The 144,179-nt window shown below is 39.6% G+C and overlaps 2 protein-coding genes across 11 annotated transcripts; one reads left to right on the plus strand and one right to left on the minus strand.

Annotated features, from left to right (window-relative positions):
* The first annotated feature begins 9,568 nt into the window (after positions 1-9,568).
* Positions 9,569-34,473, plus strand: ERGIC2 (ERGIC and golgi 2). Of its 6 annotated transcripts, XM_075024869.1 has the most exons (16): positions 9,569-9,769; positions 11,115-11,217; positions 11,726-11,844; positions 12,180-12,325; positions 15,187-15,295; positions 17,304-17,350; positions 18,549-18,619; positions 20,152-20,192; positions 20,917-21,018; positions 22,540-22,635; positions 24,359-24,414; positions 25,396-25,494; positions 26,702-26,799; positions 30,442-30,604; positions 31,531-31,610; positions 32,387-34,473. In XM_075024869.1, exons 4-16 carry the CDS (start codon positions 12,220-12,222, stop codon positions 32,450-32,452), a joined length of 1,134 nt encoding a protein of 377 aa, XP_074880970.1. In that variant the 5' UTR covers positions 9,569-9,769; positions 11,115-11,217; positions 11,726-11,844; positions 12,180-12,219; the 3' UTR covers positions 32,453-34,473. The 6 variants fall into 6 exon arrangements, with proteins under 6 accessions (XP_074880970.1, XP_074880972.1, XP_074880968.1 ...); XM_075024871.1 differs by lacking the exon at positions 11,726-11,844; XM_075024867.1 differs by lacking the exon at positions 11,115-11,217.
* Positions 34,474-42,061: 7,588 nt separating this feature from the next.
* LRRK2 (leucine rich repeat kinase 2) lies at positions 42,062-113,382 on the minus strand. 5 transcript variants are annotated; one of them, XM_075024875.1, is made up of 51 exons: positions 113,058-113,382; positions 112,874-112,959; positions 108,393-108,499; positions 103,823-103,911; positions 101,770-101,904; positions 99,967-100,101; positions 97,259-97,390; positions 94,265-94,384; positions 92,978-93,102; positions 92,343-92,422; positions 91,680-91,786; positions 89,907-90,036; positions 88,629-88,753; positions 86,833-86,966; positions 85,030-85,174; positions 84,589-84,728; positions 83,097-83,225; positions 82,841-83,011; positions 80,856-81,111; positions 80,429-80,617; positions 78,848-78,969; positions 77,986-78,055; positions 77,304-77,437; positions 76,546-76,796; positions 75,106-75,254; positions 73,173-73,266; positions 71,292-71,478; positions 70,721-70,902; positions 70,033-70,262; positions 68,885-69,012; positions 67,388-67,606; positions 64,999-65,200; positions 64,289-64,377; positions 63,238-63,425; positions 62,150-62,304; positions 60,988-61,134; positions 60,643-60,834; positions 59,688-59,834; positions 59,258-59,358; positions 58,894-59,084; positions 58,065-58,225; positions 57,078-57,248; positions 55,078-55,178; positions 54,235-54,429; positions 53,022-53,215; positions 52,650-52,722; positions 51,636-51,820; positions 50,066-50,218; positions 49,109-49,317; positions 45,777-45,851; positions 42,062-43,880 (listed from the first exon to the last, which is right to left on the minus strand). In XM_075024875.1, the coding sequence occupies exons 1-51, from the start codon at positions 113,218-113,220 to the stop codon at positions 43,759-43,761; spliced, it is 7,515 nt and encodes a 2,504-aa protein (XP_074880976.1). In that variant the 5' UTR covers positions 113,221-113,382; the 3' UTR covers positions 42,062-43,758. The 5 variants fall into 5 exon arrangements, with proteins under 5 accessions (XP_074880976.1, XP_074880974.1, XP_074880975.1 ...); XM_075024873.1 differs by having other exon boundaries at positions 77,304-77,524; XM_075024874.1 differs by lacking the exon at positions 45,777-45,851 and having other exon boundaries at positions 77,304-77,524.
* Positions 113,383-144,179: the final 30,797 nt, after the last annotated feature.

Consider the following 144,179-nt stretch of genomic DNA (forward strand, 5'->3'; position numbering starts at 1 on the left):
TGAGGAACCGACCCCAACCCACACTCCCTGTCCCCCTGCACTGCTCAGGGGGAGAAGGGAGAGAATTTGGGAGTGAAGTTGTGCCTGGGAAAAAGGGAGGGGTGGGGGGAAGGTGTTTTTTTAAGATTTGGGTTTACTTCTTATTATCCTGTTTTGATTTGATTGGTAACAAATTAAATCAATTTTGGTTTTTTTCCCCAAGTTGAGTCTGTTTTTTGCCCGTGACCATAACTGGTGAGTGATCCCTCCCTGTCCTTGTTGTCAACCGATGAGCTTTTTGTTATATTTTCTCCTCCCCGTTGCACTGGGCCCCAGGGGGTAGGAGTGAGCGAGCTGCCACGTGGTGCTTTGTTACTGGCTGAGCTTAAACCATGACAAGTTTCCTCCATGATTATAAGGAGAAAACTGCACTTTGAGGCTTTAACAGAAGTGCTGTAGGGTATATACATATAAACCCCACAACTGTAGGAATTAACTATGCATGTTCTCTCTCCTAAAACAGGGTCTCCACTAAAAAGTGAGAGTTGTATTGGACTTGCAGGAGTTAAGAGAAGCTGTATTTATATTGATGACTTTATTGGGGATAATCTAAAGTCTCTGCAAATAAGACAACTGGAAAAGATTTTTAAAAGCCAATATTTGCTTTGCACATCTTGCTATTTTAGCTACATGGAAAGGTTTGCTTCTTAGAGAACTGATCCTCGTTTCAAGCCATTCAAGGCAAGGTGCTTCACATTAGTCACAAAAAATGGCTATTTTTATAGATAATTTGACCAAAGAAGTTTTTGGAAAGACATTTGTTCAATTACTTTCTTCAAGAAAACAAAAACTGCAAAGTACACACAACATGGGCCAGAGGGTATGGTCCTTCCAACTCTGTCAACAAATTGACTCAAGCAGCATGAAGAGCAGTTGTTGAACTAGATTTACCTATATGCTTTTAAAGAGTAAATCATACTTTGTTTTAAAATATCAAACTATATTTTGGCAAAGAATTAAAAGACCAAAGAAACCTCTTAGTAAACCAGGGATTAAAATTCTTTTATAGATTTAAAGTACAATTTGTACGAGGACAATATACAGAGCTAGGATGATGGCAACAGTTTTTCACATGACAGCCACTACCCTGCAACATAAAATAATGAAGCTTCTCAGTGGAAAGCTTTTTCCACCACAGTATCTGTTAATAGGCAATAACAGTGCTCTTGTTCTGCTAGTGGTATCTGTACTGTTGAAAGTGCTAAGAAAAGATTGTCCTATTTTTATTCACCCAAATTTGTTGCAGTGTTCTGTTTTAAATCCCTATTATTAGATTTTCCATACCTGTCAGCCTAAATTATCCTAAGTATTTTTCTCTAGGTTAAAGTAAATTCTTCTGCAAAGGTTAAATTGATGTTGTTCAGAAATTATCCTGAGCTCAGAAAATGTCTCTGGCCCCTGAGGAACCTTTGTGGCCTACTGGCTTAGAAATGTTTTGTTACCAATGCAGAAACCTTCCATACTGTACTCTGTTTGGGAACTAAGGTGTATGTTTGGGGGTTTTTTGGCCAGAGGAATAAATAAAAATCAGAACCCAGGAGACCACAATTTAAAGAACAATCTAAGGGAAAACAGTCAATTCCACAAGCTCCCAAAAAATCCTAGGAAATTGAGATCATCAGGAGGACAACCTGACAGACAGAAAGATGACAGCTTCAGTCTGAGGAGAGAAAACAGTGGAGACAAAAATGTGTCCGCTGGAGGACAGTGGCAGTAGCAGCAGCAGCAAGAGCATCCATTGCAAAGCCACCAAAGCCCAGTGGTTAGAGAGCTCCCATGGGAGCCACTGGCTCTGGTCCTCCAGTTGGAAGTACAAAGTGAAACGAGCTCTTGACCGTCCTGGGGAGCGTCCAAACTACTGGTCTCTGGAATGAAAGAAGTCTGCCTGCATAGTTTCTCCTTATTTTTCACAAGAACTGCAAATTTAAATATTATGTTTTAGATTGACCTGGAATTAAATAATTTTGTTTCAGTTTGGTTAGTAAAAGCAGGATGGACTGAAAAACACTTTCTTTCTCATTAGTTCGTTGGCTGGAAGAATTGGTTTCTTTCTCATATAACTGGAAAACAAAACTAGCATGAAATCACTAGAAATCTGAAAAAGTATGTTTAGACTGAAATTAATAGAGCTTCAGGAAGCTGCAGAAATAGAAAGGTCTGCATGGTGAAATAACTGGGAAATCTGACATTTCCCATCGGTAGCGACCAATACCTGTGATACGCATGGTGTCTGGCTGTGCACCACAATAGCACTCTTACACGGTCCCTCCCTCTCCTGTGGTCACCCACAAGGTCCCTGGTTGCCAAAGAGAGCACGCGCAGAGCAGACAGACGTTAGACAAACCAGAGCTCAGTCAAAAACCTCAGCAGCTACACATACCTTCTTTTGCCTAACTTGGCAATATAAACAGCTAAACTGACATTTTGGAGATTCTCCATTTTCAGTCCCAAATGAAATTTAACACAAAGGCTTTTGGGGAGTATTTAAATCTATCAACGTATACATCTTAATTACCTAAAAGTATGACAGAATGATGGCTGGCTGACTATCAGCTGTTTAATTTTATCTGTGTCTCTCTAACATCTGGAATCTGTACAAACACAGGAAGCATCACACATAAGTCACGCATAAAATAGGTGAGTGGAATGATTAGATTTCATCATGGACCCTAATGATATAACCAACGTAACAGTAGCACAGCAATAACACTGCATGCTAGCAAGTTGGGAACTGGTGCACGGATTTATATAATTTGCCCAGGATTAAGAATATATAACCTCTGCTTTATCTTTCTCTCAAGTACTTAGTTATACCAGATGGGAGAAAGCAGAAAAATTCATGTGTCCCTTCACTCTCCTGATCTCCCCTTGTCACATGGAAGGGAAGTGTTGTCACTACCAGGCAGGAGCAGGTGGGTAGGATGCAAACCCTGCCAAGCACAGAAAATGCCAGCAGCAAACCTGGGGAAGGAAATACCTCTTGCTTTCAAACACTATTATTGAGGCAGTTCCTTTTCAGCAGAAGAAGGCGGGAAGCAATCTTTCCCTTGCTGACCATCTGTGCGGAGCACATTTCAACAGCAGTTGATTTGCTCACATGTTGTCCATCCTTTCTCACCCAAAAGTTTGTGTCCATTACCCCAAGCTTCTGGCAGTGGAGTCAAGGGAGTAGGTGTCTGTGAACACCGAGCCAGATGGCACTTCAGAGTCTCTGCTCTATCTTGAAGGGTAAGCAGCCTGTGGGGAAGCCAGGGCCAATTTGAAGTTGGGACTGAGAGGGTGAGAGAAGGAAGAGAAGCTGCTGATTCAGGTACCCTGGCAGGGAAAAGATTTAATGTTTTTAGAAGGCCCAAAGGTACTCACAGGGACATAGACTGGGCAAAGAAGATGTGGAGAGAGCTGGGCAGGGGATTACAGAGAACATGTTGGAAGTTGTAGCTGGAAGTTGTGGCTTAGATGGACATGAAAGAACTGTTGTGTGCTAGGAGTTCGGAAAAAAAGTATTGTCATGCAGGAACAGAGGCTGAAAAAACCCAGGGCTATCTACTGGGTCTCTGTTCACTGCGTGGGCATGTCTATGCAGAAATGCAATGTCTGTTTAAAGAGTTGGGATGAATTGGACCTACTGGGCACATTGAGGTGCTCACATAAGACTATTCCCACCCCTTCAGATTGCCTTGCACAAGTGTCCTGAAAATGAATTGAAATCCTGGTAATTGTCACATTACACTTAGACTAGATAAAGCTTAATTAACAGTTGTTATTTTTGCTAGGTTCATCTCTCACCAATCATATTCAAATTGTTACAGAAAGCAACAGGCATGGTAAAAAAAACCAAAACAAACCCAAACCACAACACCAAAACATGGAGTTAATGTTCTTTTATTAAAATCAAAACAATATTCTTATAAAGCAAAACCTTTCTAGCAATTTTCCAAGATTTTCTTACAACCTGTTTGGCCTGGCAGAACATCAAGGGAATAATTTTCAAGAAAACTCTAAAGATTTATTTCTTGTAGAGCCCAAACAATCAAATGTGCATACTTACCTACATGGATTTCACAATAAGTTTGGGGAACCTTGTTCTACTGATTAAGCATCAACTTAACATGCATGCTACTAGTATGTTTGTAACACCACAAGGGTCACAACACCTTGAAAATTTTTTATAAAATATTATAAAGACTATGTCAAACTTGTTATTATTTATTAATGTCCTAGTATCAACATCAGCTCACATATGGCTTATCCAGACCTCTCCCGAACCCTCAGATAGACTTTAGCATCTTTTATGCAATTAACAAATAGCAATGCCTTTTCCTCTGTCAAAGGCAAATCATTCATATCCCTCCACTATGCCAGCTAACACCGTTCTCAATCAGGTAGCCCTGCAGAAGCCCAAATCCTTCCTACCATCCAGGTTTTTAAGACTAGTGATACTTTTCAAGACTAAGCTTTATGCCGGGACACGGCAAACTTGTAGCAAAGGAGTAAAAACTGATTTTTTGTGAATACAACTTCAAAGAAACTTTGAGAAACCGATTTATTACTGGCCATGTGTTTTCTCAGGAAAACTGTGTTCCAAAGAATGGAAAACAGGACATTAAAATAAAAGAAATACTGAAGGTCACAATGTACAGTAGGGTAAGTGGCAAAGTGACTTTGTCTCCTGATAGTTGCTCGCTTTGTCCTGAGCGTTTAGACAATTCAAGAAGCCATTATGCGAAAGGATTATTGGTTTTATGTAACTTGATCAATTATCAAAATATTTCTGTTTTGTAATCATGATCTAATTACTAAAAATAGCCAAGTGGTGATAGATCAGGATTTATTACTAACCTGACATTTGTAATCTAGACAGGAATTCAGCTCGGTGACTGATGTTCCCTTCCCACGCACCCCATACAATCTATCAACAACATGTAGCAAAACTCCGCTGAATAAAAGGCACAACTTCGAATCAGTTATCTGTCTACACCAAACAATTTAAATTCTTGGGAAAAGGAAAAAAACCAACAAGATTACACCGTAGCATTTTTAACCACAGCTTTCACAGTACTTCACTCAAGTACAGTAGTTATCTCAGCTCCCCTGTGAGTGAAGTATGAGCCTCATGGAGCAGCTGTATAAATTGAATTTTAAATGTTAGCTAAGTCACAGAAGTATTCAAAAGAAGAACTAGGATTAATTTCTCTAAAGATTTGTAGTGGTAAATAATTTGGGATTACATTTTAAAACAGTGGTGATTCCATAGAATAGAGTTGTCCTATTTACACCGTGAATTAACGGTAAATAGGGTTGTTTCAGATAGCCTAAGTAGCTTTAACATATTCTTCATTTCAGTGAACCGGACTGGTTTTTGAGACCCTATGAAAAGAAATTTTCCTGAAGATCATTTACGAAAGGATCTCTCAAAAGACCAGAAGCGGGACTGAGTTGAAAAACGATGTGGAAGGGTAGAGACGAAGGCCTCCTTTCATTGCCGTCTTGTTTTTACTTAAACCGGCTACAGGTGCTCCAAGAAAACGGGAGACACTAAATAAATGTCACCACAGTAACGATAACCACTTGCATTGCAAGCAACCGCCACTCCTACTCAAGGAGGGTCGGCGACTCCGTCCAGGTTCTGGGCAAGGAAACGGCGCCGTCGCAGGAGCGGCGGGACTGCGGGTTCCCGCTCCCCGGCTGGCGCCCGCCTCCACGCAGACCGCGGGACCGGCCAGCCCCGCCAGCCCTGCACCTCCCCCCGGCGGACCGGCGCGGGGTTCCTTCACCGGCAGAGGGCACAGGCGGGTGGCAACCTGTGACTATATAAACGGGGTTTAAGCATTAGCTCAAGTCAGGGACGCGTGGACGCCGAAATCCTCCAGTGATCCAACAGCCTCACCGCCCGAGGGGCAGGCGTCGGGCACGGCCGCCCCTGAGGTAAAACGGCGGGAGCGCCGGCGGCGCACAGGGCCCCGCTCTGAGAGGGCCCCCGGTTCACCCAGCACCTCCCTGAGCGGGACCGCGGCACAGGACGGACGCTGGCAACCGACTGCGCCGCTCCAGGGCAGGGAACGACAGCGTCCAGCGCCCCCCAGCGCCCGGCGAGGGCTAGGCAGGCACGGCGGCGGCCCCTTCCAGCTGCCTCATCTCTCTGTTCCTGCGAGCGTGGTTCCTTCCGATTGGCCGAGGGGATCTCCTGCCTTCATCGCCGCTCTGCGCCGCCCGGCGGCTGCTCCGGGGCCCGCTCGCCCTCACGGACCCCTCACGGACCCCTCACGGACCCCTCTCACCGCCCCTCGCTGCCCCGTCCGCGCCCATCTACCCCCTCCCAGTCCCTCCAGACCTCACCACTCGGCCCCGGGCACTGATTTTCGTCCCCTCCACCCCCTTTCCAGCCACTCCCGCCTTCTTATCTCCATATTTGCTCTCCTGCACCTGTATTTCCTCCTCGTTCTCCTTCCTAAATGCCACCTCGATGCCTCCACGTTCCGGTAAAGCGCCTGCTTTTTCCCCCCAACCCCTGCCTCGCCTCTCACCCCTCCGCGCTGCTCCTCTCCTCTTCCCTCCATCCCTTCCCCTCCGCCTCCGGGCTCTCCCAGGCGAGCGGCAGCCGATCCCCACTCGCTCCTGCTAGCCAGCCTGTTTCTCTCGCCCTTTCTCGCTAACCGTTTCAAAGCGCCTTTTCAGCCGTCCTGAACCACCTGTGCAGGCGACTGTAGCAGCAGCAAACGATGGGGGCTTGGGTTTAGTCTCGAAATGCTTTAATCAGGTTTTTAATTTTGTGCATCTTGCATACGGCTTCCAGCATGTTAACACTGAAGTGTGCTGATCGCAGGTGGGGAATCGGTGCATGTTTATGTTTGCTCCTCTTGTTTCGTCTACCATCTTCTCTGTTACTGTCTTTGATATCAAGGTGCTTCATAGCCTAATATTCCTGGGATTTTTTTTTTTCCCGTCCCACTTCATTTGTGGTTTGCTAACTGTACAGATATGAGACACCTTATGTGGTTTCCCCTCTTTGCACACATCAAAGCACTTAATAAATCTCCAGTGTTAAGATGTGGTAGTTGTATTTTTACATAGATGACTGCACTCAAGTCTCAGGGTGCCTTGGGATCTTGTTAAATGCTGTAGTGAAACAAATGTGTGCAAAGAAGCAGCTGAGGGGCAGCCCCTTGGCTCGCCTGTGTGGCTTGCAGCTGACAGCTGCATTTCTTCCTCCTTCCCTGCTCCCATCAGGCTCCTGAAGGTAATTTGGCAGGTGCTCATAGGCTGTCACCACTGAGGTGTCATCAGGAGAGCAGAAAACAAGCACGCAGGTGCATAAGGAAAGGAGCACTGTTTGAATTGGAATAGTCTGGTATTTGGTGGATGCAGTAGGATCACTGTTAATCGCTTTAGCACAGTACAGTTGAATATGTAGTGCTGGTATGATGCAAAGTGTTATCACTAATTTTCTCCATTTTTCTTAAGTTCTGAAAAACGTCTACTGTGTTTTCCCTCACAAAATCCTGTGGAGACATCTGTAGTTAAGAATATGACTATAATGGTGCAAAGCTGCAAGCAGTTTTGTCCCTATGCCACTTCTCCTCTGTAAGAGGCATCTCAATGCGGCATTGAGCACTAACGCCAAAACCGTTTTTGTCTGTGAGCAGATTGGATTGCTTTAGTTCATAGCCTGTAAGAACATCTGTTGAGCATCTCTGATGCACAGCTAATAACCACATCTATCTGTTGCTCTTTCCAGGCCTCAGCGCTGAGAGCATTTCAAGGGAAAATAGGGCTTAGCCAGCAAAATCCCTGACTGCTGAATTATACCCTACAACCATCGGCATGTCAATACAAGAGCCTTAAGTGCTGTAGCTAAAGCCGTCTGCTGTTTCTGAGATGAGGGGACAGATGAATGTATTTTGGGCCTGGTTATTTATCTCTTGTAGTATCGTCCTCCCACCCCCTTTTTCTTTCTGCCTCTCTGATCCAGTTGCCAAAATGATCAAAACAGACTGATCGGAATTCTGTGAGAACATTGGCGTGTTACTGTATCTTTCCTTCCTTGAAACCCACTGTCTGCCTAGCCCTAAAAAGCAAAAAATACTCTTTGAATTTGTTCATAGTACTTCCTCATTTTCAGGTTCCTTTAGTTCTCAAATGCTGTAGACACCCAGACAAACAGTTGTTTTATTCAAATTGTATGTACTTTGGTGTGCTACTTGAAACTCTTCTGTCATGGATCTACTTTTCCCTCTAAACCATTAAAAAGAGCAAATCTGTATTAATGCTGCGAAAATAATCACTTCCTGTGTTTCTGGGGTGTGGGTTTTGCTTGCCTCATTATCAAAAAATACAGGAGTCTTCAGTCTCTTTTCTGATCTAGGAATATAAATGCTTGATATAATTTTTTAAGAAGGTCGTACATGCAGCACTTTTCCTTGAATAATGTTGATGTCACCTAAGATGTCAGTACTTCCCAAAAGATATTGGAGAGCTCCCCTTTTGGCTGTAGGAAGATGCCTAGGTTGGCTCAGCTACTCATGAAGTTGTGGGCACGGTGGCAGTAGCATAATGTCACCGCATGATAATTGACTTTGTAAGTCTGTTTTTGGTAGCGGCACAGCCGTAAAGACTACAGGGGGCACTGGCATAGAGGAGAATGAATTGCTGCAATTGTAAGGAAAGAATCTGGCGATAAACTAACACTGCTGTTACTAAGGGGTGAGGTTTGTGGTGAGAGGCAGTGCCTTTTTATGAGCTCCACCAACACAGGGAAAAGAACAGAGATTTGGGGCATAAATGAGCCCTCTTTTTTCACTTCAGGTCTCAAGACTGGCTTGAGAGCTTAAAATCTGTTCTGTTCTTCCCCAAATCTATCTATCTAGCTAAAAATAGCCCACTGCCTTAAAGCCTTTCCCCTCATCGTTAACCAAAGAGGTGATACTGCCTCTTTTCAAACGTTGCCTGCTTTTATTATATCCATGGTGTCCAATATCCATGGTTTTACCACTGCCAGCCAGGTTACAGTGCTCTTCCAGTTTGCTTTTGAAGGTACCTGATACACATCGCTTTAAACGATCGCTCAGTAACTCGCAGCTTCACAAATTCTTGTTGACACTTCTTTCCCCTTCCTCGGAGCAGTTCGTTCCTTCCGTTTGGCTATTCCCGCGCGGGTGGCTTTGGAGCCCAGCGCTGCCGGCAGCTGCGGTTCCCGAGAGCCCAAGGCAGCCGCAGCGGACGAAGCTCCGCGGAGCTGCCGCCCGTATTTCACCCGGGCTACCTAACTTACCCCGGTTCGGAGGGCTCGGCCCCGCGGCTGCTCCCGGCTCTGCTCCGCTCTCCAGCCGGGGCTGGCAGCGAGGGCGCGTCACGGCAGCCGCCGCTCCCTCCGAGCCCTACGGGCGGGGCACGACTTCCATGGTTTCCAGATCTACGTATTCTCGCTCCCGGCTCGCCAGGTCGCTGACCCGATCCTCCCCGAGGCCGCTGCCGCTGCGCCGCTGCCCGTGGCCGCGGCGGCGGGCGGCGCATGCCCGTGGGGCGGCGAGCATGCGCGCAGGCGGGGCGCCGCCGCCGCCGCTCCCGTCGGCCTGTGCCTCCCGCCGCCGCCGGGCGTCGGTGGCGGAGCGAGCCCGCCCCGGGCCACGCGCGCTGCCATGGTCAGCGAGGCGGGTGCGGAGCAGGGCGTCGCGGCTCCCCTCCCTTCTCCGGCCTCGCCCGCGGCGCTGGGTAACGGCGAGAGAAGCAAGAGGTAGGGGAGGGCGGGGGCGAGGGCGAGGCGGCCGGCGCGGCCTGGCCCGTCCCGTCCCGTCCCGTCCCGTCCCGTCCCGCGGCTGCCCGGTGCCTGGCTGCGGGCCTGCGCCCGCCTCGGGGCGGCGGCGGCGGCGCCCGGGAGCGCCCGCGGCCCGCACGGGCGTGTGGGCTCCGAGCTGACGGCCGCCTCTCGGGGCCTCCCTCGGCGTGGGCAGCCGGGCGGGGGTCGGCCGGCGCCGGGTGCGAGGCCCTCGGGAGGGGATTCAGGCGTGGGGCCGCTCCGCGGTGTGGGAGAGGAGGTTCAGACGCGCACCGGCGCCGGTAACGGCTTGGCTTCCACCTTGTCCGAGTAAGCGAAAACTGCCCGAGCCCCTCAGGTGGGCCTGGGTTGTGGTCGCTCCGAGCGGGTGCTATGGTCTCGAGTGGCGTTTGTGCTGTGCTTTTTCGTTTTTTTAGCTTGTAATAATATTTTTTTTTAACGTAATTGGCTCTTGGGTTTATGATATGTTACTCTAATAGCAATGGATTCCAAATTTTATGCTCTGTGTTTCCCTGGTAGGTGTGTCGAGATGGGCAGGGGGGAAGGTCTGTCTCAGTTCGTAACAGAAAGTGAGTCTGTATATGTGGGATTAAGGAAACGAATGAACGAATTGGATCATTCTAGCTAGATTACAAAAATCTGCATGCTCACTGATGCAGGATGATTCAGAAAGTTTCTTAGTAAAGCCCTCTCAAATTATCTAGGTTTATCTTGTACCTCTTACGGTGTGCTCCTACACATGTGGTAATAGAGAAGACATGGGGAAAATGAAACAGCGCTAAGTTGACTTCGGTGCTGTCTGTGTAGGATATCAGGCAACCCTCTCTGGTGTTTCCTCTGAGCTAACAAATGTTATGGCTCCAGTCATTGTGTCCAAGCAGCTGTTTTGCCATATCTGTGCTCTGAAGTTTTCCAATGTTTCCTTAAGCTACTCTGAGTGGAGAAGATAATTCTTTAAAACATAATTATATAGTGTAGTAAGGACAGGACCTTGCTTCCCTGATTCTTTTTTTTTTTTTTTTTTTTTTTTTTTGATGCCGTATAACCAAAATTCTCTTCCAGCACCCATCCTCTCTGTCCGCTTTAACTGTGGTTTCTCTGAATTGTCTGCAAGGCACACAAGTATCATTTTGTTGGTCTCTGCAGGCTGACTTGACTGATGCTCCCGCCAAGTGCAGAGTCTGTATCTTCCCCCTAAGGTCTGAAGCGCATTTGTGTAGTGAGGAAATTGCAGGCATAGATCGTGATTCTGCACATGTGAACTTCCATTTCTAGTAAAGCCTATTGCTTTGTTATTGCACAGTGTGAAGGCTGCTCAGCACCAGGGAAGGGCAGGGCAGGGAATAGCTCTTCAGTAACTTCACTAGGACACGCTGGAGGCTTGATGTGCTCTTGAAACAGGGGAGGTGAGTTAACGGATTTTTCTACAAGATGATGATGAGGACCGTCTCGCATGTTGGCAGTGTAGTCAGCCTTGTTGTCTTTAAATAGGGGATGATAATATGATGTATTCTCAGAATACAGTAAATGCATGATGTTTTTCATAGCTTCAGAAATTCTGGGCAAAATACAGCGTTTCCTCAGAAGGAAAACAGCAGTGCCAACTTGTTAAAACATGCAGCGTATTGGCAGGACTGGGTTGTGAGTGTATTTGCATGATTTCAAAACAGTTTAAGACAGTATTTCCTAGGCAGGCTGCTTCTCTCAGCATCCTGCTGCATAGTGTATTAAACGACTCCAAGCAGAGCAGAGATCATGTCATGGACAAAAAGGATTCTGAAGGATGGAACTAGGATTTGATGCTTAATTTGCTTTGGGGGGCATTTTTATAGAGGAAAAAAATGCTAATTTTATTATGACCATAAAATTCTACAGCTGTAAAAATGTGAAATGCACTTTTTTTTTTTCCTTTAGCCTGTAGTATGTGTCCACATTGGCTGAATATAGGAGCCCAGAGCAGTTTGACATCCTCCTGATTTTATGCAGCCTATTAGATATTCCCTGCTAAGTCAGTGACTTCCATGCATTGTCAGGTCTGTTTAGCAAGCTTACTTCAGGACTGCATTTGTTTTTTTTTAATTTAAATTTCAATATATCCAATACCAATAAGAATTTAATAGAGAAAGAAATTAATCATAGTAATTAAATGGTGAATGTGCTGGATGTGGCTGGAATGTAACCAGTGGTGTCCAGACCAGTTTTAACACTTTTCTTGAAGCAAGGCTGAACATCCAGTTGCCTAGCATGTGGCTCTTGGAAACATATTTCTTAGATTTTAATTGCCTTGTTATTGCTTTATAATTATAGCCAGTTGATTTAAGCAATATTGCTTGTGTATTTTAATCACAACAATTTATTCTCAAATCAGAGGGAATATATGAACGAGGAGGTGGAGGAGTGTGCTGAAGATGAGGCGACTGAATCGGAAGAAGACCTTGAATTTGATGAAAGAATTGGATGCCTTTCCAAAGGTTCCTGAAAGCTATGTGGAGACTTCAGCAAGCGGAGGCACAGGTAGGCCTTACTGAGATGCTGACGTGATTCATGTTGACCATTGGCTCAGTCTAGCATGCTCTGGGAATAGAACCTGCAACAGGAGGAAGACAGGCATCTGTGTTCATTTGAAAGTAGCCAAAATTGGTTTTGTGACTTCTTTTGTGGACTGACGGAGCTCATCTCCTTCAAGTAAAGACATAGTATCTTATCCAAATAGATGCATTCATCTCTCATCTCAAGGGATATTTTTGTGTAAAGCTGGTGAGACTCAAACCAATGTAAAGGTTCACTGTGAAAGCTTCTAACCAATTACGACTGGAAGTGCACTGTGCCAAGGCTGTAGTAAAACTTTCATTTGTTGTCTCACTAAGCTGTTTTCTCTGTGTCAGGTTTCTGGGCAAGACAGTGTCAGCGTGAGCTGAAATGCAGGTTGGATTCAGCTCTATGCTTTCATAAAAGTGGAAAATCATTCTCCAGAGGTGTCTAAGAGCTGGCTAAGTTAAGCATCAGGATGAAGAGCAGCTTTCTAAAGCTTTTTGTCTTGAAGCTGTATTTGATTTTAAGAGTAAGGAAAGCCCTTTGAAGAACTAAACACTTTACTCCAGGGCATATGTACTTGTAGTGTTCTTGAGCTCCTTGAGCTTCTCTCAAAAAGCTGTAGCTGTAAGAAGTACCTTTTGTATAGTTATCTGAACAGAAAATTGTGCCTGTAAGTTGCGTTGGGTTCGAGTTAGCCTGATCTGGAAATAGTGACTTAATCTACTGGACTATGGGAATTGTTTTCAGATAAATAGGAAACTGCTAGCAGTTAGTTTGAAATGGAGGACAAAAATCTCTCTCATGTGTGATTATGTCTGGAACTCAGTTGAATAAAAAGTACAAGAAGCAATTGCAATCTACAGATAAGCCTTTGAAGTCATTACGCCACTTGTGTGGAAGTAAATATCACAAGGATCTGTATTACTTTGCTATGTTTCCTGAATTGCAATGTTAATAATTAAAGGATTATTGTATATAAAATAATCTGTAAGAGGTGATTAAATAACTCTTTGTTAATGTTAGTCCCAGTTCCTGAGAAAGCGAGTTGTTTTTATGTTGTAATTCTTAGAAAAAACAATAAATGCTTAAAAATTCCTTTTTTGTAATATAACACCATGCTTCGTGAGAACTTTGCTTTGGGGAAGGGTGCCTTAAGGTTTCTCAACACCAGAAGTTACTTTAGCATTCTTTGGTTTATCCCAGTAACCTCATAAATGACAATATAGGATTGTCTTACTCTATGCCATTATAAAATTTTAATGTAGTATTCCCGTTTCATTCAGGATTCCAGTGCCAGGCTTACTTTCTGGCGTGAAAGACTCTATTCTCAGACTTTCAGTGCCTGAAAACCCATTGCAAAAGAAGTACCGGTCTCTCAAACAGGCTGAGACTCTAGCTCTGGGGCTGGGAGAACCTTCGTAAAAGACGATCTACAAGACTTTATTTTCCTGTTAAGATCCACAAATACCTTTGCTCAGAAATACCCAGAAAGCAGCTATGGCTCTAATTGTTTCCCTGTGGTTGGATAGACAGTATGGTTCCAGCTTTCCTATTGCATAGCTGGGGTGAGTCTAGCCTGCTGAGCTCTAAAAGGAAATTGATAGCCAGAATAATTAACTGACTGGTGCATCTGCTTTCACAGTATGCATTGACATGAAGGTTTTCATATATATATGATCCTTACATAGCTTCAGCTGAAAGCTAGAACTTGAAATGTCACTGATCAGTGCAGCAGTCAGTGGTTTCTTTTCTGATCCTGTAGGACAGTGCCACCTCTGGGCTCTAGACCACTGTGTAGTGAGTTGAAGCCTATCAACAACAGGCTTGTTTTTTCTCAAGTTGCCCTTCACAGACTCCATAGAAATACTCCCCAGAATGCAGATGGAAAACATACACTGTCAATAAGCTGTACAAATCACTACTGTGCTCCATAACTGAAGTTTTTTCCACTTGACAAAAGTCCTGATTTAATAAAAGGGGCATAGCAGGTACTTTTCTGCATGTTTCTGACTATGTGCAGCAGGATAATCTTCCCTTTGCATTGTACAACTTTGCAGGTGTGATGAATAGGGTTCTTTGGAGATAAGTGAGGCACATATACCCTTAAAATATGCCAACTAGTTTTCTTCCTAAAAATAATTTCAGATCAGTTCTTCACTTATTTAGCTGTTGGTAGAATGGATAGCTAGGTACATCTTGGTTATCACCAGAGGGAGAAGTGTTTGAAATATTGGGGTGGGTGTCCTGACTGTGCAGCTATACACAAGTAATATAATCAGGGCACCTTTTTCTAACTGGACAGTGCATATAATGCATATTATTTCTCTTGTCTGCTAGCTTCTTGGCTCTAAAACTAGATATAAAAAACTTTGTTACATAACTTAGGTTGTAGACAAGTGGAGACTTGATGGGACTTCAAGGTGCACATTCTCCTTCTTTCATGCTTGAGTTTAGGATTGAGTTTGCCTAGACCATCCCTGACAGTGATTTGTGGGCATTTTGTTTTATATGCAGAGCTGGATCTAGCCTGTTCTTAAATCTTCCATGTAAGGATTTCAGAATCTCCTCATCTTTCTAGTATTTGACTGTACTTAAATGTAAAAAGTTCTTTCTTGATGCAAAGGTAGGACTTGTTCTTTCCCCTTCCTATGTAAAAGCAAATATTGTAGAAATGAAAACATTTTTCTAAGAGCAGGTTATGGATTTATAAATCAAAGATACTAGTGTTGTACTGGTAATGCTGAGATTCCGGAATGTTAGAATTTTGTTCTGCTTATGTATCTGAATAATATGTCTCACAATCTAAACTACTTTTTTTTTCTTTTCTTTTGACCACTCAGTTTCTCTGATAGCATTTACAACGATAGCTTTCCTGACTGTAATGGAGTTCATGGTGTATCGGGACACATGGATGAAATATGAATATGAAGTAGACAAGGATTTTACTAGGTAATATTTATTGTAATTCCTTTTAAAATTTAAGTTTTCTGCATTTCAGGACAGAATAAACTTAAAACGTTCATGTGACTTGCGAGCAATTTATGATTGAAATTAAAAATTAAATACTAAAGGGACTTGATTTTTCTTCTGTTGATTCATTTGTTAGGTTTTTTTTTTCCTGGAATCTATGAAGAAGAGAAATTGAGATTTCTGCAGCTAAGAAGTCAATATAGTGTAGGTTTGTTGGCGGAGTACCCTGAGGAATTATTTGCTAACAGTTCAGAGGACATTGTGATATGTAACTCCATATTGGCTATGTAAACCCACCACATTTGCATGATGCATACTTCTAGTTTATACAGTAGTATATTGCCATTATACTTTGTGCTGCTGGAGGTGAACCTTTAAGCACTCATAACTTTGACTACATTATCTAGAGATTGCTACTGATCTTGTCTCCAGTTACGGCCTCCAAGATTGGCTGAAGATACATTGGCTGTTAGTTTCGTGTGCTTGTCTGGAGACTGCATTTGCCTTTCTTCCTGACGTGGTCGGGCTCCCATGAGTCCATGCGAAGTTAATGGAGACTTTGTGCACTGAACACCTTTAAATATCATGCGTCTGGAACTGAAATAACTTTAAAAGCTGTTTGACTAGTTGCTGTGGTAACAAGCTAAAGCTATGTATATTAATTGGGTGTCTTGTGTGTCAGAAATACCAACGGTTTCTGTAATGAAAAAAAAAAGAGAAATTTAATGGAGATGCATCAAAAACTCAAGTTAGAGTAAATCCATTCAGACAGATGGGAGTTTCACATTTAGGTCTTTGCTAAAGTAGGCTATTTCCCTAGCGAAGCTATCACATGGGAAGGATAGTCTAGTGGTTAAGAGACTATTATGCGACTTGGGAGAAGTCCTGCTGCAGATTTTCCAGTTTGATTGTGGGTTAATAACTCAGCTTGCAGTTCTGTGACAATTGAAACCAATGGAGATTGGTATCACTTTAACTGTTTTTCTCCTGTCTACTGATCATGTCTGATCCCAGGTTGAGCCAATGTTGAATCCCTTGCTTACATGATTTGTTTATGTCGTCATCTAAGTTCCCAGAAGCAGCTCCCTGGAAGTGATAGGACTGTATGACTATAGTGAAGGGAATTATTCATCATAGTTTAACTAACACTAACCAGTAGGAAATACCCAGAATATTGGGGAATGCCACACAGTCAGACTTCTAGTGTGATGGAGTTTTTTGGGGTGTTGTTTTTTGGGGGTTTGTTTGTTTGTTTTTTCTCCTGATGAGAGGAACTATGTTTTACCTCCCCTACATTATAGAAACATTCAGGATAAAGATCTTGACATACAAGGCATTTTGCTATTGTGGTATGGGAGCATTTTTGAGAAAAGAGCTTTTTCCAGAAGCATTGTTAGCAAAACCAGCAATCCTTATGGCATGGCAGCATTTTCTGGGAACTGGTTTTAGCAACTTCTCAGCCTGATCCTGAATGTTACTGTCCTGAGGAATTCTGATTAGGATTGGAAATACAATTGGAAATACAAGAGAAAACAGGAGGAAGGTGCTCAAATATTTACTCAGTTTTAGATTTTGTAACTCCCACATTGTCCTGATCCACTGCATTCTGTGAAATTTATTGCACTGTTGCAGTTGTGTGGCAAAAAAAATATGTGTAAAATATTGAAAACTGTATATTCTTAATAAGAGTCTGACAAACTCTTGGGCCAGTAATACTTCCAAAAAATCCATTAGGATTTTCATCGTAAAATTCAACAAGGAAATCTGATGCTTTTATCTCTTAAGTTATGAGTGGTCATCAGTACTTTAGTAACTAGAAGTCCGTCTTGGTTCACCCAAATTATAAACAGCTTAAGTTTATATTTACTGGTGTAAATTTTGTTATTTGACTGTGTTTCTGCAAGTAATCTGAGAATTTTAGTAATATATCTCTTGATACTTGTACACAATGTTACTTACTAGCTTTTTGCCTTTTTTTTCTTTCCAGTAAATTAAGAATCAATATTGATATTACAGTTGCCATGAGGTGTCAATGTAAGTATTCCATCAGTGAATGTTTTAAAACACTTTTAAAGGCTCTTCAGAGTATGCATTTGCTTGCAATATAGTTGGATATTGTTCAAAATATTCAAGGAGTGAGATTTCTTCTGATCTTGATGGTAGGTAGTGATCTTGATGGCATATAACTCACTGAAAGTAATGGTAGGAGATGTGAAGAAAAGTATTTATGCCACCTCATTTGCGTCTTGCAGAACTTTGCTTTGTCTGTTGGCAAAAAAAGGATCAGTTGTTCCAGTCTCTCTCTAGCTGGAATAATCTAAAAGCTCATCGAGAGACACAACTCAGCAGCAGGAATTTATCACAACTTTTATTTATTTATGAACTTGGCCAATATTAACACGGTCTATTGTTTAACAATACTGGAACCATCAGGTAATTTCATCCTCCTGATGAACATATGAACATATGGACGCCTGCCCATTTAAAGGCAATGCTTACTATTGTTTTGATGTCATTTAAGTAATGAACCATTATTTGTATGGACTAGTTTTGGTTGTCCTGGACTGAGAAAGAGGGAGAATACTACTACTACTACCAGGAATACAAGTAAATCTTCAAGACTCACTTTTTTGGCTAGGCTAAACCTTGAATTAATTGTATGGTACATCAGTACCAAACAATTTGTGTTTGTCTCACAAGTATTGATTTAAAAGTTCTCCCATCTTACTCTTAAAATTTATTTTAATCTTTTACAATTATTTTCCAGTTAGCATAAAAAATTTGAAAATTCTGATTTTAATTTTTTTTATTTGAGAAAAACCCCAAACTTTATCCTCTGTTTTGACTAGTTTTGGTTTGGATTCAGTGCTTATGAAACAGGAAAGAATATTTATGCATAGCAGATCCTGTGGTTCATACAACATCTCTGAAGGTGTTATGTCAGTGAGAAAATACTGCAAATCTGAAAAGTTTGTTTCTGGTCACTGTGCATTGGTTGATGATACTCTGATATAATAGGTTGAAAAGTAGGATTCTGTGGTTTCCCCCTACCTCCCAAAAATCTGCTTCTTGCCAGATTTGTTTATCTTTTGTTTTGGACTTTGTTAGCAAGGAACAGTAACTTACACTCAAAGTTTACCGCTGTACTGTGAAACTTCATTTCAACTTGAACTTTTTTTGTTTGTTTATGATCATCTATATGACTTAATATTTTTCTCCCTGTTTAAAATAGATGTGGGGGCTGATGTTCTGGATTTAGCAGAAACAATGGTTGCTTCTGCAGATGGGCTAATCTATGAACCAGTAAGTTGATTCTTACCTTTTTATTTGAAAAGGAAATTGCTCTTTACTTGGTGTGGAGCACAGCTGGGCTGGCTTGCTTGCTTGTATGGTTTTTTTCCCCACAACTGGGCTGCATAGAACCTCCCCAAGTATTGTCTGATCCTTGAGTGACGTCTTCAGCTCTTACTCCAGGAATCTGCTAGGGAAAAAGGCTAGCATTGGGACTTCTGCATGTTCACTCTCTGCAAATACAGCAGATTTGAGTACAGCAGATTCCCAGATCAGTGCTTCTTAACAAGCTAGTGATTTCTACAGCTAGTTATTTTTACATGTGCAAATTCTAGGGATAAATGCTAACAGTATTTGATATGGAAGGAAAACTATCGGAACTCTCATAAAAATAGAATTGATGTAACTGCTTTTTAACTAGAAGAATACTATGATTCTAAAAAGGGGTAGAAAGTCACCATGATATCCTTATAATATGGAATGGCATTAAAGATCATAAATTGGGTTAGTATCCTTTTAATTTCTGTATTGTGAACTGAAGGCTCTTTTGCTTGCATAATACAATAAGCTTTGAAGTGATTATGCTGTGCGAAAGTAATTTATCATTTACAGAAAACCTATTAGAGAATGTAACTTCCTGCTGTAATTATCGCATTCTCTAATAACTGCACCATATTCCAAATTATAAGAGTTCTGTCCAAATTCCTACTCGTGTGTGTGAGCGGGAGGAGATGGCTGAATGGAGGGACGTGCTTGGGAAGCGGAAGGAGCTTGTTTTTGTTTGTTCTCCTTGGAACGTTTCCTCTTTTTGTCTGGACAGTCATCTCTGCGCTGCTGTAGCTGCTGCATGCTAGCAGTTGCCCCAGTGATTATAATCTTAGAAAGAGGAAACTTCCTGTACTTAACTCTTTTGGCCATAGCTCTGGGTAGGTTTAAGCATTAATTGCAATTGAATTTACGGTCTGGACTACATCAGTGTTAACACTACATAGATTTGAATTTGGTGCGCAGATGTTAGTGGTGATATTCTTGTGCGGATTGTAGTACAGCAGGTCTAGTAGCTTGTCTTAAAGAAGCACTTAATGTGTGATGACCCTAGAAATAAACAATCTGCACCTGGACCCTTGTCTTTCAAAGATTGCTCTTCTGCTTGTTTCATTGCTGTTTGCATCAAAACCATGCATGTCAGTTATATCACTTAGAATTAAATTGCCACTCACTGCTGCTTCTTGCCCATATTAGTCAAAGGCTAGAAGGGCAGAGACTGCTGACTCGAGTTATGAGAGCTTTCGGAAAAGATGCTGAAGTTATGAACGCAAACAAGAGAATAATTCTTGGGGGGAAGGGACAGAAATTTCCATACTTGAACACTAAGTGTATTATTTAAAGTGCAAAGTCCTTTCATAAACTCCAGTATGTGGTACCAAGTGTGAAGTTGATTATAACTCCCCACCCCTTCGGACACCTCAGTTCTTTTCAGGGTTTCATGAATGGGACTTCAGTGCTTCCTGCATGTTTTATTAGTTGTGTTATTTTTGTTTCAGGTAGTATTTGATCTCAGCCCACAACAGAAAGAATGGCAAAGGTAAAGCACTGAGATGCATGCCTATGGTTTGTATTATTTGTACTGGAAGTGACTTTGAGGTACACCAGAGTCACATGACAGAACTACATCTTGGGTCTAACAGCTCCTGCTTTTAAGAGTGCAAACCTGTAAAAAGATACTAATTTATTTTGCTTTTCTCATGATTTGAGATCTCTGTTATGGAAAAGAAATTGGCTTTGGACTTACTTGTGGAATTGGGTCCTGCAGTTGCAAGCAGAGATGTATGGCCTCACCCAAATATGTTTCCAAAAAAATGCTTGGTAGCACAAGTTTTAATTATGGGTTCAGATGCATAACACAGATAGCTTCCTATCTAAATGTCAAACCTGAACCATAGTAACAAAGTGGCATGTTCTTGCAAAGCCAAAGGAGTTTGAGTCTTTTGTATAACCACACGCTGTTATCATTTAAACTTGAATAGCTTGGTTACATGTGGTTGCTATACTGATAGTCTCATAATAGAATCTGAAGCTTATTTGGGATTCTGGCTGGTTTCAGTATTTTGGTTATACACTGCTGTGAATGCCAAAGCTTTAAGCTCTGTATAAAATATCATTCTCAAAGTTTAATGTAACACTTTAATACTGACATGAACCTTTCTAACTTCTCAATGTATAATCTGGAACTGAAGATGATAATTAGTTGTGAAGTTACTTTTTGTTTTACTGTTGCATGCTTTCACACTTGTCTGTGTAATCTTTAGGATGCTGCAGCTAATTCAGAGTAGGCTACAGGAAGAACACTCTCTTCAAGATGTGATATTCAAAAGTGCTTTTAAAAGTGCTTCTACAGCACTGCCACCTCGGTAAGAAAAATTGGGATGTTGTGTCATCATTCCCCCCACCCTATTTAATCAGACTTCACGTTTTAGTGTGATTGTGATTTTTTTTTTTTTTTCCTCCAGAAGATAAGGTTGTAAGAAAAGAAGACCTTACTGCTTTTTATTGCATTTTAAAATAGAATGCTTTCATGCTTGCTTTGGAGAGCTGTTATTTTATGAAAACCTCTGGGGTTTCCAAACTGGAGCAGGTTTCCAGGTTTTATGTGTGTATTTATACGTATGTATGTGTACGTAATACAGACACACACATAAATATACACACATACCTTTTTAGTCCATTTTATCTGATGCTTCCTTCTTAATGTGAATTAATAATGCCAAAGCAATACTAAACAAGAAGTCTTTTTTTAAATGAAAGAATATTTTTCTGTCCAGCAACTTTTTTTAAAAGTCCTGCTATTAACTGTGACTTAATACTTTATGATTTTTAAAGAATCAACCTTTGAATAAAAATGTGTTTTGTTAGTAAATGCCTTGGTCGAAGATAGCACTGTTAAAATTGTGTGGAGAAAACTTGCTGTTTATGCTTTATTCCAACTACCCACAAAATGCTGGGAGACTAATGCATAAAAGGCTTGGTCTGCCTGAATCTAGATGCTATGTGATATTTTCCCCCCCACTGTCCCCCCCCCAGGGGAAAACACTTTCTACATAAAAGCTGAAATTCCTTTCTCTTTAAGAACAAACAAACAAACAAAAATACCCCACACAAGCCATAAACAAAACAAATGCCAAACCTGCTGTATGCACTTTCCATGTTGTAATCTCCTTGTTTGAGGAATAAATGCATCTTTTTTTCCTAAGGCAAGGCTGAAGAGGGCTCAGAAAAATCTTTTTTCTCATTTAGTCGATGTCTTCAAATTCCTGGAGTCCTTCTGTGCCTCTGTGATACTTGTTAGTGCAGTATTTGAGATGGTAGTTATGCTTGAGATGTGTTTAAAAAATTGTATTTTTTTTTTTTATTTCTCTCTAAGGAGCAGTTTTGGAAATATGTTCCAAGTTGTGGACATTCCAACAGGTGTGGGAAGAGGAAGGTTTCATAAAAAATAAATGTTGAAAGCTGTTCTTGCTACATTGTTGTTACTGTGACTAATATATTTTGTTCTGTTCATTGTAGCATTAAAAATTTTCCAACAAACCACTTTTGGTAGAAGTAATTGAAAAAAAAAAAAATGCCCAGGGCAGCAAGATATACTTACAGTCTTATGTTTTCTGTTCACGTGTTCAGGTATCGTAAGTTAGTTTTGTAGGCCAGATCTCTGAATACAAGTATGAACGAAAGCTTATTGGTTTTATCAGACTGACCTTTATTAGTTTCTTTTCCTTCCACGATCCCTGCTATAATTCCAGAAGGATACAATAAGGAGAGGTAGATGATAATGCTGTATCTTTATGCTAGGAAAAAGAAACCTAACTGTACTGCTGTTATTTCTGTTAGACAGTGAATCTTCTAAAGTACTCTTTATGTTGTTTTTGTTTAAACAGGGAAGATAATTCATTACAGTCTCCAGATGCATGCAGAATTCATGGTCATCTCTATGTCAATAAAGTGGCAGGGAATTTTCACATAACTGTGGGCAAGTATGTTCTGTCAATTCCTGAAAATAAAAAAAAATTAATTGATTTCTGCATTATGTACAGTGCATGCATGTATACGTGTGTGTATGCTTTTACACTTTTGAGTTAATGACTTTTATTAACCTTCCCCTATACATGCTTGGTATTATGTTCCATGTGGTATCTTTTCTTGCACAGTTAAAAACAAATTTCTTCATAAGTTACTAAAACAATGCAGTGCAGTGCATTGTTGTATGCAGTGTAGTGGTTATGAATTCCAGTGTCTTACAGGATGAAAATTCTTGAAAATAAGTCCTCTGTAAGTGCATGATGTGGAGTGGACTGCTTGTACTCGCCTCCATTCTTTGGGCGTGTCCAAACTTCTCCTTTGTATTAGTACAGTTCACTAACATGGATGAGGTGTAGATATGTGCCATTTCCATGCTGAGATAATGTCGTTATAGAACCATAGTTAGGGAGCTAAATGCCAGTTCATCTTGATTTGCAGAGAGACTTTCTGACGCGCTTTGGCAATGGTATTAGCTTATATACACTGCATACAAACTTGTGTTAACTTCTCTCTGTGCTCTCCAGCTCTGCTGTCCTCACTTATCTTCCTGCCACCTTTGTCACCAGAGATCTTGGCATGCAATCTGTACTCTCTAATTTATCCATATGTAATTCCAGCTGCTGTCTTTGTGTGGGTATTTCTCCAAATGCCACATCTGTCTGGTCTTGTACCACCTCTCTGATTTGCCCCTAGATATCCAACTTCCTAAGCCCTTTTCAGAGCTGATCATTTCAGCCTTTCATCTGTACTGCTATCGTTTCTCTCTTCCTGTCTCTAGTTTTGCAGCCCTGAATAATTTTGCTTTCCTTTGCTTCCTTTAGCTCATCATTACGTTTGTAATTCTGTGAAGTTGTGCTTTCTCTGCTTGTAGGTGTTTTTTTAAGGGCTTTTTTTACTGGCTGCCTTTGTACCTTATTGCCGGGTTATTTATTGTAGTCCTATCTTGACTGATCTCATTGCCTTTCTCCACCTTCTATTTGTCCAAAACTTACATGCATTTGGTAATGATTTAACTTAAGCAAAGTAGGGAAAGTTTCCTGCATTATTGGCTGGACTGGTAGGGATGAAGTGTGGCTGAAAGACTGTTTTGCTTTCCAGATAGAGTTGCACTTTTTTCTCCCTCTTCATACTGCTACCAGCCTCTGCTTTGTATTTTCTTTGCAGGTCTACAAACAAATGTCCAGACCTGAAGTTGCTTAGTCAGGGAGTAAATACAGAGCATAGTTAACTTGCTCGGTCATAGAACAAGTACAGTAAAGTTTTCGTTAGTCACTTGAGCAGTCCTGCAGCTTTTCCTGTGGTAGGCCTTGGTGGCTCTTCTAGTAGCCTAGTGACTTGATGTGTTTTTGACATTTCTAAAAATGCAAGAGTAAGAGGGTTTTCATGAGTCTTATGTTGCTGTACCTTGTAATTCAGGCTGTCTGTACTCAGCAGTAATAAAAAGGTATTTATTTATTTTAATATACACATGACTTTTATATATATATAAAAAGTTTGTAAAACATATATTTAAACATATATATTTTATATATATGCACATTTTTTAATATATGTAAAGTATTTATTGCAATAGAGGAGGAGAGGTAATTTTTCTACATAGTTCTGCTTAGGAAAACTGTGTCTTTTGTGTGGATTCATTAAACAAGTTTTTCATGAAACATATCTTGCTTTCTTTAGGGCAATTCCACACCCTCGAGGCCATGCACACTTGGCAGCCCTTGTAAGCCACGAGTGTAAGTTCTTTATATCATCTCCGTGCGAATGAACATCATTTTGTTCAGTCTCCTAATTCATATGTTAACATAGGTTGCTGTTGTGAAGACGTTCTAGCTGGGCAATTGCATTGTAGAAGAAAGTGAAGAATATTCTTTGCAGTGTTATGACTCAGTAGTGACTTACTTTCATACATTTAACACTATTACTATTATCTTTAGGTGGCTTCTACAGTAATGATAACACAGGAATCTAGGATGTATTTTGGTGTAACACAAGATACCATACAAAATTACTGTATTTCAGTCCAAACTACATATTTCCTGCAAAATCTGTTTTTATGAGGTTAAAAATTTCTGACCTTTGTCCTTAGAAACTTCATTTTTAGGTTATGAGTCTAGATACTGAATGTGTGTTGCTACTGTACTTAATGAGAGGCAAGGGTAGACTTACTGTGAAAAATGAACTTGGTATTGGTTAAACCTCCAAATGTCTGCCCATGAATTTATGTCAGCACAAGTGTATAATATTATAGAGCTCAAATACCTTTGCAAAACTAGGCAGTGTAGTAACTTGTAGTTGCCTTATGCTTTCTCTGTACACTTAATTTATGAAATTTTAGTCTTTTTAATACCATTACATACAGAACCTGAACTGTAGGATAACTTCAGTATTTGGCCAGCTAGAAATTTCCTGTCATGAAATTTTAACTCTTCAGCTCCAGGGTTGATTCAGATAGAGTTATAATTTGGTTTAGAAGTTCTTTTCTAGAGAAATTGAATTTCTTTGTTAAATATTTTGGATTTGAGTTTTGTTTGAAACATGTACGTAGATGTATTGATATGTCACAGGCACAAAGCCAATAAAATGCACATCAGAGTTTGAAATATTCTAACTAATGCATTTTCCAGTGTGAGAAATGGGTGCATCTTTTTCTCTGAGAAGAGTACAGAATCTCATAGTGTAAAAATGTTGTTTCATTCCTTTGTATTGTCTTTCAGCCTATAACTTCTCTCACAGAATAGATCATTTGTCATTTGGAGAGCTTATTCCAGGAATTATTAACCCTTTGGATGGAACAGAAAAAATAGCATCAGATCGTAAGTGTTGTGTGTTTAAAAAGCATCTTGTTTTCTATATTTTTCCAATAATTACATTTAAAATATTATCATGTTTCATGAACGTTGTGATTTACAAACAGCATGTCCCACTAAATGTGGTAGCAAGCAATGCACTGTTCAGGTACCTACATGGCATCTTAAATGGATGATTTCTTTTTAATATTGGTTATCACTGTACTTTGCTGTTTTGCTGAAGTTGATTTGCAGTTTCTTCCAGATTTGTGTTATGTTGAAGTTACAGTGTGTCTGAACATATGGCAAAGAATTTTGCAGCAGTATGCTACAGTGGAGATTCATAGATCTGTTTGTTGTTGTAACTGGGAAAAATAAGTCTGATTTGGTTTAAAAAAAAAAAAAATAGCATCTGGAGTCTTGGATTCTATTCCTGTATTTGGTTTGTCACTTCCGCAATGTATTTTGTAAGGCTACTACAGGAAAGGTTTGTGTATCGCTTTGTTTCCTCGTGTATAAGTAAAGGAGTATAGTAACCTACTTTACAGAACTGCCTGTGCCTCATCCTCTGGCTTGCATTCCCCATGGGAGCGATCCCCAGAACCTTCTAAAGCTGCTGTTGTGTCAAAGTCAGTCAGTCTGTTAGCTGTTCCAGCCAGAATAGTTTTGTGTAGTTGAAACAAATTGCTTCAGTCTATCTGTGTTTGTTCTCTTAGGGAATTGCACGAAGACAGAGCAATCATAAATGCATAAGCACGCTGATTGCTTTAGAAGAATTCTCTAGAAGTCTGTCTGATCAAGAGAAAAACTGTAACCAATTTAGAGGGCTTCCAGCATTGTATAGACAATTCAGTGGCTAAAATCTATTCAAACCACTGTCGAGATGTATATATCATGCAAAATGTGACTGACTTCTAGTGTCATGGAAAACACTATCTATGCATTTCATTTGAAGCTTTGAGTGGCATGACCTTAATGAATCTTTTCGTTACATGGGTAAAATGTAAATTTCTCTGAGTACAAATGTGGTATAGGCCCTGCCCATGGAAACTAACTTTGTTCATGCAGATGGTGCTGAAGTAGTCTTGGCAGTGCTGGGACTCCATGAAGAATGTCTCTAGTGTAAATGGCTTAGCTGATTAACTATTTTAAATATTATTTGATTTATTTGTGAATGTCTTAAATGGTCTTTGACTGTGTACTTAGTTCAACAGTGAGATTTATTTTCTTCTAGACAACCAGATGTTCCAGTATTTTATCACAGTTGTGCCAACCAAACTCCATACGCATAAAATTTCAGCAGAAACTCATCAATTTTCAGTGACAGAAAGGGTAAGTAGAAGTAAGAGAATAACATGCAGGGAAAAATCTAACACTGATTGTTGTTAACAAAAGCTCAAATGTGGAAACGAAGACTTAGTCGTACTGTGGTTTTGAAAACTCCTCTAGCGTGAAGAGACTCTTTGTAGAATGTTCCAGTGCACTAGATTTATCTGTGAATAATGTAATAGTGATGGTAAAATATATATGCTTGGTGATACATGCTAACATCTTGCATTAGTGTTTTGCGTCCGTAGATCTGGAGTCTGATATTAGAATTAATGATAGATACCCAGTCATTTCCACTTCACTGGATGCTAATAGTGGTGGTGGTGGAGAAATCCTGTAAGTTTTTGGTGTGTAATCTTGTGTGTAGCTTTACAAATATTTAATCCACTGTTAGCTTTTTATCCATCTGGGAAGCAAACCAAAAAACGCAGCTCACTTGAATGTCATTAACTTGGTTGTGGAGTGTAAGAAATGGAAGCAATGGAAGTTTGTATGAAAAACTGATCACACAGAAAGCGTCTCTGTCTTTCAGCTGTCTTGTTTAACCTTTGTTGAACCACCAGCTTTGATTACTTTCCAGACTAGAGAGCTTCCACTTCTGGGCTTGGAGAGGCTTATAATTCTGAATCCATAAAGAAAGTAGTTATTGCAGCATAGTACATGGGGAAATCATAAGGTATTAATTTTAAAGACTGTTGTAAATAAGAAAAAGGCCTTATGTGTACCAGTTACATGTCTCATTTCCAGATACTGAACTCTGTTTTGGTCTTTTATTCAAAAGCCAAAGAAAAAAAAAATCTTTGTGAAAAGTTTAATTTAAAAATGACAGGTAAAGTGAGAGGTAAGAAGGAAGCCTTGGGTTGAAAGGAGATTCAGAGATTAGAATTGCAGTTCACTGTAATACAGTTTGTGGTGTTCTCCAAGGGAGAAAAATATTTATTTTCTCACAATTCCATGCTGCTTCTGAAAAATACGTAGCATGGGGAAGTAGGATAGAGGTGATGTCTTGGGGTTCAACTTGGGACATGCAGACCACTGAAGGGAAAGGTTCGCTCTAAAACTCATGGAAGTTGGAGTAAAGAGAGGAATGAAGAGGAATTTCATAATGCAATGTACTCCCATCTCCTGCTGGTGTAGCAATCTGCTTCATGTTTTCTCTGCACAATCTCTGCAACAACTAAGGCACTCCTTAAACTTCTGGACATCAGTTGACTGCTTATATTACTCCTTATTGCTTTTTTTTCATCTTGTTTTAAATTTTTCTCTCCTGCTATAAAGATAGTTTCTGTCAGTTAACTGTGCAGTCTTAGTTAGCTCTTTGATTTTTTTACTTTTTTTTTTTTTTTGTGGGGATGTATTTTTCATGAAAGTTGCAACATGGTCACAGGTTGCGTAGGAGAAAAGCTTGTGAATAATAGAGGCTTGCTCTCACTGTCTCAGTAGGTAGCCCTGTTGCCTGTAAAGCTTGTTCGTGTTTATATTTGGAAACCAAATACCCCAGCAGATGAGCTGGGAAAGGCTATTAAGAACAGTTAATGTTGAACAACTTAGTGCATTTATTTTATAAGAGTAGGCACGTATGCAGACCTGGAAAAAGGTGGTCAGCTAGCCATGGCTAAAACTTGAATACAGTGAGATTTAATTGACAGTGGTGAACAGACTGGGAAGGAGAGTTTGAAAGGTGTGGGCAGAATCATCTCCGCTATTGTTGATGTTTGAGGTATTGTGTTTATCTATATTAAAAAGATTTAATTCTAGCAAGGCTTTGCTGATCTGAGATATCTGATGCAGGGTTAGTTATTTGCAGCAGGTTTTAGCAACCAAGAGTTAAATCTTCTGCAGCAGTAGAAGCTAGAAGCAGACCAAAATGGTTTGCGGAAAAAGAATTATGTATATTTTGAGGGTGGAGTTTTGGGTGTTCCGTTTAACTTCATATTCTTTTCTCACCATTTGACCTCAATAGACCAATAAGGCTTAGGGAAACAATAGAGGAAAAACAAACAAACAAAAAAAAGTTTTGTCCCTTGCCAATGGCAAGGTTCTGTTTAAATACCTTCAGTCTTCTGTTCTTTCTTAGTATGCCTGATCATCCATCCTCTAGCGCGGAATGTTGTCATGCTCTTGAAATATAGAAAGCATTCTGTACTGCGTTGGGGAGTTTGTTTATTTTTTTTAACCATTGCAAAGTTTCCATAACTTGGTATCATAACTGATACATTATTTTGGCATCCTTTTTAGTTCAGTTTGGTAGCAAAGGAAGCAATATGGTTTATGTCAACGTTAGCTGATTGGAGAAGTTGCCTAGTCTGTATTTTCCAAAGTGGTATTCAGCTTTTTATTTCGTACTGTATTCTGCATATTTTTTGAGCACAGACTGTTAAATCTACAGGTGAAATGGAACTGTGATATATTACTTTTCTGTTCAGTCTTACTTGTCTGTCTTCTGTACTCTTATTAGCCTAGATAGACTGAGTTTGTCTTCAGTCAGTTATGTTCTTTTCTGCTGCCCTTGTGTATTTTCAGCCAGACTTACCTGGCAGTGCATTTATCAACACCTTTCACTAACAACAAAATGATAGCAAACTTTTGAAAGAAACTTAAGACTGTGGTGAGGCTTTTTCTCCTGAAACCTGTTTTAAAAAGTAGAGATTTATAGCAGCCTCACTCTTGTCTTTGGGGTCTTTTGATTTAAGAATTTGGTCAAATGAGAAGAAACTGTAGAAGTTCTTGGATTAGGACTAAGGCATCTGATCTGTTTAGAGTAGTCATGGCGACTTAGTTATTATTTTTATTGAGGTATATTTCTTGTCATGTGATTGTTATCTGAAATGACCTGACTGACAAAAATTTTGAAAAGAGGCTTGATACTGGTATTCAGTTTCCAGACCCCAGAAATTTTGATCTTTTTCCTTTTTATTTTTTTTCCCATCAAAGTAATGGATTATGGCATATGTGCAAGTATGCACTGAGGCAAAAAAAATGGCATTGATCTAATTTAATTTAAGCTTCTGAATTTCCATTATGGTATACTCTAGTTTAGGGTCTTCCCTGATACTTTTAAGAACCAGGAATTAAATCCTCTGTGGCATGTGAATCTAGAGATATGCTCCAAGGAAGAAGGAGGATGCAGCTTAATGAGTCTTAGATGCAGATGCAGTATGGGAAAACTGCCATAGCTAAGGCTGTTCAACAACTTAAATGTCTCCTGAAGGTCTCATCCCGATTTAAGTAATTAGTAGTAACGCATAAAGCAGGAAGAGTTTGGGCACTGTATTATACCAGTGCACTCACTTGAGTTCACGGGCTAGACCAAGATGGTGGCACTTATCCTTATAGGTACCAAAAGCAACCTAGTTATAAACACCCTTGTTTAAAGGACCATGTAAGCAAATCTTGAGAGTATAGTGCCAGAGCCTGATAGTGCACATTGATATGCAGTACAGAAGACCAGTGACCAGGAAAGTAAATTGTTATTTAATGGTGTTTGACTTTTAGAAGGTACTGGCCAAAGTTATCTTGATGTTCCCTGGTCTTCTGTTGATTGCTAAATCTGACCAAGTAGCTCTTTGTCATCACATCTATTAAGATTGTTTTCCCTGTGACTAACCAGAAGTGACTAACTTGTGTTTCCCTCTCTTCTTTCAGGAAAGAATAATTAACCATGCAGCTGGCAGCCATGGAGTGTCAGGAATATTCATGAAATATGATATCAGTTCACTTATGGTGACAGTGACAGAAGAACACATGCCTTTTTGGCAGTTCTTAGTGAGGCTTTGTGGCATTATTGGGGGAATTTTTTCAACTACAGGTAACTATCAGTGCTTTCCCTCTTAAGTTCTACCAGAAATTTTTTTTGGTTGTGGTGATTATATTATGGTTAAGTTACAGGGGAGTCCTGAACCTCTAGCAGGTTTTAAGACGAAGTGCCCGTTTGTGTGCACTGAAATGTGCAATGGAAGCTACACATTTTTGGTGTCCCAGTATGCCATTTCTGCTGTTCTGACGGCCTGTTGTTTCCTTTTTGGTAACTGCAGCATAGTTTATATACTTCTGGAAGAGCAAAGAGATATATATATATATATATATAGATATAGAGAGAGATATATATACACAGACACATACATACACATACACATGCTGACTTCTGATATACTGTGTATTTCCTATAGTTGGGATCCAGTGCTAAATCAGTGCCAAAAGTTGAGAAAAATTACCATCTGAAGTAATTGGGAAGATTTTCCTTGTGTAGCTTGTTAATGTACTGCAAGATTTGCTCCCTCAAAGAAAATAAACTAAGTTGAAAAGACTCAATCCACTTATTAGTGAAGACATAATAGAGTATCTTGATGTTGTGGTTTAACCCGACTTGATTACAAGTTATATCTTTTCTTGGCTTTCACTTGAAGAGAGTATAGTAAAGAGACTTCGAACTAAGAGCTCTCTTTCAAAGTAGATATTTCTGTCCCACAGAATGTATTTTCACCCATGAAAGTCAGGCAGAGGGAATTACATTTGCTTGGATAGCTTTGGTTTTGCTTTTATTGAGGCATTTCAGAATGTTAGAATTCCCCCCGCCCTTGGTGTTTCCTTTTTTATGTTAATTTCTCAGTGTTTTACATACTGGTTTACTGCACTGTATCCTGTTTAAGTATCATGTACAGTTTTGTTGTAATACTTCTGTAAATACTACAGTTTTACTACTTGTGACAATTTAAATCTTGTTTGATATTGCAGGAATTTTACATGGCTTTGGAAGATTTGTAGCAGAAGTTATTTTTTGCCGTTTCAGACTGGGCTCTTATAGGTCCACATCGGTAAGAAAAACTTTCTCTGAGTATTAAATAAGTGGAACAGCTGTCTGGGGAAGGATGATAAGGACAACTTTGGGACTTGGTCCCAGCAGAATTTAAGACACTTGCAATAAACCCTCCCTTTGACATGCATATGAGCAAAGATTCAATAGATTTTAAAAAATAGTTGGAAAACCTAACATGTAAGGAAGCAAGGTATTTTATAAGAAACTGAATTAATGAAACCGAGTCTTAGAGATTTCTTTGCTACATTCCCTCCATTGTCCTTACTGTATTCTTTTTATTTTTGTATTGCTACAAGAATTACTTGTTTTCTCAGGCCTCGTCTGTCTCCTTCACATATTCTTTTACTTGGCCTGCTGACCAAAGAAGAGACACTGCATGCTACAGGCGTTCAGTGTTGCTACTGACTAGCCTGCAGGCTGCTCCCAAGCAGTGTGAAAGAGCTGAGCAGTCTACCTTTCCTTTCAGCTGGGCTTCAGTAGGATTGCTCCTCTAGCAACTACTTGATTTTGTTTTGTTTTTCTCATTTAAGCCTGTAGGTAGCCTTTAAGACTTCTGCCTTTCCCTCAAATTTGGTTGAAGTTTGCCAGCTGGCAAGGTTACCTGAGGGGTGGGGAGAGGAGGGAAGACGGGCAGGTTTGTATAATTTTTGTTTGGGAGACCAGGCAAAAGGCATATAAGAAATGCCCAAGAATAAAGAAGTGTGTGTTTTGGGGGAGCGTGGGGAGATTCTGTTTCTGGGCAAGCCATTAATAACACTGTTTTTGTTTGACTAGGTCCCACTTCCTGATGGCCACACAAGCAACCACTTACCTCTAATTACAGACAATAGTACACATTAGCCTCCTGAGAAAACTTTCTTCCTGCCTGATACAGAAGACATTTTTTTATAATAAAGAAAACATTGTGCAATATGCTGAGACAGTGCTGAAGGGCAGCAAAAAATGAAGCCTTTACAAAAAAAAACCCCAACAAAACAATTTGTGTAAATTTTTTGTCTAAATGCACATGGAGTCATAGAAGGTTGTGAGACCAGTGAGGTGGACCATCTTCTGGAGATTAGAGGAGCGTTGCTGCCAATACAGTATTCATGGTCGAGCTGAGCATCTTTGTGATGGCTGCCATTGACCGCTGAAGCATCTTCGTGATCTTGGTTCTGTGCCTGGGAAGGCTAGCAGACTCCAAGGAGAAAAGAGTACAAGTGGGATGTGTGGAAGGGCCGGGCAGCAGGCAAAGAGGGACGGTAATAGAGCTGGGGTTTCTCTTAGGTGTACGAACTGGGGTTTGGGTTTTCTTGTTCTTTTGTAGTGGTGGGGCCGGGGCCTAAGATGCTATTAGAGGTGGGGAGCAATCCTAGAAAATCCTGAAGAAGAGGGAGAGGAGAGAGAACTCAGGGAGTAAGGTGGAGCCCAAGCCATAATGTTGGTCATAGCTGCTGCCTTTCTGTAGTCCCACCATTCCTTAGTGGAAGAAACATAATGCAGAGCAGAGGAGTTCCCCTGTTTTCACACAGCTGCTGTATCAACAGTGAGAATATTGCTTCTGGTGTTGATGTGGAAGTGCCCAAGGACTCTGAGAATGGGCTCCAGTGTGCACAGTTTTTTGACTTTGAATAAAAAGCCTTTTAAATAAGGCGTTTGACTGTAGTTTTGATAAAAGGCAAGAGTCCCTAGTGAAAGATCAGGAGATCTTTGTACGCCTCTTTCTTGGCAAAGAAATTACTTTGATGGAACCTTCATTGTACCCCTGCTGCTAGTATGTAAGCCATGGTGTGTAAATCCTGGAGATGGGGAGGAAAAAGAGCAGGAAGCTGCCTTGCTTTGGTTCAGCTAAAATACTGCAGAAATGTGGAATTCAGGGCAGTGGAGGTCTTGCTAGCCCAGGCAGGGAGTGGTGTAGTTGGTAGTAGGTGACTTCAGGGAATCTGAATCATTTTGTTGCAGACAGATGATGAGGAGGGATCTGCAGAATTAATCCTTATTGTTCATGAAGGTTTTGTAAAATAAATGAAGAGAGCAATATCAGTTTTATATTGTAAATATGCTACTGAGAATGAATGTTACTAATGCAGAAGGTGCTTGGAGAAACTAAATATCCTCTTACTGCTGAACTACTGGCATAGACCTGTGGTTAAACAGTTACTCCACCAGGGTAAAAAAATCAATAATATGATTCCTTCTCAGCAAAACTGATTTGATAATATATTAGGAGATGATGCTGACCCTGGCCTTACTCACCATGGAATGAATATTTTAATTGAGAGGACTAATTATGGAAAATAAAAATCTTTGTGATGTTGTCAGATTTTGCTGACTTCTGTTAATGTACTTTACAGGACACTTGGATCTTGGTGATGAGCACAGTGTAAATAATGTAGCTGATTTGCTATGCAAAGCAAAGGGCTTTCTAAACTGAGAAATTATATGAAATAGTAAATAAAATGTGGGAAATGAGGAAAGACCCTTGTTCAGTTTGACTGTTGAGAAAGAAGTTGAAGGAAGGTGGGTCCTTGGGGTTGGCAGCCAGGTTTGGGGTTTTCTCTTTTGTTGTTTTTTTAAACACTGATTAAAAATCCAGCAACTTGAGAAGCTCTTGTCCTTGGTGAGCAAGAAAATCAAAAGCTGTAAAGTTTTGGTTCCCACTTCTCTTTGGCATTTGCCTCTGAGGTTTCTTCCCTACTTCTGCTTGGACTGGTTCTGCTTTGGGCTTTATCGTAACACTTGTTTCTTACCTACCTGGAACAGACTGTAGTGGTGGGAGGTAATGATCTCAGTTGACTTTCTGTACCAGAACTTAAATGATATTTTCTATTCTCACATAAAAGAGCCAAGTGGCTTGGTGTGTCTTAAATCCGTGTGTGGTGTCTTCATGTTGTTCTGTGTGGAACAAAGCTTGTGTGACATCTGGTTGCTAATGGAAGAAAAGGTGGGATAGACTTCCAGATGTGAGATGCTGCATTGTGGAGTGAGTACAGGATCAGCTGAACCTGCTGTTGGCTTTCTCTCCACAGAGGGTTTGGTTGTTGCAGCTAGTACCACTTACCCATGTACCACACGTCATTAGCTTAACCAGCACATGCAAGGATGTTCCAGAGAAAAGAGTAGTTTATTGCAGTGACTTTTTTTGGTCACGTTTATTTATGTTGTGTAAAAGTGAGCATAGTATGGAAAAATGAAAGGAATAGGTGTCCCAAGGGAAACAGAAACCCTGATGTTGACGTGATATGTATTTTCTGAAAGTGGGGATAGTAGATGAAAAATACCATTTTCTGGGTCAGGAAAGATGGTCAAAACTATGTATTTTTATCTTTGGCTCTTACACAATGTTGAAGAGAGAGAACACAGGGGAAGAAATTTTTAACTTTCATAAGGTGCGTTCATAGCACGCCCTTTGCAGACTCCTCTGGCTCCCCTGTCCCCCTCAGCTGTCTTTATGGGCAGAAAGTCTTCCATGCTTCCAGCTGGCATGGTTTGGGTTTTGCTTCGCTGCTGCCATGGTCTCGGGGAGTGTAGGTTGTGTTAGCAGGAACACGATCGCCTTGATTGTCTCCAAAACTTAGAGTGCTGTGCCTGGATGTGGGTGTCCCCCGGATCCCTCGAGCTGTACCCCAGTGTCACGGGAAGCCGGTGCCAGCCGTAAGAGGTGCGGAGGGGATGGGAGCAGATATGTCTCAAGTAACTCTTGGTTTTAGGGCTCGAGAGGAAACACTGAGCTGAGTTTTTAACAGGACAGAGCACCTCCAGCCCTGTCACCTGCAAGCCAGGATCACACAGCGTTGACAAGAAGTCGCTGTAAAATCTCTGAGTTAAGATGACACACTGCACTGCTGTTTTTCTGGATGTATTTTGCAAAATATTTCTAATTAGGGAAAGAAAAAGGTGAGGATGTAGCCAGCCCTGGCACCTGCAGGAGTTCAGTAAGGGTGCTTGCTTGCTTTATGGTACAGCAGAAGACCGGACGAGATGTTTCAGTGGGCAGGGGCAGGTGCCTGTTCTGTGGAGGAGGCAGCAAAAGCAAGCTAGCAGTGTAAAAAATGAAGATGTGGTCAAAACCCATAGCTGTGAGAGAATTCTTTGGGGGGGGGGGGGCGGGGAACTGATCGTGAGCTGATGTAAAGAGTAAATTCATGTAATTTATAATAATGCTGTCTTCCAGCTGAGTGATGTGCTGTTGCGGTGTAGCTGAACAGTGTGATGGGGGAGGCTGTGGAAGTCAGGCTGTGACAGATCCTGCTGTACGCTGTGGTTACTGTCTTCGTGCTGCCTGTTGCTCCGTCTTCCTTAACCGCCACCTCTGGTGTGTATATTGGTGCCTGTTGCAGGACAGACCATGAGAAGAATGTGAAGTGGGTGTATGAATGGAAATTGCCCTACTTCAGGCTCTTTTCATTCTTTCCCCCTGACTTTTCTAGTAGGTGTTTCGGGGCTCTTGCTGGCAGGGAGGTGAGGAAGAAATGCATGTGTCTGTAGCAGCAGAGGGGTTGGGTTAACCGACGTAGCAGACTTTCTTTAAAAAAGCAAACTCAAGCTGCTCTTCACTCCCCTGAAATTCTCATCCTAGAAATAGGTGAGTAATTTGAAAGAAAATTCAGCTCTTTCCATCTCGGAAGCTCCCTGGTGGGGACCTGCGCCATGGGTGCAGTGCCTGGCCTTTCCCTGCAGCTGCCGGCTCTGCCCTGGGTGCCTGTTTGTGGCTGTGGGGTGGTCCACGGCGGGACGGGGAGATGTGCTGGTGGAGTCGGTCCTGCCTGGAGCTGGGCAAGGACTCTCCCTCCTCTGCCTTGCCCTGCCCGAAATCCTCTTAAGCTTTTCAGGGACTGATTTGACAAACCGAGCCCTAAGCAGTCGGCATAGTTGCTTAGGAACAGTCAGAGGCAGATATATATTTGGTATAAATGCAGCTGTGATTAACTGTACAGACAAAACCAAGGTCAGGGAGGCAGCTGTTGCCTTGTCATTTTGCTGTCTAGTTCTCTGTGAGATGGATGTATTGCATAACACGTTACAGATGCAGTAACGCTGAAGCAGGAGGGATGTGGTCACCTCGATCACGTCTCCGGTGGCATTGATGGTACTAAAACTCCCTGCTCTCTATTTCTTCAGAGGTAACCAAGCACCGCAGCTTTTTTCTGGGAAGATGGGAAATGACAACAGCTTGTTTGGGGATACTTGCAAAGATCTCCGTCTGTTTTTAAAAGGCACGACAGAAGGCGGGGGTGCAAGAGGATACATCTACTCTACGCATCGCTTACTTCGATCGGTCCTTAGTTGCAAAGTTGCTTCTCGTAAAGACGCTTTTTTTTTTTTTCCTGCCAATGCTCAGTTAATGCAAATCATGTCTGGTATTTGGCCTTGGCTGTGGTCTGTTGTTTAGAGAAAACATGCTTGCCTGCGTATATAGTTAACATATAGTAGTTCATGCTTCAAGAAGCCTTAAGGGAGTCTGCCTGCTACCTTTGGTGCCCTGGCAAAGGTTTGGTGTCGTAGGTCTGTCCGCCTTCTGCCCTTGCACACCTTGCTAGAGCGCTGGCATACGTTTCAGCTGATTTAGTTAAAATTATATGAAAAGCTTCATCTTTTCCTTCTGCCATGGCTTAGTGTCCTTTCCAAAGTATTTCTGGTTGCTGCTGGCCCAGGAGCACGGCAGTGTCACCTTTTCCTGTCTTCCAGAAGAGTTTTCTGAGAGCTGGTCCATAAATTCATTAAAGCAGAAGCCTTTTAAGGCTGGGTGGTACAGCGTGCTTTCTGTGGGGAAGAGCTGAAGGCACACTCTGCAAACCTGAGCCTTTCCCTGGCTTTGACATAGCAGAATTCAAGCAAAATCTCATTGTGGCTTGTTTTTCTTTTTTTTTTATTTTGTGTATATAAATAGAAACCTTCAATGTCCCAGGACCAGCAACTTGAGGTGTGAAAAACAGAAAGGCAGATTGGGCTGAGTTCAGAAGGACCCTGGTGTGGTGTGGGGGCAAAAGGCGATCGCAAACACGGCGAGCAGAGCTTCTCCAGGCTGCAGTGCCCATGCCTCTGCCTCCCCCGTCACAGGCTGGAGGTGTCACGAAGCGCTCCCTCCTCTGAGCGAGGGCCCTGTGCTCCCCTGCCCGTACGGAGCCCAAAAGCCGTTCCCCAGGGAACCCCGTGGGTGGGCTGGAGCCACGGGCAGCCTGCGGCTGCTGTGCAGGACCCTCACCGCGGGCAAAGCGAGCTGGGGGCGGCTGCGTGTTGCTGGGCTGTGGGAACACGCTGCCCCGCGGCACGTGGGTCTGCAAGAGCTGCTGCTGGAGTCGGGGAGCTCCCAGACTTTGTCCTGTGGCTTCTCCAGGGCGGAGAGTGACGGGTCCTTGCGTGAAACCAGGACGCTGGTATTTCCATCTTTCAGTGGCGATGGGGCAACTGAGTAGCAACGGCAATTTTGCACTTTGGTCTCCTGATGTCTTGGAGATGCCTGCGTGGAAGGGGAGTGGTGCTGGTCAAAGCTGACGTGGTCAAAGCCCAAAGGGCTTTTCAACTAAAAAGCAAAGCTTGTCCAGGATAAAGCCTTTGACTGAAGAAAAATGGCTGGGTGAGGTGGAGCAGAACTAACATAGTTCCCTGTCTGTGGGCCCTCATCTCCAGGCCTGGATTTAGGCAAGCTGGTGGCTTTCTGACCTCTGCCGGGAAGGACTGTGCCTGCTCCCCTCTGGGGCCAAGGCACCAGCGTCGTCTCAGCAGGAGCCCCCCCCCGCACCCACCTGCGTGCGCCGCTGCCACGCGCTCCTGGCCGCGCCGGTCGCACCAAGGCGTGACGTGGCTCGCGGAGCCGCCCAGCCTGGGCGTCCGTGTGCTGGGAGCTTGCCGGAGCAGGGCCATGTGGTCCCTGATGTATCTGCACCGGTTTTATGGGAACTGCAGACACTTAATATTGGTTTTCAGTTTTTGTGGGGTTTTTTTCCTCCCTCTTTCCCTTGCCCCTAGCTCCAGCAATAGGGATTTCAGACTCTTCCAGCAGGACTGATTGCTCTGCACCAGCTATTTCTGAGCCCCTGCAGAGCCCAGGTGTTTGTGTCCCTTCCTGGATTTAGCTGTAATAGCTGTAAAACCAGGGAATTGAAGGGGTTTGTGGTTTTTGTTTTTTTTTTTTTTTTCCTTGCAAACTTTCTCATAATTACAAGGTGGGAGCGTGTTTTGCCATGAGATTTTTCTGGCTGCAGAGCGCTCAGCACATACTATTATTTTGGAGGGTGAAAAAAAAAAAAAAAAGAGGAGGAAGTGAGTTTTGACACATGGATAATATTTGAAAATTACTGTTGACTGAAGCTTAATTACCTGGCTGGTAGTTAGTTATTAAAAGTGAGTATGAATAATGGTGGTATTTAAACCGAGCATGGCTGCTGGGCAGCCTGGGCCTCCAGCTCTCTACCCATTAGGGGCTGCTGTTGCTCTGCTTCAGCCAGGAGCATGGGCCCTAGCAGGTGACTTTGAAGTTTAGAAATTCACTTTTCAGATTTTGAACATTTTTGGAGTAATAGGAAACTCATTAAACCTTTACTTGTGCGCATGCAATTTAATAGCCTCTTTTGAGTTTTGCCTAAACCTGACAGTGTTAAACTAATGCAAAAGAGTTGTTGCCGTAGCGGTCTGTGGAGGCATGCGGAGAGGGGGAATATTTTCCTCTACGTGGGTGACATCGCTGCAGGGGCAGCGGATGGGCTTTTTGTCCTCGGAGAGGCCTGGCTGGGGTGGAGAAGGTGTCAGCCCCATTGCGCAGATGGTTTCCCTGCAGAGAGGAGGGCTGTGGGGCGCATCTCTGAGCCCTGGTGGCTTGTCCCAACATCTGAGGTGGCCTCCCTTAGTCCTGGAAGATGAACCACAGGTGCAAATGGAGCACCCTGGGGTCAGCACCCACTTAGCTGAGCCCCAGGGCATCAGCCCGGCTCTTCTTGCTGTGCCCACCCGTGGATGTAGCTCAGCAGAGCACTGCGTTTCGGACCAGTGGGCTTCAAAATGGCAAAATTCACGTGAGTTTTATGTGGGCGTTCATCAGGAAATGCTTAGGATAATGTAAGAAAATTGCTAGTGCATAGAACTGGCTTCCCCGTACGTTTGTGTAAGGTCTCACCCAAACCCAGCAGGGCTCAGTGGCATCTTCCCGGCTGGTGTGCACAGACCGGTTGTTTCCCAGTCCCGATGAGAGGTGTAGGGGCTGGTGCCAGGTGAGTGCGGGCAGGATGGGCTCATTTCAGAGCACGACACACCTCCCTGGGGGGAAGGTGCTGGGGGGGGACACACGGATGCTGCCAGAAGCAGCTGGTTTTGGCTGCCCTGTGTCTTGTCAGTCCCCATAAACCCTACTGCATCAGGGTGGGTGGCTGGGCTTGACGTCCCTCGGCCCTGCATGGCCTTCACTGAGAAAAACTGAACAGGTTTTTCCCCTCTTCAGGCTGCTGCAGGCTTGCTCAGTGAGCAGTAGCAAGGGAGGGGAGCTGTGCTGGGGGGGCCAGGCAGCTCTGGGGACACCCACAGGGGAGCTGCCACTGTGTCTGCCGGCAGCTTTGCCACAACAAACCAACCCCGCCTCTGCTTTGTGAGCTGCAAAAGGTGCTGCTGCTCTTCCCGGGGCGCACAGCTCTGCAGTTTTTTTTAAAAAAAAGTATTTATTGTGACCTCTGATAATAATGGTGTGACGCTGACATTGCTGAGCCCCAGCTTTAGCTCAGTTGGTTTAAAGTCCCAATTGCAGAGCCCGGTGGGTGGTGGTGGGGGCGGATGGTTCTTGCTGCCTTGCAGAGAACAGATGTTTTCAAGGTGACCGCCAAGATGTCAAGGCAAGGAAAAGCAGAACTGAGCATCCATGAACTAAAGTTAATGTATCTGCAGTGCAAAGAGCTGGGTGTTTATGTTCCCGCTGTATGAATTTCTCTCTACAAGGTAAAGGTGTGTCCCACCATGCTGTGTCCTCGTGGCCAATGGTCCTGTGCGGGCCAGGCTCTGCAGGAGCTGCCAAAACATGGAGCAGGGGAAGAGGTGGTGATGCTGGAGGTGTGTGATCCTGTCAGCTGAGTCACTGCGCTCCTGTCACCGTGTTGGGCTGTCTCAGGGCCCACGGGGGAGCCCAAGGCCTCTCCTTTCCCTCTGTGACTAGTGATGGATCATCCTTCCCTCAAGAAAGGACTTGAAAAGGATCAAGTATTCAGCTCACTCTGTAGTTTGTCTCCTTGTCTTTAGTCTAAACCCCAGTATCCTTCAGCTGCACACTTCTGAGGAACATGGGGTTAACTATGTGTCCCAGCTCGGGTGTTAAATCACAGCCAAACCATACTGCTTGTTTCCCATGAGCAAACAGGCTCTTTTTTGAAGTAAGGGTTATCTTTCTGTTTTCAGGTGCTGGATGTTATCCTAAGTATACAGGAAGCGTTATATCTGATAGAGCTTGTACTGCCTGCTGGTTTTCAAACAGCTCCACTAAAACCAGAGGGAACACAAAGTCATGGATCTTTTTTTCCCTCTTTCCTTATAGTTTGTCAGAGATGTTTCTGGGAAAAGGTTTCCTTATAGCACAGGTTTAAATGGTTGTCACACAGAAGTGATGTTCTTCCCCTTGGTGGCATGTCCCAGCTGGGAAGGGGAAGCCAGTCCCTCAGTACTTCTAAATTGGACCTGCACACTTACTGCCTGCCAGCTCCTGGCCAAACAATTTTGCAGCCACCTCCTTCAAGAGCTTTCCCACACTCAGGAAAGAGATGGATGCTGAGGGCTGTCCACTTTACTTGACAGGATCTGCCCTTTCGCTGTTGTCTCCAAGAAACGGCACACTTGGCAGACAGGCAGCTGTGCATGAGCTGAATAGGGCTCAAGATGGCCAGAGATGAACTTCTAGACTGTATCAAATGGCAAAGAATAACATGAAGTACCAACACATGATCTTCTCCAAATCTTTTCTTCTAGTACTAAAAAGTATTTGGGGACGATGCAGCTGGATCACTGTGCTCCCTATGAATGAGTGCTGTATTGATAGTCACCTTTACAGAATTTTACTCTCTCACCACTGATAATTCAACAGTGGCCAATTTAGTCAGGTTTGTAATGACCTTCTGTCTCGCGTTTGGTTGCTATTGTCTCTTTCATTCTTTGCTATCCTTGTAATACCTAACACGTAGGACCAATTCAGTCTACAGATCATTCTTTTGCAGAGCATCTTGGAAGAGGTGACCAACAACTGCAAGGACAGTACTGCTTACAGGTCACCTCCCACCTCTGGGAAAGGTTGCAAGGAACACTAAGTAGAAGATAAACTGGGGAATGGAAAAGGGCTCAAGACATACACAATGAGACAGGGGACAAGTGGGAATGCAGCTGTGTCAACACAACCCATGGAAATGGGATCTTGCATCATCCTGATGTAAGGGATTAAGCTCCACAAAAAACTGCACACAAAAGCTCCTCCTTGGAGATTCAGCGATCAGAAAGTAGACTATATTATTAACAAAGCACAGCTTTAATAAAAAGGTTTAAGGCTTACATCTCAAAATGACTTATAAATAAACATAATCACAATACATATATTCTATTTTTAAAAAAAGTATTCATTATAAGATAATATGTATTTTCTGAGTTATAAAATCTTATATAAATAGCAAATCATTCTCTGTATGCTGATTACAAGAATACATAAAACCTGGGGTGCATATCTGAAAGGAATCCTGAGTACACACTCAACAAATGGCAGAAAACAGAACAATGATACTGTTGGACACAATAAATGCTGTTGTCCCAGTATGTAATTTCTCCACAACTGTAAAAATGGAACTGAGAACTTTTTGGTTGCTCAACCTTGTTCCGCTCCATAGCCTCAGGAATGGCTCTAGATATCCACTTCTTGAGATTTCAGGAGCACCCTATAGATTCTTTTGGTATCAAAAAAAGAGAATTATATCTGTCTTCTGATGGACAGAAATAAGGCACTTACTTAGACCACGTCAGTGCAGGCTGTAAAAAGCAGCTTGGACTTGTAGCCAGAGAGCAGCAAAAGGCCTCTCTGGATTGAAGATGTGTGGCAACAAATTCTGGTAGTTATAAACAAGAGGTAGCCAATTCTTACACTCCTCAAGGTTCCCCTGCTTACCCCCAAAATAACAATATAAATTAAACCAAGAACAAGCGGAAACTTTGCACGTTAGAAATATCAAAGTGAAAGTTCCCCCCCCCCCCCCCTTTTTTTTTAAGATTGAGATAAGTGAACCAGCAAGTTGGACTAAGAACTAGCAGTCTGGCTACAGCAGCATGCTGCTTTCTTCCTTTGTGGTAAAAGTTGTAGCAGCATTTAGATCAGAGCTTTCACTCTGTGTTTTCTCTTGGCTTTTCAAAATGAGCTGTACAACAGATATATGTGAATGGTAATGTTCATAACAATGTGACTACACCTCCAAGAACAAGGCAGACTGCAGTACTGCAAGAGGACCCCAACTTGCAGAAGCCTGTTGGTGTATTTAAATTCTGAATTCTGACCTATTTTATTATTGTAGCACAACTATTTTTTTCTGATCATAATGAAGAAGTGTCAATTATTCATGGAAGAAATAAAGACTATTCTGCCTGTTGTTTTCAAGCAGAGTAACGTAGTCATTATATGTTCCTTTAAACACTGCTATTATATAAAATGTAATGTTTTCTTTCATATACTCAGGGTCATAAGCTCTGACTTATTACTAAAACACGAATCATCAGAGCAAACTCATACACGCAAACGGCAATAAACACACAGAAGCTTAAATTTTGCTTCTTATTACAGCGTCAACTCAGTAGAGATAATGAAGTAAGTGAGAGCCATTTATAGTCTTCTGGCTTCTTCCCAATTTAACTGGGATCAAAAACTGGATGAACAATGTTATACTGAAGTTGAGCCATAGCTTCTGGGAGCAGAACTTCACAAGTAAACAACAGATGCATGATAACACTTTTGATTAAGAAATTCTCAATAGTTTTCTGTCTTTTCAAATATTACAAATAACTTATCCTTCTCTTTTCTTGGTATCCTATGAATACCAATGGCCTCTCTCATGGCAATCTTCTTCCTGGTTTTCGGTTAAAAAACCCAGCGACAAGAAGTTGTAAATATGGCACAGTAAGTTAGGATGGAAGACTAGAAAAGAGAATGGCACTTGCAGGGTGACTTTTCAATCCAAAGACAAGCTCTTCATTTTTTCTGCTAATTCCTGTCTCATTTCTATGTGTTTTTTCAGGTTTTGCACTTCATGGGGCAGGTTAATGTCCCACACCGACACGCAGGATTGTAATTCTGGAAAAAAAAAAAGAAAAAATTGAAAACTGCAACAGAGAAGAATTACTGCATAATAAGAAGTGGCTTTGCTTATCTGCTTATTTTTTAGTTACTCATAAATTGCTTCAATGAAGCATGATGCTTAGGACCAGGAAGACAAGTTATATGAAACTTCATGTATGAGGTAATGCATTTATGGGTTACAAGCTGTTTGTACTTGCACAATGATTTAGATTCCAGTTCCTAAACTTAGAGTATACCATTTAAAAGCACTTGAAAAACCCCTTCTGGTGCCTGTGGCCCATAAGGTACTGACCTGAGCTACAGCTAATGCTAGTACTGAGATGCTGGCATAAAATTTCATCTCTATTTTCCCGAGTAGATATACCCTAAATGCTTACAAGACTCAAAACCCATTCACTGTAAACTAAAAATGAAAACTGATTTCATAAGGTAGTGAGTATACTGGGAAAAGGTCACTTCTTCAATCCCCCTTCATGCAAACAACTCTATTCATGGAAAATTCACACTGCTTTTTGAGAACACTTACCTGAGTAGGGGCTCACAAACTAAAGCCCCACGGTTTCTGGGAGTCTCTGATTCCTCTCTGTATAATTAACAACACTCTTACATACATTAAAAAGGCTAAAAAGGCAATAGGTGTTCTAATGGTAATAATCAGGGAATATCAGAATATAAAAACCACTGCTGTAAGTTTGATTCTTATTTTACTCCAAACAGTCAGCTCATCTCCACTTGCCACCTATAACTTTATTCTGTCATTGCCACATTTTTAGGAGTCATTGAAACTGGGATGAGATAAAGGTGAAGAAGGGCATCGATCAGAGCATCAGCTATAACTGTTCTTAGAAGAACCCAAAGATGGAGGTTTTCTTTCTTCTTATTCCAGCACTTCGCTATCCTAATTGTCAGGAAGCTTTTCTTGATGTCTGACCTAAATATCCCTTGCTGTAATAGAAACTGGTTAGTCCTTATCCTACCCCCAAGGAATATGCAGAAGTCTTTATTCCCTTCCTCTTTATTTACATATTTGAAGCCTGTTATCATGTCTTCTCTAAGCTTTATTTACGTTAACCAACTTAACTTCCTGCAACATTTCCTCACAGGTTGCATTCCTCTCATCCGGACTATAGTCCAGAACATTCAGCAAGTCCCAAATGGATAGGCTCCTCCAGCAGAGGCCATATCAGCACTCAGCAGAGTGTAAGAATTAGCTCATGTCTTACAGACACCACTTCTCGACTGGTATAAGAATGGTGTTTGCCTCTTCTGCAGCAACGTGACATGGTTGACTCATGTTCAGCCTGCGATCAATTATAACCCTTTTTCTACAGCACTGCTGTTTAAGCTGATTCATTTCCTCATGTTGGTACAACGGATCATTCCTAATTAAGTAAAAGGTCTTACATATGTCCTTACTGAATTGTATCCTACTTCCCTCCAGATCATTTGTTCTATTTGTCAAGGTCATTTTGAATTCTAATCCTGCCCTCCAGTGTGCTTGTGGCTTTGTCTTAGCTGAGAATTGTCTGCAAATCTGAAAAGCACATGCACTTTTCCTTCATCCACAACATTCATGAAAACATTGAGGATTCCTGGCCTAGCAGAGACCCCTCTGGAAACCTATTTGATACATTCTCCAATTATACAGTGACATTTACTCTCCAAATACAGTTTTCCAGTATATTATATACTTCAAATAGTGGCTTCCTCTGATCCATTTTTAGAAGTTACTGTTAGTTTGCATGGAGCCCAGAAATGCAAAAGACAACAAAAACTAATACGATGTTTCAATAAAATTATATGAAATGATGATCAACTCTCAGTGGGTAGTCAAGCATGACAGTGTCTACTCTACCAATAATACAAATAAATGAAGCCCAGTTCAGGTACCTTTGTGATATTTGTTGTCTTCGGTGTCACTTTTATAGCAATATCCCAAAACCAGCACCACATTCTTGAGACTCCCTTTTTCAAAGAAATAAAATGTCAAATTTTAATTGTAATGGGAACTTTGTAATTTAAGGACAGAAAGAGTAGATGACATCATCCCACTAAGACGACAGAAAGCAAAGTTCATTCAACCGGACCCTTTATTCAAAATCATTAACCATGAAAAACCCAGACATGAAAACAATATAGTTCATGTCTCCATTTAACGTAGGGGTTTATCAGGATTCAAAGGCACAAGCGTTGGATCAGCCGGCCAGCATGTTGAACAAGCCTGAGAACAAAGCACCTATTATATACCACAAGCAGAGGTAGTAGAGTCACAGGAAACAGATGTCACAGCGAAGGGGTTGGCTGCAAATGAAGTCCCAGTGCACAGCAGAAACAGAAGTGCCAGTAATCAGTTTGGTTATGAAAAAATCAAAACCAAGTATGATACAAACCAATTAAAAGTGTTCTGTACTAACGATGGCACGTGGGTGGGAAAGGGGAGTTAACAGGGAAGTAGAAATAGGGGACGGATCATAGGAAGGTGCCTACTGAGGAACGCAAAAAAAGACCAGGAAGACAGGAGTGGTTGGATCACAGAGGGATAAGTTGAATGTGTCAGTGTTTCAGTATCAACTTCCCGCTTATTCCTAACAAGACATGTTTAAAAATGTCTTGCAAGGTAGATGGAAGGTGTTATGTGTTCTCCTGCCACAGCAGCTACCTGTCCTACTGGCAGCACAAAGAGGGCGGTGAGCCCTTGGCTGTATGCTAGTAGAGGAATACAGGACCCAGCCTACGTACCGGGATCTCAGATCAGGCCAGGGAAGGAACAGCCCTCCGTCTGCAGACACCCCAGCTGCAGCACTGCGCCCCACTCCTCTTCATGCATGAAGTCTTACACTCCCCCCAGGGAAAGGATCAGGAGGGGGTCAGTTTCTGGGGTATAAATAGACTGGAGTATGGTTTACTGTGAAAGCCACAGTCTTGAAGTTTTGTGTGACCACACTGCGGTGTGTCCCCCACGTTATGTTCCTTCTGAACTGGTAAGTGTTTCTAGTGGGTCCCCCAGGACCTCTGCAAGGTAGAGACATTTCTCCTGCCCTGTGGAGACCTGCAGTATATTCTCCTTTGCTATTGATGTAAATCTGCTTATGGTAGATGAGGGCTGGTGGGAACCATACACATCTTCCATGCTCAGATTTTTCACTTCAATATTTTCTGCAACCAGTCCATCCATACTCCTTACAAAAGCGACTGGAACTTAAGTATAATGTTTCTTATTCAGACTAGGGTCCTTTCCTACTATATAGAAGTCTAAATTTTCACTTGCAAAATGAACTACAGATTTACATATAAATCATTCTCTATGGTAAGTCTCATGTCTATTATGTGTCAATGTGTTAGGTGAGAGAATTAGAAAAAGACATTATATTTCCATATTCATATATGAAGTACAGATAAAATTGATGTCTCAAAGTTTGGCAATCTCTTTTCCCTGAAACATTTACATTGATTGACATTATGTATTTTAATCTTAAATGAAACTATTTAATACAAAAATATTTCCCTCTATCTTCTCTCATTTCACACAAGCAATGCATTACTATTGAAGGATTGCTCGGCAGCCTCAGTGCCATTTTCACTGATCTGTGAAAATCCCAGTAGAATTAAAGTCCTTGAATTTAGGAAAAAACCCAATCCTTATAAATAATTGCTGGGAAAAGACGATCAAAAGAAAAAGTACACATCAATGTATCATGTATCAATCTTACTTGCAATTCTTGAGTTTTGTGCAAACACAGCTAAACTCTTTCTCCTGAAGTATTAACTTTTCTATATATAAAATTTTGATTTAAAATGTTGAGGTGACTAGAAACAAGAAATACGAGACTCAAGGCTTTTTAAATCACACTGTACTATTCTATAGAATATACTTTCCCTGTCAATGACTGTAATAAGTGAGGCAGAAATTTTGTTTTCATAGTAACTACTCTTTACAAAATGCTAAAAATAAAACAACCCTTTATAGTACTAATATTGTAGCTATCAGCACTAGAAGGACTGAAAATGCTGTGCTAGTGAATCTGGACTCTATAGCTGGCACTCCTAACAGCTGAGGACTGAACAGACTCTACAAACTTGCTGTCTCAGGCAAAGCCAAGTCAGAGAAAGATGGAGTTCTTTGACTCATACAACACTGTCAGCACTATGAACTAACTGTAGTGTATGGATACTTCTGGTGCTAGAAAGGAAGAAACAGCCCCCAAATTAAGTTCATGATGGTAATGAGAAAACATCCACAGCCTGCAACTATGAAGTTTGCTAGCAGGATTACGGCGTGTTTCTGAGTCCACAACAACCGCTTCAGAGTAGTTTTTTGACAGCAAACACACTTTAAATCACACTGACAAGGGAACTCCACAGTTTTTTTCAAAACACAGTGGAAGGTGATGGGAATTCACATGTTGTGCCACAGAGTACTTTTTGAAGTAATGTGTATTTTGAGCATACCCACCACTGCCATACAAAGAACTCTTGAGTTGGTATGGCCTTTATTACTTTGGGGAGAGATGCAGGAAAGTGTACAGGTGAAGGAAGTTACAACAGCCAAGAAGTGCCCCATACCTAACTACGCTCCTCTAGCTGTTTGTAATGACCACTGAAAACCCACAACTACTATCTGCCTACAGCAGCTTGAAACAACTGGCCCTGGTGACAGGAACAGGACATATGTACAAGTCTGCACCCTGAGTCCAAGTGTGTAGCACTTTCTCAGCTTTGCTGTGATCTGCCTGTGACCCAAACCTAAAAGAACCATTCCTGAGTAAGGATGGCAGAAGAAAACTAGGCATTAAGCAATTAAGGAAAAATTATTAAAACCTAACAAGCTCCACAGAGAGAGAAGCCAGAAGTGTAAAACTTAAGATGGAGAAAGAACATGGGTAGACACAGATCAAGACAAAGACTATCAGACAGAAGATGGTGAGAACTGTGCTGAAGCATGGCACAAGGATGCAGTGAAGGTGGGGTGTGTTCATGTGCTGATCAGTGACATACTAGGGAAAAGCTGTTGTTTTATGTGGGCATAGGTATGACAGCCTGCTGGTATTCAGCTAACACCGGAGTGTCTGACATTGACTGAAGACGACAGCAGTGGAACGGAATGAATGAACAAAACATGGGAAATGCTAATCTGTTTCCTGGAACACCATGACAAACAGGACACAGCAATCCTAAACTTGGCACTGATTTCAAAGTACTCATCATTTGATGGTTTTACTTACCTAGCTGAGCTGTTATCATGACTCTAACAGAATCACAAAAGTTGTCTATAACTCGTACAGGACGACGTGTTGATAAATCAAGCAGCAAGATATGTCCTCCTCCTGTTCCTATCCACAGTGCAGTATTTTTCTGCAGGCAAATTGTCTTCACTCTTCCAGAATAAGCCAGTTTATGTTTTGATTCCTTATTTAGTTTTTCCACTTTGTCCCTACAAATATGGAGAGAGTTTGTATTAAAATCTGGTGGCACACTATTCCACAACTGCTAAAATGACTCTCTCAATACCAGCCTTTTAAACAATCATTCATAAAGACAAGCCGCAAAAATCTCATGCTAATCAGTTGACTGACTTGAAACAAACTGGGATGAAAACTACTGGACTTCTAAGAGCCACCTGGTCTGCTTCAAAAGATGTTTAAATAGGAGGCAGGTATAGTTCTCTGTTCCCTCCGAGTCTGCAGGAGGATAATGTCACTGCAAAGTGAGAGGAGCGCACCTAGAGGGGCTCCTAACCTCACCATGAAAATGAACATTAAGGGAGAGGAACAATTTGAATGCAAATGAAAATCACCGTCACTGTTAATAAAAATCTGATCTCCTGCTGAATCTGTGCACTGGAGAAAGAATACATTCTTATTTAGGGTATGTGGGAAGTAACCGGATGCAAAAGCATTAGTACCTGAAGGACAGCAAAGGACTTCTTTCTTGAGCAGAGTTAAATGAGTCCTCTCGACACCATACAGAAATTGTGAAATATAATAAAGGTCTTAAAAAATTAAGATTCTGCATGGCATATTCTGAAGTTCTGGGCCAAAAGAGAGGAAAGGAATTCCACATTTGCCCAAAGAAATGGGCAAATCCCTTACCACCAGCAGGTTAAGGTACTATGCTAGAGAAGGCAATCTGATATTCAGCTTTCTACGCATCAGTCCATCAATCTGAAATAAAACACTTACTTAAGAAAATGTGCACAATCAATTAGTTCAGAAAGTTTTTCTGTCTTCTTGTCCCAGATTTCCACAAAATGGCTGTTTTTCTTTGCCAAGTAGATGGATTTGTCTATTGCTATTGAAATAATGTTTGCATCACTGTAAGCATTATGACAGAACCTAGAAGAGAGAAGAACTCCAGTTAGATACACAGAAAATAGCTAGTAGAAAAACTTGACTATTGTGAGTGGGGTTAGCTTCCCTCTAACTGTTAAAGAATCATTCAGCCTTAAAACCAAACTGGGCTAGGATACAACTGAAAGTGTTTGCTATAATCTTCCTACAGTTTGACATAAATTCTCACAGTAATGGAGTTATGCTGATGATATTCTTGGAGGCACATTAATGCCCCAAACTTATCAATAAATCTTTCCCATCTATCTGCTGAAATTACATATGCTTACATCACAGCAGGGCAAACTCTACCTTTCTCCTGCCTCTCTTTCAATGTTTTGAGACACTTGATAGTTTTCGGGCCCACAAGACCATAAAGGGTCACTCAACACAAAGATGACTAAGCCTGAAAAGCAGCAGTGAGATTTAGTTCACCCCGCTCTGCTATTGTTTCACTTTAGCTGACACCCTTTTTCACTATTTTCTTCTACTTCCAAATTTGTCTCTCATGCCAGATCTGTGCCTGCACATATCAAAATATTATTGGCCCTGCAAATTAACAGCATTAGCTTATTTCACTAACTTTTCAATTCATCTTGAAGAACAGCTCAAAATCACAGGCCCCTGATAGCAGACGCTCAGTAACACTGCTACTTTCCCTAATGTTACTTGGTTTTGACAACTTTATTTTCAAAACCATATACAGTTTTGCCTCCACAAAGCTCAAATTATTCCTGTGACCTATTTTGCATCTTACCATGGAACTGCATTTTACTGAAGTTTTAGGTTTTTGCTTTATATTAACACATTATTATCCAGAGTAAATTAATTTCCCAGAATAATGATCTCTACTAGTATAAAATCAAACACTGTTTTCCCTGCTCAGGAAAACCTTGCCTTAACTTGAGAGCAGGATTTGCCCATGTGAGAATTACATCAAACACTCCAATTTTCTAACACTAATTTCTAAATAATGAGAAGTCAGCAATTATACATGATTTAGCTATATAGGGCAAAGATATGCACACATATCATACTGACAAACATGTAAGGGCAAATACTATGCTAAGTAAGTGTGTATAATTCTAAATAAAGTAAAGAGGACCTGGACAAATGCAATTGGGGGAGAAAAACTGATCAGTTGCATTTATACATTTTCTGAATAGATACTGACTTCATAAATCCTTTATATAGTAAAAATGCATATCCCTTGTTTAAACACAGGAAAAAATACTTTAAACACTGCTCACTGATCTTATTTTAATGCACATTGTATTCCATCTGTATTATGGAAGGAAAAGAATGGAAACAAGACAACTCAAAGAACGAGCTCTAGGACAAGACATTACATCAAAGTACTGCCAGAAGTCTTCAATGAAAATAACAGAAGAGCCAAGTAACATCACTTATCAGAAAAACTTACAGTTGACTTGTCTTTGTTTCAATGAGCTTTTGAACAGAGAAATCACTAGTTAAGGCAATGATCTTTGTTCCACAGCCTCCCCAGATTATATTTTTTTCAGATAAGTATGAGGATTCGTTTAAGCACATCAGTGGTGTGCTAACATTTCCTACAGTTAGTATCTTCAAAGGTGTAGCACCCTTACACTGCAAGCAAAAATATAGACTCCGTTAGAACCAAGGAGCATACAGACACTCAGAAACTGTTAAAACAAAACCACACAGCCTGCTGAATTAAATTTACACAGACAGATTTTCTGAACTATTATGGTATCTTTTCAGAATGTTACGAAACTGAAAAGCACCATAGTCTCATTATAGATGTCCCATAGAAAACAGCCTGTGTGAGTGCAAACAGGACAGAGCTGGGACTGATACTTTCTGCAACCCCTGGCGCAGTTCAAGAACTGGATGGAAAATCACATCCATACCTTGGAGACATCCCACACTGGACCATATTCTAGTTCTGCAGTGCATTGCAACTCCATAACTGCTCTAAATTGCATATGGTCGGGAGCCAGCCCTCAGGAACCAGATGATATAAACAACAGCTCCCAGCATTTCTTTACCTGTTCTGTGAGCAGAACTCTGATCTATAGAAACAATACTGCTTTTCTGAAGATATCTATTCTATGAAAATTTAGTGTGAATGAAAAGAAAAAGGAGCTATAACAACAATAAAGGAGATTAAAACTGTTAGAATATTCTTAATAACAACCATTAATATCACCCTCTAGTCAGTTTGCCAGGACTTTCAAAGTCAAATACTAAGAAATAATTTCCCCCTCTTAACTCTATTGGTTAAAACAGATATTGTAAAACATGTGCAGCTCCTCTAAGACTGCAGCAGAAAATTATTTTTAGTTTTAGAGAAGCGATTAAAAAAATGAGCTGCATAAAATAAAGCTACTATTGGTAGCTGCTTTACATATTACTGATAGCATTTTGTAGAACAGACAGCAAAGAACAAGTCTACCTTTACTGCTTTGTCTTCAAAAACTGCCAGTCTGCCATCAGCTGTGCCTACCAAGAAGAAATTCTTCTGTTTGCTGAAATAAAATAAAATAATGAATTCTAAAAATGCCTTAATTGGGTAAGAAAAACTTAAATGAGCAGCCTCTGGTATTTCAAGATGTTGTTTCATGTTTCATTGAACACTAAAAGCAAATACAACCACCTGTGGTCAGGAATGTAGTCTACAGTTACACTGGGTGCAAAATTCAGTGAAAATACAGGCAAAATAAGCAGTTGTCTGAACAAAACTGCATGAGTGTACAGATGTAATTTTCTGAATATCTGTTTCATCATATCTTCAAATGTAACCTAAAAGATTTAAATTAATTTATACCTTTGCTTTGAAAGAGAATTACAGTATAAACAAGTGATGGAATCTGACATTTTCTGCAAACGATGCCTTCTTGTTTCATCTTCTGTGTTAACTGCCCAGAGAGAACCAGACTGGGTTCCTGCTACAATCCAGTTTTCTTTCTCAGTAGGAAGGGTTACTAAGGCCAAACTTAAAATTTTGCTATCTGCAATATCCTAAGTCAGAAAAAACAAAACAGAACAACCTGGTTATGATTTCAGTAAGGGGAAATGCTGGTAAATTGCTGGTAATGAAAATAAAGTACAATGTTCTAGGAGCCTGGACAGACCCAAGACTTAACCTCCCCATTAAGAAATCTAATTCCCTATTAGCAAAATACTTCAGTTGTGCCATCTATCTTCAAAGTGCTGGGAAGGACCCCTCAAACAGTACACAGGAAAATCTCTTAAGCTGAATGCTGAAAAAAATATTATCCCTCTCTATTCTAATAAAGGGCTCAAAGCCATCAGAGAATTAAGCAAATGGAATTACACTGCAATATACGTTCAGTTTAATTGCTAACTCTAAAAGTACTGGTCTAGTATTTCTTTTTCTCATTTTAGTTTTAGAAAAATAAGCCATATAATTTATACCAAAGCTACCAATTTGAATGTAACATGGTCAACAGATGGCAGATGGAAAGATAACTTAAACAACTTTGATGATGAGTCACACTCAGTTCTGGCACACATTTTCATCACAGCACATCAAGCCTGGGTAAAACCTTTTCCCTTTTCTTATGGAACAGGACTGAGATGTACAAAAATCAAATGAAAAGACCTGGAGGCTATCACCCAAAGTGGCACAAGGAGGTGGCATCCATGGGAAGAGAGGAATTGTTAAGAGACTAGCTGGATTATTAGGGGAGGTAGAGATATGAAAGGTTGTATAACTATTACTCCTTGTTCTAGCCTCCGTGCTAGAAATAGCTTCCATCTGAGTGGAATAAAGGAACCCAGTAGTGGAAACACAGTATTACGAGAAAGTTCAGGCTGGATAGCAGGAAGAGAGGAAAAAGTAACTGCTTTTCTGCTTCATTTCGTGGATACAATGATGACTCACTTATGAGCAATCTTTGTTCTCTCAAAGGTTAGCTTTCCAGAAGTAATAGCCTGCTGTTAAAATGCAATTAATTCTTCTGAAATACATCTGGGTGCCAAAAAAAATTAGAATAAATGGCAACTTTCCCACATACCTCACAAGTATGTCCATCTGTATTTAGGTTAACAAATGAAAGTTGTGCTTTTTCTGTGTTCCCATTGCCTATCCAGACTCCTGCCTTCTTGCAGCTTTGATTGGCAGCTACCATGCACTCTGCTGTAGACGTGCTGGGTATTGAAACATACCTCATCAAACAGATAAGCTCTGCAGAATTCAGGATCTCATAAACCTACAAAGCAAGCCACAGCATGCACATGCTAATAACAATGGCTTATACAGTGATAAATAACAAGCAATGGATAACAATGTTTTATGGAATATGGACAGAGTATCTCAGCAGGTCTGCTCATTTGTATTACCACTATTAATGAGCAATCTTTGTGCACTGAGCAACTTTGACTCTCACTTTTCTGTTAAAATTTCAGGAAGTCAATGGGGTTAAGGCATGTTTGAAAATTTCACCCATTTCAAAGAGCAATGCAAAGTGTGTAAGAGACAGCAGGTTTCAGATCCTCACTGCTGTTCCTCCTCTCACACACATGAACAGTGTAGGCTAACCGCACTGAAACTATATAACAAAGTCCTTTTTGCATGGCTCTAGTAAAGACCATGAAATAATCTGAATGTCATTTCACTATGATTACTATACAGCAACGCAGGGAAAAACAGCAGGCTAGAATAAATGGTTGGTACATTTGAATGGAACAGTTTATCCTGGATGGCAAGAGCAGGCAACATTTCATGGCTGTTTCAGTTCCAGAAAAGAAGAACAGAAAAAACGCTGTGCCTCTTACTAACTTAAATGTCCCATTCCTTTTTAGAAAGCACAATAACTTTGTGGTATCACAAAAATACAAATAAATACACTACGTAATACCTGGGAAGATGTTGGTCGTTCCTGAGGGTTTTCCTTCAAACACTTTCTAATTAAATTTTCAACTTTAGGCCAGGGGGCACACCCATATTCTTTGACAGGATCTAAAATGTAAAATTAGATAACTTCTTAACCAGCCTTTACCATAGTTCAGAAATTAGAGTTCTGAATAACTTTTGTCTTATTTTAAGAATTCATCTAACTTCTTACAGAGCTTCTCTAAGAAATATCATTCTCTTAAGTAAAATGTCAGCATGAACAGCTTGGAATTGCTCATCTGCCATTAAATGCCAGAGCATGAAATGCTAGAGGTAGAGTCCTTTTCATTAAAAGCAGTTAAAGCAAATGGATTTTGTTTTAACTTTTTCTTTAATGTCCCTATACCTGGGATTGAATGACAGATAAGTGTGAGTTGTGTTTTGATTAATGCTGACCATTCAATGGTATGTCATTTCAGTCTGTAGTCTTTACAATGCCTGTGAACATTTTTTTCCACATTTATTTTTGTGTTTGGGCAGAGTATATGCAATACAGATGAATTTCCAATAAAATGGATAGTAATTGAGATAAACAACTCTATATAGTATTTACGGGATATAAAAGTTTAAACTCCCACTCAGTGCTTTGAATAGATATCTTATGACTATAGGTGCTGACCTCTCTAAGAACAAATCACTCGTGAATAATGGCGCTTGTATTGCTTTTCCTTTTAGCTCATCATAAACCACCGCAGATATTCCAGTCCTACATTAGACATAGGTAACAATAATGATAAATACCTGCAAATGAACATACTCTGTTCAGCAAATGATAGGCACTGTTTACTTGTGAGCTCAGCCAGCCCCTTTTTTGGTGGAAATATATAAATGATGAGCATGCGCACATATGGAACTGTACTATCTCTAGAAACTAATACTTCTGATTATTTCATAGGGCTCATAATACAGAAAACAGCCAAATGGACAGCTGCACTCCAGAGAGTCATCAGTTCTTGGGATGGCCTCTTCAGGGCGGGGGTTTAAATTGTCTGAGCTATGAATTGGACTATTCTCCTTAAGGAGTAGAAAACATACGAACTCTCTATATCTCCAAATGGAGCAGCCATGCCAGATTAAGTGGTATGGCTGCTGCCCTTTCCTAGATGGCGTGACCTTTCAGTCTTAAAGAATGTTTCATGAGTATATTCATTATTGCAGGGCAATAAATAAGAACGCCATACATTAAGCTTGTAGTACTATAAAAATTCAACAGCTCTTTACGCAGAAATTGCCAAATACTGAGTTACACTGTCCAGCTGACTACATCACATCCAGCCAGATAGCCTGTTTAATCTTCCTTCCAGCAGCCAACAACTACATATTGTAATGCAGATGGAATATGAAGAATGTTATGTAGCTGGGCAAGGACTTCACAATCTTGACAAGTTAAAAAGGGAATTCCTATTTAAAACCTTTAGGGGTGGCTGCTCTATTAACGTAGTGGCATTTTTTTTTTTTTAATAAGATTATTTAAATATTTTTTAAGGGTTTTAAAAAAGACTTTAAGATATGCAGCTTCTCAATAATGGATATTTTAACATAATGTATCATAATCAAAGAACAGAAGTGGAATTGTGTTTATATTAGTGCATGATATGCATTATCACAGTAATATGTAAGGGTCAAGTCCAGACATGGTATTAGAAGGTACCTTCAGCAACATCCATTTTAACTAGGTCTGGATAAAGTCCCAAGTATACAAAACCTCTATTTCTTTATAAAAGTGAACCAGCTAGGTATCTTGAAATTGCAATAAAATTATAACCAACGCGATGTTGAATGGATGCCTATTTCTCACTATTTCAAGACCGTATGAAATTAGGAGAAGCTTCTAAAAATTGCTATTTATTAGCCTCCTCCTCTGATCACTGTCAGACACAACATAAAACATGAGAGGTATTATTTTTGGAGGAGGCAGGACAAATAGTCCACTTTCATGTTCAAACTTCAAGAAACAAGGCATACCTGGTAACTTTCCTTGTATTGCTAATTCATCAAATTCATTTGGAAACTTCAAGCCTTCCATTATTCTACCTCCTCCTGTTAAAATGTCATAGAGCAGCAAGCCAAATGAATAAACATCAGCTTGCTGATTGTAAATAACATTTCCTCTGGCCACCTCTGGTGCTCGAAATCCTGCAAATAAATCATTCATTAATAGTTATGATTCATACCAAGATGAAGCCATCTTTATCTTTTTAAGAGCAAACACTTATTGATGAAAATGTCACAGGAAGAAAACCAAAAATGGCACACTATTTCTGGGTTGGCAGTAGTTTGCATGTGGCAGATCTCCAAAAATATCTCCAGTCAGTATAAAGGAAGGGGACAGCACATCAGTTACAGAGCTCCTGCACCATTACACACAAAATAATTCATATATCAATGAATACTGAAAGTGAAGGGCAAGTCTGCAGTCTTTATTGAAGGCGTAACATTTAACACTTGAAGTCACACCCTCATGCACAATTTCCAAGTCCTAAAGGCACCTTTGAAAGTTGTTGAATTGTTCAGTGCTTTAAAATGGATGCTAATATGTTCTCTCTAAAGTCAGGGAACAGCGCAGGTATTTATTACCTTTAAAAAAAATTAAGACCTACCTAAGCATTACTGAAAATTAAAAAACCAAACAATTTTAGCAGTATAATTTCAGTATCACAATAACCATACTAAAACAAGACAGCAAAATAATTATAATGAATGCATGTAATTTAATTTATTCTCTTTTTAAACCTTTAGCATACTCCTTGATTCTCCTAAAAGGGGTTAAAACATTAATAGGAAGAAAGGCCAAAAGGTATAAATCTGGCATCACAAATTGTAATACAATTAGGATTACATTTTGTGATTTTGATTAGAGTATAGATTTGAGTTACTTCTTACAGACTACATAAAAAACATATTAGCTATTTTTTGATATAATGCACTGTGAACCAAAGCATTTTTCCATACCTGGTGTGCCTTCGGAGGTTTTTATTCCCATTCGGCAACAATACTGGGCAATGCCATAGTCAGCTATTTTTGCAATAACAGCTGAATTAGGATATAGGGTAAAGAGCAATACATTGTGAGGCTTTAAATCACGGTAGATGATCATTGCTGAATGCAGATACCTGTTAATCAAAAAAGTATTAATTGAAAGCATTCATAATTCAGGGATGCATCTATACACACACTGAATGCATTATTCCCACAACAGTAAATCGTGCTTTCAAATGTTAAATATTATGTGAAAAAATGTCAAACATCACCAACATGACACCGCCTTACTGGATATTGAGCTTAGAATTGTTCTGAAATACTATTTACTGGCACATAAACACTGCAGTGTTTTAGCACCAAGTCTCATCTGAAGTGTCACTGGCAGTTTGAAAACTGAATCTTAGAAGTTTAAGCTTCATCGGTCCCTGAGCTCCTTTGCAGGTTTTGTCATTTTTACAGTTACACTTAAATAGCTCCTGAGGACATTCACAGACTTTCAGAACTTTAAAAATGCACTTAATTAATTTCTTTGACATTTTATTAAGAAATCAACAGCGACATAGAAATCTCACCCAGAGCTCTTGCTATTTCTCTACTTATAGGAGCACCATTTGTTAGCAGAAAAAAACAGGTAACAAAAGTTTGTGTTATGTATCAGCTAATCAATCATAAAAATACAAGCATTTCTCTGACCCAGGGAATATTCTGCTTGAGATAAAAGAAAATACAAGCTTTTCATTTGCAGTATATTCTACTTGCAGCTGTATACTGTTTTTACAGCAACGCAGAAGCCATTTACCTTAAGCCATCAGCTACATGTAGAGCTATCCTGTGCTGAAGTGTTCTAGTTAAACTTGCATTGTCTTGTTGAAGCAAACGATCAAGAGATCCTTTAAGGGCTAATTCCATCACCAGCATCCGGGGACGGATTGCAGCAGCCAGCAGAGACACTAAACTAGGGTGATGGAGATGACAAAGCACTGCAAGCTCCTGTAAATTGTAAAATCAGATGAAATATTGCAAATAGCATAACTTCTGTAGCCCTGAAGTAAACTCAGAAATGTTTTGGAGTGAAGTCTTGCAATTTTCTTAAGCTTTTCAAGCTCTTCACTAGGGTTGGTATTCCAAAAGCAGCACTACAGAAAAAAAAGGCAATTTCTTACTTGTCTTAGGAGCCTGAGGGAAGTATGTTTATTGAAAATCTTTACAGCAACCTCTTCTCCACCATAGGATGCACGGTACACAGATCCAAACCCACCATCACCTTTTCAATGATAAAATTGAAAAGAAGATTAAAAACAGAGGGATATCAACAATTTCTCAAAAGAATAGCTGAAAGGGTCCAATTTTAAAATGTATGGATCATCCACTGTGTTAAGCTTCATGATCAGTAATCTAAACACATAAAACTCAGTGTCCTAGCATACAACTTAATGGAAAATTCCAAACTAAATAACCTGAAATTCAGAATACCTTAAAAAATACATTTCTACAAAAAGAAATCTCTAGAATGTTTTCCATATGTTGCAGAACTGACTTCAATAGATTTGTTTACATAAGCTCTGTAAAAAACCCCTACAAAATAATGTTTACCCAAGAGAAATTCAGGAGCTTCATCAAATTCCAGCTCATCATTGTTCAACATAATATTTCTAGGCAAATCAGCCAATATCAGATCAGGAGCAATCTGAGCTATTGGAATGGTATGTCCTGGTTGATCTGGATTTACCAAAAGGTCACCTAAGAAAAACAAATGAGACAAAAAAAAGAGAAAAAAAAGGTAGCCATCATTCAAAAGGCACCGAAAGGTACATGGATCTCTGTGAGTGCATATGATCAATGTACCTAAAATTAAATTCATATACGCGCGCGTGTGTATATATATATACATGCACACACACACATAAACGTACATATATACATGTAAATATATGGAACAGAACACTAACTAAGTTTGCCATCCAACTTAATATATCTTACATGTTTAAGTGTTTTCAAGGTTCTGTATATGTACCAATCAAATGTGATAGCAAGTGTTGCTATGTAATAACACCAAACTAACCAAGGGATTATTTTTCTCTCTATAAAAAGAAAGAATTCTGTTAGTATGTAGAATGTCATCCTGAATACTGCCTTTTAAGAAAGAATTCTGTTAGTATGTAGAATGTCATCCTGAGTATTGCCTTTTAAATTACTGTTGTACGTGGTCCAATCAAAAGATCTAGTACCAGTTTTACTATGTTGTGGATTCAATTCCATGAATGAAGTTGCATTATCAGTATCACGACAAAATGATTCTTTTCATTATTGCCATTTATACATAACTATACAGACTAGCTGCAATCTGTCCCTTATTCTATACTTATACAGATGGCTCTTACGTAAGAAAAAGAACAAGTTGCTTTTGACTTATACTGTAATTATTTCCTACAGAAATGAAACGTTTTTAAGTAATGTGAAATATCCAAATGTTATAAAGGGGATGTCATATAATATTTATCTACATACAAGTGTAGCTCTATATAGCTCATATGGCACAAATATATACCTTCTTCAGCTTTTTTAAGTAAGTCATCAAGTAGTATTTTTTGGTGTTCTTCACCATCCTGAAAGCTGTACAGAGCCCATTTCTTCAACAGTGTTTCCCCTTCACCACATACATCTATATCCAGCAAACCTGGAAACCATTCTTCCATAAGAGAATCTATGTGATCCACAACTTGCCCCAAAAGGATGCACCCTTTAAGAAACCAAAAGAGGGAAATTACAGCCTCAATCTGCCATACTTGTAATTACAAAGCTAAACTCTACATTCCAAAGGCAAAAGCACAACAAACCAAAATGCCAAGCTGCAATCAAACTGGAGCAAAAATCAGGCTCAGGAATAATTAACCTTTTCTGCAAGAAGGTGCTGTAATTTTCAAAAAACTGTCAGGGTTGTTGTCAAATACTGCTGATTCCACTAGACAATATGCTTCAGGAGACCAATTCAAGTAGATGCCTTGTCTCCAATACATTCTATTAGGACGAAGAGCTCGCTCTAGAAAATACAAAATTAGATTAAAAACCTGATCTCCAATAGGAATGTCATATTTTAAAATATTCAGAATAATTCATGGTGCTTTGTAGGTTTATGCCTACCCAAATAACAAACAAAATAAAGGCTACAACTTTGTAGACAGAATAGCCCCACAAAAGCTGACTATATGTCAACCACCGTTCAGTTCTGTTAAGGCACATCCACAAACTAAATATTTAATCAGATGGTAAGTCATGTAGCAGGTGATGCATGTAGGGATTACAGAAATGCGTAGGTACATTCAGGTTAAAACACAGAATATCTTAGGCAACATATGAAAAAAAGTAAGCGATTTGATCTTTTCCACTATCATACACTCATGAAATAGCAAGATGTGACTGGAATTCTATGCTCAGGGGAAAACTGACTGCCAGAAAAGCAGGCAGTTCTAAATCATATTTGTAGAGCATTAGCAATGCATATTTTTCATACTTTACTCGTCACCAGTATTGATAAATCACACATTAAAAACCCAAAGATTAATGAAATTGCAAAGTTGAGCAGACAGATCTCATGTCAAAGCACAGAATTATTGGAAAAAAAATTAGACAACCCCCTCTCCCCTGCCCTTCTGATAAAAGCAAAGTTTTTAGACTTTCATAAAGGGAGACTCAATGAACCTGAAGAAAAGAAGTTTGTATTTCTATGTGGAAGACACATCCTTTCCTGTATTCTTTGTAAAAGCAAATGGCAATGTTGCATAAATATAAGGATTTCCTCCATCTCTAGCATGTGAAAGCGAAATAGCTGGCTTACAATCTTCACTTTCTTTTGCACACCACTGTAAAGATCAGGCACTGTCTGTTCCTGGATATATCTAAGTTACAAAAATGACCACTGCTCTTTTTCTCACATTTATGAAGTGGCCAGAAATTAGGTAACGCAAAACAATGTTGGGGATTAGAGCTTTAACATGTAGGTGTTGGCATTCGAAGCAAACATGCTCACTATTGCTTTTGGAGAGAAAGATTTGTACCTCTTCCTGACAGCATGTAAGGTGATATTTCAAGCAACCTGTTGATCAGCCTCGACCAAAATCCCATAGGAAAGTATGGCATCTCATAAAGCCTGATGATAATTTCTGAATTTTCACAGTGGGGAAGTTCTATAACAGGTCTGTGATCAGACAAACTGAAAGAATAAAAATATTAGACAGTAATTGAATGATGTAATTTATCCAAACTGACTGACGACATACATTATTATGTAAAATGTATTATTTATTAATGAATGAATGATTCAAATGATCAGGGAGCAGACAGATAATGTATTTGCTTATTCTACTTGCTTGTGCTAAAGTGGAGTTCTGCTGTAATTTAAACCCAGCAGAACCTCACTAACAATCATTAGATATTGAATGTAAATGTGAAAAAAACCTGAGACACATAAAAGGCAAGTAAGGCATTCAGATAAAATCTTCCTATCCCAGGACTTGGAAGAATGCAGAAGCTCTAACCAATACAACCATGCAACACGCTCTCCATTAAGGAACATAAGCATTATTAAACACATTAGGGAAATCTGTAACTGAGGCAGAGAAGCTGTGTTACCTGCTGCAGATAAAGCAAAAAGACCGCATTAAAATTCATAACACTTTTTTGTCACCACATTAAATAACTAGACTGTTTGGAAGAGATACTGTCTCTGAGTAACTTGATTGTGGTTCTCACTCCAAGCAAATAGGCTATAGAAATTCATGGTTATCTTTTATATTGCAATAAATATCTTTAATGCTGGCACATACTGCAATGTAAAGCTAAATTATAATCTTCCTGTTGTAGTCTCAAAGCATAGTAACTGTAAAAGAAATACTATCCTCATAAAGCATTTTATCATTTATAGATTCAATTTACCTACCATGCTAATATGATGTAAGCTTTATCTGCTACAAGGTCAGCTTAAGATGTCTCTGAAAGCATTACTAAAATGTAGTGTACTAAGTATATATCATGCTTTCATATACCGAATTGCTTTGATGATCAGTTAAACTAGTTAGCCTGATGGGAGGTTTTTATTTTGATTGATCTCTATGGCTGTCATTTGTGGGTTTAACTCTTTGCTTACCTGCTTGGGATTAGTAGTTGATCCTCTCCTAATGGCAAAGCAATCTGAAACTTTTCCAGAAGCTTGAAGTATTGTGACATGTAGATCTTGGGAAACTTGCTCTTCTTTAAAAGGAATTTTTCCACATCTGAACGCTTTACAATTCCCTTAGGATATTTAGAAAAGCCTTCCACTTTCACCATCAGAATCTTTCAAAAAAAGTAAAACAATTTCAGGTGTACAGTCATAATGAGATTGCATTTTCCTGACAAACTTTGTTCCCTGAAATATTTGGTAGCCTATTATTTAGGGGGAAAAAAAAGACTCCATTTCACAGTGAAACCAAACTTTTCCATAACGCTAGCCAGCAAGAAGACAGCAGTGAAAAAACTTAACCTGTCCAAGCCATTTGTGTGCTACCATTCTTCAGTAGCTTTCACTGTGTGTTGTGATCTTCTACATCTTTTCTCACTCTGAATCCCACCAACTTTAAAGACTCAAACTTACATTTTTGCCATCCCATTTCCTGCACTGAACGAAAGTAAAGCTTCAGAGGTTAGGAAATCTGAATATATATAAAAAATTTTGGGTGTTTCTAAATCAACATTTCAACAACGGTTTCACTTAAGCAGTCAGTCTGCTACTCTCCCATCCCAACATGTGAATCCATATCACTCACTTTCCTCTGCCATCACTACCAAGCCCACAACGACCCTTCTTCCCCCATTCTTACTACTTTAATCAAACGCTCCAGCTTTCATCTCAACCTATTGCAACATATTGCAGGATTACTTTGCATCTGTGGGGTTTTTCTATTCTACATGTATTCTTGTGTCCGATGCAATTTAAATGATACTGGACATTGCAGTGTAAGAATGTAGAACCACTGAGACAGTTGTCTAGAAAGTAAAGGAAACAGAAAGAGCCAGGTAAACCAATCTGGGCCCTGAGAAAATTCTAGATCATGAAACAGTAAAGTAATGGTGAAGAAGAATCACTGATAAGTTACAGTGGTTTCAGACAGGCGAAAAAGTTCCATGAATGTAGATACAAAAACTAATCAGAGTCAAACCTGTGCCATGATTTTACATAGCCACTTAGGATCTACAAAATACAGATCTCTTAGCTGTAGTGCTGGGTCTTGAAAATGAAGGAGTACACCTGCACAAAGAATATTGTAATTAGCAATGCATTTCTCAAGCTCCATATTAAGCAAAGTAAACAGTCCACTCTGGGCTGTTTTTCTTATGTGACTTGACATAAGCAATTTGAATAATACAGCTACTGAATTTATGCCAATATCTCAGGAGAGTATAATGCAATCACGGTTTGTTCAGCTTTACCTTTATTTTCAGATGTTTTGTTAGATTTGTAATCTGACTTGGTTTTTTGCCAAGCAGCTATGCTCTGTGTGGTTTATTAGGTAATCTTATGAAGTCTGTATGGCATTGAGATAAGCTGTCACATGTATTCATCTAACCGCTGTTCTAGTCAAGCTATTACAGCAATTGCATCTTTCTTCAGAAACTGTACTATCTAACTAGCAGGTATGATGTTTTCAAGGAGGGCTAAGAGATTAAATTGTTACAGTAGTGATCCTTTATATCATGGAATTCCTTTGACATAACAACCTGGATTATCAAACTACTGTTACCTAACCTCAAGCATTTCAGCTCAACACTTTGTGGCAACCTTGTGCAAGATATAAAAATGCATAGAGGTCTGTCTGCTGCAGATTTGCAACAAAGTGCTAACAAACATACATTGAAGATAATATTTTACCTGATTCATTAAGAAAGTGAGTTGCGTGAGGGAGTTCATTTTCATCCAATTGTAACTGGCTTTCTTGTACCAGTTCCAGTAAACGTTTCTGATCAATCACAGGAAATTCAACTGGGACATTTTTACGCTCCAGCAAAATTCTCTTCTCCAGCTCCAAGTAGCTGTCAGGAATTAGCTGACCAACCACTGGTTGATCTCTGATCTGTATAATTAGGAATAATAATCTTAAATGTATTAATTTATTCATGTGAAATGCAGACAATAAAACTAAGATGTAAGCTGGGTATGTCCACTCAATAGTAGCAGTGAGAAGGAACAAGAACACTCTTTTATTGACTAGCATGGTTTCTGAAAGGTAGATTCTTTCAGAATTATAATATGAATATCTTTCTATTAATAAATACTCAAAGAAAATATTTCCATATTACACGTAAATAAAAAATAAAAAATAATGTCATCTCAGAAGACATCATTTCAAAGAGAAGCTTTGATTTGAAGTAAAAGGAAAATATTCACTATATGAACAGATGATGTCATACATCTCAGGTTAACACAAGACAATAGGCAAATGAATAAAAAAAAAGATACCTTTTGTAATCTGTAATATCTCTAGACATGTCTTTAGATAAACTGGGAGGAAAAGGGTAGTAGCTCAATTAAAAGTCTCCACTGCTGATAGTCAGTGGTCAAGAGGATCAGCTTAAGATGATCTTAAGAGGAGAGGAAGAAATAAATTTAGCCAAGTTAGTGACACTTAAGGGAAACAGAGTTGGGTGCTTTGCCCCTGTTCCTGACCAGGTTCTTCATTCTCCATAGGTGCTAAGCTAGTAATTTTTTTGAGGAAATGGGAAACAATTTTCCCAACATTTCCAAATTGGCTTCTTAGTTTGTAATCTTCCTCTCAAAGAAGTTAAACACCAATGCACTGTGGTATATTTATGTGTCAAAAATGTAATTAGTACCTTGTGAAAATGTTATTAGTACCTTGTGTAATTTCAAAGACTCAGAGCACTTGATGACAATGTTGAATACTTAACTCATTTTGCCTAACTTCTAAGCAGGTGCCTTATAACACTCCTTTCACAGTGTCTACATTATTTATGGAAACTACTTCCTTTCCTTCAGGCCACCTTACATTTTTGTAGAAGTTTAAACACCTAAGTCATAGTCGCAAGAGATGTGGATGTTACAGGAACAATTTTTAGGTCCCTAAGAGTGAAATGTTTTCAAAAAGCAGAACTTCTCCTGAGTGTTGAAGAAGTACAGTGAAATATAGGGCTACATATACCTTTACAAACACCAGCTCTATTCATACCTACTGGATGTATGAGAAGTGGAATTAATCCATTCCATCTGAACAGGCCACTTCATTGCCTCTTAGCACTGGTTAGCTATTCCTTGAACTGTGGAATGAAGTTAGGCATAGTATGGATGTGGCTAAGTTGCTAGTTTCTGAGAAACAAGAGGTGTGTGCACTCTTTCTCTCCTTTGTAACACCACTAGTGTGAGGCTGGTCATAAATACAGCATTTGCTCTATAAAATCTTCGAAGCAGTAATTCAGAAGAAATTTGGGCTCTGCTATGGTTTATGAAGTTCTGCCATTGACTTCAGTAGCACAGGACATCACCTTTTCTCTTTAACATGTTTTGACACTGCACGATTGATATCGTATAAATGAAAAAATAAAAATATGTATATTTTTTTTGCTACAGATTGGATCCTGTCTTTCTATAAGCTCCATGCCTGCGCTAGTCTCTTCATGCTTGTGATTCACATTTAGAGCTTCATGTTGTGGCTACGGAGATAGCAGGGAATGAGTGGTAGGGATGACTTTGGAGACAACAGAACTATGAGTGCAGATTCTCCAGTTCAGGAGGATCATTCAGTCCAAGAGGTCTTCTTTTCCTGCTTTAATTCACTTTCCTCTTTCTAGAAATGGTTTCACACTATGTAAAATGAAATCAGTAAATGGAGAATTAGTTGACTTTCAGAAATCACAAAATCTTATTCTCTGGTCCCCATAGATCTTGCAATACTTATTATTGCAATTACATGTTGCCATCCAACAACAACCAGTTTTTGATCACGTTTCTTCCTAAGAAAAAGATGGCCTATTTTTAATTAAATATTCTATTTATGGCCCTAGTGATTGAAAACATAACTTAGCTGAGATTTTTACTTGGTTGCTTTTTTTGGCAGAAAATGAAATGAAAACAAACCTGGTGATCTTCTTTCATTATTTTTCTGCGTGTAACATTTTATAGAAGGCAAGATGAGTTTGCTATCACACTAAAAATGTATTTAATTATGTGTTAATTAATGTTTAAAAATATATTTACTTAACTGAAACTAGAATGTTTTCAACATTACGAACAGTAGGTATCCTACCTTGAAATGAAGACTTTCCTTTATTATGATTTTCCGAAGTCTGATAATGGAATCGGATTCTTCTGTAGCATTCACAAAGTGATAATCTTGGATTGCTGGGAAGCCTCGCTTATTCAACAGCTCTCTAGTAATTTTACTCATGCAGGCCTTACGTTGCATTTCATCAGAAACATCTAAATGAGTGCCAACAAGAATGACGGGCGATGTTGAAGCTCGAGCCTGTTATTAAGATCCATACAGTTGATTAACTCAATAGTCAATGTTGATGTTATTGTTTTATATCCACATAAAATGTGAACAATTTAGTCAAAACAATCAATACAATGAAAAAAGCAACCATTTCTCCCTCTTTAAATATACCTCTTTTAAATAAGTTTGAAATCTGAAATACAATGTCATGTCTTTATCCAGAGTAAGTTTAAACTGCAATCCCACATAATAGCCTTGACTGGATAAGGCAGTAAAAATGCATCAGCCTATAAATATGAAACATATTTTTTAACATACAGAGAGCAGTCTATTTCCAAATAGAAATATTAAAAAATCAGCTTTTTCTAAAAGGAAGCAGTATAGATCTGGATTTCATACTTTGCATATTAATTGCAAATTAATTGACAACTTGTCATTGTCAGTAAGCTAGAGGGACAACTGTATTTTTCATTAGAAATGCTGAACAAAATAGAAAAGCAAAGGGTACTCTGCTAGTTGTCACCAGAACAGTGCAGCAATGAAACACCAGTGAGTACTGCATAGCAAAGGAGAACACATCAGAAATGGTCTTCATCAACACTAAACAGACTGTAACTCTCTGTCCTGTATCACTGCTCAAGGTGAAAAGAGTGAAAAAGATGAGTTTAACTAACAGGATCAGTATACAAAATCTTTATGTAATTGCATTGCCCAGCCACAGCTAACCATCATACAAAAGGAAAAGACAAGTAATGCTCACCATGGGGTGATTCCATCAAATGAAAATACAACACATAGAGCAAAAGAAAAATATATAGGCAGATTCTCAGACCAATTTCCCTACCATAGTCCTGGAATCTTCCCTATTAACAATAGGATGCTAAGCACGCACTTAACAGCATGATTTCAAACCTGCATCTAGTCAGTTTAACATTAGCCAAATTCTGATTTCCGCAGAATTTACAATGGCATAAAAGAAAAAGCAGGTTTAACTCATCATCCCTTTAATAATACCCATTTCTTATTTTTATCAGTCAGTTAAAAATATTGCCAGAACATACAAACTATTATTTTGCAAATCACTCTGACCACTTTAAGAACAAAATGGTGCGAATCATGTCTTTGTATGTCTACAAATATTTTCATATCCAATATATGATTACTTCAACTCTTGTTTCATCTTACTATTTTTATTTGCTGAAGAGCTTCTTTCCTCTTCCCTTGTCTAAAAATATTTGTGGTTAATTTGCTGTTCACCAACAGCTCCCTGGAAAGTGGAATTCCATTGTGTATATATCTATGGCTTACCTTGATGTTAAAAAGCCATGGTTTCATAGCATCCACCTCTGCTTGTCCTTTGCTGAGATCATAAACAGCGAGATATAAAGCTCTTTGGGTCATAAAATGAGGATGGGTACTGTAGAATTCCTCTTGTCCTAATGATAAAAAATTTCCACTGTTGAGTACTTCCCTCATGGAATATATTCAGATAAGGCAGGAGAACACTTATTCTCAGATCACTAATCCACAAATGAAATCAATGCTTACAGAAAATTGTCTAAATTGACAGGAGGCCTGTAATAACTATGAATTTTAGGTAGGTACTCTGTAGTAGCTCATTGACTGAAGTGTAGTGTTGAAGTATGTAAGCTAGTTTTAAATCAAGAAGTGTAAGATTTAACAACTAGATAAACATGGTTGCTGCAAAGACAATTTGAAAGGTCATGATTCTTTTAAAACTCCAGTATTTCTCCCTCACTCCTTCCTTCCCTTACTTTCTTCTTCCCTCCCTTTCTCCTATCCTTTCAGCAACTTCAAAATAAGACTCCTAAGTTCGCATGATTAAGCACTTAAAATCACAACGGAAGCTGGACATTCAGCTTTAATTCTGCTCTTCTGTGCTTATCCATTGTGATATAGACTGTATTTAAATGATTGTGGACCAATGTTTAAAAATAACTTTTCTATAGCCTAAAATACCCCTGAATTTTAGAAGTGCTTCTGGAGTCCCCCAAACTTAGAAAGTTTTCCAAAGTCCAAAGTTTAAAGTCACCCCCTAAGTGCTTTGTTTTCTGTGACATTACGAAACGGTGATACTGTAGAGCCTAGAGAGACTCAGACTATAAAACGGAGAAACAGTTGAGTGGAAGATGATTCTTCTGGTGACTCATTACAAGCAGTTTCTTACTATTCTGAAATGACAGTTCTAGAGTGCTATGGTTGAAACGAGTGGTCAGACCACATTTGGTGAGGAGAAATTCCTGGGGCCTTATGTTAAATTTGAGAGATTATCTGCCAATTTACAGAATTCACTAATATAGAAGTGGTTACTTGACTTTTGGTGTAAATTTGCATGATTCTACTGTCCAGAATTCAAAATTTCACAGGCTGACTCTAAGTAATGCATTACTGTGTTAGAAAAGAAAATAGTAAAGGACAATAAGCTCTGGAAATACCTCCAAAATCCCACACATTTAATATAAGCTCTTTCTTCATTCTGCCTTTCCCTTGAATGATCCAGTCTTTTACATCAATGCCTACTGTAGCTTTTGGAGAGCCCAGTTCTGTTCGTTTGCACTTCATTAGTTGTTGTAGCAGGGCGGTTTTCCCACTGCCAGTGTTTCCAACAATCATGAGCTTCATTCTGTTATAAGGTACAGCCTTCTTCAGTCGTTGTTGAAGAAATCTGGCATAAAAAAGTTTGCAGAACTCATAGAAGTGTCTAATAAGGAAAATATCAACAGAACACAAGACCATACCATTTTCTTCAAATTTTCAGTATCTGTTTGACGTTACTGGGATTTTAAGTCTATTCTAATTTCTGACTTGAAAGTTAAAGCTCAATTCAGAATGTGTCTCTTTATTTTGTAAATAAAACAGAAACATATTAGAAATAATTGGTAAGCACCATTTATTGCATGGTTTATAGAAGCACCAAATTCAAGAAGTAATACTATTATAGTCTAAATCACTATAATCCATTTTATGTGTGTGTTGATATATGATACCTTCCATAGAGTAGCATGCTGGAATTCATACGACAAACCAGCATGTCTTTTCAAAAGGATATGTTCTTTTCTTAATGCTTACTGCATATCCCGAGAAAGCAAAACAAGAATATTCAAGAACAATAGGGCAACAAACCTGATAATGTCTCTGGCTTTGAATCCCACATGTTTGAAGTCTAAATTAAGATGGAGTCCTTCCAAAGGAAGATCCCAGATTTTGGACAGTCTTCCCATTTCATCTGGAAAGAATCTCAAATCGGGATTATGACTTACATCCAGAGAAGTCAAATTCTCTAGGAAGCCAATCTGAGGAGGAATCTAAATAAAAGAACATTTAATGGGCAATTAAATGTTAAAAAAAAAAAGTATGAGCATGAATACATTAATGTTTAACAAAACTAGGTATTATTTTTACCGCTGTAGTTTAACTTTTTTTTAGTAAACAGGCCTAATATTCCACACTAATAGACAAAGGACCTTATAATGAATTCATTATACAAACTGATTATATGACACATTCCAGACAGAAAAACTTAATAGAATATGGTGATTTTCATTCACAGGAAGTACTATTTGCACTAACATATCATTTCATTACTAGAATTTACAATTTTATGAGAAGTGATATGAAAATCAAATGAACATTGAAAAACTGCATTAAATTAAAAAGTGATTTCATTTTCTTTAGGTAGCATCTTACACTTTACCTCCTTTAACTTGTTGTGGGACAGGTGTAGCTTTTCTAGCCTAGACCATGCACATGCCTTTTCACTTAAGTCCAAGACGTCTATTTGATTATAATTAAATAACAGCTCCCTTAAGTTTAATGATTTCCAGTGCATTGGTCCAGGCAGGCTTATGATCTTGTTTTGGCTTAAATCTACTGATCGCAAACTAAAAACATGAAATAAAAAAAAAAGAAGTTAGCAAATGAAAAAAATAAACCTGAGATTAACTGGAACTGTATTAATTTTTAATAAATAAACAAATAGATTAGATATCAGAACAGACAGTTTTCTGACAGCAATGTACATAAAAGATAGAGAATTACTACTACAAGCAAAAGTAAGATGATATTATAAGTAGGTCTTCATTACCTCAGAAAAAATTATAAGAAAATATATATGATTGATTCAGTATAATATTCTTTCAATGTATTTGTGAATGAAATTGCCTGGTCATGAAAATAAACATCCACACTATACTATGTGTATAAGTTTCAGATAGTAAATGAAAGAGTCACTTTAAATAAGTGTACATATTAGGATAATAGTCCACTTCCTTCTTTCTACAATTTGCAGACATGCATGGCTCTGTTCACATTAGTATAAGACACAGATAAACATGGTTCACACTCCTGTAGTGCACAACTAACGTAATACTAATACGTATTTTCATGTGCTTTTTTTATAAATCTCAAATTAAAAAAAAAAACAATGGGGAACTTCCTGCTATTATCAACTTTCTAGAACCCAAGATTCCACTTATAAACTATGGAGCCCCACTAGGTGATCTGAACTGCTCTCTTTCTTGCTCCTAACTTAGGAAAATAACACCAGATGCTATGGCTACCTCACTTATCAGAATGTTTCTATGAATATATGTTTGTAAATACATGTATGTGCATAAATTACATAGTTCAACTACACATGTATTTAAGAACTACATAAAAAAGAACATTTCATTCCCGTAAGTCATCTGTTGGACAAATATGCTGTTTATGTACTGTGGAAAATGAAGCATGCAAAAAATCCATGCAACTCCTTATTGTCTGGGCTGGGAGATGTAGAACCTGAAAGCTGCACCTTTTTCAACATAGCCATTAAATTTGCTGCTGTGAATATAAATGTTAGCATGCTGAAACAGTGTAATATCATGTTAATAATGACATGCTCTATGTAAATTTGATTAATGTAAGTTCACAAATCAATGGATCTGCCCTCCCCGTAGTGCCATCAGCACTCACATCTACCCACATCTATCAGATAACTGATCTGATCATCCCTTCCAAGCACTCCTTCCGCAATCTGATTCTAGTGACCTGTTAAGGTCAGTAACTTCTATAAAAAAAAAAGAAGTCTGATTTTCACATGAGTAATGCTTTGAAGGTATACCAAAATAAATGTCACATGCATCTTTATCACAATTCTATCTAGAGGAAGTGTCATTCTTTGAGAATAAATATCTTGTGATATTTGGGAAGTGAAAAACTAATCTCAGTAGCCTTGTGCAAAAGTCTGCAGAACTTCTTGAAAAGGAAAAATTGCCAGTATCTTTTTACTGTTGGTTTCAAGAAAATAATAAAATTATTCTGGTCTTCTCAGCAAGAACTGTCAGCTTCAGCAGTCAAGCAATATATTCTCAGTAACAATGATTTGAATCTGAGGAATAGAATTTCTCAAAACAATGAAGAAAACATGACTGATTTGTCTTCAGTTAAAAGCTACTACATTTTGGATTTAACCTGTTAGAATATTTCCTGAAAATCAGTAAAACATGCAGAACTTTTTGCTTAACAAAGGTCTTGCCATCAGATTTTCTTCATCAAGAACTTGTCATTAGCTTCAATGAATAAAATAGTAACTTACTGTGGTAGAAGAAGAATTGCTTCTGGAACATTAATAAAATGATTTTGGGATAATTTTAAGCTTGTTATGCTGGATGACAAGTCAGGTATTATTTCTAGAGCAGAAAAAGAGGTTAATCCTATTACTTTTCAGAACTGTTCAAATTATTTTTAAGACTGGAATTTTCTAAAATCAAAGACAGACTAAAAAGTCAGTCTACCATCTTCTATACACAGGTCTTTGTACAAGCTACCAAAGGCAGAATCTGAATTTTTTTTTAAAGCTTATTTAAAACTAAACTCCCAAAATGAAAGAAGTTTAGAACTGAGTTAGTGTATTGGCTTTTATCACATTACATACTATCACACTTCATCTCATATTGGCACTAAACACTGAAATAATCTTACTTGCACTTTACTGTATTGCCAGTATATGTAACATTCCCATAATTCACCCAGTGAGTGGTGGGACTTATGCATATAAAAATGACTCTAATGGTTCAGCTGTGTTTAATGCAGGCATAAGAGCTACATTCTGAAATACTGTGACAATAATTTCAAAATGGAAGATTTTATGTCTTGAAGACAGAAATAAATTCCGACAGTAACTTATGAACTCCTGCAGTATCATTAAAAACTCATTTATGTAATTTGTATTTTTCATAGGTAAATTAATTTTGACACCTTTGCATAAAGTATGCTAAGCCACTGAAACCCACTCTCAATTCAATTGCTTAAACACTGGGTTCTACTGAAGGTGATCTGCCCTGTGGTACGTAAGCCATCTGCACATGGCTTAGAGATACAACACAGGAACTATGGAAGACCTGCTTTTTCTGGACCAGAAGCTGCAAGCCAAGTGCGATACTTCAGGGCATCTCAAATGACACCTGCATTCTGACAAGTGAACCAAACATTCTGTCTTATTCAGAAGACAACACTGGATATAGTGTTGTAATACTTAGAATCATAGAATCATTTAGGTTGGAAAAGACCTTTAAGATCATCAAGTCCAACCATAAACCTAACATTGCCAAGTCCACCACTACACCATGTCCCTAAGCACCACATCTACACATTTTTTAAATACCTCCAGGGATGGTGACTCAACCACTTCCTTGGGCAGCCTGTTCCAATGCTTGACAACCCCTTCAGTGAAAAATTTTTTCCTAATATCCAATCTAAACCTGCCCTGGTGCAACTTGAGGCCATTTCCTCTTGTCCTATCACTTGTTACTTGGGAGAAGGGACCGACTCCCACCTCACTACAACCTCCTTTCAGGCAGTTGTAGAGAGCGATAAGGTCTCCCCCGAGCCTCCTTTTCTCCAGACTATATAATCCCAGTTCCCTCAGCCACTCCTCATAAGACTTGTGCTCCAGACCCTTCACCAGCTTTGCTGCCCTTCTTTGGACATGCTCGAGCACCTCAGTGTCTTTCTTGTAGTGAGGGGCCTGAAACTGAACACAGTATTTGATGTGCAGCCTCAGCAGTGCCGAGTACAGGGGGACAAACATTTCTCTAGTCCTGCTGCCCACGCTATTTCTGATACAAGCCAGGATGCTTGTATCGTATGTATTTCAGTACAGTATTAAAGCTGTATTAGTACTAGATTTGCAAGCTAACTTTGAACAATTTCCTCTGCCTTTCCTCTGAACCTTCCCCACCAATATGTACGATCTTGAGTACACTCAACCATTTTTACAGCATCCACTACAAATGTAAAAACAAGATGAGTTACTCCAAGTCAGATCAAATGTCCATCAAGCCCCACTGGAAGTATATGGCTTTCCAACACTGATCAAAAGCTGATGTTTAGGGAACTGTATAAACAAGGACAAGCAAATGTGGCATTCTCCTTTTCTATTCTCCCAAGACTCCAAACGCCGGTGGCTGAGGAATTTTGTGACTTGGAATGGTTTCTAGAAGGTGGATCCTATTTTCACAGATACTTACCAAGAGCATTCATCCTGGCATTGAACTGCTCCAGTTTTGTACAGCCCATGAAGACATTCTCAGCAAGGGATGAAATATTGTTCTTACTAATGTTTAAAATTTTCAGTTCTTTCAAGCATATAGGTGAACATAAGCATGAAATTTTGTTTCTATGATAACAAGAAGAAAAAAAAAATACGTTTTTTATTCAGAAACTATTAGCTAAACAGTGAAAGTAAAGAGTATTGATCTGACAATGCTATCCTTACACTGGTAAACCAAAAATAAGATTTTTATCTATATAGAGACTGACCAGTCAGCAGAAACACTGGTACATGTGGCAACATGCAATAACATGACTGACATTAAGATTGTTTTAATTAATTTGGAGAGCAAATGTCAGAATGTACTACAAGGTGTCATTTCCTGATTATGTCCTGCAGCTCAATCTCACACAAAGAGGACTGTTGCATTTGTGAGTAGTTCTGTTTACTAAAGATATGCGTTTGGAGGATTATAATCACAGAATGACTATCAATCTAAAAAAAGAATGGAATTCCATATAGGGGATACAATTCAGGATGAGTATATATTGTTACAAACAATGTATTCTGGGAAGAAGAACACCAGAAAGAGAAAGATACAAAGATCCTGAAAATCCAGAGATAAACAAACCGTGCAGCACTGTTTTGCAAGGGTAATATTGCTAATAAAGTTCAAAACAAAGCTAATGAAGAAATGCTACAGGATTTTGAATTTAAAATATTGCTTTTGTAAATTTGACCCATGTTTAATACTGCTTGCTTTAGTTACATATGTTGCTATCTTTCTTCTGTGTGAACTTCTGTGTAAAAAATGTCACCATCTTATTTAGAATAAATTATGGGAGATGAATGAGACAGTATCTGCAGTTTACAGAGCTATCAATAATAGCATTCTTAAGAAATCCATATAGGTATGAATTATCTCACTCACTAACAAATATGATAAAAAGTGCTGGTAAACAAAAAAATACATATTTTCTCTGCTTCTGTCATTTAAAACATATCCATACCAATAAATGCAGTTCCGTCACTCATACTTCCAAAAAACCTTTGGTGAATATGAAATACATTGGAAACTGTATTCTGTATACAGAAAACCTAGTTGAGTATGTTAGACAACACAGACAGTCCTGTGGATGAAGAGTATGGCAGTAGAAAAATGCTGAACTACAACACTTTTAGTATGTTACTGAAACTGCAATGCTATTAGATTCTATCAAGGCCCAAAGATATTCTCATGTACTTTTTAACACAACACTGAAAATTGTAGTAAGTTACACATTTGGAAGATAATGTCAGTGTTCCACTGCTGTCTAAACAATCCCTTCCATGCTATAACAGTCATCATTCTGGTTGACAAATATACTACTTTCTGTTATGTTTGTTATGCTACAGTCCATTCACTAATGCTACTCACCCTTCTAGCAATAGCTGTTCCAGATTTTCAGCAACATTTGTAAGAAATTCAGGAGTGCACACCAACTGATTGTATGAGAGATTAAGTTGCTTTAGAGTTGGACATCTGAGGTATGGATCCAAAGCAAAGGAAGGTCCAATGTCATTTCGAGAGATATCAAGATTTGCAATACAATTCATTTTCAGTAAGTAAGTTGGAAAAGTAGTGAATCGGTTACTGTGCAAATCTAAGTAAGTCAAGCATTTCAAGTTCTGAAAGAAAAGGATAATTTGTTTTTAAAAAGTTAAATGAAAATATGAATTTATAGGTTTTAAATTGAGTTATATTTTATACAATTTATTAATTTACTTATATTTCTCTCACTAGGAAAAATAGCAGGAAGTAGCAATCATACCAATGTAACCCATAATATTTCTATTACAGAATAAAATAGAAAGCATTTTCAAAATTAATTAGCTCAGTGTCATAAAATTTAACAGATAAGAATTGCCTGCAGTTCTCGGTTTCATTTACATTATTATGTTACTCAATATAACATGTCCTAAAGCAGTTCTCTGCAGTAAATGACTTGAAACAGTTCCATGAAAATACTTTTATTTCTAGCTGAATGTAAATCCACTGAATGAAAATTGAGTGAATGTATGAAGCATGCAAAAATATACACCCATATTCATGAGTAGTATTGTTATGGGTACATTGTTAGAGACAAACAATTTATTTAATCTCAACTTGTATTACATAAAATTATGCAGAATTACTTCACACAGTTGTTCTGGAATGTTTGTAAGAGCATTTTGGTGGAGCTCCAGTTTCTCAAGATGTTCCAGGTGACTAGTTAAGCAGCTATTCTGGCTGATGGCATCAATGTTCTCCAGCTCATTTGATGAAAGATCTAGTGATTTAATATATTCTTTCTCTGAGATCAATGAAGAAAGACTGTCTGATGGTCTTATATGTGGTGAAAATTTTGAGATGCCTTCTATTAAAACAAAAAACATGGGAAAACCAGCACGATTTAATTTATCACATAATTAAAATTAAGATCAATCAACTTGGGATGTAAAGATGCAGAAGACAGTGAATGTTAGGATATTGGTTAAGAACCAAATCCATGAAGACTTCTATTAAGAGACAAATTTATAAGACTGTAGGGAAGAGATGGACACTTATGCACTGCACAACAGAAGTAGCTTTTGAAAGCTAATAAGGGCACTCATGAAATTTCATTGCCTGTTTAATTCTACATAAAATATTTGTGAAGCCCAGGAAAAAAATTAATTCCCTGTATATGCATTATTTGTACTCCACTGTAGTATTTCCAAAATTTATCCTCCTCTTTGTAAACTAATGTATAATCTGACTAAAATCTTTGCATGCTATGCTTGTGAAAGCATTAAGGATGAAAAATCTGTTATATATGTTAAATTGTAGTTTACTTACTGGGGGATTCATCTGAATGCAAGAATTTTCTTCTTTGTTTCATTAATGGTTCATAATCTGAGCCAGGTCCCTGGAAAATCCCAGAAGCGAACAAAAAACATTTATGGACATATGCAGATATCTGAAATGATCTGAATTCAGATAATTTCTTTTTATTGTGGTTTCTTTTTATCAGAACTTCCAGGGGGAACACAAAGAAACTGTACATTTCAACTAAAAATAACAATAGGTCACATCTTTATAAAACTTACTGATCCACGCAATATGAAAGAACAGTGGATTTAAAGTGCAATGGAAGCAGTGCCTTTTTTGGCAACCTAAAATGACTTTCACTAGGGTGGGGTGATAGGATGGAGCAGGATATTACAAAAAATAACTTTCTCTAGGGAAGCCAGTCTCTCCAGTTTCCCTTTACAGTCAATGGAAAGAGACAAGCTTCTTTCAAAGGAACCTGACTTTGATTCCACCAATTTGTCCTCTCATGTCTTCTTATGGAATGAGTCTCTCTTCATTGATTGCAGTAGCACTCTGAAGATTAGCTTCACTAAGGGGTAGTTAAGTCTTTGTGAATAGGCCCACAGTTTCTGTATCTGCATTTGAACATCAGACGGGAAATTTGAGCAATTCACAAGAACGTGTACTTTTTATTGATTGTAAGTTTTTGCTGAAATAAACTCTCATCTGTGCAGTGATCTGGAGCACAGTAATTGCACAGCAATAGAAGGAAATATTAAATGGCAACAGTGAGACAAAAGCCTATATGGTTACATGACCTTTCCTAACACTTGATTATTAACAATTTTGCTGTAGGCAACACAGATGGACTTATAAGAAGCCTGCAATGAATAAGGATCTGACTTACCACAGAATAGGAATGTCGCGGCAAAGTAGGAGAACCTCTTTGAAATGCCATTTCCCTACAATATAAGTCAGCAACTGCAATGGAATTGGACTTCTTTTTTGTAAAAAGTGAGCCTTCACTTCCTAGTACAAAACAGTAACACAGGAGGACAAATAAGTAAGAAAATGTATTTAAAGATGAGGCTCAGAATGCCCCTGTAATATAGATGCTGACATACAAAGGAGAGATACATTTCAAAAGCATCCATATTGGCAGGATCTCACCTGTTAACTGTGTGTGAAATAGGCCAAGAATGTTGTGAACATGTTTTAGAGTACATGGGCCATACTAACCTAACATGTTCCAAATACGACCTGCAGCTTGTTACATTGATGATTTATCATTTAAAATTTCCAGCAGGTTGGCATTAACTATACATGTTTCTTAACACATCTTTGTGCTACTGCAGTGTAAATAACTTTGTCAAATAGAAAAAGGTTGTATTTTAATAGATAAACTTGCAGTCTCACATTTATTGAGAATGAAACATCAAATTACACTCTGGCTTTGGTGATTTAGGATTATCTGGACCCATTTAGTGTTCCTCTTCTCAAAGCTACTTTTAAAACTCCTAAAATCACTCCTGTTAGCAAAACCTGTATTTTTTTACCATAATTTACATATGACTTAATAACTTTTCTATGTGGGACAACAAATAGTACCCATCTGTAGGACTGTGCTACAGTCCTACAGAAATGAAAAATGGTGTTGAATGATGTAAAGGAAAAGAACAAAACAGAATAAAAAAAATTATTTAGGATTCTCTGATTCCAGAATTCAAATTCTTCATCTGTGATGACTTTGAGTATCCAACAGTTCTAAAACAACAGTGACATTTGAACAAACAAAAGGTATGTTGAAAATCAAGGCCACTTACTCTTAGTATTAAGTTATCGATATTGTAGACAGAAATGCTGGTTTTTTATAAGTTAAAGGCATTCAGATTTCCTGACATGGCTACCAAGAATGATGTTGGACTGAACACAGACTTGTCAATTTACATATTCTGATCAATTAAATATCTTTGGGATAGAGCTTGTTTCACCTACTTTATTTGTTAACAATATAGTCCTCTATACCAGACTTAGTTGTGCGCACTTTATTTACAGACAACCCAGGGAATAGGGATTTCTAGATCACAATACACCTGACTTCACGATGAGACAAATCGTGCTCTTGAAGGACTCGCTTTTTGCTATAGACTATAAAGGCAGCATGTGAGAATAGCTCATAAACAGACATAAAAACAGTCAGTATCTAAAATTGGTTGGATGAATCCCACTCTTTCTCTCTACAAGAAACTGAATGCATGAAGAACTAATTTTAAGTGGATAAAGGTCCTAATTTTACAAATAAAGCACATACTTGCCCATCATAAACTACTTTCCAATGTTACCACAAACAAAATTTAAATAAAACTATTTTTTTTGTGGGAAGTGTTTTATCTCAAATACAAATAAACAACTGATTTATGGCTATGGTCTAGCCCTGGTACACTAGATTGGGATTATAAAAAGAAAAAAAGAAAAGAAAAACAATTACCTTCACTATCAATATCATCACTGAAAGGAAAAACACTGTCCACTAATGGCTCAGAAATGAAATTCCAATCATAGTTTTTATCCACTCCGTCTTCAGAGAAGTTTAGATCAGAGAAGGCTCTTGATCTATCCTCTGAAATATTCTTCATCTGGAATTTAAGCACCATTCTTGCCAGTGCAGAACCTGCATCTGTATGTATAAGAAACTGAAAAGATAGCATATTCTCCAAGAAATCCAAACAGCTTTAAAAAAAATTAACAGAAATAACTTGATCTATTTTCAAGGTTTGGCAGTCTTTCTATAACCAGCTGAATGCTATGAAGAGATCCTCAACTGAAGGTCTTAATCTAAAACACTTTAAAACACTTATATAGTACCATCAAGAGATATTAACACATTTTGTATAGCAAATTCTATATATACTCACTTTGTTTTCTTGATGGAGTAAGTTTATCTGGGAACAAAGGAATGAGCCAGGAAGGTTCTAGTCTCCCAATACCAAATCCTCCAAGACATATACTGCTGTTGGCGACATCAAGGCTAAGCCTCTTTAAGAGCAAGCTGATGATTTGGCTATCTCCTCTCTTTATACTGATGGCTAAAGCACTTCGAACATCCTGCTCTCTAGCACCGTTGGCTAATAGCAATTCCACCAATTTAGGATTATTTCCTTTCTCACAAACCTAATAGAGAAAAGCAATTACAAAAACTTATGTGAGACACTCAAACAACAGCTCAGACTGCATTAAGAGACTTGTCTCAATTTTAGAGTCATTGTATTTTTAGGATCATGCCTCTTTCTCAACTACACAATTCCCTACCCCTCAGAGCATATGGATGCCTAAGGCATCTGAGTACCAGCTCCCATTTTCCTGAAGTCTTTGCCCAAAATATAACAAATGCTTGAGTTCTGTAATTGCAATTTCTGCCATGAGTGCACAAAATATCCAGGCAAAAATGAATGGTAATTTATGTAGTTTGGTTATTGCATGTGGTCTATGGCAACTCCATTTATTTATCTGTTCAGTGGAAAAAAAGACACTTAGGGGTTATTTTGCCATGTCATCTGGATATCAGATGAACAAGCAACAATGGTGAGACTCATCAAGCCTTGCCCAGTGCCAGGGAGCTCAGGTCCACTGACTTCAGTCAGCTTTACTCCTTCCAATCTCTCAGCTTGCACTGCTACACAGAGCAGTGTTGATTGTGAATATTACAAATGTTTTTTAGAAATACTTCCAGTTACTTCAATATTTCCACTGTGGTTCACTAACAGTGATTTGCCTACCTAAGAGTCCATGGATGGATGGTTGGTTTCAAACCCAGCTATGCTTTATCAGCCAGCCAGCTCTGCCAACAGGAGTGAACACTTCCTAATTCATTTCACGCAGTACTGGTAGGGTTATCTCAGACTGTTTAAAAATTTGACACTGAAGCAAAATCAAGAAGTGCTCATACACAGCATTTCTCAAAAAAAATTTTAAAGGCAGTCACATTTAGCAAGGAGGTCTTACAAGCAGGTGGGAACGGCCTCTCTGTTGGCATTGCTGAATCCAGATGGGATGTTTGTCTATGGCCTTATTTAAGACACCAACGTATTTCAAATAGTTGATGCTCTGGATGTGGCCACTGTCTGGATAAAGCTCCTTGCAGCCAGTGTGACTGCAGGCATTCCAAGATGTTATATTACTCTAGCTGTGTTGATAAAAAGTCAGAACTCTAACCAGAACAGTTAAATCAGCACAAAACCTGATGAGTATATCCATCTTTAATTACAACACAAAGTAAAAAAACCCCACCGTTCCAGGGCAGGCGTTTTGGGCAAAGTCTTCTCTGCAGGTCTAGAACAGAGTGGGACTAAGCACACTGAAACCTATCCATGCACAGTGGTGCCTGCTGGTCCATCTGTATTCCGGCCTCACAGAGCTTGGAAAGAGCTGAATTTGGAGTATCAGTTCATGGATTGGGCTCTAATGGGCTTGATGCCATCTGTGCCTGATAAGTTCTGAAAAAATTACTGGGAGTTTGCAAAGCTTGAGCTTTAGTCTTCTTTCTCAAAAATTCTCCAAAGCTAAGGCTAAGTCAGTACTTGATTGAGCCCAGGTTTGCATGTGAACAGGGTAAACAATCAGAAAGCATGGACTTTAAAGTGAACTTGCATCAGAACTGAACTGGCAGCATGGGCACATTCTAGCCGACAGTGACCCTATGAGCTTCAGTAAAGTGAAGGGTGTTTCAATGAACATCAGACTGAGCCTGAAGTCACCATAAGTAGCACTGGTTAACACCACTCAGGTCACAGTTAGATTGCACTGGGTATTGCTGCTGTGTTCTGCCAAATATATGTTTCCATGAAAAGAGAAAGCACAAATTTTAAAGCAATAAAACTAGATATATATTTCCATATATTACCTGATAGATCAAAGAGTTTGTCTTTGTCTTCTTATTAATATCAGCTCCCAAGAGAAGTAAACATTCAGCCATAATACTATTGTACTCAATACATGCTTTTTCCAGCATCATATTTTTTATATCATCATTTTCAGCTATTTTAGCAAAACATTTACAACACAGGCTTTGAAACTGAATGGGAAGAGAAACAATCAAAGTTAGAACAAAAAAAGCACCAAAATCTTCAGCTGTGGAGCTGTCAAAAGGCAGAAGATACCTGTCGATCTCGCTGGTCAGTGAAACACATAGACATCTGGTGGAAAATGACTGTGTCAAATGATTCATGTACCAGCAGCTTTGCAAAACAAGGTGATAAACCAAGAATTGACAAGATTGTATGAAATCCCTAAGAACACAATGAGAAGACTGAAATAAGTACAGTGTTAAAAAGTGTCATTTTAAAACAGGTTGTGCAACAAAATCAAATTTCAACCAAAAGATATGTGCTTTAATTTTTTTTCTTGCTTTTAAGCATGCAATAATTCACAAATTGGAGAAGATCAGGAGAGAAGGCAAAAACACCTGATGTCTTTGTGTTTATATAGCTGTAGTTTCATGCTTGTTTAGCTGGCCCACTTAAACAGATATTAACTGACACTTTGAAAAGCCAAATTATGCACCATAATATCTGACAACATCCTGCCTGGCACTGACAAATGTACTCGTGATTTCCTGAAAATGTACAGACGAAACAATCTCCTTCTAAGGATATGAGATGAAGGTGCAGCCCCTGTCCCAATGTGTTGCTCTGTAATCCTTGAATTTGAAAAAAATACATAGGCTAAATGAAAAACTTAACGGGTGTACCTAAAAACTAAAAACAAATACAAAATTATCCCATGATTCTGCAAGTAAAGTTCACCTAGAAGGGTGAAGTGGCTAAATTACAGACTCTGTCCAAGCCTAATTGAGACTAAATCACTTCAGGCAACTTCCTTATTCCACCACATTATTTTGATTTCTCTCTACATTGGTTGCTAAGCTAAATTTGGAAGCGTTGGGGGAAAAACAGCAGTAAAGAAGGGAGGCTGTGCTTGTGGTATTTTTATATTGATCCGAAACACAATTACAGAAACTCTCACAGGAAGCTGATATCACAGGCAAGCTCCATTATGCTAGAAAAATGAAACTGGCAACAAACAAGGAAAGCTTCTTCTGAAGCAGAGGAAATGGAACTTTCACACAAGGAGGACTGAATGTGTGTTTGCAGACAGAGAAGAACTCTCCTTCCATATTCAGAAGAAGATCCAAAGTCTGACACAGTGTTCCAGTAATATCCTTCTTAAATACAGCATTCCTATGCTAAGCTTATTGCTGGTGACAAGGCTGGGAACTAAATTATTTTCTATTACTTTTAAAAGAAGGGCAATCAAGACTATAATAAAGGTTACTTCATTAAATGGTTGTAGATTGACTGAATGATGGACCATGACTAAGAAATTTGTTCTAGTTTGCAGATCTCAGAAATCTTAGATAAACACCTAAACCTACACTTATATATTCTGGATTGAATATATGCCTGAAAGAAAACCATCTCTATGGCAAACATATTGGTTTAATTATAAAGGCTTATACTAATCTAGTAATTGCAATAAAATCAAAATGAAGTAAATAAAATAAGTAATTATACTTCAAATATAGCTACATTAAAATAATTTTCTAAGGCTATGCCTTTCACTTTCATCTTTGTACACAGAAATAACACATACATGCATCTGGATTTCAGTGACCTCTTTAAATCGTCGCAGAGCAGAAACCAGAACTGTTGATAGAACATGCATAGTTGCAATACACAAACTTTTTCTTGTAATCAAAGAGTGTAGAAGACTCAAACCCAAACACTGTATGTCTAGAAGAAAAAAAGATCAATAATTTTGATTACTCAGACATTCTGAGTAGAATAAACCCATGACCTACATAGTGTTATATTACTAATATTCCAGAAAGTTATTTGCATAAGCTATTACAGGGTCAGGCATAACTACAAAGTGGATGAACCTGAGGACTATGCAGCACTGCAGCCTTTTCTTGCCATGTAACCTACATCACATCCAGTACTAAAGAGTGTAATAGATAGGTTACAGCTTCTATGGTTAATCAGCCCCTCCTACAACGTCATTCACATTCTACTAACAGAACACCTTCCCTACCTTGTTCGTCTGGATACATCTGTAGGGTGTGAAGCACAGTGTCAGTAGCTCCTTGCTGGGTTAAAATTTCTAGTGCACCAGTGCACTCAGCTACAGAAGCAAGTAGTTTTAATCCACACTTCTGAATGCTAGGATTTCCAATAAACTAATGAAGAAAAGAACATAAAATCAGATCAAGTTTGTTCTGCTTACAATGGCAACAGAAAAGTTGCTTGCTCTTAAAGTTGTTCTTTAAGAACATGCAACTGTTGTTCTTAAAGTATGTGAAATTACAGCTGATGTGACAATAAATAACAATAATCACAATTTCAAAAAGGTTTCTATTTCAACCATCAGCTTAAGCTGATTTAAATCAGTTTAAGTTAAATCAGTGATAAGTTTAAATCTCCAGATTTTTACCTTTGATTCCAAAAATATTCCCTAGCTAGTTTTCTAATGAAAAGTGGGACTTTTTTTCCTCAAAGTTTCAGTACAACTATTTACAAGTTCACACCATTTTGCTAGGATAAGGAGACTGAGAAAAAGTACTTCCTTTGTGGTTAAAAAGGAACAAAAATGGGGTTCTTTCAGAACTGGCACAAGTGATAAACATGGTGGCAACTGAAAAAAACACGAAAAGAAAAAGATATGAACCAACATACCTATTACAACACCCCATCAAGATTTTAGAAGTTTTGGGTTTAGTTATATAGCAATTCAATAGGTTATTTGTGATTATTTTTCCCAATTTTCTCCCACTTTTAGATGGAGGAAACCTAGATGAGGCCTAGATCTGAAAGTGTGCATAGCTGTCACAGTGACTTGCAAATCTGCAAAATTATTTCAGTGGAGTCATGCCCATGTTCCTTCTTATTCCTTCTCTAGTTTTTCATTAAAATGTTAATTTCTAGCTGTTCTGGTTGATACTGTAGTACCCCAAAACACAAACCAGCTGGGTCACAAAGAGCAATCAGGACAGTCACAAAGCAATGGAGACTGTAATACATTCTGAAGTAAAAATTATTTTGCCTCCCTTGTTAACTCCTATATCCTCAGGTCAAGAAATGTCCTTTAGATACTCTAGCACTCTTTTGCCAAGAGGCATAAATTTCCTTAACTGAAGGTGTTTGGCAAGCCTAAAATTGTTGAAAGACTTCTGAAAAACTGTGAATTGCTACAATTTGATTGTGGTCATGTGAACCTTGGAAACCTTGTAGAGGTGGGATTCTTCTGAGGACCATGAAGTTAAACATTTCCTATCACTAGGATTTAAGGTTCATTTGCTGTGCAAAGTGCCCAGTGTTTCCTTTGTTTAGACTGGGTCTGCTTCAGCCTTTCCCTTTCCAACTTCCCCTTCAAGGCACTGTGATCATTCTGTTTTCCAGTGGCTGGAAAAAGTTATAGAATTGAACAGTGAAAAGAATGGAAACAACTGACAAACACTGTTCTGTTGAAAGTAAACAAATAGGTATCCATGAAAGCCATATGAAAGAACCACTCAGTTCTATGTGTAGTGGAGGTGTAGGTATGAGGACACTTTTCATGTATAAGCTTGTCCATTAAAAAATCGCAAATAAACTGTATGCTTGAAAAAAGATTAGTCTTGTTTTTATAAATATCCTTTAGAGATATGTATAAAGGATCATCTAATACAGTCCAGAAAAGAAAGTAAGAAGAAACCCCAAATGATAAATGAAACTCAGGAGTTAAGATTAATTCTATCAAATCAATAGGAAAATCAATGGGAACTAAAACTTACAAATGATTCACCATTGCAAGTGTAAAATAGTGACAAAATCCATTAGAATAAAGCTTTAACTATACCCGGTTCAAAGCATTAAGCACCAATGAATGAGTTCCCTCCAACAGACACTGGCTTTTAATGACTTTTACTGTAAGTACAAAGGCAGCATCTCCTACATCTCTGGAAGAACCATTCTGGTGTTCATTCTTCATGTCTGGAACAATGGAAAACAGCCTTCCTCAGAAAAGCAGATTTAATATTCTCCCCAGTATTAACCCAATATTATTAACCCAATATAACAATCAAATTGAACACACAGGTGACTCAGAGAGCGTATCTCAGATCTTAGGACATTTTCAGAATGCTGTAGTTACAGAGACTGGAGTCCCTCCAGATTTACATTGTGGTACAAGTACATTGTGTTTGAAATGAGGATTTCGGCATGTGTTTGCTCACTGCTTACTGTGAAAACCCAAAATCATGCCAAAGAACATTGCAATATATTACTTTTTTGAGTTACTGGGTTTCTCAGTGTTCCTGATACCTACTTCAGAATGCCTCTTCCTTCTGGAAAGGAGACACTATAGAGAAGCTATAAACTAGTTGCCCTTTCTCACTTGGCAGCACATAATAGGCCAAATTTTACGCACAGATGACATTAAGTGGAAGGTGAGTACAAATAAAGGAACTGAGAAAGGTCTTTCAGATTTACCCTTCTTGGAGCTATTGGCACTTGCAGTCAAGTGGCACTACAGAAAGTACCCAGAAATCCTTTAAAAGTCACTTCAGCATTTGTATTTGTTCCGATTACTATTTTCCCCATGAATTACTTTTTATTCCCTATTTAACCTGCAAGTTCCAACACTGAGTTGGCGCTCTCTTTGTTTGACTATACTTTAGAAGGGCCTCCCTTTCATGATACTGGCAAAAAAAGTGCCTTGCCTACATGTTAGAATACGTATGTCAAGAGTTAATCCTGCTGTTTATTGAAAAGAAAGGAAAGTATTAGGATTATAATTTTAGAAACAGAAGGAAACTGAAAACCTGCAATCAGTCTGCATATTAGCCAAGTTACTAGTTTCAGAGTTACTGGTTTTGTAAATGTTCAACTAAAACTGCTGAGAGATACTTGCAAAAAGTTGCTCTGGAAAAAAAAAACCAGTAGCCCATGTCTGCACTCTCACACTTAATATCAGAGGAAAGAAACAGGATATACAGCAGTAAACACGTAAGAAGAGTTCAAACTTTCCCCAAATTCTATTAAAGGTATAGAACTAACAAAGAACATGTTTTTCCCACAGAAGATTGCCTTTAACAAGTTTTTTTTTTAAAGGAATTTCTAAGCTAGTCAGTTTGGCCTCTCCTTTTCTGTAGAAAGTAGTATATAATAGTATATTTCATATCTTTAAATCACTGTCTTTATTTTTTGGTGTCAGAGGTCCAATTTTTATGTTCCTTCCAAGAGATACTATTAAAACAATTGCATTTTGGGGTGCAGCAATGTTGATGTCAGTATCACCATTTGCTCTCACTTAAAGGGTATCTATGACGAAAATACACAATCACAGTGATAGCTCCACACTCCTTCCCTTGATTCCTTAGAAGTAATGTAGCTAACTCTTCACTGATGAAATCAAGGGGAAATCAGCAATGATAATTTTGGTCTGTTACCTTCAATACCTCAAAAGTTTTCCTCCATCTTTTATGTTCTTGAAGAGTTACAGCTGCTCTCTGCTATGTACAGAACTCCAGTAAATCTTCTGAAGTCCCATTAAAGGCTGTCTCATTAGATAAGAAAGACTAAAACCCAGGTATCTAATTCTATTCTCTGATTTGCTGTATGATGCCACACCATTTATATTTTTGGATGACTTACCGGGCATCATGAAGTGTAAAAGGACTCGAAGTGCTTCCAATTGTAGAGAGAGTGATTTTTCATGTTTCCTCATGGCTTTTACAACTTCTGATACAGCTACTGTCATTATATCCAGATGAGGGAAACTGAAAATATTGTTTACAAAATAAATAAAAAGAATGCATTTCTAAATTTTACATGTATTTGCTTCCTTAATCACACTGTGTGATAACTCTTTAGAACACTGTAAATCTTGTGTGAGCTACAAAATGTAAGTTAAACTATGGTACTTTTCTTCATCATAGCAAATACATTATTTTTGTGCCATTCCATGAATCCAGCCTATGTAACTAATTCCATTCTAGACTACTGAGAGGTAATTTGCGATCCAGTCCAGAACAGTGATACACAGAGAATATAGTATTTCACTCAGGGTGAGTGGTGGATTCATATATTTCACTTTGATACCAATCCAGATACGTGAAAAGAAACATCTTCCTTAATTTAGTGCTCTGCAGCTGTCATAAAATACTGATGAATTGTCAGACATTTGTAGAATAAACAGAAAAATATCAGTCAGGTTAAGTTCTAATCTTGAAGAAAAAAAATAAATCTCAATGTCATTAGCATTCCTAGAAATGGCAGTAGCCAAAGGCCACTAATTCACTTTTAAGGTTATTTTATTCTTTCATTTTATAATACTTTTTATTCCTGTGAACATTTATGGAAGTTTTGAGATTTTCTTCTTTATAAAATGAAATTATTCATAAGAAATTCTGTGACTATATCTTGAGTCTGTCATTTCTTCACAGACAGCTTAGCATATACAAAGCTTTCAGGGAAGGCTGGAAAAACTTGGAATCACGTTTCCACCCTGTATACCACTACTTATGAGTCACAAGTTTGATTTTCCAGTCATGTTCTAGAGCATTTGCAAAAGCCAACACAAAAGTAATATTAACACAACGTTATTTTAATAACCAGAGTTAATATTGTGGGAAATTTCTTAGTTCTCAAAGGAATTCAGTGTGGCTAACAGGAGGGGAAACCATCTAGCAATAGTCTATTCAAACCTCACTGCTCAAGAACCACGAAGGGAAGAACGTGCAGCTCCCTACACATATCCACCTGGGCATTTGACTACAGGGCTTAAAAAATTCAATGTCTTGAATGGGGCTGTTAGCCTGTGGTCAATTTTAATATGAGTGAAACAGTCAATAATTTAAATGTAATCACTTACAGCACTGAATCTCAGAAACCTTCACTTTGGAAGTGGCCACGTATTTCTAAGAATATTACCTTCCTTCGAAAACATGATTCAGAATTCTGCAGGCACTTTCAGCCACTTCAGGAGAATGTGGATGTTTCCTCATTATATCCAAAACATTCATATGTATTCCTTTAGCCAAAAGTGTCTTCCTAATATTTACTACAACACAAAATAGTAAGCATCCCATAAGTAAATCTCTCTCTCTTTATGTATAGGTCTCAAAACCAACGGAACTGCTAACTTTTTTTCCCACTTTTTACAATTTTTTTCCTCACCAAACACACACATCATAAAAGTATAAATTAGCATGGGAAACAATTTCAGCGGAAGCTGACTTGTGTTTGCATAGCTTAATCAAAAGCATTATAATTCCTGAATGCCTAATATGTTTAAATACATCTGCTATTTTTACTTATATTAAGTTACCTTAAGGGAAGGAGAACGTACAGCTTTACTTCCATTTCAAAGATGTTTATTCTTAAACAATTTTTCCTTTTAATTGCACTCTGTGATCATGTAGAAAAGCTATAATTTAAAACTTTCAAAAAACCTTCTAACTTCCAAAATAAGGCTTCAAAAATTAAATTATATTTATTCATTCTATTTACTTTGTTAATTCATTTTTTTAAAATTCAAGCACCCAAGCACATGTTGTAGCTATAATGTAACCAATACAGCTCAGAACACTATAAAAATATTCTACATTATCATGGTAACTACCACCAATTCTTGTCATTCCCAGTTCAGTACATCCATTTCAAATGGTTAATTCAAGCAATATTCAAGCATTGTGCCAGAGGGTTTTACTAAGCTTCTTTATGTCTATCATTTCTGGCGTAAGCACATTCATTTAGGGGGAAAAAAAGAAGACAAAAAAGACAAAATAAAAATTTGCTTTAGATTTCCAAATAGAATCAGAGGCCCACTTGTCAGTAACATGTTATGAAAATACCTGGTACATTATATAACGGTGTGCATGCATTTATGAGATCTATTTCTTGATATTGATATATATTTATCTCATAAATAACTATAAAATCTTTTCATTGTTAGGTTTTACGTACTTGGATGGCTCAGTAACCTAGTGATAAAACAATGCTTTTTCACCTAGAGAATGATAATTAACTGCTAGTCTTTATCTTCCTATCTAGCCAGTGGTTTTCAATGTGCAGCCTACAAACCACCATTTCGAAGGGTTCTAGGAAATGTATCTTATAAAAGCAGGCCAACTGTCAGTAGGCTTAAATACTCTACCCAGGGGTCCAAATCTCCACTGGAAAATTTTGAGGGGGTCTGCAAATCGAAGTTGGGAAACCATGTTAGGGACACAATCAGGACTAAAGCAATCTTGAAAACTGTTATGCACATGCTTAACTTTCTGTAAGTGATTTGATTCACTGAAGTCAACAGGACTGCTCAAATACTCTGTGTTAAGCAAGAAAATGGTATTTGTTGGGCTGTAATCCTTACGTGATTTTCAACAAATGCTGCTCTTGATGAAATTCAAACATGTGATAAACAAGCATACAGAAAGAATGTACTCTTTTCATGTCTCCTGCTCCAAAAAATAGCAATTGCAACACATAAACTGGCAAAGAGCTCTTTACTTCCACATACTCTCTTTGATACTAGCCAACAATAGCTTTTTCAAAGCAAGGAATAAACTTCCTACTAAACACAACTGCATAATATTCTAGTCACAGGGAATACTGTATTCATACCACAGCACACTAAATATTATTTAATGTTACAGTAATAACTTTCTGCTGAATTAGAAAGTAAAGATAATTAAATTCCCTTACCATTTTGTTGTGACAAAATTGCCAAGGTACTAGCAGCTGCCTGAAACACTTCTTTTGAAGATGAGTGCATCAGCATGGACAGCATCACTGCTCTGTCTATTGGGAACCTTTCACAGAGAGAAACAAATCACTGCACATTGACCACATTACAGCAGTTACTTCATATCTGTAGTTCAGTCTCCTAAAAAGGTATTAAGCAACATAATTAAATCTTCAGATGATTGTACTTGGCTTCTAATATAAGGCAGCACCCTCCCCCCCAACTATGCCCTTTCATCTGATTTGTGGGAAAATGAGCACTGCTTTTCCATACTTCTTACATACTAGATATCTTAATCTTCTCTATTTTCCCTACTCTTAAATTCTTTAGTCCTCTCTATCCTTGTTGCAACTGAAGAAGAAATTCCTTTTGAACTATAAAAATTAGCTTTATTAGACTGTGCTCTGACCTTTTATTAAAACGCTAGCAATTTTGCCTGAGTCAAGGTTAGCACACTTTTCAAGAAACTTTCCCAAGTGTTGTTGATCACCACGCGTTTCATCATATATTAGAAAACAAGAAATAAAAATAAAAATAATTGAAACATGAGACCCCAAATGGCCTAATAGCAGGCTTTAGTTTTTTTCATTTCCAAAAATACAGTTCAAGATATTAACACTGACTGATTATCTCCATCTCCAATCTTCTCATGAAGGTTGCGCTGATACAGAAACAGATTTTTCAAAGCCCAGCATGCAGCCTCCTAAATATAAACCAAGAAGAGACAAAGGATTATGAAAATATGCTTTTAGAATATCAAAAATATATGAAAAAAATTTAAATAGTTTGTTTTTCAGTCTATGACAAAGGTACAAGGTGCCTTATGTAGAAATACAACAAGATGTGGACTGTCACATTCTTTACAGCTGGGATAGGCCTGAGTTACAAACATTTGCCACAATCTCATTATTTGATTTGCATTTTGATACCTATTTTAGGCTGAGATTAATTCTTCTGTTGATGGGCTTGTGTTTTGCTGCTGTATTCAGAAAAGCTACGTAAACAACAATCTTTGGATGGCCAAAGTTTCAGGTAACAAGTCTCATCTTAACTACCTACAGTTGATCGAAGGAGTAACTGAAACCAGTTGAGGTGAACAAAGTTAAGAAAGGCAAGAAAGGTAAGATTTATTCTAAATCTAATCCAGTCCTTAAGGCCTTGTTTGCCTGAGGATATATAGGAGAAAGTGATGTTGCTAAACATTTTATTTAATGCATAATGCAGTCTCTCCACAGCCCCATCATTCAGAAATTCTCACCAGCACATCTGTGTTTCTTCGGTGCAGTTCTAATGCTCTGTAACATGCTTCCAACCAGCATAATTTTTCTTCCTCCTCCTCTTCTTTTCTTTCCTCTAAGTCTTGGTTTAAGAATATTGTTTCAGCTTGAAATAAAAAAATATTTACAATAAATTCTTGTTGTGCAAACAAAACACTTCTATCTTAACCTTCCTGTAGTCATGGAGGTGCTCACACTGCCTATGTGCAAAAATCAGCAGGAGGATTAGCCTTTTCTGGGAAGTGAGAAGTCTTTTGACATAAACTCTATGACAGATTTGAAAAATGTCTTTAAGGTTATAAAGGGACTAAAAAAATTAATTATAGTGCAGTAAATTAGGTACATAGTTACAGACCAGTCAATGCTTAGGCTCTGAAAAGACCTGCACATGGGGTTTTTTTTGTTGTGTGTTTACATACAGACTACCACAGACATAAAATATAATTTAACCACTTACCACAGAGCTATCTAAATTCTGAAGCAGTGCCATTAAAAAATGAAATGCAAACTGCAGTTGCTAAAAGAGAAATATCTGGTCCTAGAAAGTGCAATAGAATTTAAAAGAAATAATTTTATACCTGTGATTTTTCAGCATTTAAGAAAAAAAAAAAGTATCAACAGTGACCATAATATCTGAGGCTTACTGGAGTATGTACTGATTTCTAATCTTTGCTATTCTGGGGACTCTTAAACAGCATCTCTACTGACTTTTGTATGGAACAATTACTCAAAGAGAAAGAGGATCAGATTCTTAGCTTTTTGCAACTAACTAAACTAACTTCTGTTTCAAAATAATACCTGGAGTGTACTCAAGGAAAAGTTTAAATTTTTTAATTGATTTCAGAACTCAAGCACAAGCATTGATTTGGTGTTGCTATCAGCTGCCACAATGTAATGAGTACTGTCATACATGGCAAACACAGCATCAAATTAGTGTTGTTATCTCTAGAGATTTTATGTTAAGTAGGAATTATCCAGTATTTGCCTAGGAACAACAGGTTGCTTTGTTAAGATCTGTCAACATAACTTACCAGCTCTGAACACTGTGAAGATGCTGGACATATGATGTGAACACAGCCATGTCATAGTAAAACAACGAACTGTAAACATGTAGGAAATCTAGCTCTGTCAAAGCTATCCTGCCTGAGGCTTTCATGTTAAAGAAATGGAGTTCAAAATCATTATAGGAAATTACCCCTATAAAAAAATTAACAGTGGACAGATAAATGAAATAATATATTTATGTATTTAGGAAGAGATTTACTCACTTAGAAGAGCTAAACAACTGAGAGCTGCAGCTTGTAACTTTGCATTTTCAGGATATGTTTTAGCAGCCTTCACAATGACTTCTGGAACTTTATGTAATACAAGGATATTGAAAAAATTTCCTGAAAATACATGAGATATTAAATTAATATAAACACATATCTAGGGCTTTACATGCATTTAACATACATTTCTCAGCACACAATGCACAAACTTTGTAGCAAACAATGGATTTCTTATTAGAGGGCTTGACACAACAGTGTTTTATTTGTGGAAAGAAGAGGTCAAGGATAAAAAACAGCTGGAATCTAAGTTCTTTGTGGTTTTTTTTATGAAAGACTGAGGTTTAATGCAAAATGAAGTGCACATTGTCATCAAAACAAGAAAAAATACAGTCAGTGTATCACTTGCAGACTTCCTGCCAGGAAACAAATACAGTCCTGGTCTTGAATTCCTGCAATGATTTGATTTATCCTATCAAGCAATTGGTTTAACCCTGGTTTGCTCTCTGTTTTTGCCCTCATTAAATAGATCAAGGTCAGCATTATAAATACAGCATACATACATTCTGGAATAGTAGAAAAAACTACCTTTTGGTGATAAATATATTTAAAGCATAACTTTTATTATAGGCTATTTTATAGCCTACAACACAGTGTTTATATTAATTTTATATTATAGGTTGAATAAAAGGAATTCTGCAAAAAGCAAGCAAATGAAAATAACTTGCCTGTTTGTTGTAAAAACAAGTATCATGCATAAAATACTACAGCAAGGCTCACTTTGTAAAACATAGTTTGATAGTTATGGTTTCTATTTTGATATTAAATTTTGTTTAACTCTTGATTAGTAAAAATGAGAATCACACTAGCAATGTGACAGGTCAGATTAAAATCTGTATCAATGTTCCTCAAACCCTTCAGATGAGGTACAAAATTAAGAAGTCTCCCATATTTGAGAATCAAAACTACAATTACATACTGAAGACAAGCAAACCTAATTTCTTTCCCTCAGTTCTGGTCCTGAGTCCTATAGGTGCTGACTACCTTCAATGTCTACTTTTTTCACCAGAAGATAAGTACCTCTCCCAATGTTTTATGGTTCAGTTCAACTAGACCAAGTTAACAGAATTCTTAAGAATAGACTTTAAGGCAAGTCCTTTCCAGATTCATCATTCTAAAACCCTGGCCTTAACACCTATTACCAGTGCAACTGGAAATAGTATTTTTCTTCTTACCCTGTAGTAGTGTGGTCATGTTATACCAGCACTGCTGTTTCTTGCTGTACTTTAATGGAAATGGTATGTTCGTGTAAATATGTTACTTACCTCTCAAAATTAATAATCTTAGGCTATGTGATGAGTTATTACATTGGACTTGTGGCTGGCCAAACAGGTATTGGTCAATTAAATCTAGGGTAGTCATTACCAGATTAGCAAGAATGCATGATGGTGATTTTGGAAGTTAATAGATGCTGACTTTACCATTCCTCTGCCAGTTAACACGGGTTGGAAGACAGTGTCCATCAGAATAATTCTGGAAGCCGCACTGGCTATATGGAAATATTCCAGACTATTTCCAGGAGCACCTATCAATTTCACATCTGTTTCCCTAACTGTGTGGTGCTGTGGACAACTATTCCCATAACTCTCCTGAAGTGGCTCCTTATTAAGATGAAGGGCATCTGTTATGCTGAAAGAAGAAATGGATCTTGTGGCTACTTTACTTGTTGGTCAGCATACACACACAACAAATGTGTGACTGAAACCAGGCTGGCTGGGCTTAGGGCAAGATCAAGGCATGTCAACAGAGTTGCTGTGTCCCCACAAGTGCTTGGTTTTCCTGCCTATCTTCAGTTAGCATTGCACAGGAAAACATTCAAGGGTAACATCACCTTTTGCCAAAAAACTGCAAATACTACCTCAGCAACCACCACATTTTCTTGACATTTTTATTTGGCTTTCTGAAGGGGAACTGGAAGTTGCTCTGCGTTGCACTTAAATTTGATCTGTATTTTCTACAATATCTGCATGAAGAAGCAGAAACAGATGGTGAAAGGACAGGACTGACTTGATTAAGGGGAGTCATGCACTGGTACCAGCATCTGCAGTAGCTTCAGGCCACCACCTGCAAGAATTGGGAAGCCTAACTCATGAGAAAAACCTTGGCCGAGTCCTTGATGAAGAAGAGCCTGCCATGGAGTGGGGACTGCTCAGGCAGCTACTCACAGAGGTTTTGTATGCAGCAGGTGGAAAAACATTTATTTTCATTTGACCTTCCTATTATGTGGTCCTTGGGAATTGCTCAGATCGGCTTATTAAAGTGGCAAGAGAGAGGACAGAGCTGCTAAGAGGCACAACAAATCCCTTTCTGACATTGCCATCATTTCTCTTGATGTAACACTAGCCCATGTAAGCCTAGACAATGAAAGTACTTTTGCCCAAGTCAAGGAACCAGTGGTTCTTTCACTGCTGCAGCATAGGGGGTCCCAAGACAGGCATCACAGCTGGGCAGGAATGCAGCATAGGTCTCTGAAGGCAAATGCATTGCAAGGAGGAAAAACACAGTCTTGGAGAATACCTCCTAGGTAATTCTGTAGCTCCAGTTGTTTCTCACACATTCAGCATTGCCACTTCAAAAAAGAAATCTATAAGGAATTTTCTTGCTTTCTTCCAGGAACTTTATATAGAATGGGATCTATTGATCTCCCATTCTCATCTTGTGTTTCTCCCACTCTTTTGTCTCATTTTTTCCCCTGCTCTAATCTTTTATGGCAGCTTCTGTCATTGTTACTAATGTTTAACATGAAAGGATAACATATTGACTGTGGCCAGTGTTACCTCAGTATGTTTACATCATTAAAGACATGGAGCTATACACCACCCTGAGGATTAACTGGAATAGTAGTTCTCTCGTTGCCTGTAACGCTTGCTGTCAGTTAACTCCAACTCTTACAGAGTCAGAGTAAGCTAACCATAAACAACTTTGTGAACTTACCCAATGTAAGCTTATGCAACAAACAGCAACTCACTTCCTGAACTGTTTCACTATTGGGGAAACTTTTCATCATTTCCACTATAATGTTGTAGCAGCGAACATTTCCAGACATGAGCACTTCAACATTGCTGGCTAAAGAAAGAAACAGAAATAAAAATTGCTTCTTAAGAAAAAAAACCACCCATGTTGATTGGATTCTAATTCAGACTTTATTTAAATAGATTTATTTAGAAAACCAGGCCTATGTTTCAGTTTTTGCCTTGCAACTTGACAGAAAGGTAGCATTTTTTTTCTTGGTATTGCCATAGAAGACAGAGTCCTGTCACTGACTCCAAGGGAGTTAGCATTACTCTGCTGAGGTCTATAATCTTTCTTAATCATTCTTTCAACAGCTTGGCTCTCCTATATACGACATAAAAGGAATATCCACAACTGTATTATTAAAGCTAATAAGTCTTTTTAAAGCAGCAGGAGATCTTCAAATTAATATATCTCTGAATATTAAATAATGATACTCTGTAAGTTGAAAAAGCAAGCTCTGAGTGGGAAGCATTTCTGAAGCTTTCTACTTGATATTGAAGTAAGGTACTTTCACAATGCTTTAAGAGGACAGCAATTTATTCATGTCATTCTCAACTGAAAACACCTTTTTAAAGGTATGTTCCACAAAATAGTATTGCTTCACAGTAAGTTATCATTTCACAGGTGACAATTATAAACATATTAAAATATTCAGAAGATTCCAAACTTGTTTACTACAGAAAGAGCATAATTAACTGCATGTTTAAATCCTGCAAGACCAAACAATGGTACATTTGCAGGCAGCCACCATTTACCAGAACAAGCTAGAGAAAAGGAGGTGGAATGGATCTCATTTATTCTTAACCACCAAAACTTGGTCATCTAGGTTCTCACAACAACTGCTGAAGAGATCTGAGCATTCCATATGGTGACTTATCCCACCTGTAACAGATACCTTAGGGTTAGGTAGATTTCCTCTTGAGGTACCTGTTTCTCCCCATTAAACAGAGGAGAAGCTTGGATGGCTGCCCATGACTACCATTTGGATGGCTAATATTCTGTGACCTGTCACCTCCCTATGGACTTTGGAAGACAGTCAGCAGCAAAACATTTTCTCATTCCATTGAAACTACTGAGATTTAAAAGATTTCTCGTACTGCATTGGAATAAACTCTTACCCTTCAACTTCTCATGACATATGAGCTGGAATAAAGTCTACATATGTGTAAGTGAAGGAAGGTATAGCGAGGTACAAATCCTCGATGTAATTCATTTGGAATAGAGATTTGAACTTCAGCATATGGGGAGACAAACATTTTACTACCAGATAAGCTAGAGTGTGTAATTACAGTGAATGATTTTCTCCATGGTGGCCTTGAAGGAATACATTTTCTTGCAAGTATTGTGGGATGTCACAAACCAAGAGTATGAATGCTGGCAAAAGTAGCCTAGCTTTGCACATTCCTGCGCAAACTATCTCTGTTTCTCTGACCATTTTCAATCTTTTGTATCAGAAATGAGAGTGCTAAATACCTACTTTAGAGCAGGTCTGTCATGCCCTTCTCTTGTTACGCTTTGTGTAAGTATTTACTATTTTAAAAAGTACTTAAAAATCTGCCATCCTCTTCCTTAGAAAATGGCAGTAACTTCTGGGCTAGGGTAAAATTATTTCTGGCTCAAGGAATACTTAACTTTTTAAACACAAACTGGAACAGCATGAAGTTTGAGAAACAGAAACTAAATAGCTTGGAGTCTGATGAAATGTGGGACACTCCAGTCCAGTTCTTGTTTTGCGGCATACATGGGGCCAGCATGGTTCCTACAGAGCCAGGCAAGATGTACGAGCAAGGCTTTGTGAGGAATCATGTTTGCAAGAGTACAAGATTACGTACCTCATGGAAGACATGGAGAGCAGGATGCTGCTCTACGCTTGCCAAAATTGTGACTACCAGCTGGAAGCTGACAAGAGTTGCCTCTATGTCAACAAGATCAAGTTACTGTCAACAAACTGACACAAAACATCAAGCACATTTCTCAGGATCTAATTTTGCCCACAACAGGGACTGCTGTTATCAGAAGACAAGACATAACAAAGACATTTTCTTCCAGTCCTTTTGCACAACACCTGAGGACACCGTTAAGACTCTATAATGTGCACAGTGCTACCAATGCTTCTCATTGCAGCCACCACTGAATGATCAGAGGGGGTGTCTGAGTACCAGATACCTTTTCTCAGTCCTGGCCATTGGATTTGCATGGGTGATTTTCCCCTTGTGGAACAGCCTCTGCCAACAGTGTTCCTTACCTGCTACCCAAACACACTGAAGATTTATTTAGTCAATAAATATATCTTATTTTTCAAACATTAAAAAAAGACAGGGCAGGGTCTTGAACTTTGACCTCTACAGCCATGATGAGCATCTTTGTTACCTCTTACTCCAAGCAGAAGAACGCCTCTTTCTGTTATGAGAGATTTCAGTTTTATCAGAATGGCTGAATATGAAAATTTCGCATGAAAAATTACAAATCAGTATTCCCAAAGAAAACAGAAAAGTAATTTCTCTGGCAACTCCCAACCAGTTCTCACTGATTTTTTACAATTACTGAAAGATTACCACAAACTGAGGTGAGCTGATGCACACTATGGGAGATGAGGAATTGAAAATAACTTTCAATAATGCACTTACATGGACCAGCTAAGGAATGTAATGAATAAAGTGCAGGAAGAATCACCTCTTCTTTCTCAGGAAACTCTTTAAATACCTTCAGTATGATCATATGATCTTTGCTTTCAACAAATTCAGTCAGCTGCTCTTCTGGAACTAAATTGAAAAGCAAGAGAGACACCGTATGTTTTGAAGAAATAATTCACATCCTGATACAACATGAGAGAAGACGATTGTTTTTATCAAGTTTCTTTATATTTATTTTCTATGTTTCACAGGAAGTAAGGTAGTCTCCACACACATCATCTTACACATTTATGACTCCTTTTACTAAAACCTGAGCTACTTTATAAAGACCTTTTTCTAGCCTGCACTTTATGTAACTGAGTTCTGACTTTTAAATGCTTCCCGGTGAATCAGTATCTTAAAAGAAGTCTTTTAGCCTTTTTCACAGAACAAACTTCAGATATTCCTCACCAAGACAGTATATATTGAAGGAAAGGCTAAGCATACAGTGAAAACCATTTGATGGAATGCCAGTTTGCATACTGCATGATTTTACTTCACTTCTCAACTTTTTTTGATAATGGAGTTCTTTCCATAAAGACTACAGCCATGCTTTAATAATATCTTACCTTCATTGTAATAACGGCTTACGGTTTTTCCACCCCTGCCCCCTGTCATTTGTACTGACATAACTGCGTGGCTGTGCAATGAACCAGATAAGGGAACTGATCCAGGTCGAGAAAGAATGACACATTTTAAATTTCGTAAGCAGAATCATTTTCTGAATCTGGTTCAAGCTAAGGCTAGGCAAACATTCACATTACAATAACTGGTGGCTCAGATGCAGGAAAAGATAGCCATAGGCAACCCTAGGAACTTGTTACATTAGCACTGCCATCAATAAGAAGGTATGCAGGTCTGTACCCAGAGCAGTCTGTAGATCTGTAAAAATCAGGGACTTATAAAAAACATGCACAGAAAATCTAAGAAGCTCAGACCTTTGTGGAGACTGAAGAGAAAATACAGCAGGACAAAAGTATTTAGGGAAAGTGGAAGAGGGGAAGGAATGCAGAAGATAACTCCAGGCACACATGTGTGGGAGGAAGACTTAGAAAAAGCAATAAAAATGGTGCCAGAAAGAACAAAGCTGAAGAGCCGGAGACTTTCTTTGAAGGAAAGGAGTACAGCGGACTTGGTAGGAGTGCTAGTATTTCTCAATATTTGTTTTGAAGCAAGAAACTCAATGCGAAGCAAGGCTGCTACAACAGTGAGCCTTTTGGCCATTACACATGCAGTTCCTGAGAATTCTGCCAAAATTCGATACATGGCAAGTTCATTTCTCAGAATAAACAAAAGAATATCATACAGACACATACTCATCTTTTAGCATTGTCAGGATCAAAAGCAAAATCATGTATTTTTCTAAAGTGCAAACATTTTGCTTGATTTTAGAACTGTTCGTACGTTACTAAAATTTGCCAGTCTTTAAATAAACAATCCTGTTTTTTAAGAGTTAAAATCAAATGTCACTAGTCTTTGTTCCAGTGTTACTAACATTGAATCCCATCTTTTCAGTTAACTCTTGAGTCAGAAGTGAAGAGACATTTCGATTTTTTTAAAATTTCGTATTCATTGCTCTAATTTAGCAAGTTTGTGATATTGCTTGGAAAATTTGTTTTGTGCTAATTCAAAGAACGGATATAATACACACAACAGAATCTGGAATGCAAGAATTCATTTACTGCAGTTAAACAAACATCTGCAGTCCCCTCCCAACCTATACATTTTTTTAACTTAATAAACTACAAGATATAATACCTTTCTCAAAAAGTTTGTGTAATGCTTTACATCCATGTTGCTGGATCTCTTCATTTTTAGGGAAGGTGTGCATGGCATTAAATACCAAGGAAAACACATCCACCTCTTCCTCCAAGAGCAGGAAAGCAATTACATCTGAATAGCAGAAGAGATTACATGTTGCACTGATTAGTTCTCAACGTTTTCATTGAAGCACTGTACTTAACCATTACAATTCGAAGTTCTTTAACACTGTCCTTAACACTTACTATGATGGCTCAAATCCAGGTTTTTGTATAACCCATGACGAAGTTATCTCTTAAGGCAGTATTTTACAATACAACTGAGATGTTCTAAACATTACTGCCAAAAAGACAGTTTCCCCTCTCCGCTCTTGCTCCCACCTTGCACTGCTTTGGTACTTGTCTGACCCCTCAATGAGCCAGTTCAACTCACTAAACTGGTAGAAAATTAACCCATCCAAAAAAACCGTTTTTGCAGTCACAGCAAACTGAAAGGTTTCACTAAGAAGTAAGGTTGATGGAAGAAAGAGGGCAGGACTAGACTGCCTGAGGAAAACAAGTGGGGATTTGAAATGTACCTGTCAGCTACAGTGAACCATTAAATCAGTCCATCTGTACCATAAAACCCTATTCTCACTCTCTCAGCCATTCGTTCAGCCTGAACTGAGAAGCCAATCTCACTGTTGCTTTTATAACATTAAAAAAATTCTGCAAAAAAATATTACTCTATAGCATATGTAGACAAAAAGATTCATAGCCCTGACAATTTTTCAAGCTTACAGCAATAACAGTAGAATTCATAATGCCTGTTCCAGTGTTTCAAATGCAGCTGGGATTTTTTGTGGCTGGTTTTTGTTTGTTTTGGTTTAGTTTTTGTTTTTTTAAGAGAAGATCTTTCTATATGGCATTCACACTGGCCTGTCAGCTCCAGTTATAGTGTAATTCAAGTTGAGAGACATATAGAAATAAAGAATACCAAGAGATTTTTCTGACAAGGTAAAATTTCAAATGATTTTCTAAAGTAAGGTAGTTGAAGTGAGAGTTTAAGTTTGGTTAATCAACTGCTGAGAAGAAGAGTAGCAGTCAGGAATAAACTGTTATAGAATATCCAGTCAATAGTTTAAGACCCTTTATGATACCTCACAATTAAAAGAAAGAAGCTGCTTATTACAGTTACTCACTAATAGCCAGATTTTGCTATTATTATTATTAATCACACAGTATAATGCCTTATAACGAGATCTGTATTACCCAACTTCAGCAGATAAAAAGTTAGGCATCCAGTCTAAGATAGTCCTCCAGACCTCTCTACAATCAAAAGGGAGAGGAAAACAGGTTTAAGAAGTAACTGATCTTATAAAATAGACAAACGGATAGCATGAACCAGCCTCTGAAAGTGCCTGTCTCACTCTACTGCCTACAGCAGAAGCTTGGACAGCTGGATTATCTTTAATACAAAGCCTGTTAAAATCAATGGAAACACTCCTAATTCTAACAATAATTTGTGCTAATATTATATGCTGCCTCAAATAAAACTAGCAGAATCTCTCCCTTAGGGTCTCTCTTTAATTTCAACAGAAGATCAAGAACCTCAGCACCATGAGAGAACTTCTCAGTACCTGGTAAGATTAGGTCTCTGCAGAGCAGCATAACAGAAATGTCAGAGATGATTTACTGTTTTCAAAAATACTAACCAGTACTAAAGGAAGCAAGTCAGAATGTCACCAAGTTTATACTTGGGTAAGAAAAATTAAGCTTTTACTTATTTTACTTAACTACTTAACAGCAAGTATTTGTGTCTATGCTAATAACAAGTCGGCAAAATTAAGCAATCATGTTCTTCATACCCTTGCAATTTGGAGAATCATTTCTACCTGGGTAAAAAAGGTGCAAAACAGTATTATTATTTTGTATGCAAGTACAAATGACAAGTGACTTTATGGAGTAAAACAGAGAGAAAAATCAGGTCTGACATGTATAGTCACTTACTTTATACCACAGTTCTGTGGTATGAAGGATTAGACAAATTAGGAAAGTAAAACACACAATACCTGACATGAGGAGTAGATTTAATGCTTTCAGTCCTATTACTGAGAGATTTATATTTCCTTTGTGGACTGTGAGCATTTTAAGAATCTGCCTAAAAATGAAGAAAAAAAAAAGGAAAAAAGAGTTATGGCTAAAGAAATATTAACATACACAAAATTTCATCAAATGTTCACCTTAAAAACAAAAATAGTTACAGAAATTAACAAAAGCTTAAAAAGCTCCCGATTCATTTTTTTTAAATGTTTATTTCAGTTTATGTTTTTTTCAAGTTAGCAATGAAATAATGTTGGTATTTTAACTATTATCATACTTCATTAAAATAGTGATGCATAATTTATCAATTTTACTTTATTTTTTCATTAGTTATGTATATTAATTCTACAGAGGACAAGTCTCATTCAGGATGGGGGTTACTCTACAGAAAGCAGGGTTGTGGAGTCCAGCAGACTGTGGACACTATGGCACTGTTCTGTTTGTAGCAAGAGCTAAGCCACAGTGAATGATCAAGGGTTTGTTGGAAGAGAAGCAGCAGTTTCCCAGCTAAAGAACTTGAACAGCATCTTGGAGAACTCTACCCTAAGTTTCCACCATACAGCACTTACATGATGCTGGACCAATCACTAAAAAGAAACATTTAATAGACTGCCAATTGTATACTCCTTACTTTCTAGGTGGCCCAACTTGAGACCCATGGATATTAACCTCTGAAATGCTGCATCAGAGTCAACCAAAGCTGACTTTTTGAACAGAGAGTGCCAAACAATGCTAAGTACTCTGAAAAATCCAGTGCATGTATCAAACTGAGAACCCAAAAATCAGTTGATAGTTTTAACATACTTTGCTCAAACAATCATCTGTAAAACAGGGACCACAAATACGTAACACCTTCTCAATAAACAAAATTTCAAAAGCTGTAGACAATACTGATGAACACTAAGAAAAGCTGAGAAGAAAATGAATAGGCCAGTTTTCACATAAGGTATCACTAATGAACAATAAATAAGGCAGTGGGCCAAACATTGAATGATGCTGATGACAAAAATAAATAAGTGTTGATTTTGCCCTGAAGGAAGCGTATCTCAAAGGGGGGAAAAAAACCCAAACTGAGTAATTAAAAACTAAATAAAAAAGGATAGGCTTACACAAAAAACCTAAAGAAACCTTCATTATTTTATTTTCATGATTTTGGAGAGCTTGACTCTACAATCTTAATAATCTTCAAATGTGAATCTTTGTATATATAATATATAATAAAAATGGATTGTGCAGCAGTCTGTGATACTTTAGTAGATACTCTTGATGTGTCTTGAAAAACAAAAAGCAGTATTTAAAGTTTCACCCAAATTTCATTCCCCAGCTCTAGCAATGATGTTGTTTGCCTTGCTAAAGTAGTCTAACTTTATAAGCTAGAATGAATGTATCACTGTTTTATTTCTTTCCCCTTCATACTATGATGTTGCTAGTTTCTCTCTCCTCTGCTGTAGCACTAGTGTTGTAGCTGTGATGACCAAAGTACACCTAAGAGGGAAAGTCTGATGGGAGACATAATATCCTTTACCTTTTTCAAGACAGAAAATTATAACAGTATCAGTCCAATAAAAGATATATTGTCTGTTCATATAAACTATGCCTTGCTTACATACTTACACTCTCATGAACACAAAACTGCTACTGAAATCTAAGAGTCAGAATACTGTGCAGGATGATCTTAACAATGGAAAATAAAATCCAGTTAAATGCAGGGTTTTTTTTTTTCTTAAACTGAGAATAGATACCTCACTGAAACTTCTGTAGGCACACTTTGGACTTTTAAGTCTACAGACAAGGATAGATAGTGGCTTTTGGGGTTTCAGTTCTGAAGCAAATTCTTATCCCAGCATACAGCCCACACGTATGGACTAAGTAGTAAGGTGATGAGTCAAGGAAAACAAAGAGCCACGCTAACCAAGCTGGTAGAATAGCTAAACAGACACCTTTAAATCTGCTTTAGCCTCCTGATTAAAGTATGCTAGTCTTAAGCATTCCTAATGCATTTTATTGTGTGGTTGCAGGTGTGCATGCACATGCATACATGTGTAGAAACTGTACATGGGGTGAAGATTCCTTCACCTCTTTGCTCCCTAAGTAACTGTGGCTTAGACTTCCTTGCTCCTTATAGCCTGCATGGATGGAACCCCCGCTCTCCCTGAGTTATCAAATGCTCTGAAGCCATGAAACGTCTCTCCCTTGTCTACCAATGATTCACAATTTCTGCTGCGGGGAAGGAAATCTGCTTTGAGAAGTGGGCATTTTATAGAGGGTGATCCGTTTCAGGCAAGTGTTGATATATAAAGACATGAGCTGGCTCACTATACTGCAGGGTAAAATAATCACACACTAAAGCATGTCTAATGCAAGGAGAAAATTCCCTGCATCTACTCTTCCATTTCAAGTACAATCAAGCATGAGGATGTAAAATATTCTGAACTTCATCTACTGTACGAGAGTTGAATATAACAGATTACAAAACACCTCATGAAGTCTCTTTGAGCTTGCAGAAAGGATGCAAATATATTGAAGGAATTTCCTTCCTTTATCCTCACAGTGACAGCGACTACTTAATTATTTATCACACTGTCAGGAACACCTAAATCAATAACAAACTACTGTTTGTAAACACAACTGTAATGTGGTCAAGTTGGCTTATGGTTGAGAGACAAGAAACAAATGCTTTTTTCTAGCTTAAGATTTCTTTTTTCCTAAAATAGTTACACACACAAAAGTGAAAATCTCTTGCAAAAAAAAAAAGACCTTTTCTTCTCTACCATAACTGTTTCCTGTCTTGCTGCAAACAGCATGTAGTCAATAAGGTGTTGATGCACTAGTCCAATCCACCTACAAGGAACCTGAGATACAATTTAGTTGGCTTGCTCTGCCTTTGGCACTGACAGAAATGTCTGAGCCCACTCCCCCACTAAGAACAAGCTTCTCCACAGCACATAAAACTGTCCAAATGTGAGACAGGGATACATAGTCAGCTAAAATATTGGTAGTGGGAAGGAATCGTGTACGGCAATGTTATCACTAGATCTTTAGCGAAGTCTGAGTTTGAAAAGGATGTTTTGTTCAACTGCTCATACCGTGCAGGCTCTGAGGAGGCTATGGGAAAGATCAGTAATTTTTCTGAGACCCAAGGATGAACAGCAGAATCTCTAGCTCTCAGAATAAGTCTCAGTCAATTAACAAGCCTTTAAGCTGCCAAAGAAATCATAACTAGCTTATACAGCTTCAGCTCAGTATTTCCTTCCTCATGAAAAGCTACCAAAATCACTTTCGCTTTCTAACAAAAATTGCCAACACTCCTTTCAAGGGAGTTTATTCACCTACTAACCATGTATGTACTCTAGCCACTGTAAAACAAACCAACTAACCAACCACCACAAACCCATGTTCATGCAAATGATCTTACAATAGCAACTTTTCTAAGGAAGGGTATGGTGAAGACTATAAAGGCAGAGGCACGTGCACTAGGGGAGTTACAAGGCTATAGCTTCTTGCCGTCATTATCAGCCCTGAATGAGGCCATCTGCCCAAGTGAGAGAACACCAAACAAAGCCCTTCTTCCCCATTTGTATTATACCTACATCTACAACTAGCATTTGTGCTATGGAACAACAATGGAGCTAACCTACGAGGGTTTTCATCCCATCTAACCACAGCCATCCAGAAAACAGTTGCTTTAGCTCCCTCAACATTTAATGGACAGAGATGAGCAAGTCCAAACCACAATTTGCTCCAGGATAACTTAGTAAAAAGATGGAATGAACCATCCTCTCTGAAGGTAATTGTGTTCACTGACTTCACAGGTAGTTGAGGTGACCAGTGTAAATGGCAATTTTTAGACAACTAAGATCAGGTGTGACAAATACACCTTCTTTCCATTTGCACTGCTTTAGGTTTATGGATATAATTCATCACATCTGGAAAGAACACACACACACACACAACCATCCAGGTAATACTGCATCTGTTTATTAAAATACAAGTCCTTGATAACCACAGAATCCCAGCATTGCTGAGACTGGCCGGCACCTCTGGAGGTTTCCCATTTCAACTCCCCTGCTCAAAGCAGAGTCAGCTACAGCTGATTGCTCAGGGCCATGTCCAGTCAAGTTCTGAATATTTCTAAGGCTTGAGACTTTACAATGTCTCTGGACAACTTGTTCCAGTGTTTGATCAACCTCAAAACAAAAATAAAAAAAAAATTTTAAAAAGTTTGCTTGACCTTTTTTTTTAATGTTTAAGTGGAATTTCCTGTATTTTGATTTGTGCCCATTGCTTCTCATCCTGTCGTTGGGTGCTACTGAGAAAAGCCTGGCTCAGCCTCCTTTACTTTCTCCATCAGGTATTTATACACACAGATAAGATCCCTGCTTCTGTGAGTTTCCCATTCTGAAGGTTGAAGAAACAGACAAAAATCTTAAACCATTTAGAAGCTGATGGAATAACATTATATAAATATATTTCATTGCATACGCATGCTGCCATGATAACCAAGCATTCTGGAAGACTCTTTGCATACAAAATACTTACTGGTGAACACCCAGTACTTCCCAGTCCTTCCCAACATCCTTAGGAGCTATGTTGTGTAGAGTACTTGGACAAATTTCTATCAATTTACAAAGAAGCGACCAACCCATCTGTAAAACAAGAATGCAGCTATTTTAGAACAGGTATTCTGTTTGAAACTTCAATGTTGTCTTCTAACATTCTTGACTTTTGGAAGACAAATGTTCTGAAAAGTTATCTAGCTAAATCAATAAGGGAAAATTAATTAACACAAGATAAGACAAATGACATAAAAAGTTAAAAGATGGAGGTAAAACAGATATGCTAATGATTCTGAATGCATTGCTTGTAGGAACACATCACTTTCAATGTGCTTCAGCACTGCTTGAGGATAAAAGATGCACAGTTAAAAGAGATGCTGACAGAGAGAAAACTATGTGATGTGATCCATAGTACATCATCATGGGCCAGGGAAGACCACTGCACTATTACAGGTAGTCCAGATTTATTGAAGAACGGGTGTTTCCATAAGAATTTGCCATTTAATTGTGAATTATAAAGAGAAAGGATAGGTTTTTAAAGGCATCCAATGTTTTAAATGGATGAGATACCTAAATAATACTATATGTTTCATATTCTTGCCATCAATCCTCAATACTGTGTGCTTTCAAAATGTAATGAAGGCAGTGACAATTTTGAAATCATAAGGAATGAAAGATGAACTAAACCCAATATATTTGTACCTGCTCTATCCTATGCAAATTATTTGACTTTCAAACATCTCTAAATAATGCCAAAACCGAAAAAAGTTCCTCTTTGGTCTTCCATATTGGAGAAATCTGCTTTCTTATGAATGCCTGCAGGTTGATATGATTGAATGGGCTTTGGTGAGGATGCAGTAAGCAAAATCTGTACAAAGGATTGACTGATGAGCAAGAAAACCTCGCTGTATTGAAAGAGAAGTGAACTGAGGAATGTCAACATTCAAGATGAAGCAGATTTTACAAAAAGGAATTAAAAAACGGCATGTAAACAAAAAGAAAAAACAAAGTGGAAGTAGGCCTATGTGCTTTAAGAATAGGGTCAAGACAGAAGATAATCTAAGTATGGCTCAAAAACTGTATGCGTAACTGGATCAGTTTTTGGCAGAAGAGTTATATAAAGCAAAGGGGTCAAGACAGGACAGCCAACAACAGGAATGTAAATGGCTACCTCCAAGGAGTTTAACGACAAAGTTCATGGAAAGTGCATGATCTCTAACCCTGCAGTCTGCAAGACTAGAGACATGAAATTTCAAGTCTGGTAGCGTAGAAACACCCATAGGAACAGCATAGGCTTGAATCTAGATAGCTTTCATGACAGCTTTGGCAAACATAAAAAAGGTGATGTAGCTCCCCGAGAACTGGAATTCTGCTTTTATCTTCCACATATCTGATTACATGGGTTATGTTCACACTATCTGCAGTAATTTTATTTCTGTTTCAGTTTAGATTTGCAGAGCCAAATGTTTCAAGCCAATTACAACCTTAACGTCTGCAGATTGAGCTTGACCACGGTCCAATTCGCATGCTCTTTTTTTACTTGGACACCAAGCTGGCTTGCTCTACACAAGACTGCAAACCAATTATTATGGACGTTCAGGAAGATTAGGCTGGTCTGTGTAACTGAGTCCTAACTAAACAGAGGTGCAAAGAATAGTCTTAGCAACCATCAGTCCTCCCCAAGATGAGGATATGCTATTACCTAATTTTCCACATTCCAAGAGTTTATCAGTGACAGTCAATCAGGTACAGATTTCAAATCTGCATAGCAAAGACATTGTATAGGTGACCACTAATTCATACACTGTGTATTGGTTAGCAAAGATTTTATTTTAAAAGTCCCACTTCATGCCATCCTAACTGTTCTTGTAAAATTTAGAACATGATGAAAATTAGCTTAATGACTTTAGAAAATTCCTTTTTGTATTAAAACTGTTTCTGATGAAATTTATATTTCCATGAAACATTTTTATTTGGATTGTTGTGACTCCAAGTATTGGCAAACATTTATAAGAACTGTGGATCCAGAGATGACCAATGCAAACATCTGACCTGCTGACATGTGGTCTATTTTACAATATTAAAATCACACTCTGAGATAACAGAGAGCTTATTATCTGTTTAATAATTACGTAGGAAAGTATGGGTCTTATAAATAACAGAAATCCTAAAGGTTACAGGGGAAGAAAAAAACCCAAACCCAGTAAACAAAGATGTTCTTATAAACACTTAAACAGGTCCCTATACACAGAAACAGTTGGTGGCAGCACTGAAACTCCGTTATTTTTAAATCAGACCCTTTTCATTTCTAGCGTGCAATGAATTTATATTACATTAGGTCACACCTTCTATATCAGACAATAAAGCCCTGCTGACTGCTCTTTACTGAAGTGTAAACATATTTTGCTCTAGAGTTTCTAAGCTGTTCCAATCATTGCCAGAGTAACTGCAGAAAGAAACTAACATATTTACTTAAAGATGTCTATTTTATTTTAAGGTACTATTGACTTTCCAGCCCAGTACCTTCCTACTTCTAAAGAAGCTTGCAGGGTTTATGCCTGTAGTCCGACTTGCACTGGTACTTGCAATATTGATCTATTAAGCAAATTTACTCTGTACAAGCCAGTGGAACAGCAGCACAAAGTGATGCTTTATGACCAGTTAAGGAAGGGAGGGAAAGAAAATCCTCACTTCAGATATGTCTCTTACTGTGTTTATTCTCTTACGTGAGTCAATTTTATTACAATGCCAAAGCAAAAGAGGTGGATTAATCCACTTACTCAATGAAAATTCATTAGTAGTGTAAAGAGACTGCACTGAAATCAGAACTACATTATCACTGCCATAAAGTGAGAACTGTGTATTCAAAGACTGTAAACGAATTGCAGTGAATGAAGCAAGAAGACAGAGCTCTACTAACATATTGTGGATGTTTGTAAATATCGTAACTGAATGTGAAGGAAGAGCTGCCTACGACATTTTATGAGGAACAGGATTTAAGCTTTGCACTGGCTATGAATCTCACACTTTAATACAACATAGTAATGCAAAGGAGCTCCAAAACTTCTAAACTGAAACACTGGACGACTGCATATGTAGACAGACAGAAGATTAAAACTAATTTTAAAATTCTGTATTAAATCAGTGAGGTGGTTTAACACAGTTAAAATGAAAATTAAACAACCACTATTTTCCTTATGCACTTCTGAGAGTCTTGTGCTGTCATTTCAGACCTAATTCTGGTTGTGGTTGGATTTCATATTTTTTACTTCCTAGTCTAAAGTGCTGGGCAGTGGTTTTGTAAATTGTTATATACATAATATGCTTTATCCTGAAAATAACTGCTGATTCATTCTTCTTTCTTAATGACCTTACAATTGAATAGTAAAATTAGTTAAAACTTCTGACTCTGCACAAACATTTAGTCTTCAAAGGAAACCTGAGATCACCGTTATTCCAGATTAATCACTACACAAGTACCAATTTCATATTTAATCTGAATTTTATGCTTTTGACCTCTAGCTAAGGTCTACTAGACAAAAAAACCCTTAAAATATACTATTATTTAAGAGATATTTGCGATATAATTTATGTTTTGCCTTCTAGTTGAATTGAAAAAAGTAAAAGATGCCAAAAATATTGTACCCATACAATTATGGGCTTAATAAAAAAAAAAAAAAAGAAAAAAAATTAAGTGAGTTGCATAGAAATCTGGAGCTTATAAACATCCTTTAAGCATAACACAGTCAGAAATTTAATATATGCCTGCCAGGAAGGAGCTGTTTCACATGACAAGTCTGGCAGCTGTACCATAAGTACAACATCGAAGTGTACAAGTGCCACACCTCATCTAAATGGGCCAATGGCGAGTTACAGGAGCAGCCAAGCAGAACCTTAAATTGCAGAACCTACTCTTAGCTAAAAGATTTTTTTTGCCCCCCACCCCGCCGCCCCTTACAAAACTGGTATAGTACAACTCTCTAGGATAGGGCTACATACGTATGAATTCATATTATAAAATTCTGCTTTTCAGAAGTTTGTCTAACCATGGCAAAATTCAACAATGACACGTACGAAACGTATCAAATAACATTACTGGTAATCTGGAAGCCTCTGTCATGCAGTATTCACCCTCCTTAATTTTTATTTTCTACTCCACCGCCTTCCGCCCTTTAAACAGAGATGCAACGAGTGGTATCTGCAAAAAGCTGGAACGCTGGTCCCTTTAAATGCAAGCGCCCTTCTACAGACCGACAGTACTTCAGAAAGTGGCCCAGAAGAGAGCAAGTGAAGTAAACAAGCCGAGCGGTAACCTTCCCTCCGGGAAAGGGCTGCGGCGCCCGGCTCGTCCCGAGGAGGGAAGCTGGCGCGGCGGGAGCGCGGCCCCGGCCCCGGCCCCGACCCGACCCGGCCCGGCCCGGCCCCCCGCCCTCAGCCGGCCCCTCGGCGCCGCGCCGCCCTTACCTGCTGCACGCCCGCCGCTCCCGGGTACAGGTCCACCACCAGCAGCAAGGGCACATGGACGTTTTTGCCGCTGAAGAGCCGGGGAGCTGTGGGGGGGCAGAGACAGGCCGCGTTAGCGACCGGCGGCGGGCGGGACAGGGCAGGGCTGGGCTGGTCAGGGCGGCCGGAGCCGCCCGCGCCTTACCGCTCTGCCGGGCCGCCAGCTCCAGCAGGTCGCTCAGGGTCTGCACCAGCGTCTCCAGCCGCTTCCTCTCCTGGACGTTCTGGAGCCGGACGACCAGCTTGCTCAGGGCTTGTTCCTCCCTCGCCGCCGCCGCCTCCCCCTCCTCAGGGCCGGCGCTGGCCATGGCCGACCCGCTGACTCTCCGCGCCGGGCGCCTCACCCCATCCGCCGGCCACCGCGGCCCGCGGGGACGAGGGCTGGGCGGCGTGGGCCCGTCCCGCCGCCGCGCCGCGCTGCGCCGCTACAGCCGCCCACCCGTCCGGCCGGCGTCACCCGGCTCTTTCGAGCCGCCCTTCCCGCTGCCGCCTGCCCCTCCCTCCCGCCACGCCGCGGACACGACCGCGGCGACGGACCGGCCCCGGCGGGCGGCCCCCATTGCCCCTAGGGGGCGCCCCCGTCACTCGCGCAAGGGCCCGGCCGAGGGGCCAGGCACGCTGGCGGCTCGCCCGTTGCTGTTGATTGACAACAGAGCTGTCCAATAGCGCCGCAGAGCTGGGCCTAGGTTCCGCCTCCTCGGGCTGCTGCTTGCTTGCTTTTTTTTTTCCTACTGTATAAAAGGGCCGTGAGGCGGGAACGGCGGCTGAGGCGAGGGCAGTGGGGTGTGTGGGCAGGTTGGCCAGCGGGAGAAGCAGCCTGCCTTATCTTTTTGGCGTTGTTGAGGAAGAAAATCATAGATATATAGTGCCCTGCTGGGTAGGGGGGGAGAGGGGAAGTAACTGCAGCCCCATCTGTGTACTCGTTGTGCAGCTCCCCGAGCAGGTGAGGTGTTTCCTGGCCTCGTGTGGTGTTCGGGGTTGCCAGCCCTTCCCCGTGCGGTGGGTCTGTGAGGGGCCAGGAAAGGTGGAGGGGGTGCTCTGATCTTAAGGCTGCTGTGTGGCAGCTGAGGTGAAGCTGTAGCTCACCTCGCCTGAGGGAGGCATGCACTTGTGGACTCGGGTCTGCGGGTTTGGTTTAAACAAACCTTTGTTGTATTTGGAAGTCAAACTTCTTTCCAAGCCTTGCGGTGACAGATTGTTGTTTGGAGTCAAGAAGGTTCTCTTGCTGCGTGCATGGATTGCTTCATTTGTGGTTGATGCAATCTTCCTGAGGTTTGACAATATTTCTGGTACCTCCGCTGCCCTTCTAAGATAGCGATGTGTGCGTAGGAGACTAGTAATCACTTTTAAAAATAATTCTTAATTAGAAGGGTAGTATCAGTAGAATATGTTACATAAAGAACTTGCATATACTTCTTAAATACAAAAAATTAAGGTAGTAAACTGTTCAGTTGAATGGGACTTTTGTTAGACAAATATGTTTTGGAGGATCATGGTGGGAGTATGGATTTACTTGAAGCTTTTGCTTAGATTAGCTGACTTACAGGTCACTGATTTATTTCTCAAAGGAAACTTTAAGAAATACTGTTTAGTAATGCCTTTGAAGCCACGTGGTCCTAGATAAACTGTCTCTGGTCTGCTGGTGTATTGGGCCTAAAGCTTGTATGTCGCTCTCATCATCATTCAGTGCTTCTTAGGTTTTTGTGCACAAAGAAACTATTGTCTTGGCATCCCAATTATAGCCTGTTAACTAGGACTGCACTTGTTAAATGGTGAGCTATTTTCTCTCTCTCTGAAGTGCTGGAGAACAAATATGAATGTGAGATAGCTTTATGAAATAGTGATTCATGGTTGGGATGTGTGGAATGCATTACATCTGGACTAAAACAAAAATTAGTTCAATTAAATGGATTAGTTTCACTTGAAAGATATTTTTCCTTTCTGCAGAAGCAGTAATTCAAACACAAAGAAAAACTTAAAAATTTATTTTCTGGATTTAAAGCCTCATTGCTGGCTTCCTTCAGGTTTGACAAGATCCTTTTATCTTGCAAATAGTATGAATGCAAATGCAATCTTTTATGTTAGATCAGTAAACAGCTTTCTCCAATATCTGCAAAGCTGTAGCCATTTACCAGACTTCAGCAAAAGATTTTTAAAGTTCAATCGTCATAGTTTATACAGATCAGAAATGCCAGTTGTAAGCTACAACTAGTGATATTGATAAAGTCATATTAATACAACTTTCAAATCCTGATCTTAAACTGAATTTGTGGCTGTTTTGTGCACTTAGCAGAGCAGCTGTACTGCTGCTGTGGACTTCCTTGCATTGTGGTTTATATAAGAATGCACAAGTACAAGTTATGTATTAGAGTTTCAGTGAATGTAAGTGGAAAAAAGTTGTAGATTTCTTTAAGGAAAGTTGGGAACCAGCCCTTTCTCCTGAAATAGGTTGAGTTCTCTAACTGTGTGCTGGATGCAGACCACTTGAAATTATGTGTATGTGATAGTTTGTGGTTTGCTGCTTTTAGAGCCTTTTCTGTGTTAGTTCTTTTCTGGTCAACTCTGTCCCAAACAACTGTCAGCTGCTTAGCAAACTTAAGGCTAGGTTATTAGATAAGTGGAAAGCGAAGATTAGAGCTAAAATGTAACCTTGATTTATATTTTAAAAGATTTCTTTTCTGTCTCTTAAAAGATCTCAACTGCAACTTCTTCAGCATGTCCTAGTTAGGCATTGAGGGGTTGTGTTGTCACTCCACTTCCCTTGTTGCTCCTTAAATTCCAAGTGACTTTCACTTCCAAGCACTTGTGTTCCCTTGAGGTTTCATTTTCATGTTTTCTATGATTCTGCCAGATTTCTGTAGCAGCTGGTTCATTCTTCAGGCTGGGTGCTTTGGGTGTAAAAGAGTTATTTCCCCGTTTTGTTTTTAATGAGATTGGTAGCTAACAACCCAGTTTGGATTGTTCTGTATTTATCCTCTTAGACTCAGATGGGACTACTAATACTCATTAAGTAATATATCATCTCTGGTGTGTGACCATCTAGACAGATATAAAGACATAACATGACATGCTAACATAGCAGAGGCCTCAGTTAATCTTTCCTCCTCTTTCCACTTGCACTGGTAAAGAACAAAAAACTATGCTAGTGTTTCTGAGGTGGCTGAATAAATAAAGGAACCAGCTTCTTGAGATCCAGGCCTCTAAAGCCCAAAACTTGCAACGTGGCTCACAAGTGTCATTCCTTTGCAGGTGTTAGTTCCCTGGACGACTGGTTAGAGGGGATGCCAGCTTCTGCGAAGTCTCTGCGAGTCCAGGAGAGTTTGCCAAAAGTCTTCTGCAGTGTGTTAATCAGTTAGACCAGAGGAGAATGGAAAGAACAAGATGGTCTCAGTAAGTGTCTATATTGTACAGTTTTCTTAGATTTTCCTAGGAAAATCTAGTGAAGATATCAGTAATATCTGTAGAAGCGATTAGGGGTTGTAGACTGAGCAGTCTTGTCTTGATGACTGGCAGAGAGTTTGAGTTCTTGATAGTAAAGTGTAGTTGTGTGGATGGCTTTGTTATCAGAGCATGGGAAAAGTGGCAAAGGACTTTACTCCTGGAGCACCTCTAATATTTTTCTGTTCTGGAAGTTTCTTATATTTCTGTACTCCTTCTAATGCTGCATCAGTGAGTGTGGATGTCTTGTCCTGCCTAACCATGAAGACCACAACAAAGGGCCACCTCATCTTTAACTGGTTCAATCTGTTCCTTTCTCTCTTTTGGGGCTCGGTGTGTTTCTCCCAATTCTTCTGCCCTTTATCAGCCATAGCCGCTTGTGCTGTTTTATGCACATGGTTTGACAAGAGTGTGTACCCACAATAAATGCCCAGGTCTTTTTGGCTGTGCGGTGTCTGTGGTTCTTAGTGTTGTATCTTCCTCTCCCTGGAAATCCTCTGACTGAGTAACCATTTGCCCTAAGGTGAATAGCTATTAACAGACATCTCTGACGGACACTGATGGATGGTTCTTTAGCCAGGTGTTACTGGTTGGGTCTTCTCAAAGTGCTTTACTCTACAACCCTAGCTTTCAAACTGGTCCATCTCTTAAACTTCTTATTGAAATTTGGAAATAGGAGGTCTTCTGTTACATTGTTCACTTGATCCCATTAGTGCCTATGGTAGCTAGCACTTGTAGGGTTGATTTTTGGTAATGTTTGTCTCTTCACTAACTCCAATGACTATCCATAATCTGTCAGTCTTTCTCTGCATCCCTCCACAGCTATCTCTCAGGATGGTGGTATCCTGTGTGAATGAAATTCTGTATAGTCTGTGTACTTGTAGATTCACAGTGAGCTTACGAGCTGGGTAACTCCTAGGTTGCAGCCCTTCGAGCTGCTGTAAAGTAAGCTATTTTCTGTAAAGGCCGGGAAGTATAACCATCCTTTAACAGCACTTTTGATGTTAACATTCAGAATTTTAAGGTATGGACCAGTTGGTATGGACCTTCCATCTGCTAGTTACACACACCTTGGGATTGTGAAGATGTATAAAATCGTGAGCTTTTGGCCAGGTTTTAACAAAGCTTTTTCTAATATTAGAAAGCTGAGATTCTCGTTTTCTCAGTAGTTCTGATTTAGCATTTGCTACTCACAGATCAATTTTTAGTTAGATATATTTTTTTAAAGTTGCCTGGATGCTCATACTGAGGATGTTGGACACTATCCAAGGACTGCAGTTATTGACTGTGTGGGCATTATGGCTGGGTTTGATGGAAGACTTCATGACACTTCTCCCTCTGGGTTTGTGAACCAGTGTTTTCACAGGAGACTTGCGTGCGAGAGGTGTTCCTCATATCTGTTCCTATGAGTCGCTTCTCAGGGCCAGACTGCAAGCAAAGGCTAGGGTGGTGGATCTGTTTTGTCCATGATGGAATCCACGGCTGATGGCCTCTAACTGGCAGAGTAATGAATCTGTGGTGATGTTGTATCTTCTTTATTTAAATTCCAGTCTTAATAGTGATTGACTCGATGAGTACCTTCAATTCCAGGTGAAGAGTAACAGTTTTGTCTGCATGCAGGATTAGTTCAACTAGTTGGCAGCCAGCGTCTTTTAAGAACCCAGCGGATATGAAACAGAGTTGATGGCTTCACTGAATTCATGAACACTACCCGTAGGGGGTTGTGCTGCTTTTTGGCATGTTGAATTATGAATGAATGTGCTTTTCAATTTTTGGAGTGGTCAGCTGCAGTTATGTAGTCTCTCTGACTTTTAGTAGCATTCTTACCCGAAGTAGTAACCAGTCAGGTACAATCTATGTTCAGCTGAGCTTTATTGATCAGTTAAGTTAATCATGGGAAAAAGATATAGCATTCAGGGGAAAGACAGTCAGGTATACATGTACATACGTGGTCACTCTAATACCAGTCTGAGGAGCTTGGCTGGCTGGGCCAAAGGATCCTTGGTGAGTTGGGGCTTCCTGAAGCTGGTAGGTGTTCTGCAGTTTTGACTCAATGTGCAGCGAGACAAATTCTGCTGGCCTCTGCCCTTTTATAGCTTCTGGGGTTGCCAGGCTGAGTCCCTCCTGGAAGCTGACAGGGTTGTCGGGCCAAGTTCTCAGGGACAGCCATGCTTATACTACAGCCATGCTCAGCAAATCTGTCTCAGGCTGTGGGACTGCATTTCCCAACTGGTGGGTTTGAACCCCACTCTTTCTACTCTGACTCACACCACCTTTTGTTGTAGCTGGTGACCTCCTTGACCTTTTTGGACTGATTGCCTCTGGCTCTGGGAGTCTGGGACTCTTTAGGGATGGTGTTGGGAGTAATTGCATTAGTAGTGCATCTGGTGAGAGCTTGTTCATCTGGAATCCAGGCATTTGTCAGGCAGATTACTCTTCTTGGCAGTGCATGGATGTGGCTGAAAGGCTACTCCAGAATTTGAAGTGGGCTGTGTAACAGGATGCCTGAGGTGCAGCTGGCCAGTTTCTGAAAAAAGCTTAACTACTGCAGATGTAAATCCTTCTAAATATAACAGAAGAAACCAAGAAATATTTGTTGTCTCTTCTTTGTTGGATGGGTAATTTCCTGTGAGAAGCAAGTATTCATTTCCCTATTCTTTTTGTAGATGAAGCCAGAACTGAAACAGGGAAGACTGGATTGGTGGAGAGTTTTTTGGTTTTTTTTTTTTGCATGTGAGCTTGAATTTCATTTTTTCCTGTAAAATGGGCTGTCATGGATCAGACTGTAACTGATCATGTTGGGGCCATACTCCTGGACTGCTTAAGTCTAAGATGTTATATGTATAACATGGGGAAGTACTACTCTGGTTTCTGTTTCTTCCTCATTCTGTGTGTGTGTGTGTGACAGGAAAGATTTGGCCCTGAGTGCTCAGCTACTAAGCCAAGCTCAAGAAGTGTCAGCCCACTTCTGATAAGTCTTGTCCCTCTGCAAGGCCTGTTATGTGTTCCTCTGGTCCTGTTCTTTGGCCATGACTTCAACCTGCATGCCATGCCTGGTCTAATCTATACCTTCTGAGAGTCTGCTGCTGCAGTTCTTCTTCAGCCAGTGCAGCTTATAACACTTAGCAGTGAAGCATTTCTGTCCCCTGTGTTGAACAGGGAGGCACCATACACGCGTGTAAAGTAGCTGATTTTAGCTATCCCTTTAATGTATTTGGTTTGGTGGCCTCTCTCATTGTTACTGGCCCTCCTCACTCTCTAGAGACTGTGGGGAATGGGAGTACCAGAAAGTATTGTTTGTGCTTGGTGTAACTTTTCAGCCGCTCTGTGTGTGATGGTGGTTGCAACTTCTTGACTTTGTCCTGTAGCTTCCCAGAAGCTATGGCCTGTGTAGGCAGAGCATTGTGCAACCTGTACACTGTGTATTGGTTTTCATTGTAGCCTGTCTAGTCAATACACCTCATTGCAACTGCTCAAAGACCTTGTGATTTCCTGGATCTTGTATTTCATAGGTGTCAGCAGAAGCAATGATAGCAGCTGTGTATCCTAAGTCTTGAAAGACGGACTTGATAACTGAATGAATTTTGAGATGCAGCTTGCAGAAAATATAAATGGGAGGATCAGTAGAGGGTATACCAGGAAAACATAACATCCAAAGCAGGCTAAAAGAAAATTGCATCACTAAGGCCACATAACCATTTCCCTAAAGTGGGAATTGTCCATTTGGTGTGGAATATAATACTACTTTTCCCCCATTGGGCTGATGTATAAAGCTTGTGGAAGTGGTACCACAAATAGAGTAGATGAACTCTGGACAAACACTGGCAAAGCTAGCTTTCATTTGAGTGTGAAATCACACTTGAGTATAGACTTAAAAAAAATCTAATCTAAAAACCTCCTTTTTCTTGAATAAATGTGTTCAGTGCACTCTGATACTTTACTATACAGCTAGGGACACCTGTAGTTTAAGTGCTTTGCCACTATCATGCTTTAGTATTGTGTTACAGTTTGTGTGATATAGTTGGTGTGAGCCTTACTAGCTTTGAGCAATTATCCCAGTGGTTTTTGTTACTTTTAGCACTTTGGTGTGACCTGAATTTTGTGCAGAGTGTTTAAAAAAAAAAAACAAAACCAACCAAATCTTAGTCTGTTAAACAGTTTATTAGGGTGTACGCAAATGACAAGGTTTCAGTCTCTGACTTTTTGCTCAGGAAACGCTAATGTCCTTAATTAGTTCAACTTTCTTCCAGAAAAACAACTAACTTGTTTTGGACAGCCACACTGAAATCACCTTCAAGAGTATTTTAATTTGTGCATCAGTTGTGTATCTGTGGAGGTCTACATGGGTCATTGGCTAGGCAGAGGGACATGAAGTTATGGTTCCTGCAGATGGTTTCTTGTTGCTGTTTCATCCGGGTTGTGTCACTAATGTTTTGCAGTTGTGTGGGCAAATGTGTAGTGCCTGGCCACAGTGATGTGTCAGGAAGGTGTGGTGAGACTTGAGGCAGTCTCTGATCCCTTTGGAGGACTGCAGCAAGCTGTAGTGTGGCTGCACCTCTGATGTGGTTGCATGCAAAGTGCTCATTGGGGCTGTGACCTCTATGCATCATCCTCAGAGCTGCCCCCTTTCAGAGAGGGCTGATAAATGTGCCCCAAGTAGGCACTCTGGGAGACTGGTGCACACCTTGCAGAGACTTAGTAGAGATACCTAAGGAACTGGAGGTGAACTCCCCTCAAGAGGACAATGTATTTCCTGGGGGAAGGCTGATACCTGAATAATAATGTAAACATCTAAATTGAAGCTAAAATGGTGGCCAGAATCATCTGTGCATTTTGTTCACTGAGTCAGTGTAGTCTGGGGTGTGGCTTAGGCATTGATGGTGGCCGTGTCATAAGCAGTAACATAACATCTGCCTTAGCAAAGCGGCAATGAATTTTCTTACCATGATGTTATGTATGTTTATTGGACTTGTACTTTTGGGCAGAGTCTTGTTACAGAGTTGTCAAAGTGTAGAGCAAAAAAACCTCCATGAGTGCTAGGAAAGATGAAAATACACAAAGACTTTTGCAATCAATCTTGAACCTAAGCAAAGAATATACTAAGCAAAAATAGATCTGTTCTTCCAGATAGTATTCACTGTTGGATGATTCTGAACACTGAACAATTATTTTCTTTGCATAAGTTTGTGTAGCTCAGTACCTACCCACACAGTGACTCAGAAGTGCTCTGATTCTTTTTCTGATCTCCTGTCACTTTTTCCAACTGTGCGGCCTGTGCTGTTGCCACACAACAGCTCCCGCAGGTCATTCTCCTATTTCTCTGCACGTGACCTATTTTCATTTGCTTAAGCACAACCATTACTCTAGCTGTATGCTGAAAGGCAGGATATGTGATATGAATGAAAAGGAAATAATGGCTTTGCAATACCCTCGTGGAACTGTAGGACTCATTGCCTTACAGTACAAATGTGTAGCAGAGTTAGAGGATATTCCTCAGAATTCCTAGAGCTAAAGTAGTTAAGCTTCTTTTGGAGTTTAAAGATTTGTGATTTATGGAATAAATCTTAAGCCTCATTCAAGGCTTTTTGCTCTTTTCTCTGAAGCATTTCTCCTTGGCCACAGGCTATAACTCCAGATAGGCCAGTCTTCTGATTTAATATAACAATTTCCATGGCCACATCATGCAATGTATAATGAATATTGTTATGCTTTCTCGGAATTAGTGTAATGTTATGCATGAATGAAGGATGCATTGAACCATATGGAAACTTTCTAAGTGAATGCAACGATAGATTGAGTCTACTGTAATTGAATTTTGTTTTAACTCCATGTAGTAGTTGATTGGGATAGGAATTCAGAAAACATGCAAAAAGTTCATCAGTGCTGCTGGCACCTGAGAGCATGGGGTGATAGCAAGGCAGTATATGGGCTGTGGAATGAGAAAGTACAGATCACGGGACTGATTTCTGTTCTGAACTGTGCCTCCTTACTGTCCTCAGATGTAGGAGCTGACAGGAGCAATGGACTCTGCTCAGCATATTCATAAACACTAGCCTAATAATCTTGCGAACAAATTCATAGGTTTGACCTTGACACTATTTTACCTTGACTTAGCATTTTCAGGAGAGTTGTGTATGAACTTGGTCCTTTGGTATCAGACCTAGAGGAAATTGATGGTGGCAATAGTTCCCATGTTTTCCTATCATATTCCTGTTTGAGAGAGGAGAGTGTCCTGGTTTCAGCCGGGATGGAGTTAACTGTCTTCCTAGTAGCTGGTACAGTGCTATGTTTTGAGTTCAGTATGTGAAGAATGTTGATAACACTGATGTTTTCAGTTGTTGCTCAGTAGTGTTTAGACTATAGTCAAGGATTTTCAGCTTCTCATGCCCAGCCAGGGCACCTGACCCAAACTGGCCAACGGTGTATTCCATACCATGTGACGTCCTATCTAGTTTAGGAACTGGGAAGGGGGGGGAGGCAGTTTTTTTTTTTTGGCCGCTCGGGGACTGGCTGGGTGTCGGTCGGCGGGTGGTGAGCAATTGCCCTGTGCATCATTTGTACATTTCAATCCTTTTATTACTTACTGTTGTCATTTTATTAGTGTTATCATTATCATTATTAGTTTCTTCTTTTCTGTTCTATTAAACCGTTCTTATCTCAACCCAGGAGTTTTACTTCTTTTCCTGATTTTCTCCCCCATCCCACTGGATGGGGGGGAAGTGAGTGAGCGGCTGCGTGGTGCTTAGTTGCTGGCTGGGGTTAAACCACGACAGTCCTTTTGGCGCCCAACGTGGGGCTCGAAGGGTTGAGATAACGACAGACCTGACCAGAGCTCGTTAAAACAGATTTGTTCTAAGCATTCATTATGTTGATTTATGTATTAGAGTTGTTGCTCTGGTTTTTAAGGCTCTGTTATGTATCTCCTCGCTTGCTGTATGTAGTTCCTCTTCTACTGCTTATCATCCGTGGGAGGTGGATTAAGGTTTTCGCTTTGATGTATGGTATAACTCTGGTTTATGGTATGCTAAAGTCATCAGCTGTGGGATTAATCCGGTATTTGCACTTAGCATTGTCACCTTTATACTGTGGGAGCCGTTTGTGGGAAACTATTAATAACTATACCATTTACCTTTCCTCCATGGAAAACCAGTCTATGGGTGGGGTACCTTTCTTCCCTTCTCCTTTCTCCTTCAGTCCAGTTACAATGGTGTTTGAGAATTTTGAGAAATTTGAATACTCCTGGAGTGTTGGGACTAGCACGGTCCTAGCCCTACTGCTAGGAATTAGCATACTTCTGAATGTGGTTCAGCTCTCGTTTAAGGTTAAACAGCTATTTAAGAAGATCACCCAGAGGTATGCCCCAAGGCTGGATAATTATGAGTGGCAGGGTGTGTGGGGTAGTATGGGCAGGTACCTAGAAAAGTGGGCACCTCCAATGTTTTGGAAATTCACCCCTGAACAAGTGCAGGATCCAGAAGAACTAGTAAAATATTTGGAAAAGGTATGCTGTCACCCCGGCAGCTCCAGAGAGATACAAATCACTGCAACGTGCTGGGGCCTGGCCCATGCCTATCGAGCCCTGTTCGACACCATTCAGTACCCTCAAGGGGAAGAGAAAGTCTCTGGACCTAACAACAAAATTATGAGCACCGCGGCCACTCAAACCTTGGCAACAGGCGCTGCGGCCCCTCCAGCCCCACGTTGGGCGCCAAAAGGACTGTCGTGGTTTAACCCCAGCCAGCAACTAAGCACCACGCAGCCGCTCACTCACTTCCCCCCCATCCAGTGGGATGGGGGAGAAAATCAGGAAAAGAAGTAAAACTCCTGGGTTGAGATAAGAACGGTTTAATAGAACAGAAAAGAAGAAACTAATAATGATAATGATAACACTAATAAAATGACAACAGTAAGTAATAAAAGGATTGAAATGTACAAATGATGCACAGGGCAATTGCTCACCACCCGCCGACCGACACCCAGCCAGTCCCCGAGCGGCCAAAAAAAAAAAACTGCCTCCCCCCCCTTCCCAGTTCCTAAACTAGATAGGACGTCACATGGTATGGAATACACCGTTGGCCAGTTTGGGTCAGGTGCCCTGGCTGGGCATGAGAAGCTGAAAATCCTTGACTATAGTCTAAACACTACTGAGCAACAACTGAAAACATCAGTGTTATCAACATTCTTCACATACTGAACTCAAAACATAGCACTGTACCAGCTACTAGGAAGACAGTTAACTCCATCCCGGCTGAAACCAGGACAGAGAGGTAGTGTTGACTAAACTCTCTGCATGAACTAACCTGTATGTTTACAGTAGCGGACTAGCTTGAAATCTTCAATAACCTGCCTATATGGTGACTTGACCCTTTCTGAAGCTGATTCATATGTGATATGGATTTGGCCTAGCTCTTTTGCTTCTGACTGTACCCATGCAAGTGGGTGTCTCAAGAAATTTTAATCGAAGTGATACTTTGTTTTACTTCTTTTTCTTCTATAGAGGATTGCCATGATGAGCTGCTCTTAAGTCTTCTGGAAGCTGTGCTGTTTTATTCCCAGTGACCTCCCCCATCTTGCCGAGCAGAGCCTTACTGCCAATTCCATTCTTCATTGACCTTTGTTTTTTTTTCATTTTTCCTCTTGTGAAGAGGCAATAATTTAACTGTCTGCAACATTTTTCTTATGAGACTGATACCTGGGTTTAACTACTGAGAATGCAACCATTTTTTTTAAATCTTACTGGGTATCCACTAGATATCCACTAAGCATTATCTATACTTGACATTCATGAGGAGTTTTTCCTAGACTGATCTTGTTTTTCCTCTTATAAATGATGCATATAGCAGGCTGACAACCAAAGCAGTCAGTGGTTTTAATATCTTGTTCTCAGCTGGTGGATTGCTTATACTAAAGAAAATTCCTATTATGCACTGTTTGTGAGTGACACAAACTTGGTTGAAGCATGGCAAAATGCCCTCTTCAGAAAGATATTCTGGGTGTTATAGGTTAGGAATAAGTAATAATTACCCCGGAGTCCCAAATGGCAAAATGCAGCCCCCAAAATTTCAAGTCCTTTTTTGTGATGTACAGAACCAAAGATTTATAAGGCCATGAGGCCAAAAAGCTATTGTCTGCATAATGTGACTAACTGGATTTTTTTTTTTAACTCCTGCTCCTTACAAATGTGGTTAAATGATCTATTCTTTATTTTTTGCTGATTGCATACGCCTGTTCCCCCATAATCTATTTCTCTTCTGCCTTTTACATCTGGAATAGAAATTGTGATGTTTGCTTGGATCCTCTTATTATTTGGTTATCATACCTTTACTGTATGAAATTGTTCTCTCTCAGTTTGTGTTACAGGTAGGTCTTATGAACACATAGTAGAAACCTACTGAGCATGTCCATGTAAGTGGAATCTGTTTTCAGCATTGGGCCACCAACATGGTCAGGGACTAGGAGGACCGGCCCAGGGAGGAGAGGCTGAAGGAATGTCTTCAGCCTAGAGAATACAGCTGTGGGGGCACCTAACAGCAGCTTACCAATACCTTTGAGGAGATGGAGCCAGGCTTTTCGGTGGTGCATGCTGGGAGGATGAGGGACAACAGGCAAAAACTGAAATGAGAAGTTCAGTCTGGATATAAAGAAAAACTGTTTCACCACAAGACAAGTTAGGCAGCACTGCATGTTGCCTGGAACAGTTGTTAGGTCTCTGTCTTTGGATTCTTTGAAAACTTGACTGGATAAAGCCCTGAGCAACCTGGCCTAACCTCAAAGCTGACTGCTTGGAGCAGGAGCTTGGACTGTAGACTTACAGGCATCCCTCCCAATCTGAATTATCCTGTGATGCTATGTTTTCCCTTCTGTTCAGTGGCAGACCACAGATGATAAGCTGTTGCTTTGTTGAAGTTGGAAATCTTAATGAAATGTGCTGAGATTCCAGACATCTGTCAGTGTGGTTATGTTAGATGGCACAGAAAGCTTCTGAATAGCTAATAGAATATTTAATCATAGGCAGTTTTGCTTTTCTCATGAATAAATAGTAGTAAAATCTACAGTGCACATGACTGTATGACTAGTGGCTGGGCAAAATTCCCAGTTCGATTGTCTTCCTGAAACCAGCTTGTGATGGCAAGATTTCCATGTCTCGTTTCATGTCATCTTGGAATACGCAGAACTCCTGTGTGCAGTTGTCAACACAGGTTGCTTTTGCCTTTGTCCAGACAGGACTGGGAGGTGGTGAGAAGTAAACTGCCCCTTTGTTGCTAATCTTCATTCTAAATTTGGTTAGTTTCGTGAAATCTATGGGGCAGCCAGCAAAGTAAAGACAATTGCTCATATTGGCATGTTTTATTCATCAAAACTGCGAATATTGGGACCTGACCTCTTGTGACAGTTGAACTGTTACTTTTGCTTCTGTTTTTTTTAAGTTTACATAACCTGATCCTGACCTTTCTTGCATGCAAAAAAAGGAAATTGTTACGAAGGTTGTACGTTTTTACTAACCTTTCTCTGATATTGTATTGATATTTTTCCAGTTGTGACAACTAATTCTGACACATCTAACCAGACAGTGTGTCATTGTGACTTCAGCTGCTTTTTTCACTGAGCTCGTTTTGTCTGTATGTAAAATGGACCTGGAAGCCACTTCTTTTTGACCTTTGAGTTTTATACACTTATTTCAGGGATTAGCGTTGTTATTTCATTGCCAAGTCAATATTCAACATTAATTAATCTCAGAATCACAGAAGAGCTGAGGCTGGCAGGGACTTCTGGAGACTGTCTAGTCCAACTCCTCTCAGAGCAGGGTCACAGTGCAGGTTGCTCAGGCCCATGTCCAATTCAGTCCATGGAGATATTCAAACCACAAGACTTTCTGGGCAGCCTATTGTAGTGTTTGACCACTCTCCCAGTAATTTTTTTTTGTGCTTAAATGGCATTTCCTGTATTTTAGTTTGTGCCACTGCTGCTCATCCTGTCACTGGGCATGACTGAGCAGAGCCTTACTCTGTTGTCTTTACTTTCCCCTATCAGGTATTATCTATCACTTATAAGATTCCCCCTGAGCCTTCTCATCTTGAGGTTTCTCAGTACATTTCCTAATGTTTTTGCATGCATTTCTTTTCCCTCTTTCACACATTGTTCCAGGCTTAGCCACTTTTAATTTAGTGACTCTACTTTCAGTTTCAATTTTCTCATTTAAGTATCTGAGGTATCTCTGTCCTTGTTCTTCCTGAGCAGGGAAGAATAGGAGTTAATCAATGAATTCTAGGAGCAAATGTGATTGCATACGCTTTCTTATACAGTTTGATAATACATGGTGCTCTGATAAGCACAAGCTGACTAAGAGTGAAGTAGCCTTTATAGCCTTTGGTGTTAATGTGCTAGGAAAGCCTTAAACTTTTGTCTGTAAGCAACTGAATGAAGTCCACAAGGCATGTATCCCTTTAAACTGTCAGCTTTCCTTTCTACCTTTTCATACTCTTGTGCTTCCAGTACTAACTGTGTGGCAAAAACGTAATTTGGTATATACTATGCATTTCTGCGTGCATTCTGTCATAGAAAATGTAGCCTTGCTTTCCTTCTCAGTTTCTGATCACAGCCATGAAGCACTGGTGCTGGATTTTTGTCTAAGATCTGCTCATAGCATGTTGCGCACTTCCAGTCTTTTTAACTGTGATGCTTTTCCACATAGGCCTTGCACTGATGGTAATGGACAAAAAAACCCCCACAGTTTTCTAATAGATCAGGCCTTGTGCCTTTGTAAATATTCCCCAGACCTGCACATCATTCTGCAGCTAGGACCACATATTCATGAGCCTGTGTTAACTGCGCAGTCTTGCAACAGGCAGAGTAGGCTATAATTCTGCTATGCATGTGACTATACAATATATAAACAATGCTCACAAAATTTTGTTGCCTCATATACCTTCCTGACATCTTTAACACTGTAGTAATGTTCATAATGTAAAAGGAGGAATCAGGACTTGGGTTATATAGTTTTTATTTGGCTTAAAAATCACCCAGCCTTTTTTCTGCTCAGGAGCAGTATGTGTGTATTAACATGTACTGCATTCTCGGGTAAGGGGCAGTCACTTACTGTTATCTTCCTAACAATCCCAGTTTGTCAGACATCAATTTTGTTCTGGTCAGCTGTTCTGCATCTATAAGATCCCCAGCACCCCAAGCACTTTGAAGCTTTCCCTTGCAAGCTGCTTTTTAGCTGAGGCTTTACTGCTCGCCTCTGCATCTTCTACATTACAGCTGTGTAGCAGCTATGTCTGCTTCTAGTCTCAAACCTCCTTGACCCTGACCTGGGCCTGTGGCTTGTCTTCCTGGCTTGGCCTTGGACCTGCTCATCACTATGAACTTGCTGGGTGATCTCTGGACAGTATCTGCCCCGATCCCTGTCTCTGGATGCAGTTCTGGCACAGACTTGCCTTGCCCTTGCTGGGGAGGTCACTGCTGCCTGCCTTCATGCTCAGCTCTCTTTCAGAGCAACTGACTTGCTACTCCGTGACAGCATATCACAAGCAGAAGGGTTACCTGGCCTGCAGGTGTGCAGAGATCATGACTGTGTGTTTGTAGGGTTCTGTAATGCATGAGGACATGGAGGCTTTTATCCTCTGAATTTCTCTGCTTTATTAGATTACCATAAAAATCATCATTAGCAAGTATACCTATGATTAATAAATTGAATGTAAATATCAAGCTATTACAAATTACTATCAGCAATCAATAATATAGCAACAATCAATAGTATGGCAGAAATCAATTGTATAGCAACAATCAATACAATAGCAGCAACCAAAGAGGTATATACTGTTACAGGTTCCTACAAACTTATCACTAGTGAAGCAAACTTATCAACAATATAACAGCAGATATACTTATGGTAGGTTACTTATATGTACATGGTACCAAGTGCATTAAACAGATTCCAAAAGGGGCCAAACCATCTGAGAGGGGTGGAGAAATTGATCCCAGAGGGGGACCCAACCATCTCAGAACTGAGAGAATGAACTGAACTGACCACAGAGGTGGGCCCAGAGGAGGACCAATAAATAACAGTCTCACTGCAAAGCTGGTCTGCATCATGGAGTTTGGAGGCAGCCAGCTGTCCCTAGTGGTGGTCCAAGATCTGGCAGAAGGTTTGTGTGGAGGGTTCAACCTGTTTAGGAAAAGTACATGCAGCACTGGAAGCTTTCAGAGAAAAGTTCTACTTTGGATAAAAAGTCTTCCTTGTATCACAGAGATGTAAGAGGGTGTAGGACACCACTGCTTCGAGCTGCCAATAGATGCTGTTAATTTCTATTTTTCACCTGTAACAGCCAATAGATGATGGTTCTTGTTCTTTCAGACCAATTCTTATTTTCCCAGATTCTTTCCACTTTTTCATGTAAGTTGCTGTTACAGTCTCTTGGGGTTTGCACTTATTGATGGTATCTTAGGGTGTCTCTGGTTTCTAGGTACTCAGCTGTCTAGTTCGAAGAGACCAGCTGCACTTTTCAAGGATGTTTCTGGTTCCCAAGCTGGCTGGTATTTCTCTGTGAATATTTTGCAGTGGACATTTTCTTCTGTTCACTAATTTTTTTTTCCTTCTAACCAGGCTACCTTTCTGCCTGCTCACATCACAGGATTAGGAGAGGGACAAAGTCTAGGGCTTCATTTAGAGTACGAGTGCAAAGGGGGCACCAAGAGAAGGTTTAGGCCATCAGAAGACCTCTCCCCTGAGACCTGCTTGGTCTATGTCAGGGCTGGAGTCTGAGGGTTGAGGCTGAGAGAAGGGCTAGGGTTAAGATCAAAGCAAAGCCTCAAGTTCCGCTTGGTGTGGGCTGAAGGGAGCTGCCAAGGGAAGGGTTGGGCTGCCAAAAGATCTCCCGCTATGAACATTGGTTTTGAGCTGTTGCTGGGATTCTTGGCTTAATGCTCTGGCTGTGCCCATCCTTAGGGTTAGGAGAGGAGCAAATTCTAGAGCTTCTGTTGGAGTAGGGCTGCAAAGAGGACTCCAAAGGAAGGGGCAGGCTGCTAGAAGATATACCAGATACCCCCTCCCAAGAACATTTTTGTCTGGGTTATGGCTGGGGTCGGGGTCTGGGTCTGAGGCTTACCTCATTCCTAGGATTAGGTTTAGAAGTGAAATCCAGCTTGGAGCTCCAGGTTGATTTGGGTTGTAAAGGAGCTATTTTTGCCTTCTGTTCTCAGTCGTAGAATCATAGAATGGTTTGGGTTGGAAGGGACCTTTAAAGATCAACTAGTTCCAACCCCCCTGCTATGGGCAGGGACACCTTCTGCTAGAAGGTTGCTCAAAGCCCCATCCAACCTGGCCTTGAACACTTCCAGGGATGGGGCATCCACAGCCTCTCTGGGCAACCTGTGCCAGTGCCTCACCACCCTCACAGTGAAGAACTTCTCCCTTACATCTAATCTAAATCTACCCTCTTTCAGTTTAAAGCCATTACTCCTTGTCCTATCACTACATGCCCTTGTAAAAAGTCCTTCTCCGGCTTTCTTGTAGGTCCCCCCTTAGGTACTGGAAGGTTGTTATAAGGTCTCCCTGGAGCCTTCTCTTCTCCAGGCTGAACAACCCCAACTCTCTCAGCCTGTCTTCACAGGAGAGGTGCTCCAGCCCCCAATCATCTTTGTGGCCCTCCTCTGGACTTGCTCCAACAGGTCCATGTCCTTCTTATGTTGGGAGCCCCAGAGGTGGGTGCAGTACTCCAGGTGGGGTCTCATGAGAGTGGAGTAGAGGGGGAGGATCACCTCCCTTGACCCGCTGGTTACGCTTCTTTTGATGCAGCCCAGAATGCAACTGGTTTTCTCGGCTGGGAGTGCACATTGCTGGCTTGTATTCAGTTTTTCATCCACCAGTACCCCTAAGTCTTCTCTGCAGGGCTGCTCTCAATCCACTTATTGCCCAGCCTGTATTTGTGCTTGGGATTGCCCCGACCCATGTGCAGGACCTTGCACTTGGCCTTGTTGAACCTTCATGAGGTTTGCACGGGCCCACCTGATGATGGGCCTGCCCATCATCTCTGATGTCTCTTCTGAGAATCATTTTCCTGTCTTGGGCCCTTTTTCCCTCTTGGCTACATTAATTATCATATTTGGAATTAAATTTCCCACTTCATGTTTGAATTCAGTCTGTCCTTGATACCAGCCATCTCATATTGGCTCTTGCTATCAGTTGTGTAGAAGTTCTCTCATTTCTTCATCCTTCCCAGCTTTGGTGTTGACACTGATTTCAGTGTTCTGTGATGCTTATAGGGTGAGAGATCAGGACACACAGAGAGACTTTGGGTCAGTTGTGAAAGGACTGTATGTTGCAGTGTGGTACAAGCATATTTCAGAACTGAAGCTTCATCTTTTTGACAGAAGAGGGAGGCTGTGTGCAAGGAAAGACTGTAGGCTGTTTTTTTCTGCATTGCTGGAAAGGAAGGTTATCTTCTGGAACAGGTCTTTTCCCTGGACCATTGCTAGTCCTGGTTGTGGGGTTTTTTTTGTTTGGGTTTTTGGGGTTTTTTTTTTGTTTGTTTTGGAGTTTTTATTTTAACCCTTCCCATTGTTTTATTTGCAGTGCTTTACATCACTGGTGAGCCTGCAGAGCCTGTGTTAGGTGTTACCTGGGGACTCTCCTCTGCAAGTTCTTTCTGACTGAACACAATGTCAGTCAGGTCCATTTTTCCACATTCAGTATTGTCTCATCATACTCCCCCTAGAGAAGGGAATGAAAATTTAATTACAGGAGACTTCTTAACCACCTTTTTTGTTTTTGAAGTCTGCTTTGAAGAGGCCATGCATATTTATGACTGAAGGTATAATATTCTGAATAAATATTTTTCCCTGTGTTACATCCCTGTTCTGTGTGTTTTAAGCCCTGTGACTGCAAAGGGGGTGGTGTTAATTTGAATGACAGAAAGTGCTCAGACAGGGTCTGCTCAGAAGTGATATGACAGTTTTTGATTCTCTCCTGGACAAAATCCTGATAAATGGTCCATCTGCTTTTATCTCATAGCCAGCAGCAGCTCTGTGGTGTTAATGGATTCATTGCTTCAGAAAAGAGTGGCAGGGCAGGTATTCTACCTTAACCTTTTCAGCTCATGTTTTAGCTGTTGGGGCTTTGAATTTTAAAAAGATGAAGTACTGTATATGGGCCTGAGCTTGTTCTCTGGTCTCTGTGTGTGAAGGTGCATCATCTCCACAGCCTCCAAATGGATGGGCTTGGACAGGCATACTCTTTGCTGGGTAAAAAAACTGGCTGGATGGCCAGGTCCAAAGAGCTGTGGTGAATGGAGTTAAATCCAGTTTGTGGCTGGTCACAAGTGGTGTTCTGCAGGGCTCAGTATTGAGGTCAGTTCTCTTTAATATCTTTATCAATGATCTGGACGTGGGGATCAAGTGATCCCTCAGCAAGTTTGCAGATTTCACCAAGTTGGGAAGCAGGGTTGATCTGCTCGAGGGTAGGAAGGCTCTACAGAGGGATCTGGACAGGCTGGGTCGATGGGCCAAGGGCCAACTGTATGAGGTTCAACAAGGCCAAGTGCCGGGTCCTGCACTTGGGTCACAACAACCCCATGCAGCGCTACAGGCTGGGGGAAGAGTGGCTGGAAAGCTGCCCGGTGGAAAAGGACCTGGGGGTGTTGGTTGACAGCCGGCTGAATATGAGCCAGCAGTGTGCCCAGGTGGCCAAGAAGGCCAACAGCATCCTGGCCTGTGTCAGAAATGGTGTGGCCAGCAGGAGCAGGGAGGTGGTTGTTCCCCTGTACTCGGCACTGGTGAGGCCGCACCTCGAGTCCTGTGTTCAGTTTTGGGCCCCTCACTACAGGAAAGACATTGAGGTGCTGGAGCGTGTCCAGAGAAGGGCAACAAAGCTGGTGAGGGGCCTGGAGGTGGGGTGGTTTAGCCTGGAGAAAAGGAGGCTGAGGGGAGACCTTATTGCTCTTTGCAACTACCTGAAAGGAGGTTGTAGTGAGGTGGGTGTTGGTCTCTTTTCCCAAGTAACAAGTGATAGGAGGAGAGGAAATGGCCTCAGGTTGTGCCAGGGGAGGTTTAGACTGGATGTTAGGAAAAATTTCTGCACTGAAAGGGTTGTCAGGCATTGGAACAGGCTGCCCAGGGAAGTGGTTGAGTCTCCATCCCTGGAGGTATTTAAAAGACATGTAGATGTGGCACTTAGGGACATGGTTTAGTGGTGGACTTGGCAGTGTTAGGTTAATGGTTGGACTTGATGATCTTAAAGGTCTTTTCCAACCTAAATGATTCTATGAAATGCACCTTTGTGAAAGCAGGTGCCCTACTTGAGTTTCAGACAGGTGCTAGGTATTTGACAGTATGCTTTTCTGCAAATGTCATTAGGTGTCTTCCTTAAAGTCAGCTTAAGAGTGTTGTATATGTATGTATATGTTATGTATGTATGAATGAATATTTCCATGCTATAGTTAGAAGATTAAAATACAATGAAAGTGAGATTTTGTTTAAAGAAATCTGTATATATAATATCTTAAATTGGGCTGACACCTAGTGGTGAATGTACTTCTAATATGGTTACATACAGTCCATGGATTCCTTGGTCCTGTGGGTCCTCTGAGTTAAACTGAGGCTGCTTGAAACTATGCTTTTCTCTGGAGATGCCAGAGAAGACCTGGATTTGCTCAAAAGAAGGGCTGTCCCTGGAGTTCCTGCTCTCCACCTTTCCTGAAATTCCTGTCTTCCTCCTGCCTGCTTTTCCCTCTCATCATCCTTTCAGGTGCACTGCTTTGCCATATACCACTAGGTCTGTATGTTAACAGAGCAGATAAGATTACTATAGTACTTCAAAGCCCAGAATTTTTCCTGCTCTTTCCTGCTGAATAGCTGATGATGCATTTTTTTGTGTCTAAATTAGAAACCAAAGGAGATGTTCAGGGTGTTTTCTGCCAGTATCTAGCTGATTAAACAGCTTCTGTTAAAGAGGTGAAGCTTTTACTTGATCAGACATTTAAGGAAAGAAACCCAACTGAACAATTTAAGTGGGTCTTATGGCTGGATTCTAGGGAGGTGCAACATAAAGCCTAAATTCCTGGGCACTGGCTTCAAGGTTATCTTGAAGAGGGCTGGGAGGAGGAGGGTTAAGGGCCAGCTGATCCAGAGGGAGCAGCTGCTCTGTGGGGATGTAGCACTTGGCCATGATGGACTTGCAAGAGGATGTAGGTTTAAAAAGGAGATCCCATGGCTGAGGATCAATCAGCACTGAGTGCATGAAAATAAGAGCCAGGAATAATCAATGCTTTGAGTGGCTGAAATATATGGACCCTGGATATAATAGGAAATGTGGGCCATTGGTTTACTTAATATGGTCTACTTCATAATATTTGGTCTATTAGAAGGTACTACCTCTCCTTATGCTACTTTCCTATAGCTTAGACCATCCCAGCTACACTACAATGCATACAGAAGTGGCTTTGCTCACCAGCTAGAGGCCAGCACTGTGTCTGGCCTGGGTAGCACTGCTAATCTTGGGATTATTTCACTTCTGATTTATTTTATTTTTAAGTATTTTCCTAATAACTGGAGCTAATACTGTAGAGCACCAGTGGGTTTACAGGGCCAGGTATGATGCATTTTGCCTGTGTCTAGAGGTTTGTCTGTCTTTTCTAATTTAATTTTTATGGGTGTCTCTAATTGTTCCGTAATGTCTGTCTGTCATCAACTTTTATAAAGACAGGGATGCAAATGAGTGTAAATCCCTGAAGTGGAATTTAAGAATGTGGCACCAAGGTAAGTCATAATACAGCAACATAATTTTTCCCCTCTCTGTCTGTTCATTTATTGGTGAATTGATCTACACTGGTTTTATTAAGGAAGAAGGTTCTTGGCTCTTACATAGGCCGTTATTCATATGGGTTCAGTATTTATCCTAGATATATTTCGCCAGTTTATAGAAAAAATATCTTATTGGTTTTGCCAACAATTAAAAAAATACAAACTTTCTACAAATCTTTTTAGGATTAGTAGGTCTGGTTTTAGTTCTTCCAGAGAATGCTTTGTTGTCCAATACATGTTTTTGCACTAGTTATAAATCAAAGGCATTTTCTTTACAAGAGCCTATTTAATTAGTTTAAATATAAAAATTGTTCCAAGAAGCACTCACCAGATTTGCAAGTGGCTAAAATGATTGAGAACCAGACAATCAGAGTTCCTATGTCTCTCCAAGCATTCTGGTGCTGTATCTAGTAACTGGAAGGTAATAGCTAAGTTATGTAGCAGGTTCTAGCTTACCACTGAAATAGTACAAAACTTCCCGTTCCATTTACCAAGAGGCCATATCTCTAAATTAGTTGCTTATCTACTTATTGCCTTTTTCAAACTAGAAAAAAAAAATTAAATCTACTAACATTCTCAAAGTAAAATAATGGAATGCAGTTGGTAATGCTCTTAATTAGCTAAGTACTTTTGTTAAAATATTGATTAAAATTGGATTAGCGTTTGTCAGCAATGACAGTGGTAAGGCCTGTCATCCTTATTTCCTTAGTTAAGGTAGTAGGACTAGTGTTAACTTCATTAATTTTCTTGGGAAACTGAGTATTTAAGTGCTTCAAACTAGGATGTTGTCACTGCAAGGGGCTACTGATCAATATTTTCTCTCTTGGTCATTGCCACAGCTTTAGTCCCAATAAATTTTACTGTATTAATATTTCCACAAATTACCTACTGTATCAAATGCATTAATTATTTATTTTTGCAAGTTTTTGTGTAACAGTATGCTGCTAGGATCAAGCAGTATTTTAATCTAGTTATTCCAATTTCATAGTAATTCTTAAGTTTTATCACTAATAAAAAATCAAGGGTGAAGCAAATAACAGGATTGGAAGGGAATATTCCTCTGGTTTAACCCCAGTCCCTAATTTTTAAAGTGTTAGTTAGCATCTGTCTTTTCTTCAAAGATAGACTCTGCATATTCTCTGTCCAATTTCTTAAGTTACCTCATCAGTTCTGCCAAATGGACTTCTCTCCCCTCCCTGCCCTTTTTTTTTTTTTTTAATTACAATCAAATTCTAAAATCTTTTACCTTGAATACGATTTCTGGACATGCCAGAAGGCAGCATGGGGGGGGGGGGGGGCAGAGGTATATAGTTAATATCAGAAACTGAGTAACACAGCAATGTGACAGTCCTTACCTACCAATAGCAGAAAGTTATTTTTTTTGTCATTAGTGAATCAAATGTATTCAAAGTGTGTGCTATCTGTCATGTGTATCATATCTGTGCTGACTTCAAGGTGAGCTGATGCTCGATATGCTGCAAAAGTTGCTGGAGATAAATGAGGGTTGTGCTGCAACAAGTCCAGAAGACGCCAACTCTGCGCACTGTATAATTTGCATTAGACCAGAAATCTGTTGGTATGATGGGAGATTCTCCAGTCTTTGTTCCCTACTCCTGTTCTTGTCCATCAGAGAACTTCTCTTACTGCCCAAGACATTCTGGCTTTTATTTGGCACGTTTGTTTCCTGTGGTCTTTCACTAGACCACTGGAGGCATGAGTGGTGCCTGCCCCAAGACAGGACTTGTGCTGGGGGCCCATGTAGCAAGAGGGTTGAGCCCTGCTGTCATGTCCTGCTGCAACATCACTTCCCTCCCTCTTCCAGCTTGGCCAGGTGCCTGCCATCCCTGTTGCTGCTCCCAGTAGTGATTGTCTTGGACCTTCCACAATGCCAACACAAAAAAATTATAATGGCACTGTCAAATACTGTGATAGAGCATTATAAAACTGATTTGAAAAGCATGTTGCTATATAAACTTCCTAATGGTACGCTTCCAGCTACTGTGCATAACTGATTATAGTGTTGAAATTACATTGCAGTTACCAAAAAACTACTTAAATCGCTTCAGTAAATGCATTGCTGTGTGAGCAGTATAATATACTCAGCGTGCTGTCACTGATACAGTACGTAAACATAGCACACTTTGTGTAGCTCCTATACTGCTTGTGGTCATGATATGGAAGGTCGCTGGCTGATCTTACCTTAGCAGTAAGATAAAAATGATAAGCCACAAGAAAGCCAGTCAAACATCTCAGTTAATGTTCACCGAAAGTGTGCCAAGTCCTCCATGCTTTTGCCTCTTTCCAAAGAGGGTATGTGTATGAAAGTGCTCATGAGAAAGACAACAGAGCCTTTGGCACCCAGGGTGCAACACTGAGTGCTTCCAGTAGCACAGCTGCTTGCCGTAATGTGCATTTATCTTGGTGTTATCAAGTGGTTGGCTTTCTGGCAGGCTTCCTACCACATCAGTGGGTGATGTTCCAACTCTGGAAATGAAAGGGTACAATTTTACCTCTTTTCCTTGCACTCTGTTAACAAGAGTACTGTTTACAAGGTCCTTATTGTTTACTTGGTGTTGCCAGTGTAATTAAGCCTCTCTCAGAATTGATTTGGCATTCACTTCAGTCACTGAATAACACTCTCATATCAGGGGCTGGTTACCTACAGCAGTAGTGGGCCTGCCCACTGACTCACAGCAGGACCTGCTAGAAGGGGAAGTGTGCAGTGGGCTCTGCAAAATCACAGGGAAGAAAACATTTATGTGGAATACATGTGTGGCCCTTTTGTAGCCACGTCTTTAAAGGAGAAAAAAAATTAGCCAGATGTTTACGGTGGAAAAATATTATTTTAAATAAGCTTTGTCTCAGCAGAGTTCTTAAACAGAAAGGAAAATGGGGCCTTCATATGGGTTGGTCATTGCCTTGTCCACTTGAGCACTGTGATGCCTCAGGAGTGGGTGTCCCCAAGTCACTGCTCAAGTCCTGGCCCACATGGTATGTGGGGATGGCCAAGAAAGAGGTGCGAGGACCAAAGATGTTTGACACTGTGGAAGCTGAGAGGGTTTGCATAGAGGAGAGGGAGGCAAGCCTGACTAGGAGGATGGGATTCCATTTGGAGGGCTGGAGCATGGTCAAGTGAGGGCCTGATGTAGAGGCCATGTCACCCTGCCCTGTCCTAAGCTTTGGTAGTAGTAGAGACCTGGTCTTAGACCAATGCTCATGCAGAATCAAGTGCTGCTGCATGTGCTTGCAGTTGAAGCAGCTCATCATAGCAGGGAAAGGCATCTGACCATCCTCCATGGTGTGTTAGTAGCTGACTTTTCATTTTCTTCTGTGGGATGCTGGTATAAACTACAGCACTGGGCTCTAGTATTCCTCTGCTATGCTTGCAGAGACAGGCTCTGCCCCAAAATAATGGGTGAGGCCACTTTGCAGTTTGCTAGGTTAGTGTTTATAGAGCAAGATGGGAAGAATGAATATAGGATGCCTTAGAGTATGGTGTTGAGATGTGTCTGAACTTGGGAAACCTACAGCCTATTGGCACAGGCAAGTGGCGGACTGTGGCAAGTAAGGTGATGCGATATTAGCAAGGTCTTGTCCATACAACCTCTGAACAGCAATCCCTGCTATCATTTTACCCCAATCACTTTGAGGTTTTGTTCTAGACTAAGCCATTTGATTTATTATGTATTTATTATGTAGATGAGGAGGCTGGCTCCTCCCAGGCTTGCTTCTTAGGGTTATTTTGTAACACGAATACAGCCTATGAGGCCTTTTTGCTGTTTCTTGTGTGAGAATGGTTTAATCCATTGGTGGTACATACCAACTCTTGCAATTGTATGCAAGGTGGCACTCACTGCTGCTGGTCCAGAAAGTTTGCAACTGTTCATGTGAGAATTTCATGTGTCTGACTCATCATGAATGAGGCTGTAAGTGACAAAGTAACTTGCAGTTTATTTTTCTTTTCTCCCCCTAAAGAGTAGGAGGAAAGCAGAGATATTCCTCCTCCCTGCTTAGAAATAGCAAGCCTAGATTTGATTCCCCCCCCCCAACGCACAAAACTAGGTTGTGAAATCCATCTGTAGGCTGCCTGGCAAGTGTCTTTGAACTTGTTTGTACAATCAGCCATTACTTTTGATGCAGCCAGTGTCTTTAAACACCACTGGTTATAGAGGAGGCATGTGTTGGTATAGAAGAATGCAGCATTGCTTTCTCTTGGATAGTCAGCCAATAGTCCCACACAATGCAAACTGTAGCACTTAATTTCTCAGTCACAAGTACTGTTTAACAGTATTATCCAAGCTGTTTTTGTCTGCTGTGCAAGTGTAAGAGTCTAATATGAAAGACTCATGGACTTCTGTTACTGTTCAGAGTGTGGCGATTTCCCTGAAGTTTGTAGCTGGGTATTTGATACATTGCATTTAACGCTTTCAGGAGGTCTGACATCCTCCTTCCTCCATGATAAAAAGTGAGATTTGGTTCCTGCAAATATACGCTACAATAAGACTTTTAATTTACTTCTTAGTTTTTTGTAGTCAGTGAAGTGGGACTTACTCTTGTTGGTGTGTGGCCTCAACCTTTTGATGAATACTGTCCCCACGTGTCTATTATCAAGCTAAAATTAGTCCATATTTAGATGCATGAGTTGGGGTATAGTGACAGGAGTGAATATTTGGGGACTGCAAGAGTATTCCAGAAGTTCCTGTGCCATCAATACGTTGGCCACCAGCTGTACTGCCCATAAGATAAACCTTCATAGATACTTTCTGATAATACCTCATTTTTCCCTCCCAGGGTAATTTAGTCCCAACAAAATTTGTCCGGTGCTGGAGAGGATCCCATGAACAGAAGCCACATCACTGTATTCCTCTCCTCTCACAGCAGAAATTTCCTTTCCTCAGTTATGGCTCATTTGCAAAGCCCAAATCTCAAATATATCCATTCTATTAAAGTAAGTCCCAACCTCATAGTTGGATAATCTCATCCCTTAGTTGTAGTTTAAAAATTCTTGGACTTTCATTAATTATTTGCATTTCATTTCTGATCTCTCAGTGTTCATGCACAGTAGAGCTCAAGTCCAGCCCATATGCTTTTGGATTCTTTTGTTTCATGAGAAAAACTGGGACAAAATAAACATGAGCAAAGATTTTGAACCTGGATGATTAGTAGAAATCATTATTGTCAGAACTCTTTTAAAAGTACCAGTGAAGTGAAAATAGTTGAAGTTTTATAAGCTATTAAAATAGTTATGAAAATCACTGAACAGAAAAAATGCCCTTTTTACACTGACTTAGTGTGTGTTAGTGGCTGACAAATTTCAGTAAGTCAATCTCCACTTATGTTATACTCAAAGTTTTAGTATTGCTTTTCAATTCTGTGTAGTTTTGTGCTAGTCATCTGAATTTCAGGGTCAGCAGCCAGGCAAGTATTTCTTGGTCCGGTCTAGCTGAATGGCATTGCTTTTCAATCTGTCAGAGGCTTCCAAATATATTGCACTGTCTTTAGGTTAGTAATTTTTGGTGGGAAGACTATATTGCTCAATTTTGTCATGTATCAAATTAAAGCCTTGTTTTGTGCAGTTTTTTGTGCAGCTTCTTGCAGTTGTAATTTGCTAATCTTTTCCCACAAAATAGTGGATAGAATGTAGTATATCAATGGATTGGCCATGTCTAAGAAGACTTTCAAGCTGAGAGTTAATTTTAATACTCACTAGCTGAAATGACTTCACTCCTATTTTATTAGAAAAATATTTCTTCATGTGACTGTATTGCTTGCCCCACTGAAATAAAGTTAAAATTCCCTGTGTTGCTATTACAGCTTTCCTTTTCTACCTTTGATCACATTGGTTGGAAATGGCTGTAGATAAGTCTTGTTCTTATTTGATCAATTATGCTTTGATTTAGTCTTTTTATTGGAAAAAATTGTGCTTTGAGCTATTTTGAAATGTGTGCACTGGAAAACTTTGGATTCAAACAGTTTTGGCATATCCTATTTTCTGTTTGTCTGGAGATTGTTCAAGGTTTTTTACTGTGCAATTAGTCAGATTTTGGCTTTGGATGGAGTCATAAAGGGAGACTGAAGCATTTTGTAACATAGCCAACTCCCCCAAAATATCTGTTACAGACCTAGTTTAATTTAAGAAACTGTAATTAGCTATCTTTTTCATCGTTCCGGCTCAAATGGAATTTTTTGAAAATTAAGTATATAGGACAGAATATTTGTAGTGGAACAACATAGACTACAGACAGATACAGATATGGATCATGACACATGCAAATCTTGCCCATTTTCCTGTCAAAGTCTTCAGTAAGTTCTTAGAATTCAGCTTGATTTTACAGGACTTACCACAGATAAACTACTTAGAAACACTGCTGGGTGAAATGTACTTCATTTCATGTACATCATAATCCAAAACTAACTGCAGACAGTGATTTGCTCTGACACTGGCCAAAGGATGACAAAACCACTGAAGTAATTGGATTTGAAAAGCAGGTCATGACTTTTACTTGTAATTGTATAGATATTTATAGCAACATTGTATGTACACGTATCTGCACATCCTGAGATGAATTGTGTCCAGTCATGGATATGTGAGTTCTGACCTGTGCCGCTGTGGACAGAGATTCCAAAATTATTTGGTCAGTTAGGGAGCACTTAGGGAAAAGGAAGGAGGCTTTCTCTTACAGGATTAAGAAGTCTATGCCTCTTTGTCTCAAAGCTCAAGTTTTCAAAGGCCAGCCCAGATTTAGCTTGAAGATAGCTCAAGGTTCAGTTGTTGTCAGATCTGCTCTGAGGACAAGCATTTGACGCTCCCACTAAGTATGATATGCAGAGCATAGCCTCCCTTCCAGGTATCTCTGTGCTTTGCCCCAGCCCATGACTGAGTGCAGATTTGTATACTCTCTAGTCAAGAAGTGACCTTCTGCCAGATGCAGAGACCCATAACCTTGTCAGTTGCTCTGTGCCCAGAGGATACAGATTTTGCAGCAGTGAGGTGTTCATTGCTTCATGAAGTCTGTCCTTGTTCCAGTTCTTCAGTATTTGCTCCTGTCTTAGAATCATAGAATGGTTTGAGTCAGAAGGGACCTTTAAGATCATCTAGTCCAACACACCTGCTGTGGGCAGGGACATCTTCCTCTAGATCAAGTTGCTTAAAGCCCCTTCCATCCTGACCTTGACACTTGAAGGGATGGGGCATCCACAACTTCTCTGGGAAACCTGTTCCAGTATATCACCACCTTCATAGTAAAAGTATATAAAGATATATTCCTTATATCTAATCTAAATCTACTCTCTTTTAGTTTAGAGCTGTTGCCGCTTGTCCTGTCCCTAGAAGCCCTGGTAAAAAGTGTCTCTCCATCTTTCTTATAAGTCCCCTTTATATATTGAAAGGCTGCAATAAGCTTTCCCTGAAGACTTCTCTTCTCCAGGCTACACAACTCTCTCAGCCTTTCTTCATAGGAGAGGTCTTCCAGCCCTCTGAGCATTTTCACGGCCTGCCTCTGGACCCGCTCTAACAGGTCCATGTCTTTCTTGTGCTGGGGCTCCAGAGCTGAACGCAGTACTGCAGGTGGGGTCTCAGCAGAGTAGAGGGGCAGAATCACCTCCCTCAACCTGCTGGCCACACTTCTTTTTATGCAGCCCAGGCTATGATTGGCTTTCTGGGCTGCAAGCACACATGCTGTCTCATATCTAATGTTTCATCCACCAGTATCCCCACCACCTCCTCTGCAGGGCTGCTATCAATCCATTTATTCCCCAGCCTGTATTGATACTGGTGATTGCCCTGACCCATGTAAAGGACCTTGCACTTGGCCTTGTTGAACTTCAGGAGGTTCAAATGGGCCCACTCTTCAAGCTTGTCAAGGTCCCTCTGGATGCCATCCCTCAAGCATATCAACTGCACTACTCCGCTTGGTGTCACCAAGGACTTGCTGGCAGTGCACTCAATCCCACTCTCTATGTCATTAATCAAGATATTGAACAGTACCAGTCCTGACACAGAACCCTGAGGGACACCACTTATTACTGATCTCTGTTTGGACATTGTTGACTGGAACTCTTTGGACATGTCCATCCAGCCAACTCCTTACCCTTAGAAGAGTCCTTGTCTCCAATTTAGAGACAAGGATGTTGTGTGGGACTCTGTCAAAGGCCTTGCAGAAGTCAAAGTAGATACATAAGTTGGTCTTCCCTTGTCCACTGATTCAGTCATTCCATCGTAGAAGGCCACCAGGTTAGTCAGACACAGTTTGCCCTTTGTGAAGCCAGAAATCTCAGAAAACAAATATGCCCTAACTTGTTAAGGTTAAATCAATATATGACAGATCTCTTTTTTGCTACAAACAAAACTTAGTTAGCAGGGCACCAGTTGTGTGCACAACTGGTGGGCTGTGGGCTAACAGTCTAGATTGTTGAAGTCTGAATTCAGGACGTATATGATTTATATATAGTCATAGACAAAAAAAAGATTAAGCTCAGAATTCAAGTATAAGGTTTTACAAGGCTAGGGCTGCAAGAAGAGTTTAATAGAATATTTATGATGACAGTAATTTGCCATTATCATCGTTTCTGTAAGATTGCTTCTCTTCAGGAATTAAAAAAAAATCTAAAGTCTGCTTTTTGATGGCAAAATTATTATTGTTCCTTCTTTTTTACTTGCTAATTGAAAAATTCACAGATGAGACTTAAATGTGCCATGTTAGCATATCTGCATTATCCTGTTAGCATAGAGAAGGCTAACAAAAAAGTTGATGCAATTCATCCTCATTCATCAGCCTTACTATACTCGCTACAGTAAGCACTATATTTAACCTTGTATTGTTCAAACTTGCATTGTTTTTTCACTTCCACTGTAAACATCAGAGATGAACCTGAGGTTCTGAGAGCTTCATTTTCTGTACTACTTCTTGTATTAGACCTGGAAGTGTTCATTAGGGCAAAAAATGTTCAGTGTGCATTGCTTACAGATGTTGCTGAAAATAATCAGTGTGAGTATTGCTTCCTGATATTGCTATAATATGTTGAGCTATCT

The sequence above is a fragment of the Buteo buteo genome, chromosome 4 (genome assembly GCF_964188355.1).
Source record: "Buteo buteo chromosome 4, bButBut1.hap1.1, whole genome shotgun sequence".
In the NCBI taxonomy this organism is placed as follows: domain Eukaryota; kingdom Metazoa; phylum Chordata; class Aves; order Accipitriformes; family Accipitridae; genus Buteo; species Buteo buteo.

What these genes read in the sequence shown, in the direction of transcription:
- LRRK2 (XM_075024873.1), bottom strand. Translation starts at nt 113,220, where the DNA reads ATGGCCAGCGCCGGCCCTGAGGAGGGGGAGGCGGCGGCGGCGAGGGAG. An exon ending in GCTGGCGGCCCGGCAGAGCG is followed by an intron (nt 112,960 to 113,057) that starts GTAAGGCGCGGG and finishes GCCCCCCCACAG; the next exon opens with CTCCCCGGCTCTTCAGCGGC. An exon ending in CAGATGGACATACTTGTGAG is followed by an intron (nt 53,216 to 54,234) that starts GTATGTGGGAAA and finishes TTTCTGACTTAG; the next exon opens with GATATTGCAGATAGCAAAAT.
- ERGIC2 (XM_075024869.1), top strand. Translation starts at nt 12,220, where the DNA reads ATGAGGCGACTGAATCGGAAGAAGACCTTGAATTTGATGAAAGAATTG. An exon ending in TTCAGCAAGCGGAGGCACAG is followed by an intron (nt 12,326 to 15,186) that starts GTAGGCCTTACT and finishes TTGACCACTCAG; the next exon opens with TTTCTCTGATAGCATTTACA. An exon ending in AATTTTCAGTGACAGAAAGG is followed by an intron (nt 26,800 to 30,441) that starts GTAAGTAGAAGT and finishes CTCTTCTTTCAG; the next exon opens with GAAAGAATAATTAACCATGC.